We start from the raw sequence: 144,179 nt of genomic DNA on the forward strand, positions 1-144,179 counted from the left end.
GAAAAAGAAAATTTTTATTTTTTTATTTATTTATTACCCTCCCTAAGCAGATCATGAGTTTTGTGCAGCCTGATGGTTTGCAAATTCAGGTTTGGCAGTACTGAACTTGGGATCACTGAGTCAATATTAGCTCTTGGCTGTCTGTTCTCACCTTCACTTTTGTTTGCCTACAAGTGGAGGTCACATCAAGAAATACATAACAGGTGTTTTAAAATACTAACCTTTTTGAAAATGTACGCTGACTTTATTTCAGCCACTCCAACCTCTTTTTTCGCCTGGAAATAAAGCCAGAAAAGGCCAGCAATGACACAATTCTCTCTTTATAGCATCAGGTGGTGCCAGCTGAAGTCCGTGAGAGCTATTTGAAAGCTGTCACAGGAGAGGAACCTCTTGGTTTCTTAGATCATCTGGTTTCAATTTGGATAAAAAGCCATTTTGCACTTCCCTGTCATTTCTTGCTCAGCTTTAATTGTTCCAGCTCTGCAAAGGCACCAAGCACTCACACAGCCGACTCCTTTGTCAATCACTCAGATTCCTGTTTTGATAATGCTCTCTCTACAGTATTGTTTAAAGCAGTATGTCAGTAAGAGACTTCCGGATTTAAAATTTTTCATTAATTCACATAGTGCAGGAAAATCAATACTCAATGAATGTCCAGACACCCTGACAGGCCATATACAGGCTGTACCAGCTTGATAATCATTATAATTTCTCTAGGAGGTATGCCGTGCATCTACAGAGATACACATAAAAGCATCTTGGAAACAGAGATTGTAACTAGCTTATCAAAGCTCCAAGCCCCAAGGAAGCAACCCTGAAACACAAATCCAAATGGTAAAAGAGTTAACTCCAATTAACCAGATCTAAAATAAAATCAGTAACAACTAGAAGAAAAACCTTGACGGCTGGACTGTTGCAGACTAAGGCCACCATTCCAGTGCAAAATCATGAGGCAAAACTGAGCACAGATTTTGCTTCTTTAAATTATTCACAATCAGTATGACCTCCCAGGGCTGGGTTCCCTGTTCTGCATTTCTCTGTCTCATTGTCATGAAAGTACGTTCTCCTTGACCTTTGCAAAGCTTCCTCTTTTGTGCAGTACCAGGTATACTGACAGAAAATATAGATATCTACAGCAGATACAAAGAGAAAAAAAAAAACACCCAACTACTAACACCCAACTACCTGTCTAAAAAGAAAAAAATAAAATAAAAATAAAAACAATTTCCCAAACATAAATTCTTAATGCTTTTTACAAAAAAAAAAAATAATTTATTAAACAGCATGTGCTTATTAATAAATTACAAGGCAACCAGATGTAGAAGTCACTTTCAATGTGTTGTTGAAGGTGTTTATGCTAATGAGCAGAAGCAGAAGTATTTTTAGATGTTTGTTTGCATGGGGAAAATAGCCTGTGCCAAGTGACTTGGAAATACATGTGATGGATAGTTAACTATTGTTCTTAAAGAATGGCAGGCAGTCTTTGTTTTTACATGCTGAAGAGGACCTTTCCTCTTTAGAAGTGATTTCCACTCTCTATTTTTCAAATCAAATGATAGTGAACTTCCATTAAAGAAAAAAAAAAGCATTTCCATTCTTCCATGAGTCATATCTAGCCAGCTTAATCCAATATAAATAATACTATTTTAATAGGAAAAGTATTTTAATTGTTCTGTAAAAGCAATAATAAATCACAAACTTTTTCCTTCTCTTATTATCTCTGGTAGAGCAGAAAAAGTAACTGAGCAATCACTCAGGAAGATACCATCAGGATGGTGATGAGGAGAAAAGAATAGTGCTCTGAACTAAAGGAACAGGAAAAAATCAAATTCTTCAGAAGTGTTGAGGTAGGGCCTTCGTTTGGTTATTTTAGCACAACAGCTGAAGATATCGCTTATCTTACAGCTCTTTAGGAAGTACATTTTGTTCCATAGAACAAACTCAGGGTTACTGAAAGGGAGGCGCAGCAGCAACTTCCACTGCACACTGGTGCAGGCAGCGCCAGCAGCAATGCTTCGTTACTGCCAGTTACCTTGGGTATTTACAGCCAGGTGAAGACATAAAGCAACTATGAAAGCATACCGGTTTTAGGGGGAGCATTATTAGGCACAATACATACACAAATCTACCAATGTTGTGTCTTTATATAAAAGTAGCTACACAAATGCCTTACTGGCGAATGTATACTGAAATTATAGACACAGAGGAATCTGAAGTGTACAAGCTTCTGAATAATTTTGATAGTAGGGTTTACATCTCTTCATAGGCACTCAGTTAGTTCAGACCTGTTTGTTCCCTGGAGCAGGCATTCTTTTGTACGCCAAATTGGAGTATGTGGGTATTTTCTGCAGAAATATTATACCTTCCAGGTATGCAGGCATCAAGCATTTTAGATGCAAATGAAAATGGTATCTTTGTACTAAGTGCAGTTTAAGGTAGTTGTGTTAGAGACAGAAGTCATTCCATTCCCCCTGTATGTTTTCGTAACATTACAAAATTGGGCTAAAGTCCAAGTTTCCTCCTCCTGGCGACAGCTACCTAATCCAAGCTGTGATGTATGCCATCTCCTTGTATTTTATTTCAGCAATATAACATAAAGTGGATTTTTCAGATGACATCTAACAAGGCATAGCGAGAATTTTCTTTGCCACTACTGATAACAGTTGTGACAAATCTATCTGGTTTGTAGATTTCAGAAGACTCCAGGGGCATCAGATCAAGCCATCTCAAACAAGACACAAAGAGCAGAGGTTGCAAGGCTGATTTCTTACCCACGTGTTACTTTACCTAGCCACCCCTATTGTGCTTTAAAAAGGGAGAGGAGGATTTCTCCACCCACCTCCCACCCCCCTGTCTTTTTTTAAATCTCAGTATTAGCATAAACTAGATCAAAATAACATTGTTATAAACGTAAATTACAGCATATCCTGAAATATAAATAATGTGCTTTTAGAAGAGAACATTACAAAAGCAGTCACAATCAATTACAGTTTAATTTAGAAGCAATTATATCTGGTATATATCCTATCATTAAATATTTAGCAAGAGATCTAAATCAATTGCACACCTACTTATTTTTGTCATAGCATTTCAAATTCATGCACATAATAGGAAGCACAGAAATAACTTTAATAATGACCAATAACAACATACAAAAATTGGGCATAGCAGTCCTTATGAAATAAAGTTACAATTCACTCAGTTTTGAAAATTGAAGCCTGAATGTTACCAGTTCTGTTTTGATAAGGTAAAGAAAAATGTATGCATATTTTAGAACAATAAAGTCTTGAAAAAAAAAAAAAAAAAAAAAAACTTTTAAAATATTGCATGGAGCAGCACTGAATGTGAAACAAATAAGGAACTTAAGTTTCTTGGTATTTTTGTGAGGATATAGCCAAGGAAAAAAGGGCATTTTCTGGTAAAGAGATAAATAACTGCATCTATCTCAAATGAATGTACTGCTGGGGTTAGCACATTCTGAAGTCTTCCCCCAAACGTTGCTGCTGGCTCCAAAGTCTCTTGCTATTTAGAGCTTGTAAGACCTGGCTCAATGTTCCCAGTTGAATAATCCGGCTGTCTAAAGAAAGCAGAAAATGGTAAGAAGCAGGGAAGTTCTACTTTCTAAATTATGAAAGACAAAAGAAAAGTCAAGGAAAAGAAAGTCACTGGCTTATGGAGGGGAAAATTTTTATGAAATAAAGGGAGATAAGTGCTTATTTTTCTCATATCTGCCTCTCTGCAGATGCAGTTTACATTTGTGATAAATTGCAAAGAAACAGTTCAGCAAATTTCTGACAAATATAATCTGAATTTTTAATCCCCTTAATTTGTATCAAAGATAATTAGATAATCATGAGACGAACAGCTATGTGTTCATTCTTGTACAGCCACTTAATGAAACGAACAACTTTGTTGATGGAGCACAAGGATTGGGAAACGGTAGTCATAATGCCACAAAAATGTTTGTGCAGAGCTGCTGAAAAGTTTAGAGCCGTGACTTTACTCTGATGCTGAACTGTCAATAAATAAATAAATAAATAGAGAACTGTCACCATCCTCCTCCTCCATATCTTACACATCTGACGCACACATTTCTAACCAGTCCCAAGGAACAGGCAGGCAGTGCTGTTCACGATCTAAAAGCCATCTGCAAAGCCTGACCTTGACTTCGAATCCAGAGGGAGTTAAGGGTGGACTCCAGTTGCGAAGCAGCAGGGCTGGGCCGTGCCCTCCCTGCAGGCTCCAGGAGATGGGGTTCCCCATGCTCAGCCCCTCGCTGAGCCCCGGAGATGCTAGGTTGCAGATGACTCCTAATAGCCAGGAATACACTTAACTGCACCTAGCCCTCTAAAAGTGCGATTTACTGCTGTCAGATCACTTGACTGTGCTTACCTCAAAACAACAGCTGAAAAAACATAATGACAAACACTGGTAATGAGCAGCTAATATACGCTCCAGGATGAATTAGCCTTGACAGTATTTCTGCTCTTGCAGAGTCCCTGCTGCACAAGATTATCTTCCACTGTAGCTTGTTAAAAGTGCGCCAGTGCTCAAAACTCCCTTATGAGAAGCTGAGCTTGAAGTGAGCCCAGATGAGGTCTCCTACACAAGATGGTGAATCAGTGCCACCTTATAATTTATGCCTTCCCATGCATAAGCAAAAGTGTGCCCCTCAAATTGGAGGTTAGTCAATTATTTTGGACCACCTGTCAAATTAGAAACTCAGATAGATGTCTTACGGGACAAAATTCCTGCATGTCAACATTCAGGAATGGGATTTAAAGCAATTTCAGCAGTTGAATAAAATTGTTTGTATACAGAAATGCCAATCAATAGATCTTAAAATGCAATAATCTGCTCAAAGAGGAAGGCGTTAATTGCTAGAAAACTTCACTGCCATGTGACTTGTCAAGCAGTAACCGGCCACCTACAGAGACCATGATCTGGTTCTCCACAACACATCACAGGAGCTAAATGAATTCTTGTTTACAATCAGAGATTAGAAGTCATAACATTTCTAGTTTGCAGTGAGATCACCACTCTTATCGCTTGGCTTTGAAATGCAGGCAACTTCTTACCATCTCTCTGCTATAATGCAAACAACAAATTACCCTCTTTGCATTTATGTTTACAACTTCCTCACTTCCATGAATACCAGACTCTACTATTTTGCATTTCAGTGGTACTCAGCTCAAGAGCACAGGTCACAGAAAATATGCATTTCATGTGCCTCATCAGAAACTATAAAACTGTACTGCCAGCAGTTCTGAGTCTTGGTTTTCAGTTGAACATGTTAACGCTATCACTTCTTTAAAAGAGAAGTTCTTTTTAGAGATTATGAATAATACACTCTTTCAAAAGAATGTGGACAATTAAGCAGAGCAAAATGGGAAGACATTTCTCATAGGTATTGTTTGATTAATAGACATTAGAATTAAGAAAAAGGTTTTCTGAAAATATACAATTAGCTAATAAACAAATCACATTTAGTGTTATTTTTAACTTGTTGTAGAGCCCCAATGAAAAGCAGAAGAGGTACTGCAAAATAATTACCTACTTTACAAAATGGTGCAGCAAGCAATAGCACTGAAATTATCAGTGGTTAGTGTGTCAGCAGGCAACCATGGTATGATGACACAAGAATATCAGGGCATATTCAAGCTAACTGAAAAATAACACATAGCCATAGGTATAGATAAAATGTGCACAGGGACCCACTTATCTTTTTATAAAGACACAGTTTACCAACACCATGCAACTTAAAACCCATAGTTTACACCACTTCAAAGGAGGGCTCTTCCTTGTGAAAAAGCCAGAAAACAGCACAGAGATTCCAGGTCCTCGCTTCCAATTTCACATTTGAAGACAGCATGGAAGGCTACTTCCTCATATGCTGTTATTGACCCTCACTTATCTGGGTGCCTAGGGCCCTAAGGAGCCCTTCAAGACCACACCGGGCAGATGGCACTGCCATTTCTACCCCCTCCCTGCGCCCGAGCAGGCTCTTCCCAAAGCACCAGAGTTACGAGGCGAAGGTGTCACGGCTAGGGGGTCAGCACTGTTCTTGGTGCAGCCTTTGACCCGCAGCTCTTGTGGGCAGTGGTAACACTTCCAAATGCAGGGCCCCACAAAACACTACCTACAAGTAACGAAGCACACTACTTCAGCGGGAAGCAAATCAAAGCAGTGATCACAGGCCACGACACCTGTCAGGTGCAAGGGGAAAGCAGGGCTCTGAAGTGTTACACAGCCTCTGGGCTCCCACAGACACACTACCCACAAACTACTAATAAATAGCAACCAGCGCCAATCCTGGCACACAGATATAGGCACTATAGTCTGATAAGAAGCACTGATACATCAGAAAGTAAACAGATTCCTAGTTTTCGGGGAAGAATAGATCACAACACGAAGAACAAATACTTGAGTGAGTCATTTCCTGTGTGAGGGAAATAGGAACATGAAGTCTAAAGGTTTAATGCTGTCACAGTAGGGTGTAACTTTCTCCAGATGAAATCACAGAATGAGCCGGGAGCCACCTAAGGTGAAACCTCAGTGGCACCACTTCCGTGCTGCTGGCTCCCGCGGTATCGGTGCCCGCACACACTGCACTAGTGGCTGGGCTGTGTAGATAGGTTTTCTATCCTTGGCTGTGACAATTAACTCACGCCTCTCATGTGCCCTTTGCATTTTATCTGCCAGTTTGATATTGTTCCCATGCCAAGGAAGATAAGGTTAATGAAGACATTCATGAAGGGGGAAAAAAAAAAAGAAAAAAGAGAGCTTTGTAAGGGTCATGTGTTTGTACTGTCAAGATATGACCAGCTACTGGTTAGAGGAGTTCCACCCAACTACCCAAAATGACAGTCAGTGGGGATCTTTTCTTATTGCAGGTCCCCAACACAAAACAGAAAATAGGGAACAACCCTACTGTTCATCATTTTATTTGGAAGAATATTATACAATGTCACCTCAAAGCATGCAATCCCCCCTAGGAGGCCCTGTACATAATTTATTTATTTTTATCTTAACAACCAACAGCAGTAAACTGCTGAAAAGGAAACAAGAAACAGTTTGCATAGTGCTGCCAAAAAAATGGATCGGAATAGAAGAAATTTCAGGTTAATTTATTTTGGTCTAATTTCTTAAGTAACATTTTATGGTAAATGTTGTTGTTTTAACTATTGCCTTGTAAATAAATACACATTTCTATAGCTTCATTACCATGAAGAAGTAGTGCCACAGATGAGGATTCCCCATGACCTGCAGTGATCCAATTATTGTGTCCTGCCACATTTCTGAAGCACCAGGATCAGTAGTCCCTGGGGTGCCAGGCATTCCAGGTCACATATTCTCTATCTGCACATTTCTATCAGAAGTAGAACAGGTACTTTCTCTTTTTTTTTTTTTTTTTTTCTTCTGACAGTATAAAGATTTCCTTTCATACGCCAGTCACATCTGCAAGCTAATAAGGCATCCCCTGCTTTGCCCTTACCCATCTGCCTTCACTAAAAACTTAATTCTGCGTGTATTTTTGCTGTGCTAAACCAACTCCTATTACTTCCTGGCATTAGGTCATTCCAGGCGAATACTGGCACTTCATCACTTTTCCCCCTTATCATCCACTATTGCAAACTCATGTGCGCATCCTGTACACAGACACCGATGTGTGAGTCGTTCTGTGTGAACACAGCAGAACTGCTCAGGACTGGAAAGCAATCCACGGCACCAGCAGTTTGTCCAAACGTCTTCATTACTACACTTGTCTGACTTAAAAGGTGAACTTTAGAAAGTGTAAAATAGGAATACTTTAAATAAAGTACTCTGATGTGTATTGTTTTCAACATTCAGGAACTACCACTTCTTAATATTAAAAGGCACTTCATCAGCAGTTTCATTCTCTATTAGTGAGGATATATTTCCCATCAGTGTAACAAAACCAACAGCATACACAGACAGTGATTTCCTACATTAACCCAATAGGGAAGATGGAATTCAGCATCTTCTGCATTCAGTGCCATCACTTCTTTCTGTAGAGTAAGAGCTGTCTCGATGTGTTATTAATAGTGAAGGAAATCTGCTTCAGAAAAAGTTTTATTTACACTGTAGAGAAATTAAGCCAGAAGTGAAACAGCAGTATCTATGTTAAATAAGGAATGCGTCTGTAAAACATGCATTGATTTAAAAGCGCAAACAAGCCACAAATTCACAGGTTTTCTAAAAGCTTAGGATAGCAAGGCTTTACAAAAGAGGTGGCAGCAGTGCTGACACTCACAAATAAACACAGGTTTATTAGACTGAGTTTTCAAAGCCTAGATGCTTACATGGCACCTTTTCCCAGCCTTTTAATGCTCGTTTTAAAGAGTAACTCTCCAAAATAGCCATTGGGTCCCATTATCTGGCAAGAGGAAGTGGTGAGTGTGAACCCAAATCTTCCCTGGCTCAATCTAGAATGTAATTAATTAGAGGCCTCAAGGTAGCAGAGACAAAGGCTGTTTGTATGGAAATCCCTCCTCAGAAGGAGGTGTGCAGACACTTCCTGATCCAGCAGATAAAACAACGCAGCTCAGCCCGGCCTGTCTGAACACCCTACGAAACAGGTCTCACATCCCTGTCAAAACGCTCACTGCGGAGCAGGAAAGTGTTCAGGCTCTTCAACTTTGGTTGATTTTAACTGTTTCACTTAATGTAAAAATGTTTGTAACATTTACGTGCCAGAGGAACACTCCGTATCTGCAGCGTGTAAGCTTGGTTTAATAAGTTTCTCTTGCTTTATTTCAACCAAATAGAGGACAAGCTGGGCCTTAAAATTATGTTATAGTATTTCTTCAATGTTAATTTGAAAAGGAAATCCTTTAAAGGAAAAGGGGGAAAGTAGTCTAATGCCATGAAAAAAAAAAAAAAAAAAAAAAAAAAAAGGTTATAAAAGGTTATTATAAACAAAGTAACACTATCAAAAATAATATGAAGGTTATATTCTCAAAATAGACCTCTATTTAGTAGCAGGAAGCATACGTTGGGTAGGCAAGTGTGAGAAGTCTTCTGTCTGTCTCTTGGAAAAGATGAAACAACCCCTGGACCACAGGAAATAAGTTTTAGAAAATCCCACTGGTACGAGTGAAAGCACTTCAAATAAATCTGCAAGTCCTCCAAACAATATTAAAGGACAACAGATGTTCTCCCCATTAGCTTGTTTGAAGGCTCACGTAGTCCCTAGGAGAAGCCATTTATTTGCATTGATTAAAGTGGGTATTCAGATCCAGACTCATATAAACAGAGAAACAGAGCAATAGGTGCTTGAGGAATGACAAACCATGCCTGTCCTCTTCACGCTGACAAGAAAGAGTCACTGCACATGCAAAGATAATGGAAAAATACAGACCTTTGTATATACTTTCTTTCAGACTTAATGTCTTTATAATGTAAAACAGAACTCACAAAAAAAAAAAAAAAGTAAAAAAAAAAAAAAAAAAAAAAGAAAGTCTTTAAACTTCAGCTAAAAGTTACTTTTTGAATCATTTTTTTCTTTTGCTTTGTTTCCCTGATAAGTTTCTGACATGCTGGTGACTTGGCTGATATGCTGCCAAAATAAAAAATAATCCTCATTATGAGGAATAACTCTTCTCGTTATAAGCCAGTTCTGAAATTAAATCAGCAATTCTGATTCATCTTACTGTCACGCATCCTTAAGCAGGAGCTGCTCTGCGTACCCATCTCCAGCAGGAAGCACTCCTGCTAGATACGAGCAATGGCAACAGGGGCCCAGACATGGCTGTAAGCTCAGCTGGTGCACAGGTACCAAAACCAAAAGCGGAACCTCACCGCCTTTCCTCCGGCCTGTGAGCATCTGTAGAGCCAGACGTCACCCTAACGACTGGCTGGGTGTGTTGTTCACAGACTGATTCAGTAAAATTCATCAGCAATGCTGCGAGCAAGGATCAGAGTCCAGCCCAAGTCATTAAGATAAAAGTGTCAGCTGTGATTAGGACTGAGTTCCTTATTTCTTCCACAAGCAGTATGGTTTTATCGGAAGTGATGCATGTTTCTTGCTTGTCCTCAGCGAGACTAAGTCGGATGCCTGAGGAGCTATCCTAAGTTCAGAAGCAATGGATTCGAATCTGCCCAGCCAAAGCCAGGCACGAGACATGTCTTTGTGCCCTCAGTGCAATCTGTGTGGAAATGTAAGCATAGAGATCCCACCCACACCAAGGACACCTGGAGAGACAGAGCAGTGCCAGGCTCCCTTTGTTAAAGGAGTACCCAAGACATCAAGTCTGGGGCTCACAGTCCTAGGGCTGTGGTTGTTATTACAGAAGCCCTGCACGGCTGGAGCACCTAAATCCCCTTTATCTTGTTGCACAGCATCAGAGGTGCCTTTGCAAATCGATTCTGCTCTATAATCTTTCACCTAAGCAACAGAGGCTTCTCCTTTGTTGTTCTCCTGCTGCTTCTCTCCCACACGTATTCTCACCCTGGTAGGCCCAGTATTAGTAAGGAAGGGTCTTCTGGGAACCTGGAGATGTAACCACTGGCATGACAATTTTCTTTCTTCCCTTTTATCTCCCCCTTGGTTGCAGCCTGCAGTGTACAGTACGGGGCCCAGTAACAACCAGAACGAAGCTGACCATCAGACCAAAGCCTGCTCTAACCAGCGCCAACAGCAGCACCAGCAGGAAAACCCAACAGGGAGTTGGAGTAGGTCCAGACGGAAACCATACTCACTCAGGGAAGGATATTATGGGGGAAATCACCTGCTGTACTGGATCCAAGTGAGTCTAATTTGAAGCCAGTTCAGAATTACTTTTTGTTTTGTTACTTCACTGAAGATAAGCTGCTTCTCTTCCTAATTTCATCCCCATAATTATCAATCACAGCAACTGAAATGCATTGTAGTTTGAACTCAAATTGAATGAGGAAAAAATTGATTTGTAAACTACCTTCCTCTCATAACTTCAAAGAACAATTAAAAAGTGTTGTTGGTATTCTGAGGAGAAATGCAACACATGCAGGAATGCACAAACCATAGGCTTCGTGGCTGAATAGCTCACAGCAATCTGAAAATTTAATAGCAAAACACTTCACCGAACAGTTTTATATCTGCTTTGAGCTTCAACTTGAGGAAAAGTGTAATTTCTGAAAGCCAGGAAATGCACTCTGTTAAGAGACAGCCTATAGGCTCCACCACCCAAGAAACAACAGGAATTATCAGCAAACAACTGTGTTTGCTACCCAAAGGGCCGTGTATTGAACGAAAAATAACCAACTGCAGCCCCCTCACACAGCTAGGGCAGTGCTGCAAGGCAGCCTGGGGAACCTTGCACACAGAGGAGGCGGCAGGGACAGACGGCCCCCTCTGTCCCCATACCTCTCCAGGAGATCTGCAGTGTGTAAATGCAATTTAAAGCACTGAAGACCTGTGTAATTCTGTGCTGGTAACTCATGATCACAGTAATTTTGCAAAACAGCCTCCACTGCTCCTGAGCAAAGAGCACCTAACCATGCAGTTTAGGAAAGATGGGTCCAATTGTCAGGATTAGTACTTTCACCAAAACAAAAAATGTAGCAGTACAGTAGGAAATATCACAGAGATGAAAGTAAAACATTGGAGCCGAAAAGAGCAAACACTGCTGTGTGTCAAGGCTATGACCTGTATTTATAAACGTATGGTTAAATGTCAGTGTCTCCTGCTCAGCCTCCAACTGATGCACCCTCCAATCCAATAATGAGTATCAGAGATTTTATGATCTAGCATAAGATGAGAAGTCATTAATATTTAACAGTGCACTTCGTAATTACCAAATATGTGTTTCTGTAACAGTAAGTAGCAATAACATCCTGTCAATAGCCTTCAATTCCTTTGCAGGAGCAGGACTGGAAAACATGCTTTTTCACCCATGAGAATGGGGAAAGTAAAGCAAATACATTCTTATTTTAAATTTGGTTTGAACACTGTTACCCTTAAATGCAAAAATGTCCTACTAACTCTGATGGTCCTTTGTACAATTAAATATATTTTAAGTGACCAACAATTTCTAATCAATAAATCACCTTTCACCTGTTATATTGTGCAATCCTTCCAAAAAATGTTCAACATGAATTTTCAGATTGGGCTAGAAGTGAATTATGATCATATTTAATCATAACCCCTTTCACTGATAAAAATGCATTAAAATAATTCTACAGGTGAAAAATTCAACACAGCAAAGACAAAACTTCATTAAAGGAGGAGAAAAAGTAAAAATGAGTTAAAAGGGACATTTAAAGCAAATTTCAACCATCAACTACCCAAGAAATACCAAGATAAAGGAAAAACAACCAACCTTGTATCTGCGTAGGCATTGTTCACCCACACTCAACATAAACTGGGTGTCAGAGACACAAACTTTTTTAGAGTGAGGTTCAGAAGATGATCTTTTTCCCATTTTTCCCACTGAAAAATTTTCATTCTACTATTCCAAAGCCACCATAGGATTACTTGTTGACATATCAACTATTACAATAGCTAAAGCAAAAATAAATATGTACAGAAAAAAAAATCATTAAAAAACAATGTTAACAATAAAATAAAGAACAAACCTTTAATTTTTGTAAAATCTATTAAACAACTGAAAGGATCTGAATATTTGCAACAACTCTAGAGGTTTGGGCTAACATGTGACTGAAAAAACAAAACACCAATATGTGATCTCATGGGACAGTGCATAGGAGGGAAGGCTCATGTACGTGTACATGTATAGAAACAGACTTGAAGAAAAAATAAAATAAAATATAGCTTAGGAGTACATAACTTAGGTATTTGCAAAATCAACTAAGTTTGAAATTCAACCCATAATTTAGTCCTACCTTTCCCATCTAAATTCCAGGTAATATGATTTTAATGTTCCTAATGTAAATGGATACCAACTTTTTATCTTGTATCACTTCAGTAAGGAAAAACAACTAATTCAAAATGTATGAATAATTATTTGGACTACAGGGAAAAATCTTGGTCCCACAGAGATCAATAGCAGAACTCCTTAGTATGGTTAAGCTCCCAGTCTGGTTAAGATGTATGTTTAGGATGCTTATACTTTACTGAGTAGATGAAAAAGCCTAAATGTCAGCTCCAACATCTGACTGTGAATGGGAACTCATTCCCTGAAGGCATATTCTTTTACTTCAACACACCAACACAAAAATAAAGATCACAGAATGTAAGGCAATAAAAAAAGGAAACCAGAAGGCCGTGCAGTTTGATGACCAAAGTTTTCTTTGCTTCAGAACTGTATCTTTACACTTAAATTCCAAGTTGCTGCACTGTAAGAGGAATATGCAATCGTGAATTTAATGTATCTTGAATGTTTGCATCCCCTGGCAAACTGAGCTCTGGCGTTTTCAGCAAAGACCTCAGTTACCTTGTCTTCTGTCTGTGTCTATTATAATGCAAAGCAGTCAAGAAATAAGCCTAAGGGTCATGTCATCCATTACCCAGTAAACTGAATTACCTCATGATCGAACATTATCCAATAACGAATGAATTTTTTCATGATCCATCATAAGAATTCTTCAGAATATATGCAGATCTATCTTTTATTTGTTTAAAGATGAATGCACACATGTACTGCAATTACATAACTGAATTTTCTACTTAAAATTTTGCACAGGTTAAGGTCAGCTTGGTGGTTAAGCAAGTAAAAAGCTCAACAAAAATTTACAGAAATTATAGCATTGCAAATGTCACTTTTTAAGTAGGTCTTATATCTTGACATCCTTCTCATCATTCTGCTTGGCTGGAGAGGCTGTTTTCCATTCCTGACCTTAGAACAGGGCTCATCAGAAAGATGTACTTTATCCCTTCTTGCTCGATGACGTTACAATCCAGCAGTTACATATTGTCTATCATCTTTTGCATACTTAAATCCATTTGGACATGGCCAAATAATGATTTGCAAACCTATAAATATCACAACCATAATTTAAACTCTGATAAATTAATTCCCAGAAAAGGTTTTTCATAAAGACTGGTGTCCACAGAATTAAGTAGCAGGACTCTTGTTAGTCACACCAGAAGATCGCTTTGGTGGTTAGTTTGTGATAAACACTTCAAGCTGGAGGTACTTGCAGTCGTCTTACTATTTCCATAGCTATCTTTATATATGCTTTAGCCTGTAAAAACAGAAACATATACTTAGAACCTTTCATTTTCTATATAAAGCAATACGTCTTGTTAAGTATACATTTTCTCACACATTCAAAGGAAAAGAAAAATGTTATAATAAATGTGTTCTATTCAGCTAGTTTTGTGTTCAGGAAAGTTATATTCTAATACATAAAGTAAGTACAAGCATTATTTAAAATACTGGGGGTACAACACTTTAGTATTATTCTTAGAGCTTGACTGAACAATCTGTCTTAAACAGCAAACAATCAATATTCTTCCAGAGGAGAGGTGCTGAGATGGAAGGAAACTCCAGTCCCACAGGTCCTATTAGTTATAAACTCCCCTCACCTCAAAGACTGAGATGAACTGTACACAGGATTGAGATAGAGAATTGGGAAAAAAAATCCAATAAAAAAAATAAGAGAATTAAGTCATTAAGGATTTAAAAAAAAAAAAAAAAAAAAAAAAAAAGGACATCATTCCAAGAGGCTAAAGTGGGTATTGGAAAGAACTAATTCTGCAATACTAGTATCCCTACAAAAGCTCACTCTCACATCAACCTGTGGCACTTGGCAGGATGCTCTAAGTTGGAGGGCAGAAGACAAAACCCTAAGACTATCAGGAATGACACAATTCAAGCTTACTTCTATCACCTCTGAAAAATGACGTGGCTGGGACCGTGATTGGGCTAACATTGAATATTCAAAAATGCAATGCCAAAAGATACATAAAGCAACTGCCTTTAACACAGTACAAACTACAAAACGAAAACCCAGTAATTTCTTTATCAAGCTCACTAACTCACAGTCAAAACAGAACATAAGTTTTAGAAAGGTCTTTGACCTTGATATAAAGATTTTCAAGTAAAACAGTCTCTTCTGTGTGTTAAATGTGTATGTATATGCATATCATCTACACTGTTCAGAGATGGCTTTCATTGTTACAAATTTATACCTTATCTGTAATTTGAACTTGTTGTGCCTTTGTGGTTGTAAAGTAAAACAAAACTTCGACTGTTCAGCCTGCTTCTACTCCATTACGTTGTAACCAAGGCACCACTTCACCTTCTCAAATCAGCCTGCATTTGCAGCCCATGTTGACAGCCTTCCCTAAATGGGGAAGTTCTTCCTTCTTAAATAACTAGAAGAAATCACCAGAATATTCCCTACTGCGCTGCTCTCCCCTGCCTCCCTTGTGCAGAACTTGTAGATGACTGTAACCTCAAGTTAGACCTTGCAGTCCTGACGAGCCTTTAATACAGCAAATAAACTGACAAATATATGAGGGCAGAGCTTGAGGGGCAGGACGAGAAGGTCCCAGCACATCTTCTCTCTTCTAAGCTTCTCTCCTTGCCTGTCAGTTTTCTTTTCTGGCACTCCCAGCCTCAGTGCTCATATACTCCTAAGACTAAACCAAATAATTTTCTGAGATTGTAAGGAACGCAGACACCATCTACATGCAGATAACAGATTAAACGCACAGCAGACGAAGTGAAGGCCTTAATCCTGAAATGCTCTGGACACACAAGTTATTCATGCAAGCAGTTGCATCAAAGTCAAGTGTGTAATCCATATCTGTAACTCATAAGATTTAAGCTGTGATCAGCGTTGTATCCTCTAGCTGTACAATGACAAAGCTAAGACTTACTTTAAGTAAGAATTATAATGCATTCTGACATCTGGCCAAACAGCAGTATTTCCCATTCTAAAGTTCAGTGTGTTTTAGATAGTTTTATTCTCTTGTAACCTCTCTTGATACTTATCGTTAAAGAAATTAAAATGCAGTTCTAATAGTATGGTGATTATGGTTAGAACAGACTCAGAAAACTACAGAAGACTAGTACCATTCATGTGTATTTCCTCCACAGGCTTACTCCATAATGCTCTATTTTAGGACTCTCACAAACTACATGTAAGAGGCTTCCTTAAAACCATTAAGCCCTGTGTCAGCTTGCATGCTTATAAGGCAGGGCTAAATCCAGGCAGCACATCTATAACTGGAGATTCTTTATAAGGGATTCTGAGGAACAGAATTCTGCTCAGCCTTTTGTATCACAGATAAGATGGCTCTTGTTCCAGAGTAGCTTTTACATTTCTTAGTACATAAATTGACAAAATATCTACAAGGGAATTATTCTGTCCTAGTTAGTCCTTTATTCATTGTTAAATAGCACCAATTAAAAGAATTAGATATCAATATTTCTTCATTTACTTTGTGAACATCACATATGCTTAAAAATCTACAACCTATACCCCTCACGGCTATTTAGATCACACTAATTCATTCCAGAGAATAAAAGGAAGTATAATTATTCCCAAGAGACCTGTGCTGTTATAATCTGCAAGACCTCATAAAGATTGTGCATGTAATAGAATAGATGACCTGAGAAGCAAGGAATAGACACTGCACTACAAAGAGAACACCGCAGCTACAAGTCAGGTGGGCTGTAAATATTTGCTCATTGTAATATCCCTTGCTGTTTAATTCTGCTACATTCTCTACACTTATATTTCCTTCAATTTCTATGGTAAATCATTCCGGTCCACCAGGCCACTTACGAAGAACAGCTGTGGCACTGTAGGGTCACTCACAGAAAGACACAATAGAAAATCTCAGTCACTTATATAAAAATAAAAGAAAAAAAGATATTAGCTTTAAAAGAACTGCATCTAAAATCTTGCAATATTTTTATTCTGCACTACATTATGATAGGCCAAATGCCCAGGGACCAATGATCACAATAACACGTAGCTGAAAAAAAAATTAGTGAGAAATGAGAGTAAACAGTGGGTTTTATTTTATGAAGAACAGAACAAAAAGATTTCATTCCACAGTATAGGAAAATCCAAACTAGTCCTATAGGTATTATTGCAGTGCATTTGGGTAATACAGTTGTGCCCACGTGCAACACCCAGTACACTTAGTTATTAATCTCCTGGGGAGTCTACCAAGTCCCCAGCTAGCCCACCTGCACAGATGAGATAATGGATCAATCTGGAACAACAGATCAACTTCAAAAAAGGTGACTGACTGAAATCAAACTGCCTTTGCACATAAGTATTTACACTGATTAGTGTAGGAGTTCTCCAGGTGGGAATTTTGGACTACACTGAAAAGTCCTGCAGGCAGTTGCCCCTTTGCACAGATCAATTCATAAGTTTCAATGAGTTAATTAACAACCTGAATGCAAAACCCAGCCCCTTTCAGAGACTACCCAGGCAGTTTCTGCTCCAGAATTGACCAAATGGCACATAGATAACTGTAAATACACAGCAGAAATTGTTCTTGCAGCTGCAGGGACAGTGGTTTTGTACGCAGTTAAGATTAGAGATGTTTTGTGCACAGATAATCAACAGCTATGGATCACACATATGCTGGAGTACTCATTCAGGATCATGGACTGGCTCCACTGTGAAAACTGAGCTGAACAGGGGTCCAGGGAGTCTCACTTGAGGCAGCTAAGACACTAATGATTGACAAGAGCCCTTGTAAGAGAAACTTCCATAACCATCCAGACAGCAAACAGATATCCCACTTGGGAGATTTGATTCCCTACGTGTTCCCTGTCAAGATCTCAGTAAATAACATTTCCATGTGCCCCCCACCCCAAGAATATTCACGAGTGTCTGGGCAATGATTTCACATTTATGTACACTAACTTTCACTTGCCATTTATCTGAGCTGTCGTTTAGTAACAGGAGGCTAGTTTCAACTCTTTGCAGCCGGCATGCTAGTGTTACCTAGTCCAAATATTACCAGCAGTCTCTTAACCTCCTATGCACCCTAAGCAGCTGTTTAAGTAGCTTTTTTTTTTTTATTTTATTTTATTTTTCTCCTAGATACCTACTTTATAAGTTGAACAGAACAGTCTCTCATTTCCTTACAAGGTCTCCACCAGTAACCAGTCTTTGAGAAAATCAACTGTTTCGAGCCTTTCAACAAGTCACTCAACTATGAGTGAGGGCCAGTCTCTCAGCAGCAACATACATCAGCAGACACGAAAGGTCTAGAGGGAATCTCAGTAACTCAATGCACCTTTCATTAAACAAACACAACTCTATATGTATTGAGCCTTTTCTCCTACTCTCAGTCTATTCAATGTGGCATCTGTACACAGGTACTAGAGCCCATTCAGTTCAGTTTTATCCTCCATCATTACTAAGAAAAGAAGAGGGATTGCAACTGAAAATGGAGAATGACTTTTATTCCTTTTCGGTTGGAAAGACAAAAGAGATTGTAAAGGACAAGTTCTTACTCATGACTGAAAACCATTTTCATTTTTATAAAATCAAAGTGAGTTTTACAGATCAGTGTTTCCCTTCATGATTTGGAAACTCTAAAGGAGTGGTTTACAAGGCTCTTTCTGAAAGCTTTTTTTTTCAGATGGACTGTTTATATTTACTAATAACATATCAGTTAGCTGCAAACAAAACATTCTCCCTGTATTGAGAGGATGAATAAGTGCACACGAGACAGAACGCTCTAAAAACAAACCACATTTTTTGTTACAAATGCTGCCCAGGTCGGGTCTGAGAGCAACAGCGGTAAGGGCAGACAGAGATGGAAGGTGATGTTCAGAGTCAACAGAGCTAGATAATGGCCACATGAAAGACTTTTCACCTCTCGAAAACTAGTACAAACACTGTCAGAAAACACTGCAGCGTTCCTTAAATAACAAATCTTAGGACCAAGAGGGCACCACTGATGAAGCACAGATCTTGAGGTACGAATTGGAGAACTTGTAATAAACTTTGTCAGAAAAAGGACCTATGAGTCCTACTTAGCTGACACAATCAGAACATCTTGATTAATTGCTCTGGTATGGAATAAGAGACATGGACTGGCTTTAAACTGCAAGTAATCTTTTTATTACCCCATCTAATTAAGTCATATAGTAATCCTAGAAAAATGTGAGCCTTTCAGTTACAGCATTTAATTCTCCTTCAAACTCTTACCCATGAGGCATGTGTGCATCACTCCTAAGACAACTGCAAAATGAGCTTACAGCTTATAGCTGACTCTGCCCTGTTCATGTGGATTGGCTTGGCTTGACCTACTAATTTGCCTTGCGGTTCATTTTTCCTGAAGTACAGATCTCAGGTCGCAAACAGCTCGCTGCAGAGGCTGCCAGTGTCTAATAAGAGGGATGCACAACTACAGAATACCATTAACCCCTCAGGAAAACCAAAACAGGTAAGAGCTGGTATCACATTTGCCTTCCCCCAAACCACCGCATACCAGCAACTCAGAAAAAGCATACTGATCCCATCACTTGCTTGAGGGCCAAGGACACCAAGGAGCCTAAATCCACTTAGTGACATGCTTTCTAACTTCTACTAAAGAACTCCAAGACTACTAAAATGGCTATTAATCTGTTTTAGCAATCCAAAGGAAAATCACAGATTATCCCAAATTGGAAGGGACCCACAAGAATCCAACACCTGGAAAGGACCACCCAAAAAATTCACAGTCTTACAATATCCCAAGTTGAAAGGGATATTTTATGCAAGTCCTGACTGTCTAGAATATCGAATGCTACTGAACCTATAGAGAAGGATATAATATTTAAGTCTGCACAACTAAAGTCTTAGGGACTTGTACTTTATTCATTACTAAAGAAAACTAACAATCATGGGCAACAAGCAACCAGTCAAATAGCGGCCATCATAAGGACAAACACTAGACTTGGCTACCACCCACATGAAAGCAATGTTAGGTGATAGCATAGAAAACAAACAAACAAACAAACAAACAATGAAACTCTCTTTTAATCGGATTTTCGGATTTTTAGTGTTCATGGAAATTGCTTGTGACTTTGACACAACCCCAACCTTCAGTGCATGTCTGGAGCTGCCCCCTGATGTCTGTATTTCACCATGGTATGCTTTTAGTGCCTTCTGAGCTATGATGATAAACACTGGTTTAAATGAGCTTCCAACTTCAGATAACTTTATGTCACCCAGACAAATTCTTGATTGCTGTAAGTACAGGATCTTTCCTACTCTGTCTTCCTCTGGGTAGCTCTGTAACAGTCTTCTTGGCATGAATTGGCAACTTCTGCCACACTTCAGGGAAGCCTCAGCCCAGAAAGGAAACTTAGTGAAATGATAAAAGTTGATCCATAAGTTACAATAATTACAATGTAGAAGATGGTTAAGTAAAGTGGATGCTTCCTGATAGTACCTAAAAAAAGCCTTAGTACTCACAGGACATGGAAATTTCCTGTAATCCTATATATAAGTAGCTGCAAAAGCCAAGCCTTCCTCTGATAGAGCCTCAGCCAGGAAACACTGCTAGCCTCAAGGTGCCATTGTATGTGTACATCACTCAGGTGCTTTTATGTATATCTAAAAAGACATCCTGCCCAGAAAACATGGTTAAGTAGAATAGTGCAATTCAAATGCAATACAGTAGCATCCTTCAAGCAGACTATCCTAACACTCAGCATTTTCTGCAGCAGAATGAAGTGTAAATGAGGGTTTGATGATGCATTGTGCTATCTACAGCTTGAACAAAGGATTCAGACCTACACATGCCAAGTGTTACTGTGATCATTCAGAGGAAGCCTTGATGGTAAGGCATGTTATAAATCATATCATGCAGTCTCTACTTCAGGGTTTGCTTTTCTTTCAAAAGATACCACACCCTGGAGAGACCACTTTTTAAATGGAATTATTGATGACAGCTAAACAACAGCAAACATTATTCCCTACCACTATTTCAATTTTTTTTCCAACCATTTCTTGCAAAGCTTTAAAAGCTTGTACATTTTTACCCTACCCACACTTCACCCTTACAAAGAATTTTACAAAAAAGCGTTTCTGAATATGAATTCCATCTGTCCCTTCGGACCACACTAAGGCCTGTAACATTTCTAATTTAATTGAAAAGGGATTTTTAAACCAGACTTACTTTCCTCTGTCAGACTGCTTATGCCTAGTGCTCCTTCTTTCCACCTGACCGGGCTTTCTGTCTCCCCTTAAAGAGCCCTGCGGATTTTACAGACAGCACATTCCTTCACCAAGGTATCACAGAATCATAGAATCCTTTAGGTTGGAAAAGACCTCTTAGATGATCATCTAGTCCAACCTTTAAATAGTCACAATGAGTGAAATTTTCAAGAGCACCTGAACACATTTCACGTAGTTAAATGTGAACTAAACAATAACAGAACATCCCCCCGTGTGTGTGGGTTTTGTACCATACACTGGTCTTCATGATAAGCTGGACAGGATGACATTAAGCATGATTTCCAGCAACAAATCTGGGTTTTCTTGCTCCAGGTCAAGTTTGATTTTTCTCCTGCCCAAGTCAAATTCCTCAAACTAGAAATAAATTTGTGCATATCTACAAATGGCTATGCAATTTGGGGTTCTGATACCCTAACCTATTACTGGTTCTCTCCGTTTGTTCCCATACTTTTCCAATACAATCTACTTGATTTTTACAGAACAAGAGGTTGAACTCAAAGTTTGCCCTGTTTGCAGCAAGAAAGCACTAAGCAACTGGCTGACCGTTACATGTTTCCTGATTTATTTTTTTTTCCAAAAGCAGTTATCCTCCTTATATTTCTGCCATGAGGGCTCACCATTTCTTAAATAACAGAATAAGAAAGAAGGTGAAATCTAAACTTCATTCTGTTATTACTTCTCTGCTGTCTCGGATGTATTATCCTCCTGAATCTTAGAGGTGTATCATCTCTCCACTTTTTTTTTTTTAATCATCTCATTCCCAAGCCAAGATGAGAAAACGTGCCTCCTACTTGTCTCAGCCTCCAACACATCTCCTCCCTGAAATGCCTATTTGAGCAAGACTCCCCAGCTTTTAGAAGGTGAATGGTTACACTGGTAGAGCAAATGTACTTTGAATTTACTTGAGTTGCTTCTTTAACCTTGGGATAGATGGGATTTTCGTGTTCAGTGGCATTCCTTCACAGTTTCCCTGTCTCTTCTAGCAAGGTATTAGTAGCAAACCACTGGGCCATCAAGCCTGGGATATACCCAAGAGTTTCAGCCCAGAAGAGCTCACAAGACAACCACCGTCCCCACACCTCTCTGAGTTTTGTGTTCACAGGTGGAAGAGCACTTAAACTTCTACTTACATTTTCCTCAGTACTGATGGAGAGTTCGCTGCGGATTTTAGTGATTAATGTAGCGGACAAATAACTCCATGGGAATTAATCATGTTCTGCATCTCTCACTGTGCTTCTGCCCTCTTACCTGCAAGTTTCAGAATGCCTCTTTCAAACCCCAATTTTGCTGCTGATTCCTTTTGGTGATCAGCAGTTCCCCTACATCTGAGCACTAACAATTCCCACCTGGTTTCAGTGATTCCTCTTCTGTTTTCCCTATTCTACCTTTCCCATTTTAGCAGTGTTCATCATTTTCTTTTACTAGCCTCTGCTGCCTAGAGACTCTCACATATGTTTGGGTGAGCAAACAACAAAGAGAGCCAACCCACCTCCACAGCTTGAGGGAGGAGGGAAATGCTCCCAAGACTCTCAATTATCTCCAGAAGGGCCTGGTAAGTCCTTGCTGTTGATTAAACTAAGAAATGATTAGCTTCTTGTAGAGGATCTTAGATCACTACCAATTGCTGCTGTCTGCCTGCTATCTTTCTGTTGGACTAGTCCCTGTTATTTAGGCTAATATGTGAGTACAGCAATATTCAATTTTCACAGCGCACTTGTGCAGCAGATAAAAAAAAAAAAAGTTTTATCAATAAAGACTTAAAAAAAAGCCATAATTTAAACAACTAAGCTGACAGAAACACAAGCATAAACAATGTTATACAAAGGAAAAAATCATTTTACCAGCATTGTTTATTTCTCCTTGGGGACATTATCCCTTGGAGACTCAAGCTTTACCAAAATAGAACTTCAGCCATTAAACCCTGACACCCTTTAGCTATACAGGCAACCCTTTCCACAAGAAGATGCATCTCAGGAATTATGTGCCTTTTGATGGAGAACTTTGGAAGTGCATACATCCACACTTCTACACATAATTTTATTTTTTTTTATGGAAGGTTTATTTCAGCTGTTAGCAATTTTCCTGCTAGTTTCCCTTTTCTATCAGCTGCATCTAAGCAAACGAGGCTTTAAAGCAAAGTATCTAACCAAGTTTGCTTATACATTTTAAAATCCTCGTGTAGAGTGACAGCTATGCTTTTACATATCAGCAAAAGAAGGTGAACCCTGTGGTATGCATGTAAGCAAAAAAAAGTATTAAACAACATTTAAGAAAAACCCTTCATTCCAATCTTGATGAAGCTTAGAAGGTGTGACTGCATGCTGGTTCCTGAGAAGTCAATCATCATCCTTATTCCCCACTCTCTGAATCAGCCAAGTATTATTTCAGTTCTGTGAGACTGCATTTCATTTTTAAGTGTGTTCTAACAAAGACAGCACAGAATTTTGTATACAAAAATCTGTAAATTTAAGGGACAAGAGCAGAGATAATTTCAGCAGCTCAGTGCACATTGTTCTCTATCTGAAAAACTATGATTGTTCATGCATGAATAGCCACAATTTTACTTTATTTGAGGAACATGGTGATGGGTGTCATGTATTAAAGATTAGAATCTGACCTTACACAACCTCTCCCACCACCAGTTATGTGATAAGAATTTCATTTTTCTTTTAAAATATAAGAGGACAACAATCACTTTCTGTATGTATAATGAGAAACAAACCAGGAATAAAGGGAAATTCTTTTTCATTCTGTAGAGATTAGTAAAGTCTAAAAAAAAAAAAAACAAACCTCATTCTCTGAGGAGAATGATTATCTCACAGACACAATGGCAGAGAAGAATATTAAAAGTTTTCCCCAGAGTCACACATATTTGTCAATCTTTATTCCTCTTCATATTTAACTTAATTGCCACAAATGGTGCTTATAACCCCTCCTTTCATTACCAAGAACATAGTCCAAGAAGGAACAGATGGCAACCCTACAGACTCTCTTGTCTTTCTTAATTTTCAGAATGCTGTCCTACACGTTTGAGTGTATGTAGGCTCAGACTCCTGCAGGCTACAGACTTTTGGTTAATATAGATTTCAGATACTGTGAGCTGTGAGCCTTCCATCTTGGTTTGCTCAGCTGTTTTGCTTCAACTTTGACCTAAGCTATACATCTATTCAAACCTTAGCAGTTTCAATCAAAATTCACAGATAGAAACTACAGTATTGATTGGAATGATTCCTTTCACAAGATCTGGACTCAAGATCACTACGTTATTCCGCAGAGGATCAGCACAGGTCTTGCCGAAGACTACAAAAATATCAATTAGAAACAAACAGCTGCTGCTTCTCTAACAAACAAAAAAAAAAAAGAAAAAAAGAAAAAAAGAAAACAAAGAAAGAAAAAAATAAGGTGCTACAATCTAAGTCACTATTTCTCCAGAATCCTGATTAGTATGTTAATGATACTGGATTATATGCCCCTGGCAAACCCCCATTTTTTTATTTTTTTTTATTTAGTAAGGAAAAGTTATTTCGGCATGTATCTAGCAATCATGGTATTAGAAAGGTTATATGTACTTCTTAGCTTATCTCTAACACATTCTACTATCTATTATCATTATTAATCAATTTATTTTTTTTATTGGTAACGTCTAAGCAGCAGTGAGTAGTGATGCTGCATCATGCTATGCACTGTGACAACACAACGTGACAGACAACACTCTACCCTACAGAGCAAGGTGGACAAAATCGAGTAGAGAGGCAAGAAAAAATACTAACCAGAAAAATCTTACTCTGTAAGTGTTAATGAAATTTCATATGTGCAACTGCTTTTCCTCAGAGACCTGCATATTTGACTCCTACCACCTCAACAACCCACATTTTCCTTTGGCAATAAAATGTTATGGTAAATGCACAGAAAAATCCATTTCATCTTGTATGCAAATTCCTTCACTTTCAGCTGAAAACAATCCAGGTACTGACAACACACAGGTTTTGTTCCAATAATCTTTTGATAGGATCCTTTGACAGTTTCCAGGGTCCGCTACCAAAGGCTCAACCGACAGTTTCAGAGGACCTACATTAGCTGCAAGGTCTCATGTGGCTTGACACTGACCTTCCTCCTCTTAGCATGCCAGAATCTGGATCAAATCTTTGCTATATTGAATGATTTGGACTAATTAAGCAAAAACACATGCACATGCAGAACCCATGACCAGCATTCCAAAACAAAGGCCGAAGTTGCTTAATGACAAAAATCTCTTACAGAATTGCATTTTTCTAAGTTACATTCAGACATGTTTGTTTTCAAATAGCAATAATGAGAAGTGCTCCCCGTTTACTTTTTTTTTTTTTTTTGGGGGGGGGGAGGGAGGGGCACAAGGGGGAAAGGAATAGGGAGGGTGGGAAGGGGGTTGCTTTGTTATTTTAAGTACAGTGCACCAAACTTACGGCATCACTCTGAGGTTGTGAGATCACAACAGGCTGCCCTGAATCACAAGTCTCCCGTATATTAACATGCAGTGGAATATCTCCTGTATTAAAGACACCAAGATACATGTAAGTGAAGACAATACATCTTAAATGTTTCATTAAAATAGCCCTAAAGTGACTTGAAATAAAATTCCAATTCAGGATATTCTTTGAATTACTTAATACCAACAAATTAGCATTTAAAATGAAAATTGGCTGCAAAGACGTTTCTATATATCCATGATTAATATATCCATGATTAAGACCAAACCTATTTTGGATTTTTCTTTCTCTGAATAGGAAGGACTAGGCTTTGAAATAAATGATGAAAGGTGGTTTTTTTATTTATTGTTTCTTGAACACACAGAAAAAGACAAACTGAGATGCACAAACTATTCTGAGTACGCACAAAAGTTTGCTTCTCTCATGCAAATACTCATGCAACTTACTGTTCAGCTTATCTCCTCACTGTATATTCTTTTCAATGCATTTTTAAGATTTTAATCACTATTCAAAGACTTATTTAAATACTTAATTTCCAAATAACAACATTTGTTAATGCTCCTATTACGCCCTAGATCCAATTAAAAGGTAGGCAGCTATTCAGTTCCTTTTTCTTTCCAACAGAAATCATCTTTGTATTCTTTCTAACAAGCAGGGAGCTGTCACAGGGGAAAAGAATGTTCTAAAGGAGAAACAATTAGTAACCCTGGTCCATTCTGGAACATACTTCCTGAAATACAGTTTTTTAGCACTAAAGAAAACATGAAGTTCCCATATTTAGTTCATTACCATAACAGATAATTATGAGGTAAATTGAAGACCAACTTTCTTTTAAAGAAAGATACGGCAGCATTTTACATCACAGATGGGTGTGGACAAAACGGCCTATGCTTAGTTCAATTTTGAGTGCATCTCAGAAGATCCATCAATTTAATTCATACATTTAGCAAAGTTGACTTAATCTACACCAAGCCAGTATAGATTACTGAAGTTCAATATAGTCAGAAGAAACAACATAGTCAGAAGAAACAACATAGTCAGAAAAATTGTACAAAAACAGACTTTGAAGTAACAAATCTAGTTAAGATTTAAAGCAAGCACAAAAATAAATGAAAACCAAATAAATAGCAGACCAAAAACATGGCTCCATGATTACTGAGCTGAATGCTTGAAGAAATTCAGTTTCTTATGATTATTATTATTATTCATTTCCTTCAAATTTAATTGTTTCTTTTTTTCCCAGTCCTGAATGAATTTCTTTAGGCAGAAAGTCTGTCCACTCATTAAAATAAAAAAATAAAATAAAATAAAACAAAACAAAAACAAGGGAGTCCTTTAAAATTTCCTGTAACCCTAAATGTTTTTGTTAACAGAATAAGAGTAACTTTGTAAATCTCCCACAGCTTAGGTCTTACCATTATTTTGTGTAGACACAACATTCACTTTTTTCCCCAAGGACGTTTTATTAGTGGAAAAAATACTTCTTCACTGTCAGTTTAATAACAATCTCAGACAATTACAAAAAAACTTATTCTATTACAAAACAGCAACTTATCTTCCCAATGCTTGCAAAGATTTGCTTGCACAACATGAGCATAATAGGACATGTATGGGCAAAAGTGCAATGCAGAAGACAAAGCAAAAGGCAAACCCAATTAAAAAAATCAAAACATGATACATGAAGCAGAAGCAAAAAGACAAAATCTGTGCATAAGTTTGGCTGATAAGGATTTGAGGAAGATGAAGGTTTTATACTGTTCTCCACTATAGGACATGATGGGAAGTTATCAATGTAATATTTTTTTCTGATGATACTTTAGACTGCAAAGAAAGCATAAGAAAGTGTAAGTGCTCAGGAAAAAAAAAAAAAAAAAAGAGCCATTGCTGCTTCTATGAGGAGAATGTTGAAAAACTTTGTAAGTACACCATGGAAGATTGTGCTTGACAAATTTGGTGGCCTTCTACAACAAGCAACTGACATCATCTACCTGGGCTTGTGCAAAGCAGTTGACATTGTACCACACAATATCCTTGTCTCTAAATCAGAGAGACATGGATTTGATTGCTGGACCACTTGATGGGTAAGGAATTAAGAGCTGAATCAAAGACTTGCAGTCAAAAGCTCAATGTCCAAGCGTGGGACACAAACGAGTTGTGTTTCTCAGGAGTCAGTATTGGGACTGGTGCAGTTTAACATCTTTGTTGGTGATATGAACAATGGGAAAGAGTGCAGCCTCAGCAAGTTTGCCAATGACATCAAGATGTGTAGTGCGGTCGACACGGTGAAGAGAAGGGATGCCATCCAGAGGGACATGGACTGGCTTGAGAGGAAGGCCTGTGCGATCCTCATGAGGTTCAACAAGGCCAAGTGCAGGGTCCTGCATCAGGGCCAGGATAATCTAATCCTAAACACCAATACAGGCTGAGCAGAGAATGGATTTAGAGCTGCCCTGAGGAGAAGGACCTGTGGTGTTGCTGAATGAGCTCAACATGAGCCAGCCACATGCACTCGCAGCCCAGAAAGCCAACCTTACGCTGGGCTGCATCAAAATAAGCATGGCCAGCAGGTTGAAGGAGGTGATCCTCCCCTTCTACTCTGCTCTTGTGAGAGCCCACCTGGAGTACCCCATTCAGCTCTAAGACCTGCAGCACAAGAAGGACATGGATGTATTAGAATGAATACAGAGGAGGGTGTTGAAGATGATCAAAAGGCTGAGGCACCCCTCCTACAAAGATAGGCTGAGGGAGCTGGGGTTGTTCAGCCTGGAGAAAAGAAGGCTCTGGGAAGACCTTACAGGCAACAGAAGGCTGCTACAGGGGGCCTACAGGAACTCTGTCAGGGGGTGTAGGGATAGGAAAAAGGGGATTGGCTTTAAACTAAAAGTGGGTAGATTTAGATCAAATGCAATAAAGAAATTCTTTACTCAAAGAGTGATGAGGCGCTGGAACAGGCTGCCCAGAAAAGCTGTGGATGCCCCATCCCCAAAGGTGTTCAAGGCCAGGCTGGATGGGGCTTCTGGCAACCTGATCTGGTGGGAGGTGTCCTGCCCATGGCAGGGGGATTCGAACTGGATGGTCTTTAAGGTCCCTTCTAACCTAAACCATTCTGTGATTCTACGGTGTGTATAGTACTCAGTATCTTCGCAGTATGTAAATTTGCTTAACTTTCTGGTCATAGTTCTGGTAACTCAAATAAAAAAAAAAAAGAAAATGGGAGTTTCTGAGACAGAGAGAAAAATTAGCAATGCAAAGTCTTTCTCAGAGACTCACTCTTTCCTATAGGGAAGAATAAAAAAGAAAAGGCAATTAAAAATACTTGAAATATTGAACTACACTCTGAAGGTGACTGGTGACTCCCAATTGTCTTCTGTCAAACAAAAATAAAAGAAGTTTTCAATCAAAGGCAGCAGAGCGTGAGCAAATAGGAAAATACTTTTCTACCCTGCACACTGTTAGCTTGCAGACTTTGTTGGGTACTAATGAAACTAAGAACTTAGATCTTCTAAGATGACTAGGTCCTGAACTGAACAAAGAGAACAGCAAAACATAAGCCAAATAAATTTATAGATGGATAAAATCTCTCAAAGCTTTTGGGTGCAATTCAATAGCAGTAGGATAAAATTACCATTTAGGATAGATTAACATATAATCTGTAAACAGAAATTTTTATAATATCATATGGTATTGCTGTGCAATGGTCACCCTTGGAAGTATGAGCATACTAATCAGATCAAGTATTGTGATTCTAAATTTAACCCGTGGGGCATTTTTCTTAATCTTCAAACTGTCATTGAAAGGCTAGACTAAGGGAAATTTCACTGTTTTTTTTTCATATGTTTTGACCATCCCCTGCTAAACCTGCAATCTCTCACACCTCTCCTTATTAATCACTATTACAATAGGTTCTGCCTTGTTAGGGAATAAAACAAAAACATTTACGAGACCAACAACACAGCACATCATCTGTGCCTGTGTATCTAAATGCATGTTTGACTCAACTTCTTGCAGAACATTTGCATCCATCCACATAACCCAAGGCTGTAGAAGTCCCCTTGGGCTCTGATCGCAGCTCATTATATATTCATAAGACTAAAAGATAGCCCAAATGCATGTCTTTTAATTATATGTTGCTGTGTTATCTTAAGTTTGTGTCACACCTTGATGTTTTTGTGTTGATCTAAGTGAGCTTCCTGGTTCTTTTAATGAATTAGCTATGGAAAATCATTGAGATAATTATAGTAATACATGGAAACACATCATTAACACATGCAATTATCCCATTTACCAACTTAATTACGCTGTGTTTTTTTTTTTATACTGAAAGCACAGGTTGAAATATGCCTTTTTAAAGCAGCAACATACATTTTGATCGATGTATATTTTAGCTTATATGCACGCCAGATGATTTAATCATGGACAATTTCTGTTTTAAACATAAATTTTCTTTTGAAACAACATTTTGCAATTCAGCACATTCTTTTCATCTCAACACTTAAATATAATCATTAGTGTGTTTGCTTCCATGCTAGAGTAAAGGTATCTTCATATCAGCTATAGAAACTATTATATTAACTATAGAAACTATTCCAATGAACTGAATTTCAATTAACATATTTATTTCACACACACAATTCATTTAAATTAAATAAATAAGGAAACTTCTATTGGCATTATCAAACAGAGTTCTAAGGTCTAAATTTTACAGGATAGCATAGCATATTATAACAATGAATTTCAGGTAATATAGACATCATTACCAAAATAATCCATGTTCTGTATTGTTTGTAATTCAAATGAGATTTAAGATGCAATTCAAGAATTTGCATATCCAGTCCATATCCCATTAACAAGAATGATCCTGATAAGAATCAGAGCATGAAACAACAGGGACATTCATCTACTTAGACTTTTAATTCTATTCCATTTGAACGTGAATATACAGTAATTTAGAGTTGTGCAGTTCTGTAGTTCAGTTCATGCCATTAAAAAGCTTTTTCTACATCCTTACCTAGAACATCCAATCCAAGGGTTTTTGCTAGATCTCTTACACCATCAGCTCCAAAAATATGTGTCTCATGTTTACATTTGGGACACTGGAAAACACTCATATTTTGTACTAGTCCTAAAACCTGTTGAATTAAAAAGAAGTAATGTTGAAACCTGGGATTCAAGCATCAGTTGTTACTCATCGCTGACAACAAAGAAGAGATGATCAACACAGAATCAACAAATCATTATCAGCTTTTACTGTCTCAGTTTTGCTATCATTTGTACATTATTTAAAATTTTCTGTAATTATATCTCTCAAATATTATAGCTTCTTTGTCAAGAGTAGTACCTCTTGAACAGATCTAAGAGGTCCCCCTCCCAGACGAGGAGATGTATATTATATTTCCTGAACTCTGAATACTGGAAGAGTTTTCAGGTACTGTTTTATAGCTTTGTAATTTGCAATTTCAAGGAGCAAAATAAAAACATACCATTACAAGAAATGACAATCAGACATGCTTTCAAGATTTTTTCGTAAATTATCCTATAGTGAAATGTTTACAAAAAGAACCAGATTTGCTATTCTTCTGTAGAGAAGGAAACATTTTAAAGGTCAAACAACAGAAATAATTATGTGAAAGAAAGTTGCAAAACTACAGCATAAAAATCTAATACACATGTATTAGGTACCTTTCTGCTGGTGCCAGGTGTTCAACAGTATACATGCAAAATATGTCCTGAAAATTGGCCAGATCAGGCACAAAAGTATCTTCTTTCACAATGTACAATAATGCTAATGATAAAATTGATCGTAGTTTATTCACCTAGTAAACAAGACTGTTCACTGAAGTAGAGCAGAACTTCTCAAAAGTGATGACAACAGCACAAAAACACTTGAAAATTTCTACCTCTTTGCTAATCAACAAAAGATTTGCTTTAAGAGGTTCCATGCTACTCAATTTCATCTCACAATCTTTATGCTACTTAAGTATGTCACATACATTATAGCTGAGTTGTAAAAACATGATTATATTTTAAAGTACAGAAAAGCTGCTATATACCTTGTGGTATTCTGTGCTTTCTAAAATTTCCCAGAACATTCTAGTTCTGTACTTTGGCAAAGTTATTAGGATAGTAATGTATCCTCTGTGGCAATGAAACATATCTAAAAGGATGTTGGTTCAATGTAAGCAACAAGTCTTAAGTTAATCAATTAACAGTGGCCGTACAACTTTTGGCACCAGAAGTGAAAATAAAGACTTAACTGAAAGAATATGGAGGTAGCACTGCAAGTAAAGGCATGTTATTTACAATATCTTAAAAATTTCCATATATCAAAGTTAAAACTGATCAAAAGGCAATACCTTTTTTTTTTTTTTTTTTTTTTTAAGCTACACGTACCACTGTTACGTGTTTCATACCAACTTCTGTGTTTTCCTTTATTTATGTAAAGCTCTCAAAGGGTTTACAGCAAGGAACATTTTAAGGAACAGTAAAAAAAATAATAATATATATATATATATATATATATATATATATATACACTTAAAAAAAGAGAGATTACCTACTTTGAATTTAACAATACAGTTTCCTCATTTCCCACTGTCTCCCAGGGACTGCTAGAGAAGCAAGAGGAACAAATTTCTACTTGCTGGTACATCACCACAGATATTTTTTTTCATCCAGTTCTTAAACTAATATGACTTATGGCATACTAAGTGTGAGTACATGGCACAAAGGTGTAACAAGGGTGTACAGCCACAGTCTTCTTCCTGTTGACCTCTGAGGAGGCATTCATCCTGCTCTCCTTAAATTAAGGTCATGGAATTTTCACTGTGTTGACAAACTGGAGAATACTGGAGGGAACATTATTTGATGGAAAAAAAAACAGCATTTTAACTATGATACAGGGAAGCCATTATCTGCAGAACAAAGGAAAAAAAGATCTTAATATTTATGCTCTAAATGAATTCATCCACATCCAGATGTCTTGGGTTTTGAACATTTTGTTCTCCTCAATGTAGTTGTACAACACGTATGATACAGTGAATTCATAATCAAAGTCATGTAGTCTACTATTGTTTTGCAAATAGCTTAGAAATATTTCAGCTCTTTTGTTAGTTGAGATAACCTAATAACTGAAGAAGTCTTTCTGCCACAGTTACCACAAATACTGAGATACAACTGTATCCCCAATGCTAAATCAGTTTTAGAGGTCTTATTCAATGTCCTTTTTTGTTTCCATTCCAACAAATCTCTCTAAAAGCAAATGACATTTCAGCATTACACAGTCACTTTTACTTTCTCAGCTTTATTCCTATCTGTCATCCAACCAGTGAGCAGTGCATGTACAGTGATTACTGATGTATAAATTGTTCTTCTGGCATAGGAATAGATTTTTGGAATATTAGTTGCCAATTATAAATACCCAATTTGATACACAATCTGTCCAAACACACACACCTTTAGTGCTGAAGTCTATTTTTAACAAGCATATTTCTGCAGACATTTAGAGAAAGAAGAGATATCACTATTGTTTTCAGAGCTTTTAAATCTACAGACAAAGTAATTGGTCTTGCTAATACAGTGAGTAATAACTCATTTCCCTGCTCAAATAATACATCTGGAAAAGCTTCAAAGCAGCTCTGACTGTTTGCACAAACTATCCCGTAGGTACCTACGAGTCTGATTCTTATCCATAGAGAGTTCCTCTTCCTGAGCATTTCCCTGCAAACTTGGCTCAGTAACAACATGAAAACTATGACTAGATGCTCCACAGTACAGGAGCTAGCCTATGGTGCCAGAATACAAGACAGTCACAATACTGAACTTCATTTGGTCAAATTATTTTTCTGAATTGTAAAAAGACATCCATCAAGAAGTAAGAGGCAACTTACTTTTCATTATCAATGACCTGCATACGCGCTGTTTCTGAATGCTTACTTATTCCTTACATTCAACTAACCTTTTGGTTAAACTACAAATCGTGCCCAAATCCACATATAACTGCTCTCTCTATACAAAGAAAGAATGCCTGAGAAACCCACCTAAGTCATTCCCTGTACTTTAAGAACAGCTGGCGGTGAGGTCTGACTCCAGTCTGACTTGAACTGAAGTGGTGAGGGTTACAATTCCAGTTTGCCATAGACTTCCTATGGAAGTATGTCACTTGATGTTTTAGTGCTTCAAGTGAATATGCACATTCATATTTCTGTCTTCCTAGTTTTTTTCTTCTGACAAGAAATTTTTAGTTCTAACTGCAGCTCCCTATATGAAGCCATAATCTTGGCTAGGTACTGTAAGCTACAAAAATACCAACAAGTACGTATCTAATTAAACAACTTTTTATACATCTTAGAAGGAAATACATAGCTGTATTTACACAGTTTCTTTGAAACCTGGGAAATCCACAATGAATCCTTCCAACTCAAGGAAGCTACGAGGAAAGTTGCAGATTTAATTAAAGCCTTCTCATTTGCTTTCAGGGATATGCTTTTATCATAAACCCTACCCAACTGAACTCAATTTCAGAATGTGAAAACAGGCAATTTTTTCCTAAATACTCCAAGTTACTAATGTGGGTTTTTTCATTTTCTCTGTCAACAGCCCAGAGAAAGCCTCTAGGATCTATTAAAATGACAGCTAAACTCACATAATGGGACAAAGTCTTGAGAGTTCGTGGTGACAGTAGCCAGTATCACTTCACCACGTCCTGCCTTACCTGGTACACTGCACTTTGCAAGAGATGGGACTCTTCCTCTAATGACTACGTCCTAAGACTTAAAGTAAGACCTGCACTGTAATCCTGGCTCCCATGCTGACTCTCAATGACAGATTTCAATTAAATCCTTCTGTCATTTAATTTTAATTCAGTACGGGACAAACAACGCTAACAACTGTGACTTTACTTTGGTAATACTGTATGGATGTAATGTGAGGCTCTGGTAACTAATGACTGAAGCAGTGATGGGAAGGTGGTGTATAGATGCCTATGTGCACAAGGGAGACTCCGGTTTATGGAATAGAAGCAAGCACACTCAATGACTCACAGCTTAGCAGACTCTCAACTTCTTTGGAAAGTAGACTCTCTGCGATTGCTTTTTTTTTTTTAAAAAAAAAAAAAAGATTTTAAAGATCAGATTTTTTTACTGAGTCAACTGCATGATTAGGACACACAATTTTAATATGGCCCCACATATTTCACCTCTTTGATGAAAACCCCAGGTTTGAAATTATTATTTTAGACTTAAAACTAAATGTAATACATAAGCAGGATCTGCTTTAACACTGAGGTAAATGAGACATCTACACTGATGCACATACAAGGTGAGAAAAAAAGTAAAGCACCAAATAACAACAGATGACTGGCTTGAGAGCATTCAAACTCAGCATCTGGCACAACTGCTTTGCTGTGGCTTATCATTCGAGTAAGACAGATCTGAGGACTCCATCAAATCTAAACAGATACTTAAAATCCTATCTACCAGCAGTCAAATAAACAGCAGCCAAGTTGGTCATAGAACACATGATTTTGTGGAAGCCATTCTCTTCAAGGAGCACTGAAGAAAACTGACTTAGAAAGAAATCTGGATAATTTCTTACAGGAAGGAAAATTCAGTGAAGTACTAAATTGAATACGATTTTATATGAGGAAGATCGTCTTGCATGATTTTAGCAAATCCGAACAAAATCAAAACAAAGCATTTCATATGCTTTTCTTCTGTCATATCTACATGTATATCTGTATCTATATATATGTATGCATGTATTTTTTTTTAATAGCAAACAATAAATGCTGCTTTCATTTTGGTGCAAAGATACTTCATGAATAGTTAATTATAAGGAATTTATCTATTTATTTCTTTTGATAATCTATCCTGTAAATTAAAACAAAAAAGGCAAAGCAGTCTCCTCACGATTTCTGTTGCTTTTCTAAAAACTTAAAGAATGCACTAGCCACTCAAGAAATTTCCCTTTCTTAATAGACAGTAGAAGTGACCTTCACACAGATAAGCCATAAAATATACATTTTTTTTTAAATTAAGTACAGTAAATGGCTTTTTTTTCTTTGCTATTTAAAATAGGGAAGCATTTCAGTTTGTATTTTCTCATCAAATGCACATTTCAAATGAAAAATGAGTCTCTTCGTGAACATACTCCAGAGTATAACATTCAGTTACTTAGCAACTTGTAACACTGTCAAGACCTTACAGCAATTTAATCAAATTTTTACCTAGAAAATCCGTTTAATTAGTAGCTTATTTTTAAAAATTAATATAAGAATAATAAACAAAAATATATGCTTCTTACATTATTTCAAATCATTTTTTGTAGTTCTTCAATTTAGATCTAAAATATTAATTCAAACCAGTTCAGTGAAAAAACACAATTATCAGTGAAAACTTCCAGAATATTAAAAAAACAAGAAATCAAGTCAAATTTGTTACCTTTCTAATATTTCCTCATTTTCCCTCCATTTCAATCCACATGAATATTGGGGATAGTTTTAAACATTTCATTTCCCAAACAAGCAAGCTACCACATTAACTCTAAGCCTAATGAGAAACAAAGCAACAAAGATGGACTTGCTGGTGTAACAGTCACAAAGCCTTTCAAAAGGCAAAGTGACAATTAGGTATGCACATATCTTCCCAAAATCTTAAATTTCCTTCTTAAAATGAAGGTGTTTTTTTCCACATCTCAAGAAATTTCAAATTTGAGCTCTAACACAGAGATGAAGAGAACATATATTGAGGATATAGTAAGACAATGTATTTGGAAAACACAGATGGCTTTATAAATCATCTCTGTCTGGTTAGCTGTCTGACATATTCCAGGTGATTAAAAAACTGTTGTAAAAGAAATTAAATACTATTACCACCTAATTCTGACAAAATTCTTCTTTCCCTTCTGTTAAAGTAAACTTCTGATTCAGATATAAGGCAGATTCTAATTTATTTTTTCCCCCAAACAAGAATTTATGAGATTAAAATGATTCGTGAATAGATTGTTCACCTATTACAGCATATGGAAATTTTCCACGTTTTTAAAAAAATCTATAGGTATTTTTAATATAGATGCTTACAGGTACATGGACTTTTCTAAACATTTCAGCTCCCTTGCGTGCATCCAATAAAGCCACATCTTGTGGAGTGGAGATGATCACAGCTCCTGGGAAAAGAAAACATGAAACATCATTGAAGTTTATATTATGATTCAAAACCGCTAAATATTTTGGCTGTTCAATACTTTTTAAGAAATAAAATTACAGTTTCTTTATTATGCAGTGATAAAAACAACTGAAATATAATGCAGAGTGATAAAAATAACTTAGAAAAATATAAGATGAAAATATCTACGTAGAACACATTTATATTTTCTAAATGAGAAAATGGCTCTAGTTGTTATATGACCACAAACAGACGATAACATGGTCCACACGCTCACAATTTGCAATGGTGATATTCTGGAAATACGTACACAGTAACTGTTCCATGCCATCTGAAAGCTTTTGATTTAACCTCAAACCTTGCACTAAAAGCAAGAGGCAGCTATCTGCCATTAGCTTCTTTCTTTCTAAACCTGCTGGGCTTTCGGATACCACAACTGGCAGGCACAAACTTGAAACCAGTTATTCCAGGCACAGCACCAAGGAAGTCTAACATGATCGTGGCTGTATGAATGATTCTAAAATAGACCGATGCATACACACTTGCATAATGTTTGGGGAAAAATAGCGCCCTATTGCTCACCAGTCAGGCATGACCCCAAGTTCCCTGATAATTAGGGCTCCTAAGAATTATTAACTACTCAGAACAGATAGAGCTCTTTGTTAGAGGTAAGAACATAGGAAGTCTACACATTACTATGTTACATCATTTCATGACTAACACAGCCTGCAAAACCGATATTGCCGTTAAAATATTCCCTATCACTTCACAAAGAGCTGTGTCTGCATCTTTTTGCATATGCTCAGGGGCTTCAAATATTGTTTTCTTAACACTTGCATCAATAATATGCTCATATCCATCCCTATTTTTAAAAAATGGGTTATAAAGCATCACATTAGTGAGCAATTGATTAGTTCTGGTTTTACAGTGATCAGCCAGTCTCCTAAGTATGTTATAAAAATATCTCTGCTAAGTTGTATCACATTAACCTCACAGGAGAAATTTGTGCCCACCTTCACGCTGAAAGCAATTACGATATATAATTTCAGACACATGGGCCTGCAGTTGCCACCCTTTGGTGTACCTGTCAAAGGAAGACACGTATAGATTTCCCTAGTCATCACCTGGGACTGCATACTGGGAGCTTTGATGTCCCTAAGAGGCCTCCCAGTTTGGAGCAGTGGGACAGGCAGCCTTGCCCCTCACCACAGCCCTGTGCAAGCCATGTGCTGCATGGTGGCATCTCATCTGCGTGACAGTCAGCCGTTTCCAAACATTGCCTGACAGCACATGTGAATGTTTTCCACCAGTGTGCTTAACCTCTAATTTGCAAAAGAAAAATACAATCTGGCACCTCGCTCCTGAAAAGCTGCCAATCTCTGCCTTACATAATATTAGACACAAGTCCAAAAACTGAACAGCATATGTAATGTACTAAGCAAATGCAATTTCCCTATTGTTCTCTAAAACTCTGGCATCCAAATAATTTGCTGGTTTTCCCAAGTTGACCTGCTTTCAATGACACAGCAAAGAATAACATAGAACGCTTCCAGTTACATCTACAACACCTTAGCCAGTCATTCCAATGAAGTGTGGGGTTACACTTCACAGACAATGCTGAAATACAGGGTTAATTCCACAAAATGCGTGCACCCTACATATTTAGGCTCAATAAAGATCTTCCAATACTTAGACAAAGTGCTTATCATAGCTGTCTCTTCAAACAAAACTAGAAAACTAGAATTTGTGTCTTATGTGTTCACACATACACAGTAGTTGTTTCACATGGCAGGTTTTGTTTCTGCTTTTTTTTAAAAAAAGATATTGGCTCAGTTAACATTCTGTATATCTTCATGGAGAAGTTAACATGCAGTCAGCAGAACTTAACTGACCATTTTCTGGTCCAACAACTTTTTTTAAACAAATCAAACTAGGCACAATGCAAACATCCAATATAACCATAAACAGCTTATTTGGGAAAGGTTTTGTTTTGTTTTGTTTTGTTTTACGCTAATAACCTGTTGCTAGAGAACCTTACCCAAAGGGAAAATCTCAAAAGATGAAAAGATTCAATGGTATTTTGCAGAGTTTAGGCTGCCTTGAACACAAACTCCCTGTACAAAAATTTCAACTTCTGTCACATGTGAGTTAAAACTAAGCTTGTGGATAACTTGGATGGCTTTTTCCACAGAATGAAAGGCAACATAACCAAGAAGCCGGTGCTGAGGGTGTAATAGGTCTCTCTCTACTATTTTAATTTTTGTTCTGAACTGGATTACGGAACAAAACCACTACATTATTTCCCTCTAGTAAATTTTTTTAAAGTTACTTTTGTTGCTCCTGTTTGTGAGAATACTGAAATTTGGTATCACATCCTTCTACTGACACTGAGGACAGTGCTTCTTAGAAAAAGAAGCGAGACCACAGGTGCTGCCTCTGATAACCACAGAGGTAACTGTAACAGCAGCAATAAAAAAAAACTTCACTTAGACTGTATGCACAATCGCTTAAGAAAGCAGAGCACAGTATGCACTAATCAGACTAGTCATGTTAGTTAAGCATCTGACACTTTCATAAGCAGTGTAAAGAAGGCTATTTAAAATTACTGTAATTTCATTAGGATTTGTCTTCTGGTTCTAAAGCACTTCCCTGGGGCCCAAACTAGTTAACAGTATCTTCATTAAGTGATTTACTTCACATCAACATAGAAGATCCAGGACATCTCCTCATTTACATTTCTTGAAGTAAAATGTAAATTAAAGGTGGTCTCAAGGAAGTACTACCCACCAACTTTCATCAAAATGAAGCTAAGTTCCATATTCAATTATTGATTCAATTTACTTTTTAATTAGAAGTAAATCTGATTCAATTCTGAACACGCTAATTTGGAAAAGAAAAGCAGTACACTACAGTTCTTCAGGAGCTCCTACCTTAAATTCTATTCATACATAGTTCAGTGAAAATTAAATCCTTAAAATAACCTAGAAACACGAAAATAAGTTCAAAAAAATATATTACAAACAGTTACCAGTGATTTACTGACTTGCAGAATCTGATGAGCCTTTTGACCTATTTATGAAATACCTGTTTGGTGAGTGATTATTTCCTTGCAAACAAACTGAAACTCAGGCACAAAACCACAGGACTGGAAGGGACTTCAAAGGTCATTGGCTCCAGTCCACTCCTAATGCTGGTATCTATAGGAAACCTGTCCAAATCTTATTAAAAGTAATTGCAGATTGCGAAGTTTATTATGGAGAAGATCCAGAACCTTTACGGTCAGAAACCTTTTTTTGATTTCCAGACTAAATTTATTCACAGTGAGCTTGTACTGACTTATAACAACATTCTTTAAATTAAGTGCATTTTCTGTCTCTTTGGTACAACTGCTAGCCCAGCAAACCCAACCTGAAGTTCAGGAATTCAAATCATTAGCAGCATTATTTCCTCAACTAGCAACAGAATGTGGCAAATGAGACTTGCCTCAGTGTTCCCCTTTGCTGAATAAGTTTGCATACTTAATTCAGAAAGCAATTCAAATGACGGGCAAGAAAGAACACAGCACACACCTTCTTTGCTGTTTTGGCTCTACGTGGTTAATAGGAATATCAAACAGTAGAGTTATTTTGATCAATAAAGTAATGAAATACGACTGAATTCATGCACGCAGCATGACTCTTGAAGCAATACATGCAATGTTTACACAAGCCTGTCTAAATAATGCAAACTAAAGCTGACAAATTGAACAGAGAAGTTCCAGAAACTATAATGTTATCACATCGCACATTAAAATATAGTGTAAATTCTATCTTCACAGTTGTGTGCAGAAGAATAATTTCTATGCCTTGAACATACGCATCTAACAAGCACATTTAGGTTTAACTGGCACATCTTATTCATGCATTTCATTTCTTCTTGTAACTTCACTGTATTTCAGTCAAAGAGCTGAGGCACTTTGCATTAATAGAAACTATGCTAACTATATTTTTAATACTTAGCATGCAAAATAGAGAGACAGAACTAACAGCAGCCTGATGTTTGCCCTTCTTCTTAAAACCCCAGGTGCTTAATCCCCAGCAAAAGAAAGGTGTGCTCGCATGGTGCACTGTTACTCACCCTACTCGTGGACTGGTGCTTAGGAAATGAGAAATACTGCAAAAACCTTTAATTTCTGCGTAGAGAAAACATCACCTACATTCACCTGTATCACTAAGGTCTGCATTAGACATTTTGGGTTACAAGACACAAGGTGCAATCTCCCCAAGCCTTAAATACAGTTAATTTGTACCTAAGCAAATCACTTAGGCTCTCTTTCAAGCCAGTGAAGAAAAACAGGCAAGTCTAAAAAAACAGCTGATAAACTCAGTTTACAAGATCGACCTTAGGATGAAAAGATTCGCTCTTTAACATAATCCTTTTTTTTTTCCCGCTCTGATATCTACAAAGGCAGACTTCATAACTAAGCTACGTGCATCTCATCCAGACAGATGACTAAGAATGCAACCTGCCCTTGCCAATATTAGATTAATGACTGGATTATATCACCTCGATTCTTACTAACTTAATAAATAATGTCACCCAGAAAACTGTGGAGTGAAAAGTAACAGACCAGAAAGACTGACAAATAGAGTTCAGGAGGAAAAAGACACAAAGACATACTGCATTTTTCTAGTAATTGCGCCTGCTGATAGGCAGGCATTGAACACTTGCAGGGAACCACATTCAGACCTCAACGCAGCTGCCAATGGCCTGATCTGACCACATTACCATGCTTTTTGTAGCTTTTGCTACCTCTTCCATTGCATCAATTTCAAACTTCCAGGCAAGACTTTCAAGTTATAAATAGCCTAATGAACCAGAATCATCTCCACTATGGATCTTCAGAGACCTGCTCAGGTTCTGTGCAATTTCTTGTTATTTCATAAAATATGCTTGCAATTACAGGATAGCTTGCACTTGAAGATGCAGAATGAGCTATTGTTCGTCTTTGCTAGAATTACAGAATTTCAGTTGGTGATGCTTAAAGTTGCACTAACATTAAAAACTTGCCATCTCCTTGGATGAACCTCATAAAGAAGTTCCTTTAGGTTGTGTGTGACACGTCTCATTGCAACTGGTAACCCGAAAGAATCCTTAGTCTGACTTTCCTTTAAGGAATCCTTAAAATTCATATCATAGCGCAGAATTGTCCTAAAGTCTGGATCCTGGCTGTGTCCCATCTCCAGCCTGCTTCTTACCTTCCTGGAGGAGTCTGAACAGCTGCTCAGATGGTGTATGTTCCCAACAGCCACACATCCTCTTCTGCCCACAAACTAGCCGGTAATCAGAGACTGAGGCGCTACCACCCTGCCCACATGAAAAGAGGACATGAATTTTACAGCAAGCTCAGGGAGAATCCTATACTCTTATTGACAGGAACTTCATCTGTAAAAACTGAGCAAAGGAGTATCAGTAGCTGGACAAAGCTGTCATCCTGCAGTTCAATTGCCCTCACCCAACTGGCCAGTAAGTATTGTAACATCCATTTTGCACTAGATCACATGGAGAAAGCCATAAAGAAGATGCTGATTTTGGTAGTGGTAAACAATACACGGGTCATCCAATACATAACATTTACTTGGTAAACTGTTAGAGCACTGAAAATATTTGTAGTAGCATCTGTGAACAAGCATTAGTTACAAAATACATGCCTAAAATAAGAAGTTACTCCCTCACGGACACATTGCCACATTGCACTTTTCTTTGGCTGTCTGAATTAGCATTTTTCTGCTTTACTCCATTGCACCTCCTGCCTTCAAGGCCTTTTGCCACTTACATCCAAATTACAGTGCACATTATACTAGGCAAGAGCAAAGTCCAAATATTCTCTTTTGACAATTAATATGATTTTTAAAAAAACTCTCACAATTTCTGAGAGGTGCCAATCAAAAGAGAGCTAGGGAAAAGAGTGCTCCTATTCCAAAAAACAAAACCAACAACAAAACTACACAACACAAAATACTTCAATCATGTCCACAAACTTGTTTTTAACTTTTTTCCCCAGAGGTGAGGGTGAATGCAGTACCATTATTCACATGGATTTTTATTATCCTTTGTAATTGTCAGCTGAACTCTATGCTTGTTTATTCTTCCTATTCAGAATGGTCTGGAAAAAAAAGAAGCAATTACAGCAAATGTGCTGCTTAACATACACTCAGCCACTATTGCCAGACCTCTGAGAACCTCAGTTTTCAAAGCCTGTGTACATCACAGCTTTTTTCCTCAATACCTAGAAACTATTTTTTAAAGAGTAATAAAATTCAAAGAACTTGCACTGAACATGATCTCACTTCAGCTTGGACAGGAAATCCGTCAAATATCCACGAGCCAAGAGTTAAGTTTAAAGTAATACTAAAACAGTTTGAGCCATTAACATGTAACTCATACTGCATTTTGGTCTCTAAATTAAATGTACAGTCTACTGGGTTAGGCACTTCATGATTAACTGCTAAGACCATCCAAAGCTAAGATAACCTTGATGATGATTTTCATTTGTCAACTACAGCTTTTCTGGCAAAGGAAAAAACACTATTTAAACATACAAATAGCTGGACAAATGCAACTGACAATTTAAAAAAATCCTAATGTTATGACTAATGGTTGGTTGTTGTTGTTAATCTGTCCTAAACCTATTTGCTTTTCCTTTCATGCAGTTATTTAAAATACCAGAATATAGCATGAAAGAAATAATAAATCTCCACAGCTATCTGAAAAAAGTATAAAAATCTAATGTTAAAAATATTTGCAATTCAAAAATAGATCAAGTAAAATTTACCTTAAAAAAAAACTCAGACGGCTTCCATAAAATATCTTCAAAAATTTACTGTAGATACTAACAATGCACAACCTCCATAAAAGAAAAAAGCTAGCTCAGAAACAGAGAAAAACATTGTAAATCATTGTTAAACTAAAAGGAAAGATCAGATGCCTTGCAACTGTGATTTGCATCAAAGTAAGAGATATTCAACCAGGGGCAAACAGACACTTACACAAAGAGCACTGACAGAATACAGATATACCTACAATCAAAGCATATGCTACATGCAACTCGTATGGTTGCACTGGTTAGGGTTGGGTTTTTTTGATCATTTCTCTTCAGAAAAGACAAAAGAATGCTGCCATACCTACCTACTTTGTGATTTCAGTTAATTTAAGAAGACACCTTTATCTCAGAAATCACAGTCTTTTTCCATACCAACACCGTGGAAAATTTTAAAAAGAAAACAAAAGTCATTTTCTTTTTTAAAATTATGTGGAATTCCTTTTTTTTTCCTCTTCGTTTTCAGTGCTTCTTAACTGGATCTTGCTGGTTTTGTACATTATTAGATGTTAAGCAGGATCCAGTTCAGCTAAGCAGCTCCATGGGGCAGATATCCACACTGCAGCCCATGGAGGAGCCTCCAGTGGAGCAGGTGGATGTGGCCTGGAGGAGGCTGTGGCCCATGGAGAGCCCCCGCAGGAGCAGGCCCCGGGCCGGAGCTGCAGCCCGTGGAGAGGAGCCCACGCAGGAGCAAGGGGGTCTGGGGGGAGCTGCTGCCCACCTGTGGGGGACCCGTGCTGGAGCAGTTTGCTCCTGGGGGATGGATGGACCCTGTGGGATGGAGCCATGTGGGAGCAGTGCTTGAAGAACTGCTTTCTGTGGGCAGCCCCCGCAGGCTCAGTTTGAGAAGGACGGCATCCCATGGGAGCGACCCCACGCGGAGCAGGGGCAGAGAGTGACCGTGAAGGAGCAGTGGAGATGAAACATCACAGACTGACTGCAACCCCCATTCCCCAGCACCACTCGGGAAGAAGACATACAAGAGGGTCGGTGGGGATGCTTTCCGTTTCCTTTTAGTTTCTCACTGCCCTAGCCTACTACAAGCCTACTCTCCCTACGCTGAGCCTGTTTTTCCCATGATGACAATTGGTGAGTGATCTCCTTGTCCTTATCTCAACCCTTGAGCCCCTTTTCATCCTATTTTCTCCCCCTCTTCCTTTGAGGAGGGCAAGTAAGAGCATGGTGTGATGGAGTTTACTTGGCCATCAGTGTTAAGCTACCACAGTGGCACACACACTGCTATCGTCTACAGTTGTTTACAACATGAGATGTGTGGCATTGACATATAATTGAATAAATAGCGTTTGGCTTACTAGGTTGGTATGTAGCATGCAATGAAGTGTTTCAGAATTTAAAAATGCCAACTTTCTTCAAGTTGGTAGTATTCTTCTACTCTTTTCTCCTCAATTAACATATCTGAATAGAGAAAATACTGCTATGACTTTTAAAGCTTAATCAGTACAGACAGAAATAAGCTTTTTGTTTTCATTTAAACCTATCTATCAAAACAGTGTTGTCAAAAAAGAATTATTAATTACAATTCTTTGAAAATATGTATTTGAAGTAACAGAAACTCCTTTGGTAAGTATTTCAGCCGTTATCTGCAAAAGACATTCAGGAGATAATTACGATCCACATATTGCTGAAAGTTACAGCCCTTAGGAAAAATTACTTAATTTGTGGAATAAGGCAACAAAAAGAAGGTAGGATCTGTGCACTGTGTTGGCTTTAAATCTAAAAGGTGATGAAAGTAATTCCCTGTATGGCTAGCAATGACAACACTTCTGCTTTTATGGAACTTGACAAAACACATAAATAGCATATACATTGTTTTCACTTTGCTCATCTTGACTAATGGTCTTTCCTGATTTTCAGTAACAGCCTTTTTTAAGCTTATTATTATAAGCTTATTATAATAAGATGCTTTGTGGGGAGGGGAAGGGGGAATAGAAGAGGAAAAAAAGGCAAAAACCAAAACCGTTACTTCCCAAAGATGGGAAATTTAAGTGCACTGAAATAAAACAAAACCTTTTACATTTACATCTATTTATGCAGTTCAGTCCAAATGTCATCATTGTAATTATTAAGAGACTGTTCAGTAAGATCTGTAATTATTTGTCTCAGTCCACTTCCCACTGGACAGGTGTGTACTTCTAATGTTTTTCACCATCATGGCATCTTGATGTCCAGAGAAGAGAGTGATATGACAAAGTTTAGAAAATGAAATGACAATTCCATTATTAACCTGGAGCCAGTTCTGTCAACTGGGACAGAGTGTCAGCCTATACAGCTGTCAAGCTGTCGCATTTTACTAATGCTAACTTCACTTTAATGTTAATAAAGAAAGGGTGACAGGCAGCCTAACATAGTTAACAGTCTCCACAATTTAGTTTCTCTAAGAAGTACTTGTGCTAACAGGGTGTCAGGACACTCTCTCCAAGAGGCAGGCACTTTCTCCTACCCATGCAGTTTCTGCTATCAAGATAGCCTTCGGTCCTGGGGGTCAGAATCAACTTTCTAATGAGAGAGAATGAAGAGCTTCTCTCCTTATGTCTAGGAAAGCTCATTCTCCAGCTCCTATTCACTGGATTTATTATTTATTCACTGGATTTATGGCTCCTTTATCTGAACGAAAGAATGTACATGCTTAGATTTCTCAATTCAGCAAACAGGTAATGTAAAGGAATCACAGACCTTTTTCTCCATAATATCATTAGTTCACACAAAATATAAGACATTTTGATACTAAACATCACGATGTCATCTGAACACTCCTACATATTAAATGCTGAAGAATGTGTAAGGAAGCTTCAAACTTTCCCATGCATGCTGAAGATGTGATAAAGCCTGCTTCTGGGTATCTTGGACACAAAAATTGAAAAAATAGAAATAAAAAAGTAGAACTAAAGAAAAAGTAAGTAGCAACAGACCATAAACAAAGCCTTTTTCTCTTGACTGACCCAGAATTTTTATTTGGAAAGTATCTAAAGAAAGGAGTAGTGGTGGAAGAAAAATATATATCCCATTTTCAAGCTGTCATATAATTTCTCATCTGCTAGTTAGTTGAAGAATGACTGCAAACACGTAAAAGTTACAGGTGATTAATGAATAATATGTTAAATAAGACTTCTCCTAGGAAGGGTAGCTATGAATAATAAAAACAACAGTCACTGTAGTAACCTTGGTCATCATCTTTTACAAAATGAAAATACATACACAAAACTGCCACTTCAAATCAAGTTGTGTGAGGCTGATGTTCTGTTTAATGATCAGAATTAAGTGACAGATTTTGTTGTGTTGCTTTTATCCATTGCACATTGCTCTCATCTTTTCATGACTCAAGAAAATTATGGTAGCTGTGATGCAGGTGAAAAAATTACTCTAAAAACCAATACCCTTTCACACATCCTAACAGTCCCTCTCATTGTCAAATGTTGCAATGCTACAGTTTTTCATGTCACATTTGAGCAACCCTCCCCAAACAAAACACATTTGCCAGTGCTCTTTCTCAGACTCACAGAAAAATTTGTAGGGCGATTGGCAAAAATATTAATGCAGGTTCTGTACATTTATTTAGAGACAAAATAAAACTTTTCTACACTGTCTATCCCTAGGAAGCCACAGATAAATAATGAAAATGTAATGTAAATATTATATCTCACATACACATGCATGCAAATCAAAGGACAACTTCATGCAAACTAGATAATGCACTTCCAAATGTACTTAACTGGGATATATACATGCTGTTTCTGAGGAAAGAAATTATGCTACTAATACCATGACCGTCCAAGGCATCCTCAAAGGAAAAACTAAAGAACAAGAAAAACGGAGAAGCAGCAGAATGGCAGAACACCAAATACATTCTGTAATAAATAAATAAATAAAGACACCACACAGCTTAGAAACGTGAATTGCAAACAACAGTGGAGCCCATTGAAAAAAAAAAAAAAAAACACAGCAGAATTCTATAGGCTGTTCCAAGGACACCATCATTGATATTTGTGACATCGTTTTCTGTATCCTTGAAAGCAACAAGGCTGAAGAAAATAAAGGTATGCTAAACAAGGCTAAGGACGGTTGAATAGACAGCAACCAATTAACAAGAGTGAAAGAATAAAGCACAGTTAAAGTTGTAATACACAAAAACAAGCTCTTCCAATGAGAACCAAAAATAAAACAGACAGCAGAGGAAACTCTATAAATTGCTGAAATTCGTTGAGTCAGAAAGAACACAGGGAATTATAAATCTTAATCACTCCTTGTCTGTTACATTCGTCTTCTTCAAAAGCACAAAACATTTGTTTTTACAATGAGTTTTGACCTTAGCTAACATGCTCTACTACACCAACTCATGTGGAAGGCAAATGTAAAGTGATGGTATCATTCTAATTTTATGAAGTTAGGATTGGTGAAGTAATAAATGGAACTGAGCAACTATAGTACTGATGAAGTGATTTCAGAATTCAATTCAAAACGCAGTCTTCAGCTAGGAAGTTGTAGAAGCCCACGCTTATACAAAAAATGCCATAGTCAAGTCTATAAAGAGACATAGGAAAGGAATTTATTCCATTAGGGCATATGAAGAGAATCTGTATCTGTATTGGTGGTGGTTTTCTTTCCTTTAAATCAATGTCTTGTCTATCTTGACTTGCCTCAAAATACGATTCAGCAAGTGTGAAAGCCACATGCTTCTGACAATCATATATAACAGAAATTTAGGTGTACTGTAGTGAACAGCAATTATCAACACCCATCATACTTTAAAGGAACCCATAATACGTACCTCTTGAATTTCATATTTTTTCTACCTTTATGTCTAAGATTTAACGTGAAATTCTACCATACTAAAAACTTCCACACCACTGTCACGCTATACCTCATTGCTTCAAAACCTGGTAACAAAAGACCATCCTGCTCTGCTACTCACATATGCTATCAACACTTAATACCAGTGCCAGGAGTAGGACTCGATGATCCTTGTGGGTCCCTTACAATTTGGGATATTCTATGATTATTTAAGAAAATGGGTATGAATCATGGTTTTCTTTTTACTGTATGTTTGAGGTCACAGATAAGCAAAGGCAGTAAAAGACTCGTACTTCTTACAGGAAAAAATTCATTAAACCTGACTTTTTTTTTTTAAACCTTCCACCACTCACCACAATTACAGACAGCGGAATGAACCCTCTGTGATTATTAACAATTCTGAGTCAAAAGCATTGCCAATGAATTAGCATGTACCCTAATATTTGGGCTTCATATAAATGTCAGAAGATTTATGTTTTTCTAAATTTGACATCATGGAAGTTTATGAGATGCCACTGCACAGATTTAACCCTAAATTTAACTTTTTCAGACATTTTGTCTTGTAGATACATGGATAACTGTCTTTATCATGTAAGATAGCCCCTTACACGGTAAAGATACTAGGTGCCGCCCGATTTTAAAATGACTCACTTCACTCCTGTAGTGTTCACTATGCCATAACAGCAGTGATGATTTGCTGCGAAACCAGGGTCTGTGTCTCAAAATCTGTTAGCTCTAGTGCATTTACTCACGGGCACACCTGCAACTCCTACCAATCTTTTTACCTATGTGTGTAACTAACCCTTTTTTTATCATACTCAGTGAACTTGTAGAGATACACAATCTTTTATTTGTTACTTGGCAGCCCGTTAAAAGCTTTACATTCAAGTGAAATAGTTCTACAAATTTAAGGTTTGGTGCCTCAACTTCAGTGCATTACAATCACCAAAGCACAGACAACAGAGTACCAGAGAGAGCCAGCAGCTGCCTGCACATGTGAGCCAGTCTGCACTCCGGAAAAAAAATGAGAGCAGTGAACGTTGCTCAAAAGGTGTTCTTTTTGTATCAACACATTTGTCTGTTATCACAAAGCAGTGGAGCAAACAGTTCCACTGATTATTTAATAAATCTGTTTGGAAAAGGTCTCTGGAGGTCATCTACTGGCAGCACTAGAGAGGGCTAGACATGGCTTCCTCTAGTGGAATCTGGGGACTTTCCAAGGATGGAGATCCCACAAACTCTTTGGATAAGAAGTTCCAGCGCTGCACTACCCTCCTGGTAAAGATCTGCAGCAACTCTTGAATTAGTCCTGGAACCGTAAGGATTGCTTTGTCTCTTTATCACTCAGTTCCTAATATTCATTACACTGCCTGTTGACAATTGCTTCTGTTGGAAGTATGTCAGACAGGTCAAACCATTACAATCTATTAGATCTCACGAGATCCTAAGCATCCTTTCAGAAGCAGTATTTCTAACTCCTGCTTAAGCCAATGGGATTAGAGGGCAACCTACATACCTCAAGACTGATTTGTCAATGTTTAAATCCCCTATAAAAAAGTCAAATTCACAACATGAGAAAAAAAGAATGCATTAGTGCAGTACAGCGCTGCATGGTTTAACCGAATAAATGCTGTGCATTAACAGCATTGTCAGCTTCTAATTAGAAAGCAACCATGAAGACCAACTATTTTATTGTATGAGCATTAGTACGTAGTAGGTAGAGACAAAGAAAATACTTTCTACTATTAGCCTTAACAGTTTTTGGCATAGCTGCCTTTCTTTCCAGAATACTGATATACTTGACTTCTGGGTATTTTTGAAACTTCCCTTAAAAGAAAGCAACACAATCTTAATGCAGACAAGTAGAAAAATCGCTGATAGCATTTCTCACCACTACACTACTGACAGAGTTGCTAATCAGCGTGTAGACAAAAGAATTGTCTTGAAAGGCAATTAAAAGAATTTTTGATTGGTATTCTTAAAAAAAAGACTTATCTAATGCCACCAAACTAACTTCAAATCTCATAAACACTGAAAGAATACACATACCTGCAACTGGAATATTTTGTGAGACTGACAGCTGTACATCTCCAGTCCCAGGTGGCATATCTATTACTAAATAGTCCAGCTGACCCCAGTCAACCTAGAAGAAAAGAATAAAAACATATTTTGGACATTTGAAGTGTTTTTACTTAAAGCACTTCACAAGAAACAAGGATTGAAATAACAACACATTACGTAGAACACGTAAACCAAGGACATCTTGGAAGAATGATACTCAGAGACCCTTTTAGCCAGACTACCAGTAAAAGATCAAAACATTTCTTAGAAAACATCCAATCTTTCCTGATCACTCAAAACTATGCACATACCTTTCTGAATATAATCCTTACAGAACTCTTCACCTCCCTCCCCATTTCCCCCAAAAAGGAAATTAACAACTTAAGCCTTTTACTTCACAGTTGCTTAATCACAGTTTAGAAGCAGGTGTTACATAAAACTTGAGTAAAATGCTGCTTGTTGTGTAACAAATACTGCTTTGGAACTGTTTCCATCAATTTTAGACCAATTCTGCTTGCTACTTATCAATTCTTTGAAACCTATATATAATCTCTTTAGTAATCCTTTCCTGGTTTGTTGTTGTCAAGTTATTCATGCATGGAGAACCACTGGTACTGATTTTTTATCAGGAAAAATGGCTGCTGGAAAAAACAAATTTGTTAAATGAAAATCACTGGGCATAATTATGCAGACCTACAGTGTATATAAAACATCATAGAATAAAACAAGTTTACCAGTCGCTAGGCATCAAATGAGAGTGACCATTGAAGATACTAGGCTCAAATCTGGAAATTCTGTAATTATTTGTTCTTGGCCAGGCACAGACTTCCAGGTGAGCTAAATTACTCTTCCTGGAGCACCACATACTGCAACACAGGCTCTCCATGAGCTGGAGGCTGTCGAGTGGTGCAGCTTCCCTATCACAGGGAAAGGAAATAGTACTATTCCACGTAACGTACAGTCAAGCCATGATTTGCCTAAACATTTCCCAGTGGTTTAACTAAGCTTTGGGAGACCCTTAATTCAACTCTGACATGGTGCAGGCATATACCAGTGTACTTTTTCTAGGCAGCGATAATGATATGAGGTCTTCTGCCTCTGCAGTACATGAGTTTTAGAAATCAAAACCATTAAAAATAGTGACAATGCAAAAATATCTCCCCACACATTTCTCTCCACACAGACAATGTGATTCTATGTTTCTGATTCAGACTACAGATGTAGTCTCTGAGCTGCTCTCAAAAGGAAAATGCCAAGCAAGAATGAGATTTCACCTTCTCTTTTATCTTACTCCTTCCCTCAGTGTCACTGGAACAGCAAAAACAACCAACTTCTTTTTGCTTGTCCACAGTTACTGTTCTGGAGTGTTAGACTTTGTCAAGGAAACGTTCATTCATTTTCATTCAGTCCTTGTACAGATGACGATGTGCTGGGGAAGCACAAGTGATGTTAAATCCAGACCACTAATCAATGTAGTACTCCAGGGAGAAAAGCAATGGTTCAGGGCAGACTGATGAAGATGCAAGATTTTGGAGCAATTACAGGAAAAAGAGGATGGGGAAGGTTATTTACAAATTCTGACTTAAGACATCTAAATTAGATGTCTTCAGGTGTACCTGAATTCAGGTGTGCCTGAATTCATCTCAGGCACACCTCCCTTTTCTCTCTTCCTAAATAAAAGCTGCAGGAGACTGAATGGTACCTAAGGCAGTCTAGCTAGACAGAAAATGCTGCTTATGTTAACCACAGCAAAAATTACACTTCACTTTTTTACATTATCAATCTCTATTTTATAATGTCGATATTGTGTCAATGAAACAACATATGCCAAACAGATTTCTTAAATAATTAGCATTCATAATCATATTAAGACTATACAACCCTGGAGGGGTTATATATAAGTCTCACTTATGTGCAAAATGTACATACTGAAACTTAAGCGTGGAATAGAGAATCCAGTTTATCCTTAAAAAAAATTACTACATTTTTCATAACTAATCCTGCCTAATTACAAAACAAGATAAGTGCCAACCCTTGCAGATGCCTCCTTTTCCAGTGAAAATTAACTCTGCTCACTTAAAGGTGTGAAATTTAAATTTATGTATTAAATTTCTTAATTAAAAATTAACCATTATAAAGGTGACAAATCGAAAGGTAAATGATATAGATGCTGATATAGATGCTAGCAATAGAGTAGCTAGCAATAGTTTACAACAGGAGTAAAGACAAATTTCTTAAAGATTTGTAACTAAAAACATCTACATACATAGAAATCTAAATATGCAGGAATAAATCTCTCATAATAATCACAACCATTTTGGAACACAAACGTACAGCGGATTTTATGCTATAAAAAGGATAACAAAATGCATTTATTTTCCCCTGTGTCTTTATAAAGTACGATCCTGACACCTTTTGTTAAATCCAAATTTACAAGTCCAGTAACCACGTTCTCCTTCCTTAAATGCTTCTACATAAACTACGAATTAACTATTTTTTTGCCTTCTGCCTTTCAGCAAGATGCAACCCTAAAATATATTGATGAGCAGTATGCCACTTGTATCATTCTGATTGAGTTTCCAGCTACTTAAGTCTACACAAAACAGTTATGGTTGTTGAAAAGCTTGGGATACTGAGTAGTCTCCAGGCTTTTACTGCATGAGCTTAACTTGAAGCACCACCACCACCTCACAGAGTACTGCAAAATAATTCAAAACCCATTCTTACTAGGGGTGACTGGAACGAAAAATAGCTCTTTTTCCCATAGCTAAAAGCTTTCTAGTTTCAGCTTTCTAGTTTCATATGTAGTTGCTGGCCCTGACCGTATATTAGCTCTTCTTGTGGAACAAGGTGTCCTTCTGGGACCATGCTGTGGCATTTCTTCACTTTTCCAGATTTCAGGTTCTTCAATCACTAGCCTCCTTCATCAAGCTCCATGTGAAGCTTCTACCTGGCACACATCACAGTTCCCCAACCAAAACACCCATACCCATGCCAGTACTGTTCAGACGCTCATCTTCAAGTAAAAGTACACTTTAATGAAAAGCTTACCAGTAGAAAAATGCACAAAACAACTGCTGCTTGGTAAGTTACTTCCAAAATTTACCACGTATGGAAGAGGAGTTCAGAAATCTGAAGGTACCAGAGCTTTCTGCCTCAAGCTTCCTTAAATAAGTGACTCCCTAACAAACAAGAATATTCTGTGTTGTGCTACGAGTAATGATTTGTGTTAAAATTACAAAACTCTGAAAACAGAAGTTAATCAGGGAATCTCAAGCACATGGTGAACCCCATTGTACATCTCATTGCTAGGCAACAGAAAAAATACTCTGTTAACATGTAGTGCAATTATATTATAACACTTTACTTAATTTATGGCACTGAAACCACCTTATTTTATGTATTTTCTTCAAATTCATGGATTGAAAAACTTAGACTTCATCAAATAAATAGTCCCATTGTATAACATAGAAGGTACACCAACACAGCAGTAGCAGAAAGGATGTTTTGCTGCCGTGCATAGTAGCAGAAAGACAAGCTCTTCTCACATCAGTTCAAAAACACAAGGAAGACACCTAGGTGTGCAAGTGTTAAATATACATGAAAATTATTTTCCACACACCTCAGAGTTGTGCCAGCACAATTTTTGGAAGGCAGATGGCAAACTGGATTGGAAAACTGCTCCTTATTAAAAATAACATTTTTTAAATCCTCATAATTTTATTCTTTCTTCCTCTCTATTTCTAATCTAGGGTACAAACAGATCTAAGACCTCTGAGACTCTTAAGTTGCACCACAAGGACATCGATATAACTGTTACAAAGAACTGAGCTAGTGCTTTTGCCCAGGAGTGAACAGTGGCCTGTAACCACATGGACCTGCTCAGACTCAGGTTGGAGAGCTCTCCAACTCACCACATTGCACTCTGTAGACTCCTACTTGCTGCAAAATAGAACAAAATTAGAGGATGATGAACACTGTGGAGGTCAGTTGCTTCTTCATTATCCTCCCACAGCAGTACATAACCAGTACAACAGGCTTTTATTTAACACATCATTGAATATAATTTGGAAGGTTCTATTTGTTATAGAACTGCACACATTATTTAATGAGGGAAAAAATTTCAGGTGTTACTAAATATCAGCAGAGGAGGAAAAAAAGGGGGAAGAGACATTTTTAATTAACTTAAAATTGGAACATATAATCAGAGAAGTAGCTTTCTGAAATCTACTATTGCCATTCTTTCAACATTATTAAAATGGGATGTATAATCAGGCTGTGACATAAAACACTAATTTGAATGCAAATCCTGTTTATACGCAACAATTTACCAAATCAGGACCACTAGTCTTCATGTTCTCAATCAGTTCTAAGAAGTGTGCCTGTATGCAAATGCCACTGCATACAAGTAAATGAGCTCAGATTAACAGCACATTAGAGGAGTTCCCTTTGCAAGCACTGAACTGACGGCAGTTACAAAAGCCTGCCTCGAAGCATCTGTAATCTGTCAGCACCTCTGCATGTACAGAAGTGTTAATATCTTTGCCTCTCTAATATATACAGTGCGTAAAACATTTCAAACCATAGAAATATAATTGCACTTCGCTTAAGTATAGCATTCATCTTTTTTTAAAAAGATTTAACTTGACATTTATTGTTAAGCAATGTAATTAAGTGCCATGTGCTTCTGTGTATTTTCCCTTGCTCAGAAATACCATGAATGCTCCTATGTAAATTACTTTAATCAATCACTCTGTTTATGTGACAATTCATAATCAAAATACCAGATATGCATTTTAAGTAAGGGCTCCATATAGCAAATTAAACCTGAGATAGAGCATGGAGAAAAAAAAGATGGCATTTCTGTTGAGGAATGAAGCCTGAGAATCCTCTGTGCACGAGGTAGAAGTGACAGAACATTAGCACAGAAGAGGGATTGCTACTTGTGGTTATGAAGTAATCCTGGTGTTTGGTAAATAACAGAAGATATTATTTATTTGTTCTCACTAAGAGGAATACATGCAGAGTTTCAATCAAGCAGCACTGCAGGTGCAGACTTGGCAGCAGCCAGCCAAGCTCTGAACACCAGTATCAGCAAAGTACAAGAGCTATGTCACAGACAGCTTAAGGGCTGTTTCTGCCTGACCCCTCCTCCTAACTACTGTGTTGGGTATGCATGTGATTTAGGACAGGCAAACAGCTGAACATACTAAAGGTAAGAAATTTTGTTGCAAATTTAGTATGCATACGCATACAACTGTTCACATGCATAAAAATCTCTTAATACAAGATGAAGCAAACATTAAAAAGTAATTCCTTGAAAATTTACTTAAAGATGCTGATTAAACATGTATAGACAGTGGAAATTAGAAGAACTGGCTTCATGATAAAAGAAAGAAGATTTTTAAGGAATAGTATAATTAAACTTATGATATGTTAATTAATATTTATTCTCAAAAATATTTGATAAACTAAAGAAAGGAGCATTTCCCAGGCATAGAACAGAAGACGCTTATCCCCTCCAGTAACTCTCTCAACAGTGAAATAATGGCTTACGCCATAGCAGAGTATTCCATAGTACTTAATACAACTTGACACTTTCTGAACAAAGAGCATTGCCCCTTTGACTTGTCCTGTGATGTTTAACCAATCTTGAAGACTCACAATCCAGTATTGCAATAGTTCAGATACCCTCTGAGGTATTTCTGAGCAGCCTATTTTGCCAGAGTATACAGAAAAATTGAGGTGAAGCATCTGAACAGTTTACTCCTCACATTTCCATAAAGTGAAGGAGACTGTCCTCTTCTTTCCAAATACAGACTAAGAGTAACTTTAAGTACCTAGGAAGGAAATCAGAGTCCTGTTCAATTCAACCACTGAAACAGAAACTGGCCTCCTCCTCCCGATGGCTTTTAATAATATAGAAATCTGAAGGCAAATGAAAAATATGATGCAGTAGCCTGAAATTTCTGTCCTATATAACCTACAAAATGAAGCAACTCCCAAAAAACAAGTATGAAGTGGCCATTCTGCAGAGGGTACTCCAGGAGACTGAGGATAGGCACTTGACACCAGGCTCCTCCTCGACTTCAGGAAACCCTACCAGTGCCATGTCAGCCTTAGTGGCATAAGAGAGGGCACAGAGATGTGGACCAGCCTGACACGTCCTCAAGAGTCTGAGGCTGGTCACTGGGGACAAGTGAGAAGGAGTGTCTCTATGCATCCCCAGAATGATTAATGGAGATGGAATCAACACTATCATATCTAACAAAATCTCCCACTAGATTTGAGTTATTGCTGTGAAAGAGCCTTTGTGAGTTGAGACTCCTATTTCCCAGGGAAGCACTTGTTCCCTAAAAGGAGACAGTTTGAGAAACAAACTGTATTATGCACTCAGTCTTGAGACTGATAATTCATCTGCTGCTCTCTGTCCTTGACCCACAGTCTGTACTACATGATTTGCAGGAAATTTTCTTCAGAAATATATATACCATCTTTTCTTCCTGTTCTATGACACAGAATTGTCTGTAGTTCAGCTTCTCAACAGCAACGTCTAGAAAAGAAACATGGAATGAGACAAGTTTCAATTCGTATGCCTTTTAGCAATGAAGTTAAACAAAAAAAATAAAGTAACATAAACCTTAACAAACCAGAATAAACTGGGCTAGCATCACATCATCTAATTCAATTAACAACCAGGTTGATGCAAATGCTTTACAGACATCACCTAAGCTACAAAGTCTCTTTGAGCTCTCCTTATTAGTACACAGGGACATGTGCATCATCTAGCTATCAGTCCCAAAGTCAAGAAAACATTCTTAAGGCAGTGTTATCAGGATTCCTGTTAAGCTCATAAAATTTATGTATGCTGTCTGGTTCAGATATTCCCTACAACAACAACAGATGGAAATAGTACTAGCGTTGGTAACAACTACCGAAAGGGAGAAACTTATTAAACTCATCCTTTATATATACTCTTGCCAGTATTACTCTAATAATATTAAAAGCTGATGTATAGTTTAAAGTCAAGTGCTTAAGCTATACAATGGAAAGGAATGTTCCTAATTCTCTCTGCAAGTCATTTAACTTCCTTAAACTTCAATTCATATCCTGGTACAATAAGAAAATTCATAAATTCATTACTGGGGTACTAACAGACTAATACAGGCATCAGTGTCATTGAGACACTCATTTTAAATTAGTACTTAAACATTAAATTTAACAAGTCAGAAAATTCTGTTTCTTAAGTACATTAATGCATTTAATTTAATTAAAACCACAACAGTACAGAAGCCTTCTTCAGAGGCAAGTCTAAGACCTTCAGGAAAAAGATAACAGAAGAAAATAACATGACAAATACTGTTCAAATCATTTAAAATGCTGCTGAAGAAAACCCTCCAATACTACCATAAACAGTGCAATATAAAAACTGGAATAGAATCAATTAGATGTAGACCACTGAACTGAGGCCAGACACAGTAAGTCTCAATACAGGACTGGTTTTCCTGTCTGGTGAGATGTTATCCAATCTCAGAGTAAGTAGCCTTAACGTGAAACATTAATTTTCCAATAATAAAATGTTATATACATGTATTTTACAATAATCTGTTTTCCACCAACACTGATAAAACCCCATTGTCCAAACTTGATGTACTTAAAATTAAGATGCATATCCTCCACAGTCACTGAATTCAAAATAGTCTGCCCTTGCTAATGAAACCAGCATTGGAGAGTCCGCTTGAGTTACCTGGAGCACAATAATGAATATATCCAACAAGAAACAAGATGTCACAACAAGGCCGCATAATATATAGTATCCTTCGCTTCCACAGCAAGACTCCAGAAGATGAGAGAGAGTGAAAGAGGAGTGCAAGTGAGAGCACGTGCAAGAGGAAGCAGAACTGATTCACTGGAACTCTTGACCAGAGACTATCTGTAGACTCTGAAGCTGATAGATACAAGTTTTCTGTTAAAAGAACTGGCTTTACGTTGGCTGCAAAGGAACAAGAACAACTATATATGGACTGTTCTTCCAGAGAGCGAAACACAGAAAGCACGTTAAAATACAGACAGTATGTAAAAACAAAAATCAATTTAAGAATTACACACTTTTGCAATTGCACGCACAACATTCCCACAATTAAAGATGTGCTGAATGTCTTACTGTTAGAGTAGCAAAAGCATTTACTATGGATTAGACAACAAATATATGACAGCATTGTATAAAGATTGCCAAAATAATTGCTGTGCTTGCAGAACCAAGCTTTTGCATTCACTGGTGCCCTCAGTTATAAATCTGCAACAATAAATTAAAAGTGTTACTTGTATTCTAAAACTAATTAAACTACTTTGCTGAAGGTGCTGAAACCTTGAATTTTAGGGACATTCAGTGATTACTGCCAAGAATAGGACAGGTTTCATATTTTCATTTTTATCCTGGCATTTGGCTACAATTCTTACTTCATCGTTGATACACAGAGAAAACTGTTTATACCTAGCAAAAAAACATACTTAAAATGGGCACCCACTAACTACACAGTGAAAGAAGTGTACATGAAAGGCATCATTCTGCCAATAACAATTTTTTCTTTTGAAAGACACTGTTGATAGACTAAAGCAGTGTAAAAGCAGAACCATCTATTGGAACTTCATAAATAGTACAGAGAAGCACTGTTTTTTTTTGGTCAGGGATAAAAAAGGCATTAATCTCTGGTGCCTTCAGCACATTTATTTCATATTTGTGTCAATCATTTAGCATGTGAGAAATGGTCAGTTTCTCCAAAGAACATAGGTACAAAAACTGCTGCCATTCTTGGGTATCCACAGCTATTTTCTGGGAGCAAAAGAGATATGGGAGGATGTTGTGAGTGAAGGGATCAGTCTCTCAGTTTTCAATGTCACACTGCAAGTCAGTTCATTTAAAAAAAATGTGTAATTTAAAATATTAAAAAAACTATACTGATATCAAATTAAGACCTGTGTATATAGTGACATTGATATTTCATTTGCTAAGTGAAATTGAGTGACTAATGCTGAACAATGTAATAGTGTTGCTATGATGGGGAAGACAGTCCACTTTTGTTTTGAACAGAAATATGAAAAATGTCTAAAAATGAAAAAAAAAAACACGTCTAAGAAGCAGCCTTGGCAAGTTCCACATACACATTCAGAAGCAAACCTAAAACCTCTCCTAAAGATTTTGACTGCTCAAGAAGTGAACGCAGCTCCAGCAGAAGGAAGCACCGCAGCGGACAGACTGACTCCTTCCTCTTTTACACCCGCATGCATCTCCTCAATTTGTGTGCATGTGTGGTGTGTTATTTACTGCCAGGTGTCAGGAGGCTCTTTACTTGACTTGGCACAACAAAGTCCAAACTGACAAAACAGCTTGCTAATAATCAAAAGATAATTTGGCAATCACCGCTAAAAATTTATTGCTGTCCTCAGGCAAAGCATCGCTTGCTAGTAGAAAATATCAATGTCCAAGTATTTTAGCTGTAATTTGAACTGCAGCCCTAGGGAAGGAAGTTTGTAAAAGGAGTGTGGAACTTTGATTGTGTCATTTCTGATAATTATGATAATGATCTCTGTACTTCAGAATTTCTTTACCTTTCCTGTCATAGCTAATATTTGCCAGGAGCATTGAGGAGAGCCAGTTGAGGCACAAACACTGTCTGCCCTTCATCCATAATTATTTCAACTTACTTCTGCAGCACAGTTTTAGTGGTGCAAGGACAACATATTGGACCCAAGCATTAAGGCAGCAGCACCCAAAACCACCTCAAAAGTAACTCATCTGATTCGCAGCAACTCATAAGCTATGAATTAGGTGAAAGTCAGGTGCCTGTAACCCACAGTAACCTGGATGCTTGAGACAAAACTACACATTTTCATCACAAAACGCACAGATAGTGAAAATTCTTTTGCTGCAAATATCAAAATCCCGCTGTGCACTAAGTGATAAGACAAGAGGAAAAGGCCTTAAGGTGCACCATGGAAGATTCTGATTGGATACTAGGAAAAAGAAAAAATTCTTAATCAAAAGGGTTGTGAAGTATTGGACTAGGCTGCCCAGGGAAGTAGTTGAGTCAACATCCCTGGAGGTCTTCAGAAAACATGTAGATATAGAGCTTAGTAATATGGTTTAACAGTGGACTTGGCAGTGCTAGGTTAAAGGTTGGACTAGACGATCTTAGAGGTCTTTTCCAACATAAATAATTCTATGATTCTACAATTTTAAGTGTCAACCAGAAGACCATTTGGGGTCCATTAATTACACATACCTTTGTGAGTAAGAATCAAGTCTTACAGGACCAATCTAGCAGGCATGCTCAAAATGCACCTGTCAGTGATAACACCGAATTCAACACAAAGCTGAGCACTCACAGCCGTTTTAAAGTGAACGCACATGCCAGAAGCCTGTGGTTCTGCTGCTGTAATTGTGGCTTTTGATATCGTAATTAGCTGCATGAGAGAACCCATACAAGAAGTGGAAGATATGAGTTTCATTTTCTCAAGCAGGTGTCATTTATTTCAGCTAGTGTACAAGGAACACAGGAGTCACACAAGCAAACATAACCCTTTATATAAACTTGGTAGCTGAAGAATTCACCTGGAAAGCTGAAACATCGGACTAACAATTTCCTGCATAGCGCTGGCTATGCTGCTAGTTTTGGTCCCAGAAATTGCACATCCCTGTTCGTAGAGTAAATGGTATAGCAGAAGGTTTTGACTGCTTTATGCAGCTTCATGGCACCCTCTTGGGAAATGGGAAATACAGGTTTAAATGTAAAACTGAGAAAGAAACTGAACTCACAGCTCTCTTGTCCTGGCTGAATGATTCCCTTCCCAGGCTATTATTCTGAACACAGAATAAGCCTGTCAAATTAAACCAAGAGAAAGGTCTTGGCACCTTACAGAAGATACTCAGTTTTGGCTCTAAATCTCAGCTCCACAGAGCTGTCTAATCCAGGCTACAATTACGTGCTGAAATCCAGGACAGAAACAAAGTGAGACACATCCCATAGGCTTTTCCTAATAGCATTCTTGCTCGGCAATTTCAGGATTGCTCATTTCCAGCCCGTGACCCTACGAATTTGACTTGCACCATTAAATTTCACTTACTCCCCATCAAGCTCTAAACTTCAGCACTTTAAAGATACTGTACCTATTTTATTGAGGCAGTGGCAAAAAGTCTGAAGTAACCTCTCAGCAACACTGGGAGGGCTTTCTTCTAGGCTTTGACTTTCCAATTCCATTCTGGCAGGCAGGGCACCTACCTACCTGCAACGTTCAGCAGAGCAATACCCATGTCCCCTTTTCATTTGAACTACGGCTGGAAAGAACAGACTTCCTTATCATTGGAAAAGAAGGTTATAGAGTGGCAATAGCTACCTACAACACTCAATATTTTGAGAAGTGTCACATCAATTCTGGAAATTTTGAGTAATGACTTATTTTCTTTTCTTTTTCCCAGTTCTTCTACCACCAGTACTCCAGTTTAGCAAACACTTGAGAACATCCTTACATCGCCGCCTCTTCTCTCACAGAACAAAGCTGGATGCCATTTTGGACACAATGTTCCAAACTTTGCTGCAGACAGATGATGCCAACTCTTAAACCTCATGACAGTTTCTTTTAAAGCTGAAGGAATTACATACATATATACATACGCGCACCAGTTCTAGCCCTAAGGCAGCCATTTTGAACAACCATGAGCTCTGCCGTTTCTTCCTGTCTAGTCAAACCCAGAAACACAGTTGTGTGTTTTGCATTTGTTTTATTTTATGCAAAGGAGGGCAGACACATGCATACCTGTGTAATCTGTGCTGGAGATGAGACTACTGGAAGCAGAGCAAAGAAAACACTCTCACAGCCCGTTCCCACAGCAGCAGTAGCTGCACAGTCATAACCATGACAGCTGAGGAGCCAGGCCAAGAAATGTTTGCTGTAAATACATTCTCACTCAGTTGTTAGTTTTTTTTTTTTTAATCCTCAAAGACAGTTAAAATACATTTACTGCAAATGCTTCCAGTTCAGCACTATGTTGCTGGCTAATGTTTTTGTTTTCTTCTGGCTTTTCTAACACTTCTTTTTATGATTGTCAATTCCTTTCACAGACTATAATCCTTTTTCATATCAACTGCTAACGCAAGCCAATAAAGCAACAGGGATCTGTATAGATCCTACTTCCTTCATTAAGGGAAGAAAAGCAACAAAACGGGTTTTGTAGCTTCAGCTGGAACAAAAGAATCAAGCCTATATTCGTTCAATCACACCTTTCCCAAAACACAAAGGAGCACTGGAGGCAAAGGGATACGGCACAGGGTGGCAGCAGGAATGCTCTGGGTGTGGGGACCTCAGAGGGCTGGGGGTGGCAGGAGGGACGTTCTGCTGTCTTCCACTGCATGGGCTGCAGGACATCCCTCAGTCTGTGTTTAGCTTCTCATCTCCAGGAAGTATTGCACTGCCCTTGCAATATGCACACACTTCTTGGGACTGGTTTAGGCAGTTCTCTCTGAATACACAGGGCCCTTCAAGACCATTATTAGTATTTTAGCAAATTTGCTATGATTACACAAAGAATTCTTCTAACGGGCTTTTCTAAACATCAATGCCCCAAACTAAAGCTCATAGAAATCAGTTTCAAGCCCACTGGTTTCAGTGGGCTTTGGATGAGAAGAAGTTAGGCTATTTGTCCTTTAGTCACAGCAAAATGAATTGAACTAAAATCAGGATAGGCTTCCCCACCTCCCAAAACTCCTTTATAAGGTATGAGAGGGCATCTTATCCTATCCCCAAACAGGTTCCTTACATTTGGTGATAAGGCATGTGCCTCTTGACCTTCCCTGCTTTTAAATGAAAGCTCATGAAACACTTAAGGAAAAATCTCACACGCATTCAGTTACCGTCTGTTGCCTGCCAGCTGCAGATACAGGCCAATTACGTGCACCCTTAGGAGTATATCAAAGCAGACCTTACTGCAAAGTTTGGTCACTGCTACTACTGAGTTCTGCTCCCCTTTTCAATGTATCTCAATGGAAGATCTCGACCTTTCTAAATAAAACAAATACATTGATACAATGATCCTCTGTATAATGAAGAAGTGTCTGGATCTTTTTGTACTTTGGATCACAAAAATAAAAACAGAAAAGCAACTGAACTGCCTCAAGATGCAACCATTCTTCATGCTCTGAAGAACAGTGGTATCTCAACTTTTTTAACCCTCCCTCCCGCCCCCCCCAAAATCACAAAATAACAGCCTCTGGCCTGGCCTAACAATCTCTATGCTCACCTCAGGCTAAGATAACCCAAAATAGAAAATTAGAAGAGAAGACATACTTTAAAAAAAAAATAAAATGTTAAAATGCTGGCAACATTTTTTTTTTTTTTTTTACATGTAGTGACACCTGGTGAGACTACCATATTTTAAAATTATGCACTGCAGAATATAAACACATCTTAGTAGCTCATAATATAAACACAGCTTTGTTTAGCTTTTTGAAACATAAACTGTAAATAGCCTGCTACAGACTATATGCTTCAGTTTCTCAATTATTTGCAGACCAGATAAATGAAAATTTTTACTAATTTCGACACTGAATTGTTTTGAAATATTCAACTGCAAAATGCTGCAGAAACAAAATACAGAGAAAAATATTAATTATCTGCCTTTAGCATACAGTTCATGCGCATCTATTGATAAAGACAACCGTACAGACTGTTAAATGTATATTATAAGGCAAGAATATGATTACTACTGATCACTACTCAACCTCCCGATCACCTCTGCTACAATTCCCCACCGCAGCACCTCAACCTTTTCCTGTCTCTAGAATCTACCACCGTAATGGAAGTTAAATGTCTTCAAGGGAAATCTCTTGATGGAATGCCCTTCCAAAACCAAAGAGTGTTAAAAACCACAATCCAAAAATATCTTTTTGCTTCTTGCTTTACTGCAGTGCTTTTTTTTTTTTTTTCCCTCCAGTTGCTCTTTACATTTACAATAAGAATAATTTTCATCATTGACTCACTACTACTATTCTGGGGATCCTTTCAATTCATTTGAAATATAGCTGCAAAAAATCAGAGCCATCAACTTGTTATTGTTGCCTTTCTCCTGACCCAAGACGTGTCATTCTCTGCTGAATCCCTCTCATCCACCCATACTCTCACTAATTTTATCCGAAAAAGACATTTTTTCCCCACCACGCTACTAATAATTTCAACCTACAGCAAGCCCCCAATGATATTACCATATAAGTGATTAAACTTTTTTTCCTAGTTCATATTTAGAATGCTCATTCAAGACAAAGATTATTTGGGTTTGAATATTTTGTCTCTGCCTATGGGGATCTGATGTAGCACCTGTCAAGTGGCCAAATGGCTTTAAGTGCTACTGTGGAAAATATGCTCTCATTCATTATATTGAAACTTGCTCATTTGACTGAAAGACTTAATTATATATTCATTTGAGCAAGACACAAGATGTCTTGCAAGCATGTCTGTTTAGCTTTGTGATTAGGACACTCACACAAGAGAGACACCTGCATTCCATTTTAGGTTTTGATCACTGGCTAAAGCATTCAGTCTTCTCTTTCAAAGGCATAACCTTCTTCTCCTCTCTGAGCTGCAGATAAATTATATATGCTGCTAGTCAAATAAGCAGCAGGATGTCTACTTCAGAATTAATCATAGATTCACAGAACAATTTAGGTTGGAATGGACCTCAAGATGTTTTCTGGTTCATCCTTCTGCACAGAGCAGGACCAACTGGGAGCAGGCTGCTCAGAACCTTGTCCAACTGAGTTCTGAGTATCTTCCAAAAGAGAGAATCTGTAATCTCTCTGGGAAATCTTCACTTTGCACATACAGGAAGCAACTACCTCCATCTTCTCTGTATATATCAGTTAGGTAGCTAAAGACAACAGCTCAGATGTCCTCTTAACTTTTTCAAAATCAAATATATCCAGTATTTACGGTATCTCTTATTACATGCTTCAGACCCCTTACCACTTTGATGGCTCTTTGCAGAAGATGCAAGTAAGGTAGCATGTACGATCAGGTGTTAAGCAATTGTGCATATATCTGCAGAAGACATTAAGCATAATGCTACAAAAAAAAAGTTCCAGATGCATATACACACACACACACAATGCTATAAAAATACTACCACCATTACCTCTGTTAAGTGCTGATTTCAAATCAGCTCTGCTCTTAGTAGAGAGGAACTTCAAAAGGAAAGTGGCACACAAAACCTCCACCTCCAGCCAGAACATACAACTATAATTATCACATAAACTGAGTTCAAGTTTTTTTTAAAGGACAAGAATGAATCTTAAAGCTACAGCTCTAACCTGCTTTAGGTTAAAAAAAAAATCATTTGGTAATTTCCTTTGCTGAATTTATGTTCTTTCAACACATTTTTAGGGGATAAAGTCTGTCCATGCCTCAAAGTGCAAGGTCCCATTTCCTTTTGTTCACGTGCAAGTGCTCTGCATTAGAAGGCTTATATCATTTGCTTTCTACTAGCTTCTCTGTATTATTTCCGTTCCAATTATATCCCTTCCAGTGAAAGTTCATTTAATTTTCTTTCAAAATGTACCTCTTGTAGAACAAAGGCACTAAACTGTTGCTAAAAGGAGCAAGGAAGAAATGGAGATTAGATAAATTTAGCATTAAGCCACTCCAGAGAACTTTGTTGTCTTTCTAGGAAAAACGTGTTCACCCTTCTCAGGCACATTTAAGGAACATTTACAGCTCACAACACCTTCAGCAGTTCTGAATGTTAGATTTTTAACCATACTATACCAAGGAGGCTGCCAATACACAAGATGTTCTTGCTGCTCCAGAGGAGCAGGATAAGGAAGAAATACAGGAGTCTTGCCAGGTAAGATCTGGCTAGTCTGCAAAACATAGGTTAAAATGCCATGTCAATGTAAGAAATCCTGTTAAGGATGTTAATCAACCAGAGATCCCTGCCTTGAAAAGAGAGCAGCTTCTTTGGGCTAGTTCCAAGTGGACTGGTTGCACTTAACAGAACTGCTCACACCTATAATCCCTATTGTGTGCTTCTCATAGTGACACAATTTTATTGATAAATATAGGAGAACACTACATGCTGAAATATGTACTTTATACCTGTAGTCCACTCTGTACTTGTATTTCAACCCGATGAATTGTTATTCCACATCTGTTAGGATGTGAGCAACCAACATGTACTGTCCTTTACATTAAAATTTATATACTCTAAACAAAAAAATCCCCTTCACTTGTATTACTGCTGTGACTACAGTAACTATTAAACTGGTGGTCAAATGCAATGCCACTTCCCTTGTGCCAGCCTTTTGGCAAAACAATTGCCACAATATATTCTAGGATGTACAGCAACCAACTTTGCGGAGCCTAGATTAGTTCAGAATCATATCTACACTCTTCTATTTGCTCCTTTGCTGGTGAACTGTCAAGATGTTCTCAGGCTGTGTTATGGTTTTAGTTGAGTTAGAGCTAACTTTATTCGTAGAGACTTGGATGATGCTGGGTTTGGGATTTTTGATGAAAATAGTAGCGATAACACAGCAGTGTTTTAGCTGTCGCAGAGCAGTGCTTACACAGAGCCAAGGACTCTTCTGCTCCTTGTGCTGCCCTGCCAGCGAGGAGTCTGGGGGCACACCAGAGGCTCGGAGGGGACACTGACAGGACAGCTAACGAGAACAACCAAATGGATGTCCCATACCACGGGGCATCATGATCAGCAATAACAGCTGGGGGAGAGGAGGAGGAAAGGCGGACATTCAAAGCGATGACATTAATCTTCCCAAGCAATCGTTGTGTGACAAGTCCTGCTTTCCTGGAAGTGGCTGAACACCTGCTTGCCAACAGGAGGCAATGAATGAATTCCTTGTTTTGCCTTGTTTGCATGCATGGCTTTTGCCTTACCTAGTGAGCTGTCATTATCTCAGCCCATGGGTTCTCACACCTTTATCTTTTCAGTTCTCTCCATCTCACCTGGGGAGAGCAAGCAAGTGGCAGTGTGGTACTTGGTTGCCTGCTGGGTTAAACCACAACAGACAGAAGTGGAAATGGTGTTAGAAAACTTACAGTACAGCATCTATAATACAGTGGTAATGACCACATAAAATCCTTGTTAAAGTAGCAGTTTAAACCAGACTACAGCAAGTTTTGCTTGCCTTCCCCCACCCTCCCACCCCTTTTTCTTATAGGTGCTCTTCCAAGGTTCTCAGCTGTCTATTTGACATTTACTTCACAGCTTCTCAGCAACATCACTATTCAGGCACAGATTTTAGGTAACATTCATAGAAAAATAATTAAAAAAAAATCAGAATCTTTACTATATTTAGCCTAAGGTTCACCAGGACTCATTTCCACAGCAAATACACCAAGACAATGCATTTTGAGGAACCCTTAGTCTGAACCATAGCACTGGGTCAGGAGACACAAACAGTAAAGAAGTGAGCACTGAACGGAACTATAAAGAAGAGGAGGCAGCTTCTGAAGTGTATGTTAAGTGGAAAGCAAATAGGAAAAGCCCAGTGCCACAGATGACAATGGAGAACTATCAAAACTTCTCTGCATGGGCTTTAATGGTGTTTTTACAGAAAAGATTTCAGAACTATCCTTTCAAAATTTTAAGTAAACCAAAAAATACTCTGTTCTACCTCACCTATAGGCTACCAAAATTCAAAGGAAGTGTTAACAAAGGTGGATGAGTTTTTATATGAAAACAACTGTTGCTGGGAAATAAGTAAAGTCTGGATAAGAGGAATGATCATTCTGCAACGTAAACAGGCCTAACGTACATCTCATTATGTTAACAAAAGTCATTTCTCAGCCACAACTAAACCTCAGATCATATGGCCCATGACAACTGGCCACTGTAATTTCAAGGCATGTAAACTAGAGATGTTTAACTGAAAGGGAGCAGCACCGAAAAGCCATTCATCCACCAAGGATGAATTAGGCAAGGTGAATGAGAGGAACAAAACTATAGATGTATTATGAAAAGTGATGTTTGCAAAGCTCTTTCAATACTTGAGTAGGATATCCTACCTGCACAAAGTGCACAAAGAGCCACAGAGTGTATACATTTAACAAAATGTATTTTCCAGACAAACAATTCCTGAGATTTGATAAACTGCAAGAGTAAAAGAAGCGTTTAAATACTAATTACAGGCACAGACTGATTAAGAGTTAACAAGTTAATGAGTCAACATTAATAAGTTGGGAAACTAGACCCTCCAGTGTTTTACTGGAGTATTTGAAGCATGAACAACTCTGAAAAACTGGTTCTTTTGTAAAGAAAGAAAAAAAAAAAACACTTATTTACAGAGCAAATACAAAACCTCTTAGAACAACACACACAATAAAGCCACCAAGACCTAACAGTAAACACCGCTATGAAATACTAACAGTGCTTTTCATGTGAAAGCCTGGGAACTTCTGACACAATCAGTTCCATCAGGTGTTTTCTACCTGGCTGACTTAATTATTTTAAGAACTTAATATTTGTTAGCTTCTCTGAGTGCACAAAAGGTCCTTACATTAAAGTTATAGACTATAAATCTAGATTAGGGAGCTAATTTAGATAGTTTACATGTAGCTATAGAGGTAAAGCAGCTATTTCTTAAGAACACTGCCTTAGAAATTTAGAAGCAGAATCATTTTATTCTTGCAAGCAATTTTATCCTATCAAACAATTGGTAATAGCCAAACAACCAGAGCAGATAAAGAGAAAAGAGGAAACAGTTTCAGAAGACCCAAGAGATCACAAAACCATTTTCAACACAAACAGAATGATATTTATCACATGCTGTAGTCCTCTCTCATTCAGTTGTCCTAGGCTCTGACATTCATTACTAGTCAATCTCAAGCATGGGTTAGCTGTGTCAGAAGGGAGATATTACAGTTTTTAAAACCAAAGCAGCATGTGTAAGTCTGGATAATTTGTCAGACGTTTTCTAAAGACCACCTGTTCATCTGAAAGAACCCACTGTTTTTTCTTGTCAGCTAGGAGTTTCTTTCTTCTTGGGAGAAGACGCAAACAACTCTTTCCAGCGCAGATTTAAGCAAACCCTGATCATCAAATAGAGGCAAAGATGCTGCAGGAGAGAAGAAATGTAGCTATTAGGTCTTCCTCTTTCAGAAGGTAGGTTCCATTGTCAGCGAAATCACTGATGCCCTGAGCATTAATGGACTCTCTGCCTTGTTCCTGTTGCAGTCGGGCAGCACGTAACCACTTCACTGGCTGCTAGGGAGCAGTGAGCTCATTACAAAGCACCATCAACACCCTCCACGAGGAAGCTGGCACACATTTCCCATCTGGGGATACCTCCGACTGAAGTAGTAGCACTGCAGTGCCTGCCAAAAGGCTTCAGTCTCCCAGGGGTGAGTATTTGAATGCAGCAGGTGCTAACTTCAGCTCTGTCTTTGAGGTTTTAGGCTCTAGTCTTTGTCAGCCGGGCCAACGCAATGCGACACATGAAGAGGGCAGAACAGTCTTCCACAGCTATTGGCATGGATACCTCTTAGTTTTAAATGTCAAGTCTATACAAAGAGGTTCTCCCTTAAATTTTGGCACATACATGTCCTTTCTGACTAGAGCAACATTTGCCGCTATTCTAAAGTCTGTTAGACACAGAAAAGAATTCACTGGAAACAGGCTAGGGAAAAGGAAGAAAAAAAAAAAACAAACACACCTCCTTCTCAGTCATTAAGGGAGCATAAGTTTTGGAAGTATTTACAGAACACATACAAAAACCTAGTGATCTCCAAGCTGTATACATCAGATCTCTGGAATAGATGTCAGCCATGTACAATATGGGTCACGTCCAAGTTTAAACACAGAACTTTAATGCACTTAATGCATTTTTTCAGCTGTTTGTCTCATTAGCACTTCACAGATCTACTCGCACGAAGAAGGAAAAAACGATCTGTCAAGAAATAAAGAAGCTGCCCGGCTTCCATATGCCAGCAGTTTTATTAACCAACGATTTATCATTACGCATTACGCAGGGATAGTATTTCATGATTTTCATGTACCTGTCAAATGCCATCCAAGAATGCTTAGTGCTGCTGAATAAACAAGCACATACAGGAATGCAGCTGTAGATAAGCACAGACACCTATACATTCAAATTCTTAGACATTTGCACAATATTCTTTAAAAATACACAAAAATGCATTAAAACGTGGTGATCCACTCACCAAACACACAGAACAATGACTACATAAAGAGAATAGATAAACAAAGTAAGCTTCAACTTTTTCTCTTACCTGGAAAGAAAATAAAATTCTCTTATTCTCAGAATGGTCATAAGGTAACTGAACATAAGTGGAAGTCAAGATCATAAGTTGTAATAAATACTTGAAATGCACAGGAAGTAAAATTTAAAAAAAAAAAAAAACAAAAACATTTTTTTCTACTTTTCTTTACAAACATCAGTTCCAAAAGGCCAGAAAATTGCAAATCAAAAGACCAGTGACAACATTGTATGAGTTCTGTACCACCAATCTTATTAGTTCATTTGAGATAAGCTCCAGGGATTATTGTTTCAAATGCATATTGCTTGCAGTTTGCCTGCTGTGAAGCTTTCATTAAGTAAGCAAGGCCACAAATGGCAGTTAGGTCCATGACTCTTGTCAAGTGTCCACAGGAAGATTTGTGCCATTTGGTTCTCCAGTGAAAACCTTTCTATTAAGTTACTGACACCGAGAAAATGATTCCTTAGTGCACAAAACATGTTTCAGAAGTCTGATAGCAACACAAGTCCATATAAAAGACCAAGACACAAAAATTTTCACTGCTACTTTGAAACAATGTTATGGTTAATCACGTATCAGTTAGATATAAATCCTTACTTGTCTCAACAATTTCTCAACAGCCGACATGACCATGAGTCCTCTCCACACAACCGGGGCGGTCTCGTCTATCAAGAAGCCCATGGACATGCTGAAACAACACAGCACAAGGTTAGCTTTTCAGCACAATACCAAGTATATCTGTAAAGAAACTTGATTTGAATTGAAACATGCTCACCATGCGATTCCATAGTTCTTAAGGGGCCTCATTAGATTTTCTAAAACAAAAGCAAACAAGTTTTTTTTTGGAAGGGTGTTTTTGTTTTTTTGAAGAAGAAATAAGTTTAGACAATGGTTTCCTTTTCAGAGCAGTTTTCCCTCCCTCCCAGCAGTATTTGTTTATTTCCCCCCTCTCATTCCTTCAGTTTACATACGTGTATACCTTTGTCTATTCTACCTGAGACCCTAGCTCCACTTTGTCTTAGTTTGCAACAACTGGGATCACTGAGGTCTTGCCAGAATAACTGTGTATTTGCCCATATTATCACTCTGTGCTGCTGAAACCCAGACTTCACCAGCTTATAAAAAATCCCCTTGGCTACAAGGCACAGATCACCTATTTGTCCACCTTCTACTTCTGCAATACTTAGATAACTGCTGAGTCATTTTTATCAAAACAAAAGCAAAGTCCTAAAAAGCTCTGAGATTTTATTTATTTATTAACTGCGCTACCAATTAATCTTACGAATCAGAGGACCATTCCCTTTAAAACACCACATTTCAGGGAATTCCTCTTATTCCTCTTTCTACTGTTTGCTTTGAACCCCAGGTGAGAGGTACAAAATAAAGCCAAAACCTCCTCTTTCTTTATACTCTCTGCCATCTCAATTCCCACCTTAACTCAAAATGGCACACGTGCTCAGACACACACACAGAAGAACAAAATGAATTTTATTTGAGCCTATCCAGTTTATTTTAAGAGCATGTACAGGCAGGAACTAGCAGAAAACTGCAAGAACAGTAAGCCATAAAAATTATATTACAATACATATTTTGACAGAAACCTTTGATGCATCTAAAGTAAATATATATATAGCAAAATCAAAACAATGTGGGTAAAATGCTGTGCATTCAAAGCTGAACTCCAAATTCAGACAAAGTAACACCCAGGAGCATTCAAATTAAACAGCTAAAACATACAGATGAAAGCTTTCAAGCAATGAAAAGTAAGCAGGCAATCAAGCCATGTAATTCTGTAGAAATATGGTCAAAAATAAATTAGGTATGGTTTTTGTATTCACAGTATTTTGGTTTACAAATCAAAAAGACAAAAACAAACTAAACAAATCACTTGCATGACTACTGTGCTGTTACTCAAGAAGAGAAGGGCTTGGACTGATTCACTGAGCTAGCTCAATACACTTGTGTAGTTCTGTTCAGTTTGCAGTCAGGGCTGAGTTTCGGTAGCATTATACTGTCTACCCATATTTCTAGTACTCAGGCTTACTTCTTCCCGCTGCAAGATTGCTTGGCTATGAAGATGTTGATGACATTTGAACTTGAGCCTAGAGACTCCTTTATGCACTGCTTTGGTGTCCTTGTAAACATACATAGTGCCACAAATTACAATCCTGTTAACAGTCTTGAGAAAAAAGATTGCTTTCATATTTACCTACAAAAAGGTTGTAAAAAAGCATCAGCAACAGTATATATTATTGCAGCATCAAGGTCTGCTTCATCTTTACCATTAAATAGGAACAATTTAAAAAAAAAGGATGAGGGAGAACCAATTCTTGACTGCTCAGTATGTGAGGATGAGGAACTGGAAGATAAGAAAGGAAAAGCTGCAGAACGTCTGAAAACATAAGAAACTTCACCAAAATATCATGCAACTTCTCAGTTCAATCCAGGTGCTTTAATATGTCAGTCAAACATCTGAGACAATCTCAGATCCACTACCTGCACAGTTTCTGCTGTACATAGCACAGGTGCAACACACTAGCCTCACACAACAGACACAGCTTCATGAATGTCCCTCTCCTTCTCCTCAGTGGGTAACAGGAGAGTTGCTGTGGGTACACAAACACTGATTTACAGAGTAAGCAAAGGAATCTCTGTTGCTAAAACGCATGCATTGTTTACTTCTCAACAGTAGAGATTCATTTTTATCAAAACTGGATCTTATATCTTGGTTAATACCAAGGGCTATAAACTGCTCAGAAGAGCAAAACTTAATCAAGTTTACATACTGCACAAGAACAATTCCCAACCTGCTGTATATTCTGGCTATAACATTCTGCATATTCTCAAAGTAATACAAAATACCGCAAAGCACCCCACTGCCTGCCTACTGCTAAAAAGCATTCTTACGACTATCTGAAACCTAAAGTGCTTCAGTGGGCTCTGGTAATCACCCTTGTCTCATCAAAAGCAACAGGCATTCTTCCTCCTTCACCCTGGGTCTCACAAAGATTTTCTAAAGCATAACATGTAAAGAAGATTAAGCGAAATGAGTTCTCAGTAACATCTCTATTTCCTATTTCTTTCAGAGTACAGTTAACACTTCCTTCTCTGTTATCAGATGAGATGCCTACTATACAGCTTCAGAAAACCAAGAGAAAATAAAATAAATCTAATTTCTTAAAATTGTAATAGACACAGCCCTACTATGCCATCTGTGTTAAAAGATCAGTTTCCTTGTTTGCAAACTGTAAGCAAGCTCAATGGCTCTAAATTAAAGCGTTCTTTGTTTTCAGTCAATGTGCAAACCCAGATCAATAAGATCAATAGAGCACCAACAAACTACCAATAAAATGCCTTTTCTGGTAGGGCACTGGAAAAAGCAAACGTGTGCAAGCTCATTAGAGCAGTTCAGCAGATGGCTGATTAAAAGTGTTCTAGGATTGGTCTGAGGACTGGGTTGTTACTCCCTGGGGGAAGAATGATGTTGAAGGCATTAGGATGGATCTTCTGCATTTGGTAAGAGGTATGCTTTGGGGTTTGAATTATTTTTTTTTCCCCAAATGCCAAGCCATGCAGATCACCCTAAGGAACTGAGTTCTTTTTCTCTAGAAAGCCTGACATAGCCGTTTGTGCTGTGCTAACCTGTGGTTACCATCAAAGTACATAGCTATGAGGCCTATAGACATGGACATTTTAACTGTTGGTTTTGTTTCAAATCTGTTGACTGAAGCACTAAAGCAAGCAGAAGCTTCCTTTCAGTCTCATCTCATCAGGCAAGTATAGACCATTATTCCAGAAGGTTTTGATGTTACACTATACCTCATTAAGAGGCATCACACTGCTTAAGAAAAATAAAGGCAGCTTATTACATGGATGTTATTTCTGTAACATCCATGTAGGGAGGTAGTATCTCATTTTATGGATGAGAGATTGTGAAATCTGTGCTACAGATTATTCAAGATTCCTGCAGATTTGGAGACCTGTGCTGCATCCTTCCCAAAGGCAGCATAGAGCCATGGTTCCACTAATCTCCAACGTTAGAAAGCATGTAATGACAACTGATAAACATTCAGTTTTATTGCTGATGTTGCTTATTTTCCCTTGAAACTGAAAGAATTAAAATAAAAGCAGCTAACCTTTAGCTCAGTCTCTGAATGGCATTTTAACATCTCACATTTAAGCATTAAAACAGCAGCTTTAGAAATATATTTAAAAGTATATTTCTATTTCTAAATAGCTCATAACTTTAAGTATTCCTTCATCTTCCACTGTATTTTATTAAAACAAAAATCCATGCAGCAACTCCTCGGCATACAATTATTGAAGTTTCAGCAAGCTGGTACTTCTTCACAGCTCACAACAAAGCTAAAGGTTCTGCTGCTGTTTATACAGCTCATCATTAGCTGAGATTTTCATGACAAATTGCCATTTTTACTCCTCCTCACATCTCAGCCATGTCTCACTGCCTCAAACACAGAAGATGTATGGCACGACAAAGCACTTTGCCACCACGCTAGTCAGAGAATGAATAAGACAGTGCAGAATATGCTGTGGATTCCAGTACATTAAACAAAATCATCTGAGACAAACTCAATTAATGTGCCATACATATAGACAAGCTGAAACAGATTTTCAGCATGGTCACTTGTAAAATCTCAACAACTTTTTGCATCATCTGCTTTTCAATTGTATACAATTTCATGCTGCAGTGACTACGGAATATTCTATCAATCTAAGTTAGGACTCCAACTTACACAAAACTTTCTGTTAATCAGAGCAAACAGTAATTTTCATATGGCTGTTGCTATGCAGAAGTATAAGGACGTTATTTGCAGTCTAGTTTGACAGTCAGCTCTCAAGATCAGAAGCCTCTAATGGGAGGATCCAGGTTCCAGTGAAGGACTGGAAGGCTCCAGACAAGGCAGGGTTGAACACAGATTTCTAACAAACAAGAGAAAATAAAAATAAAAAATAAAAAAGTAGATAACTTCAGTAGGTTCGTAGAAAATAATCATCTTTAAGCTGTGGAAAAAGGGGACATAGGACAGGAAAGGAAACAGACTAACAAAACAGTGGGCTTTGCTGGTGTCAATAGAATTGTCTCACACCACCCCAGCTGCCTTTGGGAGCTAAGAGGTGTGCAGAGGCTTTCACTGAGGGTATAGGTGAGCCATACTTTCTGAAGGGGTAGCTTCAGCATGTTAAGAATGGTGCAAGTTTCCCATGGAAAGGCAACTTAATTCCACCCACAGCATGGTGATGTGAGAGGAAAGCGAGGTGCAGGGGAGGGGGGCAAGCAGCACGGAGCAGCCGGGCCCAAGCATCAAATGAGAGAGCAGCCACCAAGCCGCCTCAGAGAGGCAGGCTGCTGTCACCACAAGGTTGGTCAGAGTCACAAGCATCATTTTAACTGCTTACACCAGAAGCCCAGAATATTCTATGGCAAGTGACAGACTAATTGAGACTTCAAGTTTGATTTCACACTGCTACAAATTTATTTGAAGGACTGCCTCAAATGTATTGCAATTTGTATTTTAAGCTTGAAAGCGGAAGGCTGCGATTTCCCATTACGCCCTGTGCTAACAGTGTTATCTAGCCATGGAGGCATCACAAATGCTTAAACCAAAGTAAACCACCACAGAGACTCAAAGAACATTATTCAATACTGGCAACACAATTCAAGTTCAAGAAATAAATGCACAAAGAAACATGGCTTTTTCCAAAAGATTTGCTTCTCATATTTAGTTGGCCTAGCATTCCCATTAGGTTTTCACTACTTTTTTCCTGCCGGCAGACTGCAGAGGCAACAAGGCTCTGTGAGAGGCTTTTCATTACCAGAGTGGGTTTGCAGCTGTGAGATGAGTCCTACCCAAAAGCAAAAGGTCTAATTGCTTGCTAGAAGATTATACATCCAAATTAAGCCTGGCAAAAGCAAACAGCACAAGGATTTAGTCATATCTTTGTTATGTTTTTAAGCATCATTAGCTTGTTAGGTTTGGAATAAAAGCACAGGACTAGTTTTTATCAGTATTTTATGAGTATTTATCAGGCAAGTTATATGAAGCACGGCCTTGCTTCGGATGCTGCTGTGAAAGGATTGCCCAAGTCAGTCATGTAACACAGGACAACAGACACGACAGAGTACCACGAACCCAAGGGACAGACATTCCCCATGCACTCCCTTCAGTTTAAGATCTAACTTCAACAAAACCCTGCAGTTAACCAGGGGCATCCACTGCTTTCCAAGAAAAAACATGGAACTCAATATATCTGAGTCAGTTCAGCCTTTTTAGGCTATATACTGTAATCAAGACAAAAAAAAAGAAAGTGTCAATGAAAACAGAAGGAAGTAAACTGTTCAAATGATTATATGTAATTTTAATAACTGTTGAAGCTGCTGGATGCTAATGACAGATGAAAACTACAGTAAACTTGTTAACTCTCCATTTAAGACAAACAAAGTGTTCTTTGTGTATTAAATATTCCCCTCTGCATTTCTCATGAATCACCTCCATACATCCTTTTGTGATTTTATTCCTATTTCACCATTTGTAAAATGAAGCTCAGGATTCTTTACAAGACTTATGACTATCAACTAAATCAAGGGAAAGAAATGTTAGCTTTTAAACTTTGTCACTTTTAGCCTCCTGTCACTATAGGGAAAGGATTAAAATATATTTTTCTATTTTTGATGTATTCAGTTTTATTCTTTCTCCTGAACAAGCACTCAGTTATACTGTGGAGAAGGGATACAGCAAGAAAACCACAGAGATAAAGCATGAAAGTGAAACTGCTAGATGAAAATACCGAGAAAGTTCAGAATTAGTTACAGTTCTTTAATTATACTTCTTACAGATAAGAGGGATGGAAACATTTACATGTATTCCTCTGAAATAAGCAAACAGGTAAATAAATGTGTTCCGTGTACAAAAAGGAAAATGAATCTTTTTTTTTGTTGTTTACATACATACAATTAAATGCATGTTTACCATTTTATTATAATAAAACCATTTTGCAATTTGGTTCCAATTTGTATAAAAGTTGAACCTGATGAACCATTCACATCTTGAATAGTAAACGTTGTAATATTGTGCTAGTCATAATCTATATCAAAACATTTATAATTACCACATGACAGGGTTTACAATATGAAGAGTAATATACTCTGCTTTCAAGTACCTGACATGTTGACATGTATTTGCTTCTTGTTGTGTTTCAGTAATTTGTTGCAATAGCATTTAGTAAAATTTCATTTGCCCCTTATCCAAAAGGGCTGCTCTCAGTAAAAAATTTAATTACTACACACTATGTTCCCTACCTTATCATCTTACTTTTTTTTTTTTTTTTTTAAGTATGAATTGTTCAATAATGAAAAAATAAATCTTAACAAGTTAACTACACTAATTGTTTTTTCTTACTTTTTAAACAGCAGCTAACAAATACATGCTTATAAACAATCCCTTGCAGGGTTGGTGTCATCTCAAACTACACAGGCAGTCTTAAGTCTTTCAAAACTATAAATCTAACCCAATATGGTATGATTACTATCTAGATATGTGATTTCAAAATATCTAGTGAAACCAGAAGAGAATATTTTAAGAGAAAGTTAGCTGTTGTTTTTTTGGTTTTTTTTTTGGCCAAACATAAAATCCACTTAAAGGAAAGAAGAAAAAGAAATTTAAAAATAAAGATTCAACAGCAATAGATGCCTTTATTGTAGTTAAAACAGTCCTTTTTCCATACTCATCCCCCAAATATTTTTAATTCATTTTCACTTCTTGATCAGATTGCCATTATACTCCTTCTCTACTTCCTTTCCCCCAAGTAAAGGTCACCATTTTTCTTCCATAAGTGACATCAAAAATTTCCAAATGAATCAAGTTCAAGGTTAACTGTTACAGGTTTGAGGGCAATAGTCAAGGTCCAGAATAAATAATTTAACATTTAAATATTCTTCTCATTTTCAGCTACCTCATGACACACGAAAGAGCCTCCAAAATAGAAATACAACTAATTACAACATCCTGAATTACTATTTTGTCTTCAAGACTATTTGAAACAGATTTTCAAAGTGCCTGTGTACCTATAATGCCAATGGCTGCAGCTGGAACTTTTGGAACTTACCAGTCCTGAATAGGAAACAAGAACACCACCAAGAAAAAGTATCCTAGAAGCCAAAAAAAATAACCAGGTACTTGGGCAGTGAGCCACTGCAGAACTGCTTGGGATGATCCTAAGAAAGCCCATTTCCCATCACCACACCTTTCTTTTGTTTTCATTTAAAATTATTTTACTTAATGTAGGCTGAAATACCTGTACAGCATTGCTGTGTTTTCTCACTTTTTTGTTTTCATTGTAATAGCTACTTGAATTAGCCTCTCAAACAGAAAGATATTTTTATACTAGGCCAGAGTTTACCATTTTTGCATAACATAAACAGTCTATTCTCAATGCATGCTTGCCTGAGAATATCAGACGGCTTTTTGGGATAATAAGGAAAGACGTTGACCTCAAACCAGTCTTCTCACCAGTGCATGGATTTTCAATAAGCAATGCCACTGACTGCAGCTGACCCTCTTCTGTAATGGAATCAACACAAACAGTTTTTGCAGCCCAGACATGTCTGCTTAGTCTCCAATTAAATATCATGAATAAGGATGGTGCAAATAGCATATGCTTCAGAGAGCTAAAGGAGAGCAAGTTAAAAGGGCAGACTAAACTTGCCAGCCTAAGGACAACAAACAGGTACGAGAATCAGAGAGGATGTGAAGTTTGTCTGCTGAAGTGAAAAATTAGATTAAAAAAAATAGGGATGTTGAATGTACTTGGGAAAAAAAAGTCCCATTCTAACAAAGTCCCCTGATAAACCCAAAGAGGGTCTGGCCCTGACTTGAGATCTTCAGAAATAGAACTGCATGTCTTTGTAGCCCAACAAATCTGACGTGTGACTATTCTCCTTCAGCCACCTACATAAACTGTGAGAAGACCACACCAGCAGTAAAAGACCAGCATTCACTTCAGACTACTTTCAACATAGAATCAGTAACGCAAAACATTAAACTACGTACTATTTAACACAAATCAAGAGGCAGTAGCAATAACAAAATGCCTTTTTTGAGACAATCAAATTTAGTTTTAATTTGAATTAATCATGATAAAGTTCCACTGGTAAAGCATAAAGGTGGTGAATACAAATTCTGTCTTTAAAATTCATCTCTCACATATAACTGGGGAACTTCAGGGTTACCTGAACAACTACCCTATCAATATACCATTACCTAACTAGGGAAAATAACCCCAAAATGGATCCCCAGATCCCTTGATGACTATTTCACGTAGACATCTTTAAACAGCAACTACAGAGCGTATTTTAAATCATCCCTTTCTGTTAGAAATTCTGATATTAAACTGAAGAGCAGTAGATACGTAAATGTATCCCAGGGAAAAAAAAATGCAAATATCTATTCCTGATTTTAGAATTTTATCAGTAATTGCATTTCTGTAGCTCCTGTAGTATTATTAGCTTCAGTAGGGCTGCAACACACCCACTGCTTTCATTCTCTCAGGAATTACTTCTCAATTCCAAAGTTTGAAAACACATCTACTAGTGATCTTTTCAATAGACTACTTAACTAAGAAATAAAAAGGATACTGAAAGCATCACAGAATAGCAAAGCTTCAAAATATTAAAAGAGCACTCAACTGCCATAAATAAAGAAGTCCACCACAATCTTCACAATCATTTAAGTGAAAAAATGTTACATTTATCCAGCAAAAGGACAATATCCTTGCAGCTGTATGACAGCTTTTACTTTCTGCCAGGTAGTTTAAACGGTAGAGTAAAAAAAGAAAACAACTTTTGCAGTCCACTAAGCCAGAAAACAGCTTTCAAGTACCCTATTTGGGGAAAAAGTAGAAGTAATGCTTTCATTACTTGTGTTAGAAATGTTGATCTGTGTATATACTGTAGCTGATGTTAGTATTTATTCCATAGTTACATAATCCTCTATTAACTAATTAAATTCAGTCATGAACTTATTAACCAGGATTTCCCTGACCTTGATGAATTACAAGTAATTCAAATGATACCCTATTAAATGCTAGCAGACTTTCTCCAACGTACTCAAGTCTGCAAGATTAAGGTAGTGGAGTACCTTTCATTTATACAGACTCTCTCCTCCCTGGGAATTCCTAATTCATTTTGAACTGAATTCATCACCCTCTCTGTCAACAATCACCTGGAGTGCACGGAGTTCTGCCTGGGGATGGCTGAGGAGCCAACCGAGAGCTTATGGGTCAGGATTAAATAGAGGGCAGGGACATTACAGAGAGAGCCTGCTACAGGACACTTGACCGGGAAGCCCAAGTGGATGAGACCCTCCATGGACAGACAGGAGAGAGACACGTTAACAAGCCCATGTTCCCCATGGGGGACGTCAACCACCCTGACATCCATTGAAGGGACAGTGCAACAAGGCATAAGCAAGCCAGGAGGTTCCTGGAATGCACTCGTAATATCTTGGTCTTGGGAAGGGTCACTGCACCCTCAGCAAGTTTGCCAATGACATCGAGATGTGCAGTGCAGTCAACACACTGGAGGGAAGAGATGCCGTCCACAGGGAGGTGGTCAGGCTTGAGAGGTGGGCCTGTGCAAACCTCACGAGGTTCAACAAGCTCAAGTTCACAGTCCTGCATCTGTGCCAGGATAATCCCAAACACAAATACAGGCTACACAGAGAATGGATTGAGAGCAGCCCTGAGGAGAAGGACCTGGGGGTGTTGCTGGAAGAGAAGCTCAACATGAGCTGATAATGTGTGCTTGCAGACCAGAAAGCCAACCATATCCTGGGCTGCATCAAAAGACACATGGCCAGCAGGGTGAGGGAAGGCATTCTACCCCTCTGCTCTTGTGAGACCCCACCCGGAGTACTGAGTTCAGCTCTAGGGTCCCCAGCATAACAAGGACATGGACCTGTTGTAAAGAACCCAGAGGAGAGCCACAAAGAAGATAAAGGGGCTGGAGCACCTCTCCTATGAAGACAGGCTGAGGGAGTTGGGATTGTTCAGCCTGAAGAAGGCTACAGGGAGACTTTACAGCAGCCTTCCAGTGCCTACAGAGGGCCTGCAGGAAAGCTGAGGAGGGACTTCTTGTTAGAGAGTATAATGGTAGAACAAGGGGTAATGGCTTTAAACTAGAAGAGGGTAGATTTAGATTATATATACAAAGAAATTCTTTTGGGCACTGGAACAGGCTGCCTGCAGAAGCTGTGGATGTCCCATCCCTGACAGTGTTCAAGGCCAGGCTGGATGGGGCTTTGAGCAACATGGTCTGGTGGGAGGTGTCCCTGCCCAGGGCAGGGGGGTTGGAACTTGATGAACTTAGACGAACTCCACATTTCAATTGTAGTGCGACTATAACATTCTCTATTCAAATGTAATAATTGCTGCAGATTTATTTTGTATGGTGCCAAGCATCCCTAATCCCTCTTTGACTACTACATGTGAGGGGAAAAATAATTACGAATCTGAGTGCAAGAGTGATCAGAACCTCCTAGAACTACTGCAGAGATTCAGTAACAATGAAGGCTGCTACTCATCATTTTCACAACCAGGTCTCATGTTCTGGACAGAAATAGTCTTTAAACACAATTGTTGACTGCCATGCTACTAAAATGTTTTTAATTGACTTACTGATAAAGTTAACATTGTTAATACAGATCTTTAATGTGTAGAACTGTTTTCTGTCATAGTCTACGAAACAAGAATTGTTCAGAGTTTTATTCTTGAAAATAAAGATAATTAAATGATCTAATAAGAAATTAGAAAACCAGGCTAAACTTCATCAAAAGGGTCACATATATACTTGTAATATATACATAAATGTAGATAGAAAAATATGTACATACACGCACACCCCTACAATTGATCTTTTCTTGCAAGCATATCCTATCATTGCTACTCACTAGAATAAAGTTTGATGTTTACATTGATGTTTACAATTAAAGTTTCCTATGCCTTTCAGTATCCTATTTTCACAACCAAATCATCTTGATGTCAATACTTTCATTGTTGCTACTCCACAGCTTCATCAACTCCACGGTTATACTGCACTGAAAAGTAAACAGAATTCCTGAAATAGAAATTGCACCCCTTTACCATTCATACTGAATTGTTACATCATTTTCTCAGTAGACTTGTGTTGTATGTCACGCTTTTGAAATACGCTAATCCATTTGCTGTCGCTTAAAAATGAAGCATGTTCTTAAATCCTGGTATTATTTCCTCGTACATTCCATATAGAGACAGAAAGAATGTATGTTTGCAATCAAAATGTGTTTACAGGCCAACAGAAGCAATTTCAATTCAGGGAAATCCTCCAATTTCTGTTACACTGAATGCTGTGTTTTTCACAGCACAGCAAACATGCCAAGACAAAAGCGTACAGTTAATTTTCAGCTGTATCCTCAAAGTATCTGCAGACTACAAAGTTTATATATCACAACATTGATCTGTCCTAATACCTAAATGTATATGTTTTAAGTCCTTGCATTCTTAGCAAATAAGATGCTATGCCCATATGAAATAGACTGGGCAACTTCCTCTTTATTTGTGATATAGATTTAAATTTGGTATGAGTTCATAAAATACATGGCTAGATTTGTAAGAATTTCAAAGCTAACCAGCCAATTTTCTAGCAGTGAGGAAAAAAGATGGAGAAGTAACCTTTTACATGATCATCTTTAGAAAGGAAAAAGTAACATCTGTTAACAATATATAACCTAATATCATATAAAAAGGAAAACAAGAGATAAAGAAGACATTGCAACATAGTCCTTTGTGCTCATATCACATAATGCATTTCAAATACATACATACATATATATATATACACACACATATATATGCACTTATTTATATTTTACAGGAGAACAGAGCTTATATGACACACTTTCAGCAGGTCCCAAATTACGCGAGAATGCAAGGAAGTCAAATCAGGTAGTATCAGGAAGTCAAACTGTACTGATGATATGTGAAAAGATTCAGTTATTTATTACACAATGGAGTTAGCTTTCACCTTCAAAAACTAAATCAGAAGCCCGACAAATAAAACCAAGTAATCTCTTTCCCTCTGTGAAAGTATCTAAATGATTTCTACATTTGTAAGCCAGGTACTTGAAAAGTACTCAAATGGATCGTCACCTGTACAAGCATACATCTTCTTGTCCACCTGCAGTGCATCTGTGTATAGAAATACATTACTACTTCTTTCTCTGGACTAAAGGGTGGAAACAGAAGGAGACAGACAGTAATCCTAAATTTACTGCATCTAAATTTTTCAGAGGAGCAAAACAAAGCACTAAAACCCTATCATCTCAGAGGTTAGCGGGATAAAGCTGTTCTTCAATTCCACTCCCATTTGGCCAAAGTGGAAGTTATGTTTCTGAAATGTGAACAGACTTAATGTAACCTTTCTACTTTGTCTTCCTTACTTCTCTCTAAACTCTCCTGCCTGAATTTGCTTTTCCTCACACCAGAATCCTTCCCAACAGAAGTAAAATCAGTAGTTTCGTCTACTTCTGGTACTCACCATGACTGTTTTTTCTAAACTCACAATTCCAGATTAAAGAAAAAAAAGAATCAAGTGGCTCTGAGTATTTGGCTGGAGAGAGAGATATCAAAGGCAACCATTTCAATGACATTTTGAAAAGACATTATTGTACTAACTACTGTAATGGTCTCTCTTATTTCCTAGGTTAGTCTCCCTCCCCAACACCCCCATCCCCAGACTACTGTTCTGACATAACAAACAAAAACAAAAATATGTTCTACAGTGGGATCAGAATCTCACTGTCTGCAAGTCTAAACCCACTGACAATATCCTTTCTTTCCTGGTTACCTTTTCCAGTCTTTTCAGTAATAATCCATGAAAACCTCAAAGCCTGTGGACCGACATGGACAAAGACCACAAGTACGCTCGTTGCTTTCAAATCTAGTTTGTACAGCTATCTCATTAATAAAAATTTAAGAAATGAATACACTGCATTTACATCTTCTGTTTGCACCCCCTTCCATGCCACACCAAGGAGGCACATCTATGCTCATTCCTGAACAATGAAACAACAACATAAAAATCACTTCACACTTACTTGGTGTTAATTCTGGGTTTCCTTTAAGGTTCATCATCTTTGGAATTGAAGGCCCGTATATGTCTGCATCAAGCAAGCCAACTTCTTTTTTCTGTGTAAGGACCAAAGAAAAAGTATTTGTCAAAACGTCTTTCTTCCTTTGTAAGCAAAACCTTAAACTGCCCACAGAAAAAGAAAATAATAATAAATCTTGACTTCCAACATAAATTATCACCATTTCCTTTGTCTATTTTGCAGTTGATGCATGAAAGTTAGTATTTCTACATGTTTTACCAGAGGTCACAAAATCTAGATTCTCAAATCCTCACTTGCACACATTTTCTGACTTACCATGAAGACCACAGACCATTATATTAAAGAACGCTATAAGCAACATTCTCTCTATTCAATGTACCTTTACAGAGGAATTTTTAAGGGTATCAAATTTCATCGTAAAAAAAAACAACTATCAATGTTCATAAATATATATTGAGATTGGAATGTAGTTAGTGACTGTATAAGGAATGTGAAAACAGTAAGACGTATTTATCTTTAAGAGGCCATAGTAAACTTTGGCAGGCATCAAAACATCAAAACGCAAGTCTACAAAGGCAATTAAGCAGGTATAACACTTTAATCAAATGCATTTACACAAAGGAATGCTAAAAATATGGGTTTATTTAAACACATATGGTACACTATGCAATAAACTTCAAACAAAAGTTATTTCAGCTATGCAGTCTAGACTTTCAAGATTCATATCTTTTTTTTTTAAAAAAAAGTACATGCACACATTTGTTGAAAATTAAAATATTTTTCCTACAGATGGCAAGACAAGCTACCAATTATCAAGTTCTGTAAACTAAGTAATAAAGAACAAGCTCTTAAGAGCTGAACATCAAGCTTCTCAAATATAAAAAGTTAACTGTATTCAACATTTTGCATAATTGCAAGCAAGTATGTTTAAGGGCTTGTTCGAAAGGTTAATAAGGCAACGGGAGCTTTTCCAACAATGCTGAGTCACACTTTCACTATTAATGTTTCAAAGTGTGCGATCCATTTTTTGAATAAAGATTTCATAGTTCAGTATCACATTAAGCCATTTTGTTATCATGACTTTGATGGGAAAGATGGAGAGAAAGATAAAGGCTCGGTAATAAATATTAAGCGTGTGGTTAGAAGAATAGCTTTAAGAGGCTTTTAATGCAGGTCCACAGCATCCTTACCCTTGAAGAGGATGTCTAAACAAGTACATTCCTCTGCATCAGTTTATTCAGTTTTTTAAAGCAAAAATACACCTGGATTAAAAAACTAGTTCCAGCCCCTACTACTAAATAGATCTAAATTTCAATTAACTATCTCATAAAAGCAGACACCTGAGAAGCAAATCTGACCCTATTTACTAGAAAAGAAATAGGATTTAGCAGAGGTTTTCTACTTATATTTTATTTAAACAGTTGATAGTGAACCCTTAAGACACCCTTAACAGCTGATCAATTTAATGTGTCAAATTTACCTAATGTAAGTCAAATGTATCTTCAGTTTTATAGCTGAGAAGTAAAAAATACTTTATGTGATCTATAATGTATTTAATAAAGAAATAAACTTCACCACAAAAAAAAAAAAAACACACAACAATTTAATTTGGGTTTAGTTATTCAATATACTTGTTATTACACACAGCAAAGCATACATAATTAAATGGATTATTTCATACAGATTTTTAATGCTTCTTACTTTATAACATTCTGTGAAAGCTATTACAACAAAGTGCAGGAATTATTTTGACAAATTATTCTACCTCTTGCCTACTGTATGAAAGCCGCAATTTTAGAAAGACTGAAAAGACCCATTTTAGGTTAGATTTCAAAGACATCAAAAAGAACATTAGGGCTTCTTTGTTCTTGTACAAAACGCATATTTTAAAAGATTAGCAAGATTCATGACTCAGTCCCTTTATCTTTGTCAGCAACTAATCGAACCCATCAAAACATCATCTAAGGGCTGTGCCACCTAATTACATCTCAAATTAAAGTAAATATTTGCAGAAAAACCTACATAGTGTTTTAAACCTGACTGACATTCTTTCCTTCAACTTTTTGAGGGTTCCCCTCCAACCCTAACAAGGATCATCAATACCCACTGACTACCCGCAACAGCCTTACTCCTCACTACAATTCTGTCTTCAGCCTGAAGGGAATGAAGATTTAGGAAAAACTAAATTAAGTAGATTGACTTTGTGACCTCCTGTGCATAGGCAGATCTTCACCACCACCAGCTATTTATTCCTGGGAGTCTGCAGGACAGAAATCATGTCTGTCTACTAATGTACTAAGCTTCCTGAAATTAAAAAGACACACACTGGAATAAAAAAATCCCTCAATTATCTAGGAGAACTTTGCAAATACAGCTACTATGCCAAATTACAAAGCTGACCTTGTTTCAACCTAACAAAGCAAACCTGACAGTTCTCAAAAAAAAAAAAAAAAAAAAAAAAAGTCCATGCAGTTCCTCAAAGGCAGGCATAATGCCTGTCTCCAAGATATACTACTTTCGTTCTTGGATATAGCTCAACAAAACTCATCTTCAAAGAAGAGGAATTCACAGATTCTCCAGTTTCTACAGCTCATGTTAATGCAGGCAGGAGTGTTCCTGAAAGCAGGGTGCTTTCCACAGACTGACAGAAGAAAGTTCTTCTGGAAATTCTTCTTTAAATCACTTGCAGATCATCACTAAAGACAGCCTATAGTAGGTTTTTCCTCACTGAGCAATCCCACATGTTACATAAAAAAAAAAGTTCACATTATCTAAAAGTAGCAGCTTAGAAGAAAGCATTGGCCCAATAAGCTAAGGTTTTGGGTTTTGTTGCCCTCCAACATCACTTCATCTGCAGCATGTAAGTATCCCTAGAACACCACTACCACCCCTATTTTCAAGGTTTAATTATCTCAGAAAAGCATTATGGCGTCTACCTTCTAAGACAGGTCCAGATCATCTCTTTCAGCATTTACACAATGCTTTAAATTCCTCAAGGAAATTTGGAATGCAGCTGGATGCTACTACATGAAGCTGTCAATTGAACTACCAATACAAGCTACTTCCCACGCTGACTGAAGTTTTATCTAAACACATGATTTAAACCATTCTGCAGGAAAAGGAGGCAGGTATTACATCTCCACCATTTTCTTCTTGCAGCTCTATTTTCTGCTTATAGAAGTATTTCTTTCCTGCTCTATTAACAAGTAACATTTCCCCTCTCCAGCTGGCATAGCCATAACCAGGTTGAGAACCGCTGTTCTGAAGTCCACCACTGCCCATTCCCTCCCACCTGCCCAGCTTTGGAGAAAGGCTGACTCAATCTTTAAGTTCACCACACTTCAGAAAATACCTCTTAGAGACCTTTATGTTTTGTTACCTACCTGCACATTTAAAACAGTTTAAGCTCTGAAGATAAAACTGACAGTGTAACCACTCCCATATGTTTTAATCATGCACTTTAAGTCTCTGACATATGGCCAGCTACTTAGAAAAAATATACTGAACACAGGCAGAATTATAGAAACTCTTCATAGTTAAATTTGTTACATCAGCCAGTAAGAACACAACATTTAAAAAATATATGTATTTTCTTGCCACATACAAACACAGAACTAATCTCCTGGTATATTCAGCAAAAAGTATATTTAAACACTGTATGGTAACATACAGCTTCTTATCAGTACTTCTAAGGTTTTTTCCCTTTCTAGTTTAATGATCTCTAGCATAGGCTAAGTACTACTAGGATTTGTTCTTTCCTGAAAGCTGGCACCAATATTTCAGGTCTCATCAGATCATGGGTCAGATCAAGATAGCAAAAAAAAAAAGAAATAGAGTAAAGGACTGTGGTAAAGAACTACAGCTCACCTTCATCTTCTGCTTTTACATCATTGACTATGTCACCATATTTACTTCACTGACATTAATCTTCCCAACAAGATACTCATTTTCCCAATTAGACCTCCCTGAAGATGTCTGACAAATATTCAGCACAAGATCTATACCATCACTGCATTTCTTACCCCAGTTCAAATTTTCTCGAGTTTTTGTTCTAATTTATCAACTTGTTTTATCTACATTAAGAAATGAAAACAAGGTTTTCAGTCATTAGGCACAGATTCTGTATTTATAAGAAAGCTAACTGCTCCATCAATAGATAAAGATATTCTTGCATATATCACTGAGAGTCTTACAGCTTCATACTGTGCAGCATGCAATTTACAGGCATATTTTACCTTTATTAAAAAGAGTCTTTCCATCTGCTTCTTGTCCCCAGCAAGATTGCCAACATAATTAAAATTCAATTTAGCCTTTGCACTTGGACACTGGCTTGTGAGTGATAAAGATTTGCATTACTACTGTATCCTAAATAAACTGGTTTAAAGCTCTGGACATTGTTGAGTTAAATCCTTTAACACAAAAAGCACTTGCTGAAGGCCGTATTAGAACATAGCCCCTCTGTATAGTGGCACAAGAAGGTCTTCCAGAAGAAGTAAATTTTGCCTCCTTTGCTTTTCTGTATGCAGATACAAAATCACTCAATTGTTATGTTTGTTCTCTTATGCAGGTGACTTTTACTATACATGGTCCTTGTATAGATGTAGGTACATACCAGTGATGTATCCCTCCTCCTATAAACTATTTTAGCTTACACTGAAGAGTTGCTTACTCTCATATTCTTCATTTAACAACAAACAAAACTCCTACATAAATCTTTCAGGTAATATGAACTATGAAATCAATTAGATTTTCCAGTAACAGATTTTTTTTTTTTTTAACCAAATGCAACCAGTTCCATTCATGCATCACAGATCAGTCTTCCACACATAATTTTGTGTTAGAGAAGAATCTAGTGATATGCATTGATTTCTTCAAAGTCACCAACTGCTTTATTGAGGAACAAGCCTGATAAAAGACTTTATGCCAATGAAGGGGAAAAAGAAGATCAGCTCACAAAGATCTGCTATAAATAGCTGTTAATCAACATAGCCTACATTACTGCTAAACATCCAGAGACTCTTAAACAGCATTAATTTCACTTTTGCTCATCTGTTATGAGATTTCTTTTCCATACTTGGTAAAACACATGCATCCCCACTGGATTTGAGTAGATGATACTTTACTTTGAAGTAAACCCTGCAGACCAGCAGAACTCCCTGGTGTTCAGCCTGGAAAGGATGGAGACACAGGTTAATGAGCTGCCGTTGTACTGCGTGGGAACGATTCTGTGAACCCGCAGCAGTCCCAACATTCAGCAGCTGCAGCCTATTTCAAACAACTCCAGCTTTGCTAAGTGATGGTGCCAGCTATTTTTAATGCTGGTGTTCTTAATCCTCAACCAGTGACTCTCAATTTACCCTTCTAATGTGGTTATAGAATTAAAGCTAATCCCAAACTGCAAGCAGCAGCATATAGGACAAAAGGGAACTTAAAACCAGGATAGGCCCTGGATTCACCATTTGACATACTGACACATTGAATAGCCATCTTTTAATCCCTGATTCTCCAGCTCTTTCAGCTGAACACTACTTATGTGCCTAGCTGTAAATTGGATTAAAGCCAATAAAGTCCAACTACAATTTTGTCATTATCTGTCCCAGAAATGCAAACTTGCTTTCAATACCCATTCTTCTGCTGGTTTAAAAGCCCTTTTTCCTTCATATGAAGATCTTCTAGCTTCCTGTCAGGTACAGAACTTCTCTGGCATTTTTTTCCTACAACAGCTTGCAGTAGCTCCTACTCGGATTTCTCTGTCATCAGGTACCAGTAATTCAATTTCATTTGGCCTTACACATCTTATATCTGATTGGGGTAAAAAAACACTTCATAGAGCACCATTTTTAAAATAATGGTTAAAAATGCACAACAGTATCCCAAACGCTACCACATCCCTGAGGAGGTGCCTCATTGCACTCCCAGCATGCCAGATGGTTGTGGTAAACACACTCCACCTTGTGATGTATATTCTTCAAAAGACTTTTTTGTCCAAATTAAGTATAGTAATTTGATTAAAATAAAACGTTTTAAGAACTGCATGTCTGAGACAACTTTTACTATTTTTTTTAAATTTGAAAACAGTCAAATTTTTCAAGCTTTATTCTCTCGTTTTCTCAGCTGATCCAGAAACTGAGCTGTCACTACCAGATAACCCCAATCAATTCTCACTGCCATCTCCACCTTTATCAGCACTTTTCAGCATTAAGAAATTAGCCTGAACACCTATCTGTAGCAATTAAAGCCTCCCGATTCTCCAAGCAACAAAGGCTGCCTTAAAAGATGCCTAGAAATCAAACCGAAACAATTAGGAAGGGTGCATAGGAGGAAGACAAAACAGGTCAAAAGCTTTCCTTCCAGCTGCAATTACTCAGTGACGAATCCCATTATCCTCTAAATTCTAGACTTTCTCCCCCTCCCTGCTTTTGAGCCATTTCAAAATCAATGCGTGTTGTTTGATTCATGTTTGGACACCATCTTATTATCCCAGCAGCTTTTCCCATGAAGACCCTTCTCACAGCCACAGTTTGAAGCCCCTGCCCCACTGCCATCGGCCCAGGCTGCCACCCCGCTATGTTGCTCAGCAGCCAGGGGGATCCTGGGCCATTGCAGGCCCACACATAATAGCCTAATGGCTGCATGAGGAAGAGGCCTGGGGGCATTCCACATTTTGGTCCTAATCCAGACCTGTAACCCGTAACCCAGGGCTGGGCTACAAGGCATTAAAGTGATGTTTGCCACTCATCACCTGCCCTAACTGCTCTGGGCAGAAGCCATTTGCTTACACTTACCTGCTGATCCATTCCATGTGATTTTACTGCTTGCTGCTCTGTCCTTCACAACACAAAAAACATTTCACCCTATAGTGAAAAACATACATCTTCTTGGAAAGAAAAAGAGAGTCAGAAGAAATCTGACAAGGGAACTTGCCTCGCAGTGACAGCACAAGCATGCAGCCTCCCAACTGGATTTGTGCCATCCTTAGTCATGCACAGCTGGTGTTTGCTCACTAAAATACTCTGTTCATAAACAAGCAATCTCTATCCTATTATTGCTGGCATCTATTAATTCAACTTGTTTCTACTATAATAAATCGTCTCTGGCCAGGCAGCCTTCATAAATAGTCATTCTAGTCTGAATATGATTTGTCCTGGCACAAAACCCAAAAATTCTCCTCAAGTGCTCCTATGAGAGCACAAATGACTGCTGGTACATCAAAAGAATGAAAAAATCTGCCACCAAACTAAGCAAGCAATTAAAAATAGGACACAGGAGCAAAACTTTAGTTATTTCTTAACATAAAAAGAAAACTGTATGATTTATAGATCTTGGTACAGGCACAAGAGTTTACACAAATCTTAACCAATCCATGCACAACAGGTAACCCAGGGCACCACAGTCTAACAATCCAGAAAGTGTTAAGAGGCTGCCCTGCTCATCTTCTTGGCCTTGCATCAAAAAGGGAAAAAAAAAAATCCCCAACACACACTACTTGGACATGGTATCTAGGTATCTAAATGAAATCCTGTCTCAGAGTTATTTACTCCGAAACCATACGGGTAAAAATGTGCCAAGCAGCCTGAGCATCAGCATGCAGGACTCCAGCTCCTGAATTCTAATCCTGGCTCTGCCAACAAACAGTGCCAATGACAACAGCCAAGGCTCTGTCGACTCCTTAATACTTTGGACTACCATTGTAATACCTGAAAAAGCTTCCATGTTAAAAAAAAAAAAAAATCAGCTACTTATTTATAGAAACAATAGTTCCTTTTTTTTTTTTTTTTCAAGCTGTATAAACCAGACTTTCAAGAGACGATGGAAGGAAGCTTTCTTTTATCAAGAAGACAAGAAATTCCTTCAGGCTTTGATTGTTAATCTGTTTCCAACTTATGACACTATCAAACAACAATAAGGTGTCAAAGCTGTTACTAAAAGCAGCAAGAATCTACTCTAATCCAATCTCCTCTGAAAGCATCTTCCACAGATCTCCCTCCCCAGAAACAATTGTTCTCAGTAGCCTGTGACCTGTATAATCTTAGAAGAATAACACTTGAAAGATCAGAAGACAATGTATTTTTAAAGTCATTTAGGTCCAATATAATAGTTACTTTGAAAATCTAAACATTGAATTTGTAACAGAGAAAGACTGTATTTAATGAAGGAATCAAACCACAAACCTTTATCGTCATGGTGACCTTTCTACTCAAGTCCTTTCTTTTTTGCCTTAAACGATACATCACGCTCAAGCATCAGTTTCTATAAATCTGTATTTTGCTTATAAGAGACATAAGCACTGTCATGAAGTTGCGGGAGGCTGCTGCTGAAGGCCTGATCTACTACCACACTCATTACCATCTCCTAAGAAACAGGTGAACTTAGGACAGTAATAAAGGGAAAGAAAACCACAGGAAGGCAATGCACAATCATTAGTTATTAACAATAAAATGAAGAGGCCACTGCTGCATATCTGAGGTCAAAGAAATTCACTATAAACTTCAGCAGGAGGCACCAGTGAACTCTGGAAAACAGCCTCCTTATTTATTTCACTGTAACAAAACTGAACATTAGTGGGAGCCCTACAGCTGAGAGCAGTGAACAATCCCAGCCTGGATCAAGGTCCCAGAGATACTCATTTCACAATTTTTAACTCACAAAACTACTGAATTGAGATCAATGGGAGCTAACAAATGAAAACACCAGCAAATTCAAGCCCAAAGGTTGAACACAAACATGTATGCCATCATTTTATATAAAAAACAGATACCCGTGCATGAACAAACAAACAAGAATTGAGTTCCTTCACTTCAACTTACTTTCATGTTTTACATCTCGTAACTACATCAACGAAGAACAAATGAAGAGACAAATGAAGAGCAGCACCTTGTTAGATTGTAGCCATCAGTTCATGCAAGTCACAACACTTTCATCTGCTTTTCATTGCTTATCATCCACCAGACTCTGGCCTCCAATTTCACACCACCACATAATCTTAACGTCAGAAGTGTCTAGTGCATTTTATAACTTAACTCTCTTGGCTCAGTTTCATTTATAATTATTCTCAGCCCTGAATTGCCTAATAACTCCAGTAACAACCTCTTCAATTGTTTGGCTATGGTCTCTTATTTACATGCTTTACAAGTATCTTAGCCGGTACCGACAGTTATGTGCAATTAGTAGACATGGTTTCCATGGAGCTACTCAGTGACCATGCCACAGCACAGAACTCCTCGCAGAATCACATTTATTTTGGAAAAGTATTACAGCAAATGCCATGTTTTAAAGTTAATTAGAAGGAACCATTCAAGCAGTTTTGCTTTTCAAGATGACAGATTTTTCTCCAAAATCAAATTACTCCAGCAGCCTATTTAAAACATGGAATTAAAAACTGTGAAATATCAAGATCAGTTGCCATTACAAACAGCACACATTTCATATAACAGCTTTAACACTTCTTATCAAGTATGATTGATTTTATGGAAATCTTTAAAAAACCTTTTACAAATTGTTACAGGAAGTGTGCAGAATGCATGCAAACTTCACTCCTACCTGTTTTATTTTACTCATCTTTTACAACGCAAGAAGAAAAGGATGCTACATTTACCAGGTCAAAGTACTTGTGAATACCTTGTTTTATATCACTTTGTAAATACTTTCTATGTTACACAACATCAACTATGAAGCACTTTCCAAGTGTCATTTGAGAATTCAAACAAGTAACTCCCTGTTAAAGTTGACTGTGACAAGATTCCAAAGCCATGCTTACTATGTATTCCTAAATAGTAATATCTCATCTGAATGAGGTGCTTCCTCACTTAGTTTTCTTGGCCCTTGCGTAAGATTATCAATAAATCTGAACTTTCATCATACATTAAAAGCTTCACTGAAAACCTTTGTGGAATACTCTTCTAAAGGCTACACTTTTATTTTGTATTTACTAGCTATTTGGGGATTCATACTTTATGAGTAAAAAATTTGTTTTATATACCCTTCCATAGGAAATCATGAAAAAACTTGCTTCAAAGTTTACTTATATATCAATGTACACAATGGAAGCACCAGGTGAATGTAATGAAGATGCCTTGTTTTTTAACATTAAATAGGTCCCACTGTTTATATTCAGTCTAATTAACATTTTGGGTTTCGCAATACCAAACTGGGCAATGATATTTTGTTACATAAAAAATGGATTTCCAAGCTTCAGGAAAGACATACAGCTCCTTCCCCCCCCTTAGCCCTTTATATTTCAAGTATTTTTATACATGAATTTCTCCTGAAAAAGTACATCTGTACAGCTACAAATAATGCTTTGGACACCACCCAACAATTACTCATTTTTTCCAAGTCAGTACTTTGAAGTGATAGAATTTATTTATTATGGATCTCCAACCTGCACAAACATCCTCTAGTACATCTACACATCCTTGGAGAATTGCAGTTGAAATCAGAGAGACACAGTGGAAAGTGCACAGCGAAACCCAACCCAAAGAAGGATGAGAGCCGAGTCGTTCATCATGCTGTACAATATAAACAAGTTTACATAAACTCAGAAGTCCATAAAAACAAATAAAGAAATTAACTGCCAGAATAAATACTTAGATTTTATGTATGTGACTGCTCCCAGCAGTAACCATTTTATTTATGACTTACACACTTGTTTAACATTAAGGCAGATAATTAGATCTTCACCTACCGAATCATTTGCTGCTAGGGCAAGGGCTATATTTACTGCAAGAAAAAGAAGAAAAAAAAGATTAAGTACAAGAGAATTTACTTTCTAAATATTGATATTGTTGTGGTTTCTAACAAGAGAAAACAAAGATAAATCACACTTGCTTAATAATCACATTCATCATCTTGATTTTTAGCTTCTTACACCTCTGCAGCATTACTAGTTTCGATGGCAGCAGCATTCACATTTCAATCCATGCTTGCTAACAACCTCACACTAACCTGCAAAAACCTACAAACTCTAAATTTCTACAGGACACTGAGATTAAATTATAATCTAAGCATTTTGCCAAAGGATAACGTTAAGAAAAATCACTGTTGACTCTTGGAACTAGACACTACCATAACAATAAAAATGATTCTACCATAGCTAACCTCACCATGGTCTCTAGTTAACTTTTTTTTTTTTTTTTTTTTTTTTTAAGATAGAGATTAAATAAGCATTGACCTAAACTATTAAACTACTCTGGCCAGAAATACACTTATACCCTTTTTCCATTTTGATATATCATGAGAAATTGAAAATTTTCTCGAAGAAGGTGCCATGTATGCTTTTTGCCTGATTAGTATGTCAGAAAATAGTCTCATCTACCCTGAAAGCACCTGTAGCAACTAAAGAAACAGAGTAACAGGATGAAGCAATTAACAAATCCAACAGTTTGTTTACAGCTCTGTTTAAAGCATTTCAATCAATATTTAACTCCTGTAACTAGAAAGCACATAGAAGAAATAGCACCTTTTAATGGTTCACCAGCTTCAACTACCTTTTGGAAGATCTCCTAGAAATATCAATATAACCAAACAGTAGGCATTATACTCCAAACAGTAACATGTTTAAAACAAAAAAAAACTTTTGCATTTAAGTTTTTTTTCCTTCTTTACATGTTGTTGTATCTCAGATGACAGAGAATTTTAAGAAAGATAAGCTGCAGCCAGCCTCTTCTACTGGAAGAGCATGAGGTTACTGAGGACAAACTGTGGAAACACTCCCAGCTTAAAGAATGCAGTATGGAAAGAGGTAAATTTCTTTAAGCAAAATAGCAAGGAGGTTAGTAAGGAAGATTATACAGCTCTCTGTAAGGCACACACATGCTCTGTTCACTCCTAAACTGATAAAGCAATAGGGATTTTATTCTTCAGCCTGCAATTTAAGTAGATGCTTGATTAACTATCCCCTGAACCAAGCAGAGAGAATTTATCTTCTGAACCTTGGAGACTGATCTACAAATCACAGCTAAGACAATAAACATGCAAACCAATGATTAAATAAATAACACAACTGCAATTCATGTTTGAAGAGGCACAAAAGAAGCAGCAAGTTACTCCACATACTGTCTTCATAAGTCTATGACTTGTGTTGTTGTTTAACCCAGCAGGCAGCTAAGCACCAAACTGAGTGGGATGGTGGACAGAAACAAGGGAAAAAGGTAAAACTCCTGGGATAAGATAAAGACGGTTTAATAGGACAAAATAGGAAGGGAAATTAAATAATAGTAATAATAAAAATACATATACAAAACAAGTGATGCACGGTGCAATCGCTCACCACCTACCAAATGATGTCCAGCCAGACCCCAAGAAGCTGCAGCCTCCCCAGCCAACTCCCCCAGTTTTACTACTCATCACAAGGCCATAAGGTGTGGGACATCCCTGCAGCCAGTCTGGGTCAGCTGTGCTGGCTCTGTGCCCTCCCAGCTCCTGGGGCTCCCCCAGCCTCTCCGCTGGCAGGGCAGTACCAGTGAGAGGCTGCAAAGTCCTTGGCGATGTGTGAGCACAGCTCTGCAACAGCTAACCTATTGTGCATCATCAGAATTATCTTTCTCCTAAATCCACAATACATCACTGGTCCAGCCAATATGAAAGCAATTATCTCATCCAAAACTTGGACAGCTTCATATGTCTACCTTCTTGTCTACATAGAATTACCACGTATAAAATTAAAGTATGATCCACAATGCTTCTTCAATAAAGGGTATTTGACTACTAAACAAATAGAAGGAAGTCAGTGAAAATAATACAGTGGGAAAGTCTGAATTTATTAGATGGATATCTGGCTGGACACAAGGTACCCTTTCGAATCCCAGCTAATTCTTGCATTCAATTGTCTTTGTATTACCATCAGTTCCCAGAGGGTTTAGAAATGCAGCACAGGACCCTAACCCAACCCTAAATGTTTACATGGGCCCTCACAATGAAATCCCAATGTAATCAGGACTGCAGGGCAGTAGAACATATACATTCAAGAAGTCCAGTACTTCCTCCCACCACCCCAAAACTTCATAGCACAACGCAAGCAGTCTCTGCCCATCCTACACAAGCCAACCAGTATCCAGAAAGACACATAAGGAGATTCTAAGTTAGTCTTCTTGATGTCAGTGCAAGTCTAGGATCGTTTATTAGTTTGGACTTTTTAACTTCCAAACCCCCCACTGGCCATAGAAGCACCACAGTTGAATTCACTGAATATTGAGCTAACACCACCAATAAAAGTGCTTGGCCCAAGATCAGACATATACGGAGCCATGGGAATGCATCCAGATTTGTGGCACATTTAAGCTACATCATCAATAACATAACTCAGATGAACTCTTTCTGAAAGTGAATTTTGAAATAGTTAGATCTCCCTAGTCACCGAAATATCTTAACTTGTAAAGAAGGTCCACTACCAGAAAACATTATGTTGGTCCTGCAAGAGAGAACAAATGTTATCAACCTGCTTGCCAAAGCACACATTTGCGTCCACATTGCTCAGATAAATAGATGGGGATTTTGATCTCTACCTTGAAAGGGTGAGTTTCAACAACAGTATATCCTGCCTGCAGAATAAAAACATACAAGAGGAAAAAAGAAATTACATTTGGCAACGCATTGGCTTTATCAGTTCTCCTGAACAATAATGAAAAACCTCATCCCAGTAGCCTTTGCTGGATGTGTCTCAAAGTTCAAAACAAAGTATCAATAGTTGTTAATCCTGCTGTTCAAAGAAATAACTGTAAAAATTAATTTTCCACAGTTTTTATTTATCCGTTTTATTTTGTTTTTATTATTCTTTTATTATTTATTCCAGCCATTTTTCCCCCACTTCCACAGTTGAAAACAACACAAGTTTCAGTAAATAAGAAGCTTCTACTCTTTCAAGCCTACACTTTGAACTCTTCACATGACAAGATGAATTTTCTACCATGCTCTCAACTTAGAGTTATGTATAAAGAGGGGGCAGAAAAGAAAAGGAAAAAGAAATTGAAAGCTTCAGTTGGATTGAGGAAATCTAGCAGAACACTGGTAAAAGAGGGGAACTTGACAGGAAGTACAAATAGAGGAAAGAGACAGAAATCAAGCAAACAAAAAACCTCTTACTCAACAAAGATTACCAAAACAACCAAAAGCATCTAAACACAGACTGAAAAATACTTCTTCCTATAAAACAATTTCTTCTTTTAATCAGTGACTCCATTGATTTCAAAAGCACAAAAAGCAACAAAGAATGTAATACTAAAGCTGTATGTGACAGACAAAAAGAATTACTCAAAAGAAACACAATGATCGATTGAAGAATGCCCCTGACAAACCTGACCCTAATACATAACCGCTCATCTTGACAGGGAGATCTGGAACAACTGAAACACAAACCCATAGAGGGAAAGGAATATGAACAGCCTTGACATTGTTTCAGAGGGATGCAGATAAGGCTGACAATACTTTATGTGGTGTTTTAGAAATTAAGAGGTGTATACCACCTCTAATTACCACCCTCCTTCCTTTTTCAACTCTTGCTCTCAAACTGTGTCAGCAGAGTTGTCACCGAGCACATTCCCCATAAGCCTCTATTACTTTTTTCCCCATACATGTTACTTGATCTTCAATTGCTCATCTGAACCATTTAAGGCTTTCTTATTTTTAAGACGACTCTAGATTCCTCTTTCTTCTCAGTACTATAAATAAATGCATTCATTAACAATAGGTTAACATTTAACATTAACTAACATTTGAATTATCACTTAGCTCTCTTATTTAATGTCTGTTGAATCCTACTTTATTTTTAAATGAATGGATAAGAACTCCCAGCTCTTTAAGGGTTTTTACACCTGTTGTACTTTATGTAGAAATCAAATACAGATTACAAACACATGTACAAACTACATACAGAAACCAGTTAGTGGAACTTAAATCAGCACATTTGTTTGTAAAAGTGAGGGGGATAATGTATTGTTCAGATTACGTTCAGTTTGTCAACCTGTTGACATACAAATAGCTATTCAGTATTTTCATTAACCTGATAGAACCCACCAACAAATTATAACCATCAACCTTACATCATTAGGTAACAGAAGCATTGACTGTTTTGAATGTCTTCATACAGGAACGTGTATACTATATACATACAGACACATGTATCCTAGGTATAAGATATTAAATGTGCATCCTATGTATAGGAAAAAATGCATTCAATACTTCCACATGTATTTCCCTTAAGTACAGTTGCTTTCACTATGGGTAACATATTTGTATGTTCTAGAATTTATTAGCCAGCCAGTCCTATTCAAGCAGGGCTGAAGTACAAACTACAAAATGAGAAATTAAGAATTACATCAATGTGTAATTCACAGCAAATGGAGATGAACAGAAGACTGTGCAAATAGACAACACGCAACTGAAGGATGACTCTCCTTTCACAATCAGAGTAAATTTGTTTTTAAACAAGTTCATAAAACTTTAGAGATCTTTTATGTTACCTTCAGTGTCACCTTCGTTGAATTTCAGGCAAATTTATACAACACTAGTAACCCATGTACCATCTTGTTCTATGACTTAGGAACCTACAATTAGGAAAACTTGAATTCAAAGCCTAAAAGCACGGATGAGAGAAGTCAGGAGTTCAACATGACCCAACAGGTTCTTATCACTTTGCATGGTTTATCACTACTGTTTCATCTCTTGTTATGAGAAGTCTTCACAAGTAGTTGAGAAGACTGGACAGTGACCTGATACTTAAACCTTCTAAACACTAGCATATTGATATCCCCTAATGTCTATAGCAACACAGTGGAGCACTGTGCAGGTACACCTAGTCTGCTAGCGAAGGAGGAACAGTACCACTACACCAGCATGTAATTCCCTCCACCTCAGCTTACTCTTATGTCAAAAAAGCAGCCTGTCCCAGGACAGCACTGCACTGTTACAAGTACATTATTTCAAAGCTGCCTGCTCAATTGGCACCCACTTGGCACGAACAGTTCCTAAATTGAAGACCTCTGTACCTGTATGGATTTTCAAAGGCTGCAATGAGACTTCACAGAGGTTGAGGGCTGTTAGTGGGATTTAATTAGAAGATTACACCACTGCCTAAATACTCCTTGGGAAATATTATAAAATATTAAAAAACAAACAAACAAGAAAACCTATGTTTTTTGCAACAAAAAGCTTCAGTGTTACTTACATAATACCACATGGGGGTAGAGGGGAAGAGGAAGAGTATCAAAGCACATTTCTTTGAGGCACTGAAATAAAGCTTAGTGATCTGTCAGGTTTTATTGCTGCCAGCTGAACGCAATTCAAAAGACACATTAGCATATAAATATTTATACATCTATTACAAAACAATAAAAACACAACAGACTGCACAAAAAGAAGAAAAATCTTACCTGCTGCTGTTGATTTCCCAACTCCCCCTTTTCCAGAAGCCACAACCAGCACCTGCTTAACTCCTTCTATGGGCTTTTGCTTTGGCAGCCCTCGCGACAGGATCCGGGCACGTTTGTCTTGTAGCACCTCATCCCTGGAGCTTGAGGACTAATAAAAAAGAAAACAAGGACACATATATGCACCAGAGTGTTGCAGTTGCGGTATCAAACCTGCAGTTTTCGTGGAGAAAGTTAACAAGCATGAACCAACCTGTGCTCCGAGATAATTTCAGTACTGGTGCAAAAAAACTTCTTGTGTACAGACTCTCCCTAAAGGAGCCTGGTTCACAGCCAGGCTGGCTTGAAACTACCTGGCCTATTTTAAAGCAACCCCAGAGGGCACTTTGTTTGGAAACCATTAAGTGTGGTTGAACTTAAACCTTAATAAATAAATAAATAAATCAAGGCTCACAGCAAACTAAACCAAAACCCTGTTCAATAATTTGGAGGCTTTTGAAAATCAGGTTCAGATTACTTGATTTTCGACGTCCTCAGCGCAATCAGCATTTCCCTGAGTATCCCCACAACCAAAACCATGACCCACGCACCTGCTTGCACGAGCTGTTACTCCGCCACCTGCAGCACACCCGGCGGCCAGAAGCCACCTGCATTTTCAGCACCAGGTCACGAAAACGAGAGCCCCCTGGCCGGGACCCAGCAGCCTTTCCCCTAGCAGCATCGCCAGCACACCGCGCAGGGCTGGCAGCACAGAACGGGAACGGCCGGGAGCAGCTGGGGATGTGCCGGCGGCTCCACACCACCCCGCTTGCTGCCCGCTTGCTCCGATGTAGGGGCACCGCCCCATATTCCCCCCTCGCTCCGGGAGCCCCCCTACGCCGCGGCAGCCCCCAGCTTGCGCCAGCCAGGGCTTCACAGCAGCGCCCAGCGGGTCTCCCCCAGCCCCACTCCCCAGCGTGCCAGGCAGCGCGGCAGGGCACTCCGAGCCCCGGAGGCGCCCCGGAGGCAGGCGGACCCGCACCCCAGGCTGAGCCGCTGGGCGTGGAGCTCCCGCTTCACTCACCGCGGAGCCGAAGGACGAAGCGGCGCAAGCCCCGCGGCAGGGGACGCGGGCAGCGCGCACCGCCCGGCACCAGGCAGCGGCCATGGGGCTGCTGCTGCCGCCTCCCCGCCGGGCGCGCTGAGATGGCGCCGCCGCGCCGCGCCTCGGCCCGCCCCCAGCGCCCGACACGGCCCGGCATGGCCGCCTCCCCACCGAGGCTTTCTCACAGTCCTCCCGGGACGGGATGAGCCCCTTAGGGGGGTCCCGGCCGGTCCCCGCTGACAGCCCGCCGTGGTTACAAACGGCACGGAAGAAAAAATCGCCTCGGCCTAGCTGGGCCGAGGCGGGGAGCCCCGGCTGGCTGCTGCGGCCGCCACGCAGGGGTTGGGTTTTTTGGGGGAGTATTTGGTTTGTTTTTTTCTTTTTACACCTACAGCGTTTCTACAGTTTGTCAGTAGTTTTTCCAAGTCCGATCTTCATCTCCAAAGTGGCTGGCTGGCCAAGACCTCTTGGTCCCTCCATGGTTTCCATCATCATCATCAAATACAATAACTATGTTCCAGCTAAGCCTTTGTGTCGTTAGTTAAAAGAACAAATAGACATGTAGCCAGGACTGGTACCACTTACTTGTCTTTGTAATACTAATTCAGAAGCACTGCTAATTGTTCTCCTTAGGGTTTTAGTTTTCCAACCAGCACATACCTATCCTCCAGCTTTCGCCAATACCACATTTCTGTTCCTTACATCACGGGAGATTCGTTTAAAGCTTTAAGATGACCAGCATCAGCTGCTTCTTTCCTGTCATCAAGGCTCGGAACCATGTTGTAGAAGGCAACGTGATGGGTTTGATGCAATTTCTTCTCAACGATTCCATGAATCGTCCTTATTCATCTAGATAGTAGTACAGAAGTAATTCCAACCTTGTCAGTTTCAGGCCACTAGTTCTCAAAGGTAAAATACAGTGCAGATAGTGTCCTTTGTTGGTGTCTCTTGTACCATGTAACAGATCAGGGGATCTTGCATCAGGTTAAAATGTTATTATAAGAAACACCGCCTCCCTTTCATACCAGGTAGAATTTTCATCACTCATTTAATATTTTTTTTGGCTTGTATTATTAAAAGTACTAATCAGGCATTTTGCTAAAAGCCACCATTTTCAAAGGCTTCTTCCAGTGCTCAGCAGCCAGAGAAAAATTACAATGATAAAAATACAATTTTTGCTATCCTTTAAGTGCTTCTCATTCAGCCTTTCATTTTTGCTGTAACCATTTGAGCACATTTTGCTTAGCTAGCACACATACTTGAAGAGGTCAAATTGTTTCCCAATAATTCACCCTAGTGCCAAATCAAAATGCAAAAGGATACTGAAAACCAATGAGCCACTTAATTTTGAAACTATATTAAAGATCTACCTCAAGGGCCTTTTCTTCACTGCCCTGGGAAACCACATTACCTTGTTCCATGCAAGAAATATCCATAGTTATTTTTCCTACCGTGGGTGGTTAGAGGCAGTGTTAAAGTGCAAAATACTACACATGCCGCAGAAATGAAATCATCAGTGCAGGATCACTGGTAGGCATCCAGTTTACCTACCCATCCTTACAAAGTCTGTACTAAGGAAAAAAAAAAAAAAAAAAAAAAAAAAGAGCAAAAAATCCATAGTATACTCTTTGGTTCTGAGAATAACTAACACCAACTGCAGCAATCCTCACTTCTTTTTTTTCTTTTTCCTTTTGAAAACTCTGATCGAGCACAAAATAAAATTGATTTTTAGAAAAGTATGCTGAAAGAGTTTTCCAAACTGCCACCTAAGAAAGAACAGTTTTCAGTATCTTGCTTTTCTTTTAGCACTGCTTTAGCAATAATACAGGAGCTAATATGGCAGCATGTTATCTTGAATACGTAATGAAGAAATGGCTATGAGAAAGAGATTAAATTTGCTCTGAAATAAAGAAGGCATCTCCAAAATACCATAATTGCTTTGGGCTTTCTATTTAAATTTTAACACTTGAAAGTAATGGTGCTTGTGTGACATCATCCATTACAGTTCACATACAGTGCTAAAATATGAGTCCAGGAAGATGCAACCAAAAATTAACAAAGATCTTACTGCCAGACATGAGTCTTTATGGAAACTACAATCTCTGTATTCTTCCAAAATTATATATGGGATTTTTCAATAGTTCAACAAAATGAAAAACACAGTATTTATTTCTTTATGCAAATTGATATTCTGTTCCTTAAGTAAGCGGAAGTAACCATTTCAAGCTACAGCTGCCCTCGTGTCATTCTCAGACTCTATCATTCCCCTGTGGGGTGATGACAACAGGCAAGCTTTAAAAGAAAAAAAGAAAAAAATAAAAAAAGATGAAACTACCAATGTGAGTTCTTTCCCTGATCTTTGCTCTGCTCCTCATGCAAGTTAAAGAAACTTTTTTGCTAATTTACTTTTTCCTAATTTACTTGATACCAAACCACATGACCTCATCCAGTGTTGGCTTGGTATGTTTGAGGAGAGTCCTTGTCTCTCATGCTATTTCCCCTATTTTTTTCATTAGAATTTCACTTTTTCCATCTTCTTCCTGCCAGGCTTTGGTATCAGGGCCTGCAACTGACATGGAGACAGTTATGCTCACTCCCTGCAAAGTTAATTTCACCCAAGGGATTTAAACAGATTCTGATTTCAAATATCTGTGTAAAAAAGTGAGATTTACCCGTGGTAATATATGGAATAGTACCTTATTTAAGAAGCAATGTTTTGTTCATAATATATAGTCATACTTGAAACTGCAACATACTGACAAGCACAATGAAATCATAGAAGAAACAGTAAGAATTTATTATTTCTCTTTATCATGTGCATTAGTATTTCTAGTAAATATAAGACCACAAAACTAGTTTGATTGTATGTGAATGCTTTGCCAAACTTTTAACTGAAAAAGAAATTAAGTTCTCTGCTTTAGTCCTGTTTTGCAAAATGAGGAAGAAAGTCTGCCACAATTGAGCCCAATTTAGTTTGTGTATTACTTTTGGACATCGTAATCAGTGCAGTCCTTCACAGTCAAGAGGAGATGAAAACCTTATTTAAATTATGGCTCCATTTTTCTGAAGTCATTCATCAAGTTCTTCAGGTTAATATTGTGCACTATAGTAACAGCTACATTGCAGTGGAAGTACGGCTGATGTTACAGCATTTTTCCAGCCTTGAGCAAGCAGTGCAGAAAATTAAGAGATTTGTTGAACACACCCTTCAGTAACAAAAGCACATAATTTTTTCTTAGGTGTATATACTCCTTGCATGAATGTAACTATCTCAAATGAATGATATTTCCATACTTAAAGAGGAAAACAAAGGCTTTGATGACTTTTTCTTCAAAAGGTTTTCCTATTATTTGCCATGTTTTACAAACATTGAAGGAAAGCTGACACTTTGCCCTTTCCCTTCCCTTCCCTTCCCTTCCCCTTTCCACCCTTTCTTTCTTCTTTGTCCTCCCTTGCCTTCCTTCCCTCCTTTCCTTCCTTTTTTCAGTAGTGCCAATAAATTACAGTTGAAGTGATAGAAGGAGTCCTTTTGTATTAGGCATCATACGCAAATAAGAGTTAAAATGTTCACTACCCTCAAGTTTCAGTAAACCACTTGACACCTCTGCTCTCACTGAGTCTTAATGGCATTCAGGCACAATTTCAGTTTCTGAAATCATTTTAATTCTGCTCTTCATTCATTTTCTCCATCATAAACTTGTGTTTTACAGGAAGTATTTCTGTTAACATCAGAACACAGAGCTTAAATTAGTTTTGTAGAGCAAATTAATCCAATTTGAACAATGAGGCTAATTGAGAAATTACATCAACTTTTAGTGGGTTTTGTATTTACTAATTATTTTTAAAATCTGGCTCATGTTCCAAACTGAATTGGTTTGATTCATTTTTGCTCTGTGGCCATTAAATACTTATCTCATCATTCCCAGTACATAGCAGTGCAAGACATTTCAAAAGGGTACCAGTGTACTTTGGGTGTATATAGACCAGTTACACAACTATGCCACTAGCAGCCTGTTCCAGATTGTTTCAGTGTACAGAGGCCAATCTCAGCTGAAAATAAATGTGCTCCAAGAATGTTTTTTACATGGTTTTGAAGCACTACATGTGAAAATACGAGGCACTCCACAACTGTGAAGGCAGAGCAGCTGATCCTTGGAATACCTGTTTCCCTCATTAATCCACAACCACGAAGGAAAGCAATTCTTCTTCATGGTTTTGCATTCAGCCAGAGGCAGGTCCCTGAAAATAATCTAAAGTTTCTGATCTCTAATCTTCTGTGCTCAAGTGTTACTATTATTTATCCATAATTTAAAATTAAAAAATAAAAAATAAATAAAAAAATAAAAGATAGATAGTTCCTCAGATTTTTAATTATGCTAACATCTTCTAATGCCAAACAGCAGGTTTCTTTAGACAGAACAGAGCTGACATTCCTTGCATAGACAGTTAAGATAGGCATAACTTGCCTATTTTCTCCTGTATAGCAAGCTTAGACCAAGGAAAATACAGCCTAAACCAAAGCACCTTTGAAGTTTAACATTTACAAGAAGCAAGTTCCTCTCAGTTCACAAAATATATTTTTGATTTCTTTTCCATCCCAGCTCCCAGGGCACGAAGAAGAGGGACTTGGTTCAGTTTCCTACAACAAAGTAGGTCTCTTGTTGTAATGGACTCAGACATAGGCAATTTTCTAGTGAATCAATCATAAAAGCTCCTGGCCTATGGATCTTGAAAGTAAGGTCTAAAAATCAACTCTCACAGAAATAAATTTAATTTATATTCTTCTAATTACTGCCACTAAAGGACTGCACTGTACCCTTTAAAATACCAATTTAATCAAGCTTTGGAATGAGGAAATGTAACAGTATTACAGGAAATAGAGGGACTATTGATAGAAAATACAAAATTGTTTTGACACTAAGTGATTATTGAATTCAGTGCTTGGCATATTAGCTCACACTTAGAACTTATGAAAGCCATTAGAGAAAGGAGGTTTCGTTGGCTTCAGCTGTTCTGCCTGATCTCTGTCTTGCTCTGTCACCTACTGAGTCATGGTCATACCCGTAGCCATGGATAACTGGCATTTAAAGGATAGCAAGGTCAGTTGTATAATTGTATTTTTCTTACTTAGGCACTTTAATTAGGTACATATTCACATTTATTCTGCATGATAGTTTTCTAGTGCTAATTATCAGAAGTTTTACTAGATATTAAACTAAATGTTTTACTTTTTAATGTCCCGTAATACCTATACATGGATCCAATGCTAGAGCATGCAGACCACTAAAATGTCTGTTATTACAGATGCTATCACTGTCCCTTTCACACATTTAACATTCTGTCCATTACAGTACTTAGACTTCATTTATCTGCATTGCTTTCAAAATGTATCAGGCAATATCCTCTAATACTATCTTTTGAATTACATTATGCAATCTGACCTTTCGGAACAGAACATCTTTCCTCTTTGCTCTTGTATTGAAGAACATTGAAGAAATATTGTTTCTCCTACAGACAGGATGCTGTTGATTCAGTTGAACTAGACATGGTGAAATTCCATCTGAAATCCTGTATACCTACTTCTGATCTCCCATACTGAAGATGAATTTAGATCAGGAGTAGAATAGTGAAGATAAAGGCTGCTGTGATTATCAAGGGAATTAAAATCCTATTATAAAACTAACCAACAAACTTTGAAAGGTTCTGTAATGGCTAATAACACACATACGCAAACGTACAGGTATAAAAAAGTTTATATAAGAGGGCTTGGCACTATATTCTAGAGAGAATGAGAGAAAAAGAAATGAATATTAATCCATCTATTCTTGAAACTGAATGTTATTTTTAGCTGCTCAGAGCAATGATGTCTGGACCATCCAATTAATAGTGGTGAGGGAAGAAGCCAAACTAGTTTCAGGTGATAACCCAATGAACACATGCCTATACCAGTAGCAACAAGGCAGTTTTGCATTTGCTACCACCCTGCAAGACCAACTCAGAGCAAAATGGCTTGAGATATTTTCATCATCAGGACAGCTCCAACTATCCATATACAATTGCTCCAGTGCTTGAACTTCTGGCCCATTCAGTAACTTCTCAGTTCCACACAAAACTCGTTGGATTTCTCAGACCTTCAGGACTGCTACTCAAGGCTTTTTGCTCTGCTCCCCCTAAGGGAAGATTAGCTTCTTCCCCACACAGGCAGCAAAGGACAAAATGCATCAGGGAGATGAAGCAAAGCCATGTCATGCAGTGCTATTGTTGAGAAAGTCCAAACTCCAAGTGAAAGTAGTAAGTTCTGTCAGCCTAGACCTTATCTATGGCCTCAGCCAGATTTTGTTTTATTTACCTTTCAGCTCCTGTAATGTTGCCATGTACTGACAAGCAATTGTATTTCACTCTTCAGATGCTTGTACTTGAAGGGGAGCAATACAGTTTTTGACAGTCTGCTCTGCGTAACTCAAACTTTGCTATTGTTGCCAAAAAGCACAGCATGTTTTTTATGACAAAAGTTAAATAAAGCTTTACAAGGTAAACAGAATGTAATATGGATTTTTATTACTTTTTTATAATAAGTCACTTTCTCTCTCCTTGGTATTTTTCCCATTACTTCATGCTGGTGCTCTGACAGTATCCAAAGGCCAGTCAGAATCAAGACAAAATCAGGTACCTGTGCATTTCAAATGGCTTGAGAAACATAATCCCTTCCCCAAAGGGCTCTTCTGATTCATGCTGCATGCTTATTTTGGACAGACAGGACTGATAAAGCATAATAGACAAAACGCGTCAGAAGTAACAAACAACTGTATCAAAGATGCTCTGACTTCATGGAAAAAAAGCGTCAAATATCCCTCACGCTCCATTCTGACCCTCAGTTACTACTACCTCTCAACATGTCAAATATCAGCGCCTCAAAATTGCCTCCCTGGTACCAGCAGTGCTGTATAGAACAGGCAGATTGCATGGGGAGGTATTGCCCAGTGATCCATTCCACACACAGTTTAAAAGCTGATACAGTCCTGGCTCAGCAACTTGTGCCCTCTACTTCTGCACCCTTACACATCCCCACACGGGGGTAAAAATGCTTTCAGCTCTGAGCTCCCAGACATACTGCCACTCTCACCAAACTACTGAAATCACTGACGGAGAGATTCAGTTTAAGACTTGTAAAGACAGGTATGAAGACAATTTAAATAGTTGTCTAAGCATAGGCATCTACTTATGTAGTTGATGGTATTTAGAGAACTTTTCAGCTGACTGACAACCGTAGCTACATCTACAGTGCTAAATTAAATGTGCCTGGGATTGTTCTCTGCCACCGATGCCAGCCAGCACAGAAACCCCATGTTCATCTTATAAAAATTATCCCACTGTCCAAAGCAGCATGGCATCATGCAACCGGCCTCTTGAAGATGGGCTCTGGCCAACCTTAATTGCTAAATTGGGAGCAGAAATTTTCCAGCAGTGAGTTAACCCTGGCCAAAAGTGTGACAGGAAAAGCAAAGATGAGTCACAGTGTCTGCGAATATTTCCCGCCATTGATGAACTTCTAGATGTAGCCTAGAGATTTACCTGAACGTGAGCTGAGTCCTCCTCTAAGCCTCAGAGTGAATTAAATGCTTTTTCTGTGACAGGAGCTAAAACACCTCATATTTGCACTACAATTTATTTGTGAGCACCAAAATGAAGTTGCTTTAATCTGGACATGAATCTCACTCAGATTGGCACTATGAAGAAACAATTATTTTTTGCCCTACAGGCAACAGAGTATCCAGGTAAAGATTAAATATCTTTAATTGATATTAAAATATCCCAAGTTACAGACTAATTGTTTTACCCTGTTATTCATATATATATAAGCCTCCAGCAGTTCCAAAAATTATCTGTGAAATTAAAAGCTCTTTTAGAAAAAAATTATACCAAATACCATTTTTTTCCTCCTATTAAAACATCAAATATTGAAGATAAAGTGTTTTCCTTCCACTCTGTAGCAGCTATTTAGCATCCATTGTAAAAGAAAGAAAGTGGGACCCTTTGGCAGCTTAAAAAAATCAAAGATTATATGAAAAATGTCCTTTTCATCATTGCAGTGCTTCTGAGGTATCAAATAGTAAAGAAATCATCTCACCCCCAATGAGTTCAGAAACATGCATTGAAAAATCTATGCTTTAAGGAAGTGTGAAAATTAAATATTAAAAAACAATTCTTGACACTGGAAGGTCTTTGAAATATGTTAAGCCACACTGGAATTCATAGCAGGAAGCCACATTATTTCTTGACACATGGTCTATTATCTTATTTGACTCAATGAATATTCATTAGAATTTACAGTCTTCTATTATTTATCTCCTTTTATTTTTCCACAAGACCTGAGGGGAAACAAGATCACCTGCTACTTATGTTGGTTAAAATCATGAAAGAATTATATAGAGTATTGCATTAACTGAGACAAATCATTAAAAATGAAAGGCTGATTGTAGATGAAAGTTGTACAGTTACTACACCTGCCTTTTGTTCTCTTTTAATGGAATGAGTTTCCAAAATACAATTTTAATACAAGTCTGTAGACCAACATTACTGTATCTCCATGTAATGCCATGTTATGGCAAAAAGAGATACCTGTTTTGTAATGCAATGATTTTCCACTGAAGAGAATTAAATGCCGAAATTTGTCAGCCTTGCTTGGCTTACTGAGCTTTGGCAATCTTGTTGAATGATGCTGAAAAAGAGGTTGTTGTGTTCTGGAAGCAACAGCTTCAGCGACTGATAAATGACAGACCAAGCATATAATTAGTGCCTCCTCAGACTTCCCAGTTTTTATCATGATGCATGGCAAATACCACTTGGGATGACTTCAGAGGTTTGTTATTCAGAGAATTTCCTAATGACCTATCATTTGAGTGCATGCTTTCCTGACTAGCTAAGGATCAGTATGCCTGAGGAGAAAAAATGATAGGAGCTGTGGCTCAAGGAGAAAAAGCTTTTGGCCTGAAGCTGTGGTAAGAGTTTTATTTGAATGTCATACATATGAATGCAAAAAAAAAAAAAAAGACATACAGCCTGATTATGCCAGCACACTCAATAGTAACTGGAGGCAAGGAGTCCTTCAGGTATATAGAGAATAATAAATCACCTTTCACAGTGTTAGTCAAAGGAGTAAAAAGAGCCATGTCTCAATTCACCCATTTTTTTTAATAATAACATAAGGTTTTATGCCAATACTCTGGTAATTTTATATATGGCATCCATTGACAATATGCAAAATTCAAGTTCCAGCTCCTAAAAGATGTTCATATATTTTTGTCCATAGGAATGTCCTCAAACTACCACCAAACTCTCACTGAAAATGAAATAAATTGTATTATTTTTGGTATTATGGTATTCAAATGCACCTCTCTAGTAGTAATTGCTATTGCAAAAGTATTTACGAGATGAAGAGAAGTAACATAGCAGCATCTTGTAAGGGAACAGATTTTAATTCCTTCAAATGGCACAGCTAGAGGATGGTATCCAGGATGGTATCCAGCATAATTTCAGCCTGGAGAAAAGGAGACTCAGGGGCGACCTTATTGCTCTCTACAGGTTCCTTAAAGGAGGCTGTAGCGAGATGGGGGTTGGTCTGTTCTCCCATGTGCCTGGTGACAGGATGAGGGAGAATGGGCTAAAGTTGCACCAGGGGAGTTTTAGGTTGGATATTAGGAAGAACTTCTTTACTGAAAGGGTTGTTAGACATTAGAACAGGCTGCCCAGGGAAGTGGTGGAGTCATCATCCCCGGAGGTCTTTAAAAGACATTTAGATGTAGAGCTCAGTGATATGGTTTAGTGGAGGACTTGTTAGTGTTAGGTCAGAGGTTGGACTCGATGATCTTGAGGTCTCTTCCAACCTAGAAATTCTCTGATTCTGTGATAATGTGGACCAATAACAAAGGGGCTGTGGAGCACAGTACAAACACTTGGAGTCACCTGGGGTCTGCACTGAACCAGTCCTGAATGTAGGACATAAAAATTGCAGGACCTACATGGCAAGGATTTCCATACGGGGCACAAGAAACTGAAGCTGAGCTATACCAATCCCAGATGGCCTGAGTGGAAATACTGAGCTTGCTCATTGATAACTAATGGCCTGCACAGTTGCAGACTCTTTTTCAGCACTTCTACTCCTCCCAGTTGGTCTGGGCCTTGTGATTGCAGAGCTAGCTTTTCATGGCTGGGTAGATGCTTATTTCTTCAGCACTGCTGGAGGTGTCTCTGCCACTGTGGAAGGGCTCATTGATTCAATTACTGTCCTACATCCAAGTTGTTTCCATGCACTCATGCTAAGCAGAACCCGGATACCAAGTTCAGGGAGTGGGAGAGCAAGTGCAAAGACACATGAATATGCCCGCAGGAATCAGTCTCTACCATTCCTAAACCAGAGCAGAAAACTGCTCACCTTTGAGCGACTCCTTCCAGAGCCAGTTGGGTAGCTCCATACAATATCTCTTTGAATTCCAGAATTGAGAGGGCTTTGTTAAAACCCAGGGTTGGCTCTGTACAACACAGGTTCAGGACAGGTATCTTATTAGATCAGCTTAGTTCTGTGAAAAAAATAAGAAATACTGTACTGCTTTTAACCAGTAGAAGGTGTTAAAATTAGACCGCATTGTACATACCGTAAGTAGGCTACTCCCACTGCTCTGTATCCTGCTTCAGTGGAATCAACAGAAGTCCTTTTAAAATTAATGTCTGTCAGTCATGCAGAGACAAATGTTTGGTGCAGTAGACACCCAAACAAGTAAAAGTACAATAGTTAAATATCACAGGCAAATGAATATGCATGGCACATGTAGAGAAAGAAACCATGATTAATAGCATTCCTACTTCCTTTAGGTAATCATGGTAAGCAAGCAAAAATATACTTTAAACAATAATCTCACTTTACAAATTGTTTTATATTATATTCTGTATCTCATGTGATGAAGATTTGCCATTTAACTGCTGCAAATTTCACTTTCCTGGTCATCTGTGATGATGAAAGAGTCTTCTAACAGCAACCTCTACTAGCTGTCACAGCAGAATCCAGCAGTTCTGTCTCAACATTCATAGCAGTAGAAGCATCCACCTGTGATTCCTTACTAAATGTTTATAAGTGATTTAAGTAAGTACTCTTTCTTTCCTTATGCATGCCCTGTTACTTCTTTTTTTTTTTTTTTTTCCCTTCCTCTCTGTACACGTGCGAAGAGAGAGTTCCACACTGGACAATGGATAAAATGGAACATTTAAATATAATTCTTCCCTTGACACTCTGTGCCCTTTCAGCTATGTCTGTCCCACAAGAGGCAATTCTACCAAGATATAACCTATTTTGTATCTTTGCTATCTAAGTGCCAGGCTGCAGCTTTGTATAGTTTCTCTTCAAGACAGATGACACTACCTAGGGGCACTCTGTTGATGTGATAGCTGCTTGAAAAACCTTTGATTAAGGTTTCAAACACCATAGAGAGAGGAACAACTTCTAAGACGCATCTCGTCTCTTCAAAGTTCCAGTCAGCTACTGCCACTGCCAAGTGGCATATAACACCAAAGTTATTACTAACAAAAAAATCATCCCTAGGGAAGAATACAAGACGATTTGAGATCATTTTGGTCCTGAAAGACCTCAAGCATTTCATCCTCTGATAAACAGGAGAAACCTGAGTACCAGCAAAGGCAGAGCTCGCAGCACCACCCCCTCTCTTCACAAAATAAGACATTCCATTAAATGCACATGAAATATGCATGACCATTAACACTAAGGATGAGAAAAAATGCATGTCCACTGAAGTTTGTGATAAATGGTTCGTACTGCCATCTGCCCCTCTTGAACAGAACTGATGTGAAAATAAGAAATGTCTTCTGGATACAGCCAGTCTCAAAATACATACTTCTCTGCTGCAGGTACAAAAAGTACACAGTATACAATGAATACATTGGGACTGCTATCAAATTAAAAAAAATGCATGAAAATGTCTTTGATATAATAACTGATACATTCTCTAGATGTCCAAATGTTTGTTTCCGTAAAAAAAAATAAAATAATAATAATAATCCGAATGTAATCCAAACTTCAAAATTTAACCAATATATTTTTACCCCACTCTGGTTTACAAACGAGATCTTCCACCTAACTATGGCCCAACACGATTCAAGAAACGCAAGATGTGTTACAACAAAATTAATTTGTTTTTCACCACTTGCTGAGGCGATCGGCTCTGGGGCAGATGCGTTCTGCAGCGGAGCGGGGCATCGGACAGGCAGGGCTAATTCTTCCGGCACCGAACCCGCTCGAGGGAGCCGCCAGGACCCGGCAGCCCTCGTGAGGGAGGGGAACGAGGCGAGAACGAGGCGTAGGCGGAGCCAGCAGCGCCCCCTCCCCGGCCGGTCATGAACTGCCCTTAGGGAGCGCGAGACACCAGGAGCGGGGAGACCAGGACGGGCAAACAGGGCGTGGCGCGTCAGAAGGGAGTGGCGCGGCAGTTCGCGTGGCAGTTCGCGCAGGCAGGGCGAGCTGGAAGGGCAGAGCGCTCACCCCCACCCATACGAACACCTCCTCTAACGGCGGTCTACCGCTAGCTCAGCTGCAATGCTGTACACCAGGCACAGTGCTCTCCTAGGAAGTCTGTTCACACCCTGACTCAAAACTGCGGTAGTTCAGGTCTCCGGCTGCAGGGAGTGCCTGAGCCTGTTGCTACCACCTGCGGGGGGCAGAGAGACTGTGTGCGTGAGGTGTGAGCAGGTGGACGACCTGGTCTGCCTCGTAGCAGAACTCAAGGAGGAGGTCGAGAGGTTGAGGGATATCAGTGTGAGCGGGAGATAGACTTGTGGAGCGACTCCCTGTGTGGCCTGAAGGACAGGTGCCGGAGTGAGACACCCCAGATGGGGGTGGACCCCCTGCCCTATTGCTGTCGGGCAGAGGGAGGGGACCTAGGAGTTGAGGAGGAATGGAAACAGGTCCCTGCTTGACATCACAGGCGATGCCCCCCCCTACCGGCCCCACCTTCCCAGGTGCCCTTATGCAACAGGTTTGAGGCCCTGGAGCTTGAGAGGCCGGTAGCTGAGGAAGAGGTAGAAAGTCTACCCAGGAGGATGCCTAGGGTGAGGAAGTCGACTCCACGCCTCAGGACTGCCTCCACCAAGACACAAAGAAGGGTGATTGTTGTGGGTGACTCCCTTCTCAGGGGAACAGAGGGACCTATTTGTCGTCCTGACCCTACCCGTAGGGAAGTCTGCTGCCTCCCTGGGGCCAGGGTCAGGGACATTGCCAGAAAGCTTCCCAGCCTGGTTCGCCCCTCTATTATCCTCTTTTAATAGTCCAGGCTGGCAGTGATGACATTGAAGAGAGAAGCCTGAAGACCATCAAACGGGACTTTAGGGGACTGGGACAGTTAGTGGATGGAGTGGGAGCACAGGTGGTGTTTTTGTCCATCCCTACGATGGCAGGGAGGGGTACAGAGAGGACACAGAAAGCCCACCTGATAAACACGTGGCTCAGAGGCTGGTGCCAACACAGAAATTTTGTTGTGTTGTTTTTGTTTTTTTTTTTCTGACCATGGGGTGCTGTACTCATCATCTGGCCTGATGGCCTCAGACGGGTCCCTATCTCTAAGGGGAAAACAGATCCTGGGCCAGGAGCTGGCAGGGCTCATTTAAACTAGGTGAGAAGGGGGATGGGGCTGAAACAAGGCTTGTTAGAGCTGTGCCAGAGGGAACAATGGCAAGGCTGGAAGAGAAGGCAATGGCCCAACTGAAGTGCATCTACACTAATGCATGCAGCATGGGTAAGAAACAGGAAGAGGGAAGCCTTTAGGAAGAACTTTTTTACTGAGAGGGTTGTGAGGCATTGGAATGGGCTGCCCAGGGAAGTGGTGGAGCCACCATCCCTGGAGGTCTTTAAAAGACGTTTAGATGTTGAACTTAGCAATATGGTTTAGTGGAGGACTTGTTAGTGTTAGGTCAGAGGTTGGACTTGATGATCTTGAGGTCTCTTCCAACCTAGACAATTCTGTGATTATTAGATAAAGAATTACACAAACAATGATGGCATACTATTTTTCTATGCACTGGTTCACAAGCATATTTTTTAAAACTTACATATGAATAAATGTTCTGCATCAAAGCCTGGCATAAATAATGGTATCACAGCAAAGAACAATTAATATCCTTGTATCTTAATATCCCTTTATATTCTTCTTATATAATTTGCTCATAGACTGTAATAATATCTATTTTCCTTAGCAATCAATTTATAGCACAAATATATATGAAAAAAATCATTTTAAATGGTTTTCTACCTCATTAAGTTCTTCTTAATGAGTCTGGGGAAACAGCTTTAGAGTAAATGAACAGAAGGCATTTTAAATAAAATTAGCTGAGTTTAAATAAAAATAGCTCATACTTAACAATACCCTACAGCTAGCAAAAATGAGCTAGTTTATCCACTAACCACCTAGTGAGATTTCCTCTTCTTTCATAACGGTTTGCTTTAGAACAAGCAACCTCAAAGAACCCTAATGCAAAAGAGAACGTTATTTTAAAATAACATTAGTTGAATATACCCCTATGTGTAACAATGGCTATTTAATGAGTGCACATTGCCCCTTGCTGTGCAAGTTAACTGCAATAATTTACTGGATGATTGAGGCCAGGTAATAAAATTCAGTTTCTTACTGATGTTACTAGGTTTTACCTTAAAATAAATAAATAAATAAATAAATAAATAAATAAATATATTTTGAAAATAAAATCTTCAGTCTTAAAATGAATTCCGAGGAACTGCATCCTGCATCAGTCTGTCCTGACTTTGCTGGAGCTGGGGTTATTCGAAACCTGTGTGTGTCAGGATTCACACAGGGGAGGAAGTCAGAACTTCTGATTTAGCAGCTGTTCAGTGAATGTCACAATATGTAGCCAGAAATCTGAAGAATAGTAGAAAAAGCAGTTGCAATACCTTAGCTTTTCTAATTTGTTATGGATGCTCATTTCAGAATTATGCATTTTTCTTTGGGTCCTAATTCTGGACCCTACCTACACAGCCCCCTTTTGTATAACTGTGTTTTTTTCTGTTTTCTCTGCTCTGAAACAGCATTGCTGAAAACCAGAGCTCCAACGTGGGACCTCGATCAACTCAAATAAACACTACTTGTTTTTGAAGGAGTGACAAGCAGTATTTAGACCGGTAATCCATGGTCTTTCGTTCTCATGTGGAAACTACATAGCATGCTAGTCTTACCCCAAGCACGCCATGCCACGTTCCCCCACAAGATAAGCAGATTTTTTTTATTTCTCATCCACTCAAACAAAACAAAACAACACGCAGCTTCCTGCGAGCTGTAGGGCACTGTTAGGCACGAGCCGCAATACTTGGTTCTGAAGCTGTACCCTTGCGCCCCCGCTACCTGTCCCCTCTTTAGAGAGCGCTGACAACCCACAAGCCCCACTTTCCCTTTTGCAAAGGGCAGAGCACTCACTGACCCTCTCCGCAATTTTTAGCAATGCCCACGCTGCTTCCTCGCGTGTACACGAACGAGCAGCCCGAGGAGCCGCGACCCGAGCGCCGCGGGGCGGCGGGCGGCAGCCGCCCCTCGCCCTGCGGCAGGGCCCAGGCGTCGCTCACCCGGAAAAGAAACGGAGCCGCCGCTGCCAGGGCCCGCCGCCGCCCGGCCCCGGCTCCTCGCCCGGCCCCCGGGCCGCCCCCGCCCTCCCGCGGCGCTCCGCCGCCGGACGCCTCTCGCCGGGGGACGCCGGGCCCGAGATGGCGGCTGCGCGGCCGGTGCTGGCCCGAGCCGTGCTGCAGCAGTGCCTGTCCGCTCGGCTGCAGGTGCGGCCGCCCGAGAACGGCTCCGAGGCCGAGTGGGTGGAGGTAATGGGCTCGCAGGGCTCAGGGCTCGGCCCTTCTTCCCCCGGCCGCCGGCCGGCAGGGCGAGAGGGTGAGGCCGGCTGTGGAGGGGGCGCTCCAGGCGCAGGGCAGCTCTCGGTGCCGCTTCTCCTCGCCAGCCGCGGTCAGTCAGATGTGCAATCCCCGTGGTAACTGCCCTGCAGCCTCACGAGGCTGGCTTTCTGTCTTCGTCTTCAAAACCTGTGGGCTGTTTCTGCGGAAATTCATCCCTCAGAGAGGTTCTGGGGTGTAAGCGAGCCCTGGGCGACACGTGGCCCTACGGCACCCCTACGGGAGCTCCCTGGCCCAAGGAGGGAGGAAGGCAGCGAGGCGATCGGCTCCGGGGCAGACGCGTTCTGCAGCGGAGCGGGGCATCGGACAGGCAGGGCTAATTCTTCCGGCACCGAGACCACTCGAGGGAGCCGCCAGGACCCGGCAGCCCTCGCGTGGGAGGTGAACGAGGCGTGAACGAGGCGAGAACGAGGCGTAGGCGGAGCCAGCAGCGCCCCCTCCCCGGTCGGTCATGAACTGCCCCTAGGGAGCGCGAGACACCAGGGGCGAGGAGACCAGGACGGGCAAACGGGGCGTGGCCAGTCTGAAGGGCGTGGTGCGGCAAACAGGGTGTGGTGCGGCAGTTAGCAAATGGCATGGCAAGTCAGAAGGGCGTGGCGCGTCAGAAGGGCGTAGTGCGGCAGGTAGCAAACGGAGAGGTAAGGCCGTTAGCAAAGGGTGTGGTGCATCAGAAGGGCGTGGCGTGGCCATTAGCAAACAGGGCGTGACCTGTCAGAAGGGCATTGCATGGCAGTTAGAAAACAGGGCGTGGCGCGTCAGAAGTTAGGTGCGTGTGTTGATCTGCTTGAGGGTAGGAAAGCTCTGCAGGAGGATCTGGATAGGCTGCACCGATGGGCTGAGGTCAACTGCATGAAGTTCAACAAGGCCAAGTGCCAGGTCCTGCACCTGGGGTGCAATAACCCCAAGCAGAGCTACAGGCTGGGAGATGAGTGGTTGGAAAGCTGCCAGGCAGAGAAGGACCTGGGAGTGATGGTGGATAGTCGGCTGAATATGAGCCAGCAGTGTGCTCAGGTGGCCAAGAAGGCCAACGGCATCCTGGCTTGTATCAGGAACAGCGTGACCAGCAGGGCTAGGGAGGTGATCGTCCCCCTGTACTCAGCTCTGGTGAGGCCGCACCTCGAGTACTGTGTTCAGTTTTGGGCCCCTCGCTACAAGAAGGACATCGAGGTGCTTGAGCGGGTGCAGAGAAGGGCGACGAAGCTGGTGAGGGGCCTGGAGAACGAGTCCTACGAGGAGCAGCTGAGGGAGCTGGGCTTGTTCAGCCTGGAGAAGAGGAGGCTCAGGGGCGACCTTATCACTCTCTATAGGTACCTCAAGGGAGGCTGTAGCAAGGTGGGGGTTGGTCTGTTCTCCCACGTGCCTGGTGACAGGACAAGGGGGAATGGGCTAAAGTTGCACCAGGGGAGTTTTAGGTTAGATGTTAGGAAGAACTTCTTTACCGAAAGGGTCGTTAGGCATTGGAATGGGCTGCCCAGGGAAGTGGTGGAGTCACCATCCCTGGAAGTCTTTAAAAGACGTTTAGATGTAGAGCTTAGGGATATGGTTTAGTGGGGACTGTTTGTGTTAGGTCAGAGGTTGGACTCGATGATCTTGAGGTCTCTTCCAACCTAGAAATTCTGTGATTCTGTGATTCTGTGGCATGGCAGATAGCAAACAGGGCGTGGCGTGTCAGAAGGCTGTGGTGCGGCAGTTAGAAAACAGGGCGTGGCCCATCAGAAGGGTGTGGCACCGCAGTTAGCAAACAGGGTGTCACGCGTCAGAAGAGCGTGGCGCTTCCGTTAGCAAACAGGGCGTGGCACATAAGAATGGCATGGCGCATCAGAAGTGTGTGGCGCGGCAGTTAGCAAACAGGGTGTGGCGCATCAGAAGGGCGTGGCATGGCAGATAGCAAACAGGGCGTGGCATGGCAGAAGGGTGTGGCACAGCAGTTAGCAAACAGGGTGGGGCCCATCAGAAGGGCGTGGTGCAGCAGACAGCAAACAGGGCGTGGCAGTTAGCAAACAGGGCGTGGCACATCAGAAGGGTGTGGCATGGCAGATAGCAAACGGCGTGGCGCGGCAGAAGGCATGGTGTGGCAGACAGCAAACAGGGTGTGGCGCGGCAGATAGCAAACAGCATGGCACGGCAGAAGGGCGTGGCACGGCAGTTAGAAAACAGGGTGTGGTGCATCAGAAGGGTGTGGCATGGCAGATAGCAAACAGGGTGTGGCCTGTCAGAAGGGCGTGGCATGGCCATTAGCAAACTGTGTGTGGCGTGGCCGTTAGCAAATGGTGTGGCACATCAGAAGGGTGTGGTGTGTCAGTTAGCAAACAGGGTGTGGCCCATCAGAAGGGCATGGCACAGCAGTTAGAAAACAGGGCATGGCCTGTCAAAAGGGTGTGGCATGGGAGTTAGCAAACAGGGTGTGGCACGTCAGAAGGGCGTGGTGTGGCAGACAACAAACAGGGCGTGGCGCAGCAGTTAGAAAACAGCATGGCGTATCAGAAGGGTGTGGCGTGACAGTTAGCAAACAGGGTTTGGCTCATCGGAAGGGTGTGGCGCGGCCGTTAGCGAACAGGGCGTGGCGCGTCAGAAGCTAACTGCGCGTCAGAAGCTAACTGTTTGCTAACTGCCAATCTAGACAATTCTGTGATTCTGTGAAAACTAGCGGGTTTTCTAGGGGGAAACCATTCAACCATTTAGCCTTTATGGTTTTCTAGAATAGGGGGGGGAATGCTTACTAGTTGCTGTCATAGGCAAAACGGATTTAGCTTGGTAATTTGATAATTATCAAGTACTTACTTAGTAGTTTGGGTATTGGAAGGAGAAAAAGATGAACATCTAGACACACGGGAGGACATCCCTCTGTGTTTTGCAGGCTAAATTTGACTTCACACACCTCACCCAGTCTCCGCTGCTGGGTCTTCTCCTACCCACGTGTTGTCAGCACAGGTTATTCTCAGTCCCTTCACAAGGGGCGAGGCAGCATGGGCTGACAGCATGGCGAGACAGTTTCTCATACTGCTCCATCACGGAGCACCTCCTACTCCTGTGTTGTTTGTGTTCCCTCGCTGGCATTTTCTGCCCTTTCTTAAATACACTCTCACAGAGGTGGGCTCAGGTGTGTCCTGCAGTGGGTCTGCTATGGAGCTGACTGTTTCTGGCCCATGACCTCCTCCTACAGCAAGGTGCCTGGTGGCTTTTCAGTGCCACTGTCTTCTCTGCAGCAGTGGTCGTTCCTCAAACCTCTCTCTTCTCCCTTCACCACCCAGGCCAAGAAAAATCAGGCAAAAAAAAAAAAAAGAAAAGAAAAAGGCTTAATTTTAACAATAGGATAACGGAAGATTTTGGGGGTGTGTATCTCTTTTCAGAGAGATGTCTATATTTTTGTTTATTTCAGGCAAAAAGTGGTTTTTAAATTCATAATATGAGTAGTTTTATGAAATAAATAGTGCATCAGTATAATTTTGATAGCAAAATAGCTTTTGCAACAAAAGATCTAAAACTGCCTCTGAGTTTGTACCTCATTAATTGTGTGGTACTGTGAAGAAAGGCCAGGTAGAGCAATGTGACTGCAGTAGCAGTTGTTTGGATTTTTATTTTAATTTTTCCAGACCGGTAACCAAAAATGAAGCTCACGGGAAACACTGTAGTTTTCCCCTTTTCTTCCCATGGTCATATGTTGGGGAAGGTAGGTAGGCCTCTAGACTCCTAGGGCTAGGCAGCATACGGAGTGGCCAGGCTATTTACCAAAGCATGAAGGCTGGCACTGGGCGTGTGTCCTGCTGTTGTCGCTGTTTATGCATTACCTACACTAGAATAAATTATTTATATAGGTCTCAATCATTTAGCCTTTCTGTTTTTTTAGTTTGGTCTTTTGTCTTTCTTAAAGACTACTACAACAGAAGAGGCTAAATGTAGCAATTCATAAATATCTTTTTTAAGGTAAAGATTGTAGTATGTTTAAAGGGCATATGAGTTCATTCAACAAACCTGAAGAGAGTTGAAATACAAAATTTCTGTCCTTAGGGCTTTCCACTGTATGACTTGCACATAGTTCTTGAAACGTTTCTCTCCTGGTTCAGAAGAGGATGATGGATCTTTGACCTACTTTGTACAGTCCGGTCTGGAAAGCCAGAACTTTTGCTTGAAGAAAATATGTGTCATCTCACAAATGCCGTGTTTGGTTGAAGGCCTTATTAGCCTCTCAGTTTAAGGAATATAGTGAAGATTGCTCAGCACAGCGTAAATTAACTTTAGAAATACCCTATTTCTTGTTTGCTAATCTTGGAAATAATTGTAGATCTTGTAGGTAAAAGCAGAAAAGTCATTGTGCTTGTTGTCTTTCCAGCTGTCCAAATAGAGGCATGTGTTTTGTTGTTTTTTTATATATCATGAATAAAACTGTTACGAGGCAGTAATTTAGCAGCATAATTTAAACAGATTTATGCTGTTTATATCTCCTACTTGAAGTTTTAAATGTCTTAACCAAAATCATTGGGAAAGTAATAGAGTTGAAAAAAGTAACCACACTGAAGGAATGTGCATGAGATTTGGCCAGCGTGAGCTGCAGGTATTTTTTAGACATGAAATGTAATAATATTTGTCATTGGTACTTATGAATCTTTCCCAGCTTTTAAAGAGAATATATGTGCACAAGTGCCAAAATAAAGAAATACGCACCTTGTAAACTATAATTTATGTAAACCAGTGTATGCTTAGTGACCTGTAACAACCTAAAAGTAGGTCCTGACCTTGAGAAACTTCTCATGTACTATAAATAGCACATTAGGTAGGTGGCTTTGAATAACTTCTGAGCTTTAAAAGACCCCTGCAGGTAATTTAGGAACTTTAGAGTGAATGTTCTTTATCTGGAAGAAGGCTAGGTGTGTACATTATATCTGTATTGCTCTTCATTATATTTTCATGATTGTATTTTTCTGACCTGCTGATGATTACCAGAGACAGGATGCCTTGTTTATGGAGAAATGTTGGTGAGATAGGATCTGTTAAATGTTTATGTATACAGAAAAATACTTTGGAGGAAAGAAAATGAACTCCCCTTCTAAACACAGGAGAAGAATGAGATGAGATTTGGAGCATTCCACAACTGTGGGAGAAAAGAAATGTAAAATGAATATTCAGCTAAAGAGTGTAAGTACCTACACTTACTGCAATGAAACCCATCCCGCCCTTATCTTATTTCCCTGATTTGTCTTCCGGTTAAGATACCAAACGGTGCAAAATACCAGGTGCAGGTTGTTCTGCAGCCCGTGGTAGATTATGCAATCTCTCTTTGATGCAGCAGAATGGATGAAATGTGAATAAAGCTTCTCGACAGATAGCAACTCAAAATGAAACGGAAATGTCAAAGAATAATTCACGTAAGTTAGTTTTGCAAACTGGCTTTCTGTGGATTGCAAAGCACCTCTGTTTTCATTATCAATTCCGTTACATTTTGCTGAAAAGCACGTTGAGATGACATTTTGCAGAATATATTTATGTTTTGCTAATGAAATCTTGCAAAACACAGGTGAATGTTGCAAAAAACAGGAGGGCGGGGGGAGGCCTTAGTTACTTGTTGATCCTGCCAAAGAGCTAAAAAGGACGTTTGGAAGCTGCTGAGGTTGCTGAGGCTGGATGGATGGCTGTAGGGGCTGGGTACTTCAGCCCTTCCTGAGGCAGGTTGCCTGGTCTGATGATTACTTGGGACAGTTGTATCGTAAATGCCTATGCTGCAGAGTCACTTGCTTGGCTGGTTTATTTATGTAGGCATTTTACTGATAACAGCAAATCCACACAGCACAATTTCCCTGCCCAACTGCCTGCCTGTCACTATGTAAGTTCTTTGTAGTGGTTGTTTGCTTATCAGCATGTTGTATTTGTAACCTTGTAATTTGTGTTTTGCTTGACTTTAACGGAGTTAAATATAGCTTTGAAGAGCTGTCAGCTAGGCTTCATTAGGGAACAGCATTGTTACCTTCAGCATTGGCAATGGTTTTGCATTGGTTCAGAAGCTTTACCTGTACTTGTTCCTTAACTGGCGACATGTCTTAGATGTCTTAGGACATCTGAACCATTGGTGTAAGATCTGAGGACTGACATGCATTAATGTTAGGTTAGCTCTTGAAATTGCATGCAGTTTTACATCTACTCAGTTAAGTAAAATTAAATAATTTTATATATATATATAACAGGAAGTTGAAATGCAGTTGAACGTGTTGAAAATAATGTTCAACCACAGTTTACAATCACAGTTTAAACCATAAATTTCAACTGTAACATGGTTGCAAAGTGTTCTAGAAATCATAAACATGCAATAGAAATACAATCTCGTGTCTAATTGCTGTGAGACACTGAAACCAATGTGTCTCATTTTGTGATAAAAAGTATATTCAAAATCAGGCAGCAAATCATGAGAGAGGATGAAAAGTAATTAATGTTTCTAGCTATCTGGCCATAGGACTTCTAAATGTCACTTTATTTACCTTTTTGTCTTTTTAAATGAGCTTCTTGCAGAATATTGTTACTTCCATATGTGAAACTGAACAGAAACTATCACAAATCTCAGAAATAGAATAATCTGTGAGGTGTGCAGTGTAGCTTAGTCACTTATTTCTAATTCAGTGGTAAGATATATGTAATGTAAATGTATTTTACCTACTTCATAAAGAATTTTTTATTAGTAGGTATGTGTGCATTATTATTCTTTATTAATATCTTGATGGTAGTCTGTTTCTGGAACTAATATTTAGCTAAACATATAAGACTATCTAACCTTTGGCAGCCTGTATTTCTCTCCTTAAGAGAGAGTTTGAAATGCCATTTGAGGTTCAGGCCATCAAATTTCTTACAGTGTTTATGAAATATGGCAATCATTTGGGAATGGAAAGCTGTATAATATTCTGCAGTAGTCGAAATGAGTTTTGAAAGGAGCCATTTATAGCTTTCGAGAGAATCTCTGTGTGTGACATTTCAGCTACAAAGAATATTCTCTTTTTCCAGAAGTTAGCAACTAGAAAAATAGTTAAGAAGGCATAGCTCTCATCAGTCATTGCCTTGAGCATTTTGTTCAATCTCCACACGAACAAAAGGATAAACTTCATGTGTATAGTTTTCCTTACCAAAAACCTTTATCTTTCAAAGAAAAGAGAGTAAATAAAAAGGAAGAGAAAGTGTTGATTTTTCTTTTTCTTTTCTTTTTCTTTTTCATTTTTAAGAAACTCCTCATATTTCTTATATTTTTTGCTTTGATAACGTTGACAGTAATAAATTCTTCATGCCCCAATCTAGTTAGTATCTCTTAGTTAGTATTTCTTAGTTACTATAACCTGACATTTATTTTCCTTCTAATAGGAAGGTAAGGATACTTATTCTTGACACAGCAGTGGAGAGAGGGTTGGGTGGGTGGTTTGTTTTTTTTTTTTTTTGGATATTGTGTGGATGTGGATATTGTATGCCTTCTGTTTTTTTTTTTTTTTTTGCTTGTTTGTTTGTTTGTTTGTTTGTTTGTTTGTTTTTTCCCTAAGAGCTTAAACCTTTCACATATACTTGGTCATGACACAGCATTGCAGTTGGCTGCAGAGCCTATCATTTATCTTAATAAAGCACAGATTGGCACATGTATTCTTCGTGAATTAAACCAGGGAGTAAAAAAGCTACCAAGGAATTGTCTTACATTTTCTCCTCAGTACAGACCTAATTCCTTCCTCAAATAGCTAGTTCCTAAAACTGATCTCTTTGAATTCTAAAGATGTGGCATATCCTTTGTACAAATTAGGGGAAAGGTCCCATTTCATCAAAAAGATTTCACCCAAACTGATACATTATATTTTTGGTAACTTTATAATGTTCTGAACAGCTTCATAATTGTTGGTCATCATATTTAAATCAGTAATCATATTTAAATCTAATTAAAAGACTTTGTGTTTTGTCAGAATTATCCTGTACTGGATTAGTTTTAACATCAAAATATAATAGAGTTCAATGACAAATCCCATGGTATTTGTCATATTTCATATTTGGAAATAGAATTCATACGCAAAAATATTTTATCTGTATACTTAATAGATAAAAAGCTTAAATTATTTCCTGTTCTGTATTTAAATACTGTAATTTATGACCTTGTGTACAGTAATACTGTATATGCTAGATTCTAACTAAACTTGGCTTCACATGGAGCTAATGAATTGGCTTAATTGTGTGTAGCAGTGTTGTGCAGATAATCAGCATGCATTTCATAAGCTTCCATAAGCCTGTAAATTTGATGTCTGAAGCTACAGGAAGTAACTAAGACTGCTTTTGGGAACTTTGTTGTTATGTGGTCTTGTAATTTTTTGTACTGGATTTAATGATAAGCCTGTGTGGTGGGCAGTGAGAGATACTGATATATTTTTCTGTAATCTTTCATAGATCCAGAGAGGGCTTGTTATCTACATATGCTTCTTCAAAGGTGCTGATCAAGATCTTGTTCCAAAAATTGGTATGATACAACCTTTATAAATTCTTCTATTGCTTGAAAAAGAATTAAGTGATGGAGGCAGAGAAGGCAGCAACTGTTTAGACTAGAAGTCAAAAAGCCATCAAATAGCATCACTCCAAATCAATCAGCTGGCTGAAAGAACAGCTTGTTTGGTCATATTTCATTTGACAGTTGCCTGTATCTCTTTTTCTGTCTGCCTACTCATGATCAACCTGTTAGAAAATCAATTCATACAGAATGATAACAGAAAGTGCAACACCTACTGTTTTACATATTACATGTATCAGGCAACAGCTTCAGTCCAGGACAGAACTGAACTTAGAGAAGAATGTTTTCAAGTAATTCACGGCTTGATTTAAGAGGTATTTTAATTTTTATCTCAGGGTATGTGCAGGATATTTAAAAGTATGGCCAGTAGAGGGAGTTGGGTGGATAACTAAACTGTCCTTCCCATCTCATTTCAGAGATACTACATACCCTGTTAGTCTTTCAAGTGCAGTCTTCTGGTTCACAAGTGATAACGGCAATATCTGTATTCTTTCTGTCTTCTCTGCATGCACTTTAACGTTTACATTCAAGTGGAGATGATGCTGTGAATAAGGTCAAATGGTCATGATTTTTGTCTGCCTTCATTCAATGTAGTTTTGACTTGTTTTTTTGTTTTCAATTTTTTTTTTTTACTTTTATCTCATTTCTTCACCCTCTTTTCTTCCATCAGTAGCCCTGGATCACCTGGAGAATCCAGTGATGATGCATGTTCCACATAAAAATGTCCCTTTTTGTGGCTTGCTGTTAGTGGTAGTTTCACAAAAGGTCATGTAACAATAGTCTATTTCAAGCCACATGCTGGGAGCAGCAGAAAGATCTGGCAGTGTGCAAGCACAGGTGCTATTGAAAATGCTGAGAGCAGCTCTTGGTGTTCAAGGGCACAGTCTTTCTGTGATGCTAAACTAAGTTGAAACCTTTGACTGTATTTAAAGCAGCATGATATGAAAATTGATTTTGTGCTCGTGAGAGTTTCTTGTGGGTGATACTTGAGAATAATCACCTTTTCAGCTGTGTGGCAGCTGAAAGAGGCCAGAAAAAGAAAAGTTCTGTTTCCTATTAGGAGATTCATCTCCCACCATCCTCCTTAAGTGTCTGCTTATGGCATATTTTTTTCTTAGTATGTTTTGAAACTGTTTAAGTGAGTTTTTTGTTGTCATTTAGACTTTCATGAGATGACTAAACCTCACGGGTTTTAGAGTTGGAGGACACTTAGGTGGATTTATTTGATTTGTTGTAGAAACACTGGAAAATATGATGCTAGTAAATGCAACAAGTCTGTCTACAAGTTTGCACATTGCAGTTTATGGGTTAAATTGCATCTTTGACCTTCCTGCCTGCCTCCTGTCTCAAAAGACAAGCTGACAGCTGCAGGTCTCCAAGTGGAATGCTGAAGAGCGCTCACTCCACATGAGACCAAAATGCTGAGCCTGGGGCTTCAGCAGTATCAGTTAGGTGTTGGATCCTGCTGCAAACGACTCCATCCAGAATGAAAAGAAAGTCAGGACAGAAACACCTGCAGAGTGCACCGAAGATGGTCTTATCTCCTACCATGTATAGAGTTTTGTAAATGTTTCCTGACTACCACACAACTAATTTAGGGTCACTGGTTGGATCCCGGGCTCCTTTGGGGAGCTCCAACTATAAAAAACTATATGATTTCAGACAGTCAGCCATTGCCCCCTGAAATAACTCTTTAGATGTATTATATTCATATAAATGTCCTTTGTATTCTTCACAATACTCTGACAGCTGGTTAATAGTATTTTTCGATTGTTCATGTTTCTGTTCTCTTAGCTTCTTTTACTTCAATCATTTGTCCTATCTTTTGGTATCTTGATGAATCTTAAATCTTGTTTTATTGGTATATTAGGTCCAGGTTAATTTACTTTAGTTCCACTAATTTTTGTTTTATTTTTATTTGCAGTCAACACGCTGTTGAATGTTAAATTAAGTGAAAATGAAAGTGGAGAGTATGTATCTCTCCTTGACTTACCAGGCAACGTGCTCATCATACCACAGGCTACCCTGGGTGGTAAACTGAAGGGAAGAAAGATGCAGTACCATGCAAACATAGAAAAAGAAAAAGGGCTGGAACTTTATTCTCAATTTGTGACTTTATGTGAAAAGGAACTGGCTGCCAATGCCAAATGCATGGAGGCAGGTGTTCTCGTCAAGTATGGCACATATGGGAACAGACAGGTGTTAAAACTGGATACAAATGGACCTTACACTCATTTGGTTGAATTCTGAAAAAAATAAATGATATCCTGGATACAGTACTGGCTGTAACTGTTGTCTTTTTTTATTTCGAAGTATTAATGTAGTTAAATGGTTTGGGAGATACACTGTAAGAAGGACACTGACTCATCTGTGCTGATGTTACTAATCCCATTAAATAGAAGGATGCCTTAGACTGCTTTGCAATAACGAGCATGTGTTTTATCTATATACTCATCTGAAGTATTGTTAAAATAATAGTTAAGATTGATCCAATGAAAATGTCTCATTTGGAAGTTTTTTTTGCTTTTTTTTTTTTGGAAGAAATTTTACTAGTAAGGTCGTGCATACATTTGTTACTTCAAAATAACGACAAAATATTACTGTATTCGCTGTGGTAAAGTACACTTGAGGAAGTGAAGTTTATGGATTAAAAAGAAAGAATGCTGTAGCTGTAATTATTTGTTACCCAGTTTCCTGAGTCAGACACTTAATTATTGCCTTCCTGCTTTCCATCTATAAGAGAGAAATGCTTTCTAGTTCACAAAGATAGTGAAAGCACAAATTCACTGAATTTTTAGCTTTTCAGATAGTAGCTACTAAATATCAAAGGCTACCCCCTCCCATCCAGCACATGCAGAGGCAGGACTTTCAGGTAGCACTAGGACTAAACATAGGACTGAATAAGACAGCCTGTACAGACCTGGCAGTAAGAAAGAGTGAGGCACATGCAGAAACTAAAGTCAGGGCAGTACCACTGAATTGCTTTCTGAAAGTTTGTACTCTGAATGTCCTCAGATGTGCTTTTGAAGGGCTGCTTGCTATAACTTGTTCTGTGTCCTTGTTACCTTCATCTTGTTGTCTATTCAATTCTTTCATAAGAGAGCCTCAGGAAAAGGACTGGAATTTTAAAACGAAGACAAAAATAAAAATGTTACAGCGTATGCCGTCATCTCATTGTTCTTTCTGCCTGTGCTATTTCCTTTCACCTTTTTACATACTGAATCTGAGGCAGAGACAAGCTTGTATTTCTTATATACACTGTGCTAGCCCATTTGGGGTCCTAGTCCCAGCTGACCCCTTATGCAGTATTGTAATGAACATTATTAACAGATGGCATTAAGATAGCAATGGCAAATTCTGTGTCACAAGGCAGTGAGAACAAAATGGTTACATTAACATGTGGCAAGTTCAAAACTGATTCAAGTGCATTTAACCTGAGTTTCTCCTTTGCTGCTGCATCACATTTTTTTAAGTCAGTAATTTAAAAAGTTTCAAAGTGAAATCAGACATCTATATTGTTTACAGCAATTATCCAGAATTCCAATTTAAAAAATAACTTATTCTGGAAAAGATGTAAAACCTCATGCTTAGTGTGCATGCCTGTTTGTGCATCGTGGATCAGTATTTACAAATATTTTGGCCTTATCCTTATTTTTAATAAAACATAACTGAAGGTGTAATCTGCAAGCTCAAGCTATACTAAGAGAAGGACATTCTCTGAACAGATATAAAGCTCATAGTTTTGATACAAGAGTAATAGGATTTTTCGGATTAATGTGAGATGTACAGTTAGCAATTCCGAAATACTTGAGGATGTTCAGTTCCTGGTACTGGGTATTCTCACAGTTGAAAACATCTATTCACATAAATGGGCTGGAAATATTAGCTAGGTCCCAGATTACGTATTTATTCATTAATAATTAACACTTACGACAGACACAATACGAATTGTATTATAAATTCTTCTTAGAGGCATTTAAATAAGATTGTCCTGATATGAATAACTAATACAAATTCTTTATGATATTTGTTTGTTTGAGAGAACTGTTTTTATTCCTCTTTCTGTTGTGGGCCAAATCCTAAAAATTGCTGACTAACACCACTATTTACTTTACAGGAATTGCAGTTATTCGGTGTATCTCAATAACTGATCCTTTGAAGTATAATACAAAGCCTGCAGATATTTTTTTTATTGGCTCCAGAAAGGTCTTTGGCAGCCTGAAAATTCATTCTCTATATTTCAAGAGCAATTTCTAAGAGGGGTGAGCTTGCAAATGTTTAGTGAAAAACAGACTTCAGACCAAACTCCATCTTGGACTGATGTCTCATATAAAACACATGAAATTTGATGTGTATTTCAGTAGTTCTTAGGAGACAAGAGAAATCCTGAGTTTCTGTTAAAAGGTGGCGTCTTTATGTATTATCTGCCGGTTTCTGATTTAGTGTATCCATCTTGGGATACTGATTTCTGCCATCGTCTGCAACAACAATTGGCAGCTTGTTGAATGATGTGCCCTTTGTACTGCTTTATTTATATCTACTATTGATTCACGCTCCATTTACTGAAAGAAGCCGTTTCTGAACAAGATGGACCATACTGATGAAGAAATTGATTAAAATTATTTTTTCAAAGCCAAATGCTCATTACTTTCTGACATGAATATACACGTTAAACAGATGACATGGCACACTTCTTTAAACAGTCTTTATTCTATGACTAGGCAAAAGCTCAAATAACTATCCTGTTCTTCACTTGGAGAATATTTATTCTGTAAGATGTTTAACACTTCCTCAAAATAAGCCGTGAAAGGAGTAGTCGTTATGCTATTCTAGCGTGGCCTCCCAGTTCATCAGGAACTGTGCTGTCAGGTTTTTATGACCTTGTTTGCAGTGTGCACACCCAGATTGTGTGAGCTGAGCATGCATGGACTATGGACTGCTCTTATAAAACTAATGAGTTGAGGTTGCAGTAGTTCGTTTTTGAGTCAGCACTATTCCTGCTTCCTTCCTGTGCCCTTTGTGGAAATCCTTACCTCTACTGTTACACACAGTATGCAACGTAAAAATACTAGTCCAGAATTGCAAGGTAATAAACATCTGTATTTAGTAAAATTAAACAGACCCTTCATTTTCTTTGTATAATCTGAGAATCTTTAGCATTTTACCTGCTTTAAGCAAGTGTCCATGAATCTCTTCTCCTAGTATTAACTGACCAACTTTGCTCTAGAAAACAGAATGACTGTGGAGATGTCCATCCACACTTGAAAGCATAGTTTTTGAAAATCTCTGAATTTGGTGCAATAGCTAGCTTAATTTCCTGTTTCTGCAATCTGTGTGTTACTGGGGCCTCTATGAGACCATGTAGCCCAGTAATACAGTATTGCTATTGCTACTAACAGTCCATAAGCTTAGTCCTGATTTTACAGAACCTCTGGATGGAGGTTTATCACCCTTATTTTTCCTGAATTCGCTGATCTTGGAGCTTTGGTTTTACTTGATTTTGCTGTAACAATTTTTCTAATGACAGGAGACTATGGTTAATTTGTTTTACTTTGCTTCATATGGTAATAACCTCAGTTTTTATATAGCTATTAATAGCAAGCTATTCTGTGTAGAATTATATATTTATGACTCCAGCAAAATGTTAAATTGTAGAGTAATAAAGGCCTGTTAGGATAGCAGCGACCTTGAGAAGTGAAAACATCATCTGCAGTGTGGGGATGTACATGCATGGATGCTAAGATGGATGTGGCAAAGACTGGCACCAGAGATGCTAAGGCTATAAACAACTTGCCAAATGGCAATTAAAAAAATGCAGACCTGGAGCTGGACAAAACTAATTTAGGGGTACAGACAAGATCAGAACACGTATCTAACATAAATAAAATGCACTATATGTAGTTGCAAGCCAGTGAAGAAAAAGGAAGGTGTAAAACTGTGACAGGTACCCCCTGCTCTAGACACCTGGTAATAGGATTTGCATAACCAACGCCATTTCATAAGGCAAATAGCCATTATATGTAAGCAGACTGGTCACCTAATACCCCTGCTTCCTCCCCTTCTATTTTGGCATTGTGATAAGAGCAGTTGCCCACCAGTGTTGTCACCAGGATGTGATGACACCCGTTACAGAACAGAGAAGCATTACAGCACATGAGATGCTGCCTATAAAACCAAGAAGCTGCAAGTCTCAAGCGGGACTTGGACTGGAACTGCTGTGGGACTGCAAAACCTGTGATCCCCTGGTGGTCAGGGATGTCTCCAGCATCATCTGCTTCTTCTAAGAACTGAGTAAATGACTCGCATTATTTTAGCTGAATTCTGAGTCTAGATTATGACTACTGCATCGCGAGTTTATTAAGAATTTAACCCAATCTGCAGAGGGTCCATGTGATTAAAAAGTCAGGGTGGCTAAAAATTCTAGATAAGAAAGTTAAACTAATTACTAGAAATTCTTTGTAACAATAAGCTATGCTAATCGATAACAAATGTAAGTAACAATAAGCTATGCTGATTGCTACTTTTGTAATTATAAATTATAATTATAACCTCAACCCTGTGGCCAGGCTTCACTCTACTAAGGATCCCTAAAAGAACCTGACTGACCCATAATGTTGGATGGCCAAAACCTAATTTGAAAGCTTATAAAAACAAACCCAGGTTAATCCAAAAGAGGAAAAAGGAGAGAAAGAAGAAACCATAAACACCGAGTTCTCAGTCCTGTGGCACAACGCTCTGGATGCTCATGGTTCACTGCACACTCATCTCCTCCTGGAAGCCATCAGTCTTGAGAACCACACGAGTGGTGAAAGCATACGTGTAACACCAGGTAGATCCTAGGTAGCACGTGTATAACAATTTTAAGTGCATTGTTATTACTGAGACTATGTGACTGTATTGTGCATTTTCTTCTTAAACCAGAGCTGTCCACTGGTTCAATTACTGCCAGTGTGTGGCTTTGGGCAAAGCAATTTTCTGCTCCACTTTTTCCATCTATAAGACAGAGTGAAAACAAGGAAAAAATGTTTAAAAACACTGCTTTTTGCCTCTTACACTAAATGCAAAAAATCACCTCAGTTCCTGTTGTTGCACTGGAATGCAGCATGCACTCACATCTCTTCATTTTTGTTGGAGCTACACAGATTGGCCTTAGCCTCTGCCTTATAAATGTGTCCTGAGCTAACATCCACAGGAGTTCCTCAGTGAACTGTGTGGTATCACTACAAACAACTCTATACTGTTTCTAAAATAGAAACGACCTACCGAGCATGGAAATGCAAAAAAATGGTTTTCCTATCACACTGATCTAACTTATATATATGTATATGTTGTTCATATATATATGAAACATATATGTTTCTGTATGTCTTGTTATTGTGAATTTAAGATTGCTTTCTATTCACTTTAATTGTATTTGTTTGTGTAAGTGCTGCAGTATGTGCCCTATTACGTCAATATGTATTAAAATGCGAGTGCAGAACTCAGGCTATTTAGATGTACTCCATTAGAAAAGAGGTTGCAACATGGTTTCTAGATTAACAGTGAAAGCAAAAGGTCTTTGGGAGGTCTTAATAATCAGTTGGCAAACCGTGTTTGGATCCTATTAATGTGCAGCTAATTCTTGTCAGAACACTTTATCCAGCATTCTTCAGTATTTAAAATTTACATAAATAAATAAATATATTATTCATTTTTACCAATGAAGACTGATCTTTTATTCATGTGTTGAACTATTTGAGATTTATGTGCCATGGTTTTGATAGGACACATCTCCCTTCCTTATTTCACACTTCCATTTTGGTAGCAGTATCTTATATTTTCTAGGCCTGCATATTACTTTTATTTACATTTTAGGATTAAGAATAACACCAGGACTGTGTAATTGCTTGACAGGAATTCAGACCTTGTATTTTGTGATAGTACAAACAGTGACTATGCTGGGAACAAAAAGAAGTCTGGAAGTATTTAAGCATTAAATAAAACCATATATTATTTTAAATATTCAATCTTTAAAAATACAAGGATTCATAAGTAATGCTTTGTGAAAAAAAATCCAATACAGTTTGACTATGTACCTTCAGAAGACCTCTACTTTAGGGAAGTAAATGTTTCAATATGGGGATTTAAAGCACTTAAGTAGTTACTGTCTCAACTAAGAGAGCAATAACAGACAATCGTGGATACTAATGGCTACAGCAGTTCTAGAACTGTGCATGTTACAATGCTCAGAGGCACAGTAGTATTTTTATTCAGATTAAAGCCAAATGTTAATTGCCTGTTGCAGATGGTGTAACTGTTTGCAGGATCAAACCTTAATAGTCTGCTTCTGTACTTAAATAGGTACATTGTATAATTTCTTATTTCAAAAATAAAGTAAAAATATATGTATTATCTTATAATTACATTCTTTCCTGCAGACTTTAAAATGTAATGTAACTTGGTTTTGTTTGCTATGTAATTACATGGCAATGTTTCATCTGCTTTAAATTAGGCTCCTGGTCCAGTGATTGTTACTCACGCTTGCACAGTCCCACTGAATTCGAAGGAATACATTCTTTTCTGTCGCTGTAGTCACCCAGGATTATAAAGCTATAAGAAATAAAATATTTTGCTTAGAGGCATGTGTGACTGCATAGATTTTCTACTATGACTGAAATTTGTCTGGCAGAACTGATTCATGCTCTAAATCTTTCAACCCACTTTACCAAAATAGATTAACTAATGAGAAGACTAATCAGTTTTGTGCATTGCAATTATTTGCCAGTTGCTTATTTTATTAACTAATTTGCTATTGAAGCTCAGTCAGGACTAACGGAGAAAGGGAGAATTGAATTAATACATGGTGAATACATTTAATTATCCTATTTTTGCCTGTTTTAGAACAGAATATTACAAACGCATAACAATATATTATTTATTTATTTATTTTAATTTCAGGTTGAAAAGGGTAAAGATAAAAACAACATGCATTACTGCTGATGGAGATGCTAATTTGAATCAGTGCATGGTTAACACTGTTGTTGACCAATTTAGGGAGGAAAAATCATATTAAATAATCAAGGTTAGCTACAAAACCAACACATGGAGATTGTTATCCTCATAAAGTACTGCTGGCACAAAGCAGTCTTAAAGCTGCTGTATCCAGAGCTGATCTGGAAGGAGAACCCTGCATCACTGTTCCTCATTATTCCAACTGATTTGTGTCAGTTTGGCATTATAACAGCATTCCTTAGAGCTGATATCACACATATTGGGGTCTGGAAGAGATGATTCTTGGGAAGAACTGAGCAACATTATTTCTCACTGAGTGATGCTTTTTCTTGCCCTATGCTTATGTAACATTTAGCATTATGAGATGCTAGTCTTGAGCGAGTCTCTGCTTGTCACCGCAACAGAATAAATAATAGCAGAAATAGTAACAGCAATAATCTTCTAAAAATTATTCTAGATGGGTTCTTTTTTGTTTATGATCTACACATAATCAGCCCTTCACAAGCACTCCCAGATCCTTCTGTTACCTCAGGAACATCAGAGAGTACCTTTTGTTTTTCTGGAGTTTTCTGAATATGTCATAGCACCAACGGTCTTTGAATAGAAATTGTTTACTTGACCTTTCTCACAAGTGAAATGGCAGATCGCTTTATGTTGAGCAGCAGCAACTCATCTTCTCATCAAAATGAGGTTAACTGAGCAAATAACTCTTTTCTGGGGGTATATGTTATTTCCAATACTAGGGGTGAACACCTTTACACCAGCAGGAGTTTGTAGAGTTGATATCTGTGAAATATACTGTGGAAATAGTTTCCTACTTGAGGTATGAGACATTCGCATACTCTTCATTACCACATACATTGGCAGAAATTTATTGCAAAAGGTCGCTGCATCAGTGCTCCTGTTTCTTCACCACAGGCAATTCGGCAAAAATGAAACCAGTGTCCAAATACGGAAATGCAGGCTGGTGGCTGCAGCAGAATATAACCAGGAAGTTCTGTGAGAACACGTTTTGAAATACTCCTTAGTGGTACAATGTGCATGATTGGACGCACATGTTCATATAGGATTACACTGTATGGAAACTCTACTCCCTGAATCTATTTGAAGATGAACTTTTGAGCTTACGTAAGGGCTAGACACAATTTTGACTCCTACACTCATGTATCCCAGGCATTATGCCCTCCCCACAGTGGTTTGCACCACTTCAAAGAAGATAGCCCCAGAGAACCTAGTTTGTTGAAAGGAATCTTAGCTTTCCCTTCCTCAGTTTAACTAATGCTGTAGTGGGAGAATAATATGATAAAAGATCATCGCTAAGATTTGTTATCCAGCTGAAAAGTCTCTCATTACAGAAGGCATTATTTTCTTCATCAGCTTTGTAACAGCAGCTGAAGTTGTGGAATTAAAACCAGAAAATCTTATTACCACCAAACTAACTTGTTGGCAGCAGAAACTAGACCTCAGGTCTGTCTGCTGGTTTGCTCTACAAGGTCGCTAGTGGAATGCAATATATATATATATATATATATATATATATATAATGTATATATAGAAATAAATATCTTGACACTGCTGGGCATCAACTACAAAAAATATAATAAAATTATTATTTAACTAAAAATGGTTGAGATATGCCTTCCTTTTAGTATGACAGACTTCCAACTTTGAAGACAGAGTTCAGAAAAGAACATTCCCTAAACAGAAAAGTTCAGGTAACCAGTGAACTCACTTATGAAAATTTTCAAGGGTGAAGGTAATTCCCTATGATATAGCAGCGTCCTTCAGTTGGCATAGCTGCTCAGTAGAGCACAACAGGGGAGAAACCCACAAGTCTGTCTCACCTCCTCAGTAAGATGCAGAATGACTCGGTGACTTGGGATCTGCTCTTGATCTGGGTTCAGATGTATATTGGTGAAACCCGAGTGTAATTGTGACTTTCGCATGTGTTAGGCCTGATAAATGATCAAGTCTATAAACTGCATGTCATTACTGTGCTGGTGTAGTGCGAAGGGGCCCCAGCCCTCGCCATGAAGCCAGCATCAACAGCGCGACAGATGCTGACCAGAACCAGCTGTAAATCTCAATAGGACCAACAGATCCCCACAGCTCTGTGAGGCAGCTATCCTCAATCAATAAACACGGCAATAAAATCGCCACTGCCTGTTCAGGGGTGAGGATGATGCTATCTTTATCCCCTCCACATCGCCTCGGTCGGGGCCCGGCCGCTTTACCTCAGGGACCCGGGCTCCTCCCGCCCTCTCTGCCGGGCCCCGGAGCTCGATGGCTCCGGCCCCGATTGCGCCGCCCTGCGAGGCGGCGGCGGCGGCACCTCCCTCCCGCCGGCACCGGCCGCCCCCCTCCGCCCTCCCTCGGCGGGCGGAGCCGAGCCGAGCCCCGCGGGCAGCCCGCGGGAGGCAGGCGGCGGGCCCTGCGCCCAGGTACCGGCAGCGGGGCCGCGGGGCGAGCCTTCACCGCCGGGGGCTGCGGGAGGGAGAAGCGGGGCGGTGGCGGGGCGGGCCGGGCACAAACGCCGAGGGGGCGGCGGGGGCTGGGGCTGGCCGAGGCCTGCCGGTGGGAAGCTCCCCTGCAGCCTGCCGCCGGTGGGAGGCCGCCCCCGGCTGCGAGGGAGGAAGAGGAGGAGGAGGAGGAAGGCTGTCAGCCTCTGGGGTCTGGGCTGGGGGGGCCGCCGCGTCGCTGCAGCTCCGGCCGGGGTTGCGAGGAGGGGCCGAGGAGGTGAGGCTGCGGGTGCGCGGGGCGGCCCTGAGGGGCTGGGCGCTGCCCCGCGGAGAGCTGCAGGGCTCGAGGGGCTGCCTCGCTCTGCTAAAAATGATTTTAATCGAGAGCGGGTTGGGAGTAGGGCAGCGGGGTTGGAAGCTGGGCGGAATGCGGTTGCTGGCGTTTTGGGGTCTTTGGCTGTCCAGGTGGGACAACCAGCGTGTCTGCACAGCATAGCCGGCAGATAAACGCGTGTGGAGAAGTGAAACCTGTACAGGTGCACGAGTGTGGCAGTGAGGAACGAGGGAAAGAGAAACCGGCACCTTACCTTTATTTGAAGCAAGGGTAAGGCTTACTGACATAGCTGCGTGGGGAATGAGAGAGGAGGGGGCAAAAAGATGAGTTCAGCTCGGTGCTTCTAGACACGAGCTTTGATGTTTTTAGGAGTTCTAAGTCACTGTTTGTAATGTGTATTTATATAATTATATATAAGTTTGGGTTAATATTTATGAGGTTCAATGCTTGTAGCTGTCACTGTAAATTCCATCGAGCTTTTATTTTAATCTTACGTGCCAGCGATATTGTTTCCATCCTCAGTAGTAGTCGGGCTGCCTCGTGTGTGTTGGTGTCGTGCTGCATGGTGTGATTTGGGGGGGCAGAGAGTATTCTGAACTCAGGTGTGAAATAACAGTTGAGACGCGGATGACAGTATTTCTGCTTGTGTACTGAAGGAAGCTTTTTGCTTTTTTCTTCTTTCCTTTTCCTGATGGTTTGACACAATGAAGGGAGGGGGGGAGGAGGGCAGTTTAATGTTACAATGAGTCTAGTGAGAAACTGAAAACTGTCCTTGATTCTTGAACACAGGGTTGGTGATATTGCCAGTATAATACCGGAGTTATTGATTGGCTTTGTATCCCAGACTGTAAAAAACTTCATTGGTCAATGCAGGATATCATCTCTTATAAAATGAGGAACTTCCTGATGAAGCAGCAGGTTAGAAACACCTTCTCACAATGATACTTTCAGGCTGTGGCATGTTTGTGCTATTTAGTTCTTACCATTGCAGTTCTGGCTGTTCTTAAGGAAGCAGGACTTTAAAAAGGACATGAACTGTGTCAGCACTGCAAACTGAAAAAGCACGAAATCTCTATGCAGTTACACTTTTTTTCTGAGCTGATTTGGGAGTTTTCCTTGAGGAGCAGTCATTTAAAGTATCTGGGGAATGAGCTATAGCAGTGCTGCCTGTCCGTGACTTGTGCCCTGATGGCAGCCCCTGCTCTGTCCAACACGGCTCCTGCAGAGCCTGCACCTGTGAGGGCTTCTGCTGCTCAATTTGTATGTCAGTGTATCTCCATGCAGTGGAGGGCTAGTCATGGCACTAAATAACCTAGTACTGTGATGGCCATAATGATCTTCAGGAAAAATAAATATACTTTTCCAGGGTTTCAGGACATGTTTAGCAAAAATTTCCCGTGGTTTAACTTAGTGCCAAGCTAGACTGGATTCAGCATTAACCTGAGTGGAAAACTGGTAGCTAAAATCAACCTTTACCTACTGTAAGTCAATATAAAGGCTTAACAAAGAATTTAATATCACAAAACTTCCCTCAGTGTGAGAGAAAAACATGTCAGTATATTCAGGTTGATGTATTTTAGCTGTATTTGATAAACAACATCATCTACAACATTGTCAAGAATAAAGCCATGTTCAGACGTACTGAAGTTATTTATAGGATTTGCGTCACTGTTTATGCTTTTCTGGTTTTTATGCACTTGTCTTGCTGTCGCACCGGTTTTCTAACCTGTCACTAAAGAAAACCAACACATTGTATGCGTTGTTATACTGACTGAAGTTAGTTACTGCTTTTTGAAGGTTAAGCAGTTTTGGGTGAAAAAAAATCTTTTGAACTCACTCTGTCAGAGTCAACTTTGCCAGATATGATACAGGGTTTTATTTCAAACTATTAGAAGCATTTATTAATTATTTAGATGCAGTTTGCAAGGTTGCATGAAAAGTAAGTAATGTTAATGTCCTTGTAGTGGAGCAAGTTTAGCTTTTGACTTAAACTTTCAGCAATGAACCCAACTAGTGTGGGTGTAGGTGTGGGTGCTGGGGAAAGAGTGGGTCACAGAGCCTGCTGCAGAGCTCAGGAAATGGCAGGTTTCCATTTCTCAATAAGTGAACGGAGCTCTCCTATCTTGTTTCCTGGACTGGTTCTTGTCAGGTGGAGATAGAGATTGAAGTGATTATAATAAACATGGAAGCAAATGCTAAGTACATTTTAACATGGTGAATGAGTGTTTGCCTTGTCTTCAAAATGTCTTGAATACTTTGCATTGCTAAAAGGGTGATTGTATTTCCAGGCACATTTTCCAGTTTTTTGTTTTTTTTTTTCTCTCATTGTATCAAGCTTTGTCCTCAAAACTTCACAGAAATTATTCAGCATTCCCAGAAGACATTGTCTTGTCCTTTCTTTCACACTTCAGCAAATGCATATTGTGTTGTGATTCTTATCGATGTCACTGGTATGTATGAGGGTTGTGGGTGGTCACATTCCTTGTGTGAATATTTTTTGAAACAGCAAGCCCAAAACAAGGATTCTGATAAATTTCAGTTATTTTTTTACTGCATTTAAGCTTTACTGCTTATTGAGGTAGTAGGTGAGGCCTCTGAAATTTGGAAATCAAGAGCATTTGATAAGAATTTTGCTAGAGAGCCAGTAGTTTGGATCTGTGCCTATGGGAGTAAACAAGTACTTTGTGTGAGCATCTTCGTTCACAAAACATCAAAACACAGCCTTTTTCTTTTGCAACATGGTTGAAAGTAGTTAAGAATCACCAAAGGTGCCGTTTGGGCTGTGTGGTGTTTGTTCTTTAGCACAGTATCAAATGTTCTGCGAAAACAGGAAAATCTGCATGGAATGTGCAATGTAGGAAGATGCACTTGAATTACGACTTTAAGTACCTATGTAAATGCTGCCAAATATTCACTGATAGGATAGATACATAGTTTTCCTGGGGCAAATCGCTTCTTCCAGAACAGTTACCCGGTGAGCCTGAAAGAGAGACATCTTGTTTCAGCATCTCTGATGTCGGCATCATGTTTCTGAGCTGAATAATTGCTTACAACATGACTGGCGGTTGTTCCAGTCTGAAATTTTCAGCAGTAATTAGAGGAAAAAACGGATGGTTGTGTAATGATCCGCTATATCGTTTTGCTGTTTGCCCAACTCATTGGTAAGATTCTTCATTGTTTTATTTTTTTTTGCTATTTCGGATAATCATGTGATGCAAGGATGAACATATTTTTATTTTAGAAGGAAGAAAACTTGATTTGTGAGTGGAATTGAATCCCTTCATAACACTGAGTGTGCGTTATGAGTACTCAGCTGTGAGATTTGATTTCTGGCACACATCTTTCATGTGGTAGTGCATTTAAAATCTGATGATAATATTTACAGTTCTGCTTGATTTAAAAGTCCTAAAATCTTGGGCCTCCTTTGTGGCCTAGTATTCTTTTTCTGTGTGCTCTGGGGTGTGCTTTTGAAATGTCTTTTAGCCTTTTCTTGTGAACTGCTGTTGAACGTCTCTGTTAGTCATAACTTCTGTATGCTTGGCTTCACAGTTCCTACTGCTGACCAATATAACAGGGCATTTTAAAATATCCTTGCAGAATACCTTTGCAAAATATCTTTGTCTGACATTGCAAAATATTTTGCAACGAGTGCAAGAATCCTGCTTTCTCATGGCAGGATATTAATTTTGAATGAAAATCTATCAAGTCTGCTGCCATCCACACTGATGAGACTGATGACTGCTTAATTCAAGCGTGTGTGTGTGCTACAAACTAGGCTCTTGTTTCATAACCACTTTGTAGTTCTCCTGTTACAGGTATAATCAGTTGGGAGTACCAGTGCTTTTGGGGCTGAAATGCCCTCAGCTTGTTTCTGTGTTTTCTTTGAAGTTATATGAAAGCAAGCAGTGAGAGGGTGCCTGAAATTCTTAACTTTTCTTCTGTTGAGTGAGAGGACAAGAATGATTAGCCCTGCTGAACATAAAATGTGTATGGAGAGGTGAATGTGTGCTGGGGCACAGCAGGCACCTGCCATCTCTTCACGGTGGAGTGAAAACTGTAGGGCTTGTGGGCCTGGAGAAAGGCACAAAATGATGCTGAGGATGATGCTACGCAAAGGAGATTGGGTACTAACAGATCTATCTTGATACTTATTTAGCTTTTCTTTCTGAAGATTTGTGAGGCAGCTTCTGGGTGTTTGTCAGTAATAGTCTGTAAGTCAGTAAGTAAACTACGACAGCTCTCTCTTTCAAGTAATCATAAATATCTTTATGTAGCAGTTGGATATTCCCACTTGGGTAGAATTTTCAGCATTTAAAGCCTAAGATGATATGGACTGGGATTTTAGTTTCTGGCCCCGAAAGGATTGGGTTTATTCTTATCAAGCTATTACAATTCTATCACTGTTGGTTGTTTTGGTTAGACGATTTCTGTGTGGTGTGACTCCTAGCTAAGTTAGAGCTGAAAATAACTGCATCGCTCGTTCCCTGGGCAATCAGACCACCTTTGGAGTTACTGTGAGGTTGGTCCTGCACTCTTTGCCTTCATCACACCTCAGTGCCTGCTTATTGGCATAAAAAGTCCACTGTAACTACTGGACTTTCTCTTTGGGCCATTTTTCATTCATTAATAGCTGAATTTGGCTGGTGCATCAAGGTGGGTTTTGGCCCAGGCAGCAAAAAGAAACATCCTCTGAGGTTCGCTTGTCGGAAATAAACCTGGGGGAGTTGGGTAGAAGTTGTGTTTGTGTTTTGAAGACAGCCTAAACAGCTGTGTGCAAGTACTCCCGATAAGCTTAAGCATCGATTGTCTTGTCATACGGTCAGCTCGGCTGCACGGGTAACGATCATCCCATTAAACTTTTAAAACAGTGCTGCAGGAGTAAAATTGATCTGAACTGTTAATGACCATAACTAAATGTGTCAGGCTGGAAGACTCTGTTAAATACATTGGTTTGCTTGTTAGACAGATGATGATACAGTTTGCCTTCAAAGGGGGGCAAAAAACCCAAAACCATGAAGTCAGTTCAAATACCACTTGCATCGCAGTGAGGACAACTTGAAGCTCATGAGTGTGCTTCATCTGTTTTTCCAGTAGTGTGATGAATATGACACTGATAGCATAGTTGGCCCAGTGGCAGCTGGTTCTGAAAATACTGGTAATTATTACTGGTTATTTTTTACTCTTGCTCATACCGTTACTCACTTGTTACTATTAGTCATTGCTGATGATAAGTAGCGGTGCACATTTCTTAGTAGGATTGCGTCCTTCTTCTCTGCAAGATGAGTGTTAGAGACAAAAGTGAATGCATGGGTTCATGATCTTGGTTTTGTATTGGATGTAGTGCAGAATTATTATAATACCTGTGAAACAGAAAAATTTAAATTAGTAAGATGAGTTACACAGTACTTAGTTTTCTTCACTACATAATATGGGACACTAGGTCCCTATCCAAGTATTGTGCACGGATAGGTCAGGTTAGTCTGATTTCTGGTAGAGGAGAACTTGTTCTTGGCGAAGAGAGACAAGCATCTTTAACAATTTTAGGTCAAATGTAAGAAATTTTAAGAAAA

The 144,179-nt window shown here is 38.9% G+C and overlaps 2 protein-coding genes across 11 annotated transcripts; one reads left to right on the plus strand and one right to left on the minus strand.

The window, feature by feature from the left end:
* Positions 1-12,880: 12,880 nt before the first annotated feature.
* On the minus strand, positions 12,881-102,461 carry NUBPL (NUBP iron-sulfur cluster assembly factor, mitochondrial). 5 transcript variants are annotated; one of them, XM_084287006.1, is made up of 11 exons: positions 101,272-101,332; positions 98,410-98,445; positions 95,592-95,626; positions 84,893-84,983; positions 71,521-71,560; positions 71,343-71,433; positions 50,454-50,547; positions 36,652-36,737; positions 30,586-30,706; positions 25,554-25,636; positions 12,881-14,145 (listed from the first exon to the last, which is right to left on the minus strand). In XM_084287006.1, exons 4-11 carry the CDS (start codon positions 84,927-84,929, stop codon positions 14,083-14,085), a joined length of 615 nt encoding a protein of 204 aa, XP_084143132.1. In that variant the 5' UTR covers positions 84,930-84,983; positions 95,592-95,626; positions 98,410-98,445; positions 101,272-101,332; the 3' UTR covers positions 12,881-14,082. The 5 variants fall into 5 exon arrangements, with proteins under 5 accessions (XP_084143132.1, XP_084143134.1, XP_084143133.1 ...); XM_084287005.1 differs by lacking the exon at positions 98,410-98,445 and adding an exon at positions 102,332-102,461 and having other exon boundaries at positions 12,885-14,145; positions 101,272-101,419; XM_084287008.1 differs by lacking the exon at positions 71,521-71,560.
* Positions 102,462-118,020: 15,559 nt separating this feature from the next.
* DTD2 (D-aminoacyl-tRNA deacylase 2) lies at positions 118,021-129,075 on the plus strand (the record flags this gene model as incomplete). 6 transcript variants are annotated; one of them, XM_084287143.1, is made up of 5 exons in its annotated part: positions 118,140-118,187; positions 123,325-123,449; positions 123,601-123,679; positions 126,708-126,777; positions 128,750-129,075. In XM_084287143.1, exons 3-5 carry the CDS (start codon positions 123,650-123,652, stop codon positions 129,073-129,075), a joined length of 426 nt encoding a protein of 141 aa, XP_084143269.1. In that variant the 5' UTR covers positions 118,140-118,187; positions 123,325-123,449; positions 123,601-123,649. The 6 variants fall into 6 exon arrangements, with proteins under 6 accessions (XP_084143267.1, XP_084143268.1, XP_084143272.1 ...); XM_084287145.1 differs by having other exon boundaries at positions 118,146-118,187; positions 123,371-123,449; XM_084287146.1 differs by lacking the exon at positions 123,601-123,679 and having other exon boundaries at positions 118,072-118,187; positions 123,371-123,449.
* Between the last annotated feature and the right edge of the window lie 15,104 nt (positions 129,076-144,179).

Source organism: Netta rufina (assembly GCF_964035555.1).
Source record: "Netta rufina genome assembly, chromosome: 5".
Taxonomy (NCBI): domain Eukaryota; kingdom Metazoa; phylum Chordata; class Aves; order Anseriformes; family Anatidae; genus Netta; species Netta rufina.

Coding starts and splice junctions, on each gene's coding strand:
- NUBPL (XM_084287005.1), bottom strand. CDS start 102,415: ATGGCCGCTGCCTGGTGCCGGGCGGTGCGCGCTGCCCGCGTCCCCTGC. Junction 101,420..102,331: donor CTTCGTCCTTCGGCTCCGCG/GTGAGTGAAGCG, acceptor CTTTTTTATTAG/TCCTCAAGCTCCAGGGATGA. Junction 84,984..95,591: donor CCCTAGCAGCAAATGATTCG/GTAGGTGAAGAT, acceptor GTCCTTACACAG/AAAAAAGAAGTTGGCTTGCT.